This window comes from Maylandia zebra, linkage group LG3 (assembly GCF_041146795.1).
Source record: "Maylandia zebra isolate NMK-2024a linkage group LG3, Mzebra_GT3a, whole genome shotgun sequence".
NCBI lineage: Eukaryota > Metazoa > Chordata > Actinopteri > Cichliformes > Cichlidae > Maylandia > Maylandia zebra.
Window position 1 is genome coordinate 34,655,787 of NC_135169.1, and position 110,776 is coordinate 34,766,562.

General features: G+C 39.9%; 7 protein-coding genes and 5 long non-coding RNA genes across 18 annotated transcripts; 7 read left to right on the forward strand and 5 right to left on the reverse strand.

Moving 5' to 3' along the window:
- The first annotated feature begins 1,942 nt into the window (after positions 1-1,942).
- LOC112433896 (uncharacterized) lies at positions 1,943-4,031 on the forward strand. Its single transcript, XR_003023757.2, has 3 exons — positions 1,943-2,428; positions 2,545-2,648; positions 2,751-4,031. It is a non-coding gene; the product is annotated as an uncharacterized LOC112433896 (long non-coding RNA).
- A 19,055-nt stretch (positions 4,032-23,086) lies between these two features.
- LOC143416506 (uncharacterized) lies at positions 23,087-24,466 on the forward strand. Its single transcript, XR_013096889.1, has 2 exons — positions 23,087-23,397; positions 23,826-24,466. It is a non-coding gene; the product is annotated as an uncharacterized LOC143416506 (long non-coding RNA).
- A 9,122-nt stretch (positions 24,467-33,588) lies between these two features.
- LOC143416507 (uncharacterized) lies at positions 33,589-35,041 on the forward strand. The gene is made up of 2 exons (XR_013096890.1): positions 33,589-33,680; positions 33,785-35,041. It is a non-coding gene; the product is annotated as an uncharacterized LOC143416507 (long non-coding RNA).
- Positions 35,042-39,315: 4,274 nt separating this feature from the next.
- LOC143416508 (uncharacterized) lies at positions 39,316-40,500 on the forward strand. Its single transcript, XR_013096891.1, has 2 exons — positions 39,316-39,431; positions 39,860-40,500. It is a non-coding gene; the product is annotated as an uncharacterized LOC143416508 (long non-coding RNA).
- An 8,721-nt stretch (positions 40,501-49,221) lies between these two features.
- On the forward strand, positions 49,222-51,310 carry LOC143416509 (uncharacterized). Its single transcript, XR_013096892.1, has 3 exons — positions 49,222-49,707; positions 49,824-49,927; positions 50,030-51,310. It is a non-coding gene; the product is annotated as an uncharacterized LOC143416509 (long non-coding RNA).
- A 9,943-nt stretch (positions 51,311-61,253) lies between these two features.
- LOC101471120 (uncharacterized) lies at positions 61,254-64,808 on the reverse strand. The gene is made up of 5 exons (XM_004562654.2): positions 64,729-64,808; positions 64,293-64,387; positions 64,029-64,129; positions 61,830-61,985; positions 61,254-61,727 (listed from the first exon to the last, which is right to left on the reverse strand). Exons 1-5 carry the CDS (start codon positions 64,746-64,748, stop codon positions 61,272-61,274), a joined length of 828 nt encoding a protein of 275 aa, XP_004562711.2. The 5' UTR covers positions 64,749-64,808; the 3' UTR covers positions 61,254-61,271.
- A 4,237-nt stretch (positions 64,809-69,045) lies between these two features.
- Positions 69,046-76,250, reverse strand: LOC101472180 (ubiquitin carboxyl-terminal hydrolase 47). Of its 3 annotated transcripts, XM_076881765.1 has the most exons (12): positions 76,060-76,250; positions 75,844-75,928; positions 75,178-75,280; positions 73,613-73,725; positions 73,444-73,514; positions 73,248-73,373; positions 70,947-71,042; positions 70,733-70,861; positions 70,119-70,247; positions 69,972-70,009; positions 69,651-69,682; positions 69,046-69,566 (listed from the first exon to the last, which is right to left on the reverse strand). In XM_076881765.1, exons 2-12 carry the CDS (start codon positions 75,914-75,916, stop codon positions 69,319-69,321), a joined length of 1,158 nt encoding a protein of 385 aa, XP_076737880.1. In that variant the 5' UTR covers positions 75,917-75,928; positions 76,060-76,250; the 3' UTR covers positions 69,046-69,318. The 3 variants fall into 3 exon arrangements, with proteins under 3 accessions (XP_076737880.1, XP_004562714.2, XP_076737881.1); XM_004562657.2 differs by having other exon boundaries at positions 75,844-76,250; XM_076881766.1 differs by lacking the exon at positions 70,119-70,247 and having other exon boundaries at positions 75,844-76,250.
- Positions 76,251-76,995: 745 nt separating this feature from the next.
- Positions 76,996-80,648, forward strand: LOC101472480 (uncharacterized). Its single transcript, XM_004562658.4, has 6 exons — positions 76,996-77,096; positions 77,189-77,305; positions 77,915-78,098; positions 78,196-78,296; positions 78,804-78,956; positions 79,042-80,648. The coding sequence occupies exons 3-6, from the start codon at positions 77,942-77,944 to the stop codon at positions 79,501-79,503; spliced, it is 873 nt and encodes a 290-aa protein (XP_004562715.2). The 5' UTR covers positions 76,996-77,096; positions 77,189-77,305; positions 77,915-77,941; the 3' UTR covers positions 79,504-80,648.
- Positions 80,649-80,848: 200 nt separating this feature from the next.
- LOC143416510 (uncharacterized) lies at positions 80,849-83,603 on the reverse strand. 2 transcript variants are annotated; one of them, XR_013096893.1, is made up of 2 exons: positions 83,401-83,603; positions 80,849-81,031 (listed from the first exon to the last, which is right to left on the reverse strand). XR_013096893.1 is itself a non-coding variant. In XM_076881768.1 (2 exons), exons 1-2 carry the CDS (start codon positions 81,560-81,562, stop codon positions 80,898-80,900), a joined length of 267 nt encoding a protein of 88 aa, XP_076737883.1. In that variant the 5' UTR covers positions 81,563-81,829; the 3' UTR covers positions 80,849-80,897. The 2 variants fall into 2 exon arrangements, 1 of the variants encoding a protein (XP_076737883.1); XM_076881768.1 differs by lacking the exon at positions 83,401-83,603 and adding an exon at positions 81,430-81,829.
- A 2,289-nt stretch (positions 83,604-85,892) lies between these two features.
- Positions 85,893-91,928, forward strand: oxa1l (OXA1L mitochondrial inner membrane protein). Of its 2 annotated transcripts, none has more exons than XM_012922287.2 (11): positions 85,893-86,024; positions 87,081-87,215; positions 87,723-87,818; positions 87,910-88,186; positions 88,338-88,481; positions 88,581-88,666; positions 89,228-89,392; positions 89,494-89,598; positions 89,685-89,847; positions 89,977-90,057; positions 91,691-91,928. In XM_012922287.2, the coding sequence occupies exons 1-11, from the start codon at positions 85,914-85,916 to the stop codon at positions 91,813-91,815; spliced, it is 1,488 nt and encodes a 495-aa protein (XP_012777741.1). In that variant the 5' UTR covers positions 85,893-85,913; the 3' UTR covers positions 91,816-91,928. The 2 variants fall into 2 exon arrangements, with proteins under 2 accessions (XP_012777741.1, XP_076737882.1); XM_076881767.1 differs by having other exon boundaries at positions 87,112-87,215.
- A 43-nt stretch (positions 91,929-91,971) lies between these two features.
- slc7a7 (solute carrier family 7 member 7) lies at positions 91,972-100,816 on the reverse strand. Of its 3 annotated transcripts, XM_004562660.5 has the most exons (11): positions 100,500-100,816; positions 100,014-100,067; positions 98,515-99,139; positions 95,845-95,970; positions 95,434-95,578; positions 94,172-94,295; positions 93,985-94,088; positions 93,794-93,890; positions 93,545-93,694; positions 92,725-92,908; positions 91,972-92,619 (listed from the first exon to the last, which is right to left on the reverse strand). In XM_004562660.5, exons 3-11 carry the CDS (start codon positions 99,005-99,007, stop codon positions 92,546-92,548), a joined length of 1,497 nt encoding a protein of 498 aa, XP_004562717.1. In that variant the 5' UTR covers positions 99,008-99,139; positions 100,014-100,067; positions 100,500-100,816; the 3' UTR covers positions 91,972-92,545. The 3 variants fall into 3 exon arrangements, with proteins under 3 accessions (XP_004562717.1, XP_004562718.1, XP_012777740.1); XM_004562661.5 differs by lacking the exon at positions 100,014-100,067; XM_012922286.3 differs by lacking the exon at positions 100,500-100,816 and having other exon boundaries at positions 100,014-100,155.
- Positions 100,817-103,473: 2,657 nt separating this feature from the next.
- si:ch211-212k18.5 (uncharacterized) lies at positions 103,474-110,126 on the reverse strand. Its single transcript, XM_004562752.4, has 3 exons — positions 109,729-110,126; positions 104,766-108,067; positions 103,474-104,674 (listed from the first exon to the last, which is right to left on the reverse strand). The coding sequence occupies exons 1-3, from the start codon at positions 109,802-109,804 to the stop codon at positions 104,462-104,464; spliced, it is 3,591 nt and encodes a 1,196-aa protein (XP_004562809.1). The 5' UTR covers positions 109,805-110,126; the 3' UTR covers positions 103,474-104,461.
- Between the last annotated feature and the right edge of the window lie 650 nt (positions 110,127-110,776).

The window sequence follows — 110,776 nt, forward strand, 5'->3', positions numbered from 1 at the left end:
TAGAGTAGTTCACTCTGAAAACGACCAACACATCATCAAGCTTGGACTTAAAATGGATAATGAGACATCTGGAAAGAATAACCGCACACCAGCAGACGACATGGTGTACATTGAGAGAGCAGAGGAGAATCTGAAGCAGAAAGGAGTGGTACGAAGACAGTTCCCAGTGAAGCTGGCCTTTGCATGTACAATACATAAGGTACAGGGTATGACAACTACATCAGCTGTTGTCTCTCTTAAGAGCATTTTTGAGCCCGGCATGGCCTACGTAGCTGTCAGTAGAGTGACGTCTCTCAGTGGACTGTATCTTCTTGATATGGAAGAGAAAAAAATATTCACCAACCCAGAAATCACTGCAGCGCTTGAGAACATGAGACAAGCCAACCTTGATGACATGATGCCTCTTCTACACGTGAGGCAAACACTGAGCAGGTCAGAGGTTTTCACCATTGTTCATCATAATACAGAGGGACTGCCAGCTCACATTAATGACATCAAAAGTCACCATGAATTGTGTCTAGCAGATGTTTTGTGCCTAACAGAAACACACCTGCGGGGCTCTTTTGTCGCAGAGAGTCTCCACTTGGAAAATTACAATTTGTTCAAACGCAACAGACACCTGTCCTACACAAACTTTCCCCAGATGGCAAACAGAAGTGGTGGTGGAGTTGCTGTTTATGTGAAAAGTGACATTCAAGTGCATGAAAAACAGTACATCCATAATGTAACTGACCTTGAATTTCTGGCTTTAAAGGTTGAAGCACCAGTCAGTGCTCTGATTGCAGTTGTATACAGACCTCCAGACTACACTCTGAGGCCATTCCTGAAAAACCTGGTAAGCCTATTAGACTCATTGGAGATCATGGACTGTCATCCCATCATAGTTTGTGGTGATTTTAATGAGAATGTTTTATCCAGTGCAAACAAACCAATCCTGGAGCTGTTTGAGTCTAGGGGATACGCACAGGTCATCACTGCCCCTACCACAGAGAAGAACACACTGCTTGACCTAATTTTCATTTCTCAGTCAGATCGATGTCTCCATTCTGGAGTCATGAAGACATACCATAGTTACCATGACCCAGTATACTGTGTATTGTCCTGTGATGATTCATGATCTAGATCTTTGAATACAGTAAGTAATATCTATATTTTTGAATGACTTAAGAAAGTAGAGCGATATTTAAAAGTTGACGCCCTGCATTGCAGTATAATGTTTGATGACAATTTTATTTATTACAGAAAATCTAAAATTCACTAACAGTAACCTATAAATGTCAGAAAAATCAAATATAGCAGTTTAAAATGAATAGTGTAGGCATATCCTCTCTGCAGCCAGGCTTCAACATCCTGCCAGGCTGCCCCAGTCTCACTGTGGCTGGGAGGGAGGGAGGGTGGACCAGAGGATTGCCCACACAAAACATAAATGTTCAACAGCTTCTTCATTGTTTCTGAGAGAACAATAATGACTAAAGGTTGCTTTTTAAAAAAACAAACAAACAAACAAACAAACAAACAAACCTAATTACAGCAATAATGACAGTTAAGCCACTTTATGTGTGCCTCTATTTTGAAATACTATTTACAAAAATATTATTATTTTGGTTTGTTATAAACTTTAAACTTTTTCAAAAGTACACAATTATATTTTTGGACAAATTTTTCTATGAAACATAAATTTTTATGAGCTTTTATCATGTTTCTGGCCAGTGCAATCATCAGGGTGGGTCTGGGTTGATAACTGCACATTTCTGGCCAGAAATGTTTCAGCAGTGTTACATATGTAGTGCATATGTTACACTTGCTTTCTGTTACCAGCTGATACCCTACATTTGTATAGACATTTGATGGTGTGAGGTTGGGGAGTTGAGTGGGAGGGGGGGGGTTTCCTTTCCTGTTAGGTTTCCTTTTTTTTCTTTTTTTTTTTTTAAGCAAGACACAGTCCTCCTGTGTCTTCTCCAATCTTCACATGTAAAATCCAACAATGTGAAGCACATAGCAGCCAGAAACTGTAATGCCACAGATCAGAGAAACTTCATCATCACCATCTTCATCGCCATACGATCAGAGCGTGAGACTTCACATCTGGAGCACAGGAGAGATTCTGTGATAAGTCTTCCTTCTAGCTTGTCCCACAAGCAGTCGGTGAGATTTACTAACAACAAAAAGGGTTAATGACATTATTTCCATGAAAACATGTATTCATTCTTTGTGAAGTGTTTAAATTGTGTTTTCACTTGACCTTAGGAGTGTTAGAGTGTATTGTAATGTCTGTACTCAGGTGTTTCCCTCTGTGATCCATCCCCTTCAGAGCCGAGACACTCAGGACTGAACAGACTGCACAGTTTCTGTGACTGAGCCTCCAAAACACCTTCTTTGAAACCACTCATGATAGAAGGGCTTCATATTTGCAGCAGCACTACTACAGGTATTCAGTTTATTACAGGATGTGTTTGTTTCTTAGGACCAGCTCTGAGTGCACACTACCTAACATATACACCTTTCTGTTTATTACAAACCAACTACTCTGGATCATACGGCCAGTTGGCAGGAATGTTGCTGCAGGAAAACATCCCTGGAGATCACCATCATTGTCAGACTGACTGTGCCTCCTCTGTGCAGTGTCAAGATCCTCCCTAAATGAGTGTGTAAGTTAACATTTTCATTATTTTATTCCCTTTGACAAGACAAGTATCACTGATATTTACATTTACAACTACATATTCCTGTTTTCTGCTCTTCTTTTAAAGTCCTCAGCTATCCTGCTTCTGTGCTGCTTGCCACACATCAAACACTGGCCGGATGACAGGGAGGATCCACTCTGAAGTCACTGGACATGATGAGGATCATATGGGACTTCATAGTTTCACAGAAACGTTGTGCTCTGTGATTACAGGTTTTAAATGGACATAATGACTGCCTCTCTCTGATCAACAGGCTAAAGGATTGTTGTCATTGTTAGTGCTCTGTACAATGTATGCTTATTTAGTATTTCATCACAGAGCAAACCTTTATTTATTTAACATATTTTTATTTTGTTTTAATGTTGAATTAACTGTGGGGATTTTTTTAAGTGGGCACTCGGGATGTCATATGACCAGAAATGTGGTAACTGGAATTCAACGTTATGGAAGAAAAAATCTGCTAAGAACAAAACACACACAAAACCCCCCAAGAAAATTCAAATTCATTCCATGTAATCCAATCTAAAACATTTTAAACTGCTGAACAGCAACACAAACAGTGTTAAAAAACAGTGTTAACAGAATGATTATGATGATTTTGTACCAAAGTTTCAGGTCACATGGCACACCTAGTGTGTAGTGTGGGGTATCAGCTGGTAAGTATAGGTTTTTTTTTTTCATATTTGTGTACTTAGAGTTTAGATAGATAAAGCCTTGTGTATAATAATTAGTCATAACCACAACTCAAAGTCAGGGACTAACTAATTTTGGGACTTTGTGTCTGAGCCCAGGTTAAAACAATGTGTAAAAAAGCATTTAGTGGCATGGCTGAACAATGCTGTATTGATACTTATTTATCCATGTTCACAAAAAGGACTAATGTGTTTATTTGATTATTTGCACGTGTTAAACTGTGTCACCACCTTAGGCTTTCATTTGAGTTTACTCAAAAATCTCTATACAGTTCTCTTTTACCACTGTGTGGACTCTGTTTACATTAAAACATAAAGAAGAATGAGTAATAAAAAGATGTGTAGACAGATTAAGTAGGACGATAGAAACAGCTGTTCAGCCATGTTCTAAGAAACCAACACAATTTAAAGGTTCAGGATTGTGGTTTTAAAAGTTGAATTTTCATGTATTTCATATCTTGCTTATTATTTTTTATTTAGTTATTTAATTTAGTTATTTTTATTTATTCTACTAGTCCTTTTCAGAAAGAAGCTGTAAAATATGACTTAAGATTTTTTTTTTATTTTCTATGACATACAAAACAAATTGATGTATGTAATACTATTAAACATGATATACACATGTGTATATGTCTGAAAAACATTATGCTGTATATTAAAGTTTGCATTTTCTCCAGAATTTTTGTTCATCTTTTAAGTTCATTTCAGTTAGAAGAATTTGAACTTTTAATATTCATTCAGAGATTTTCTGACTCTAAATTTTCTTTTGTCATTACTCATTTTTTTATTATTTACATTTTAAACATGTTTAGCTTTTTTCCAACTTCTTCTGTGTGAACATCAGCTTTCAAAAGTTCTGCACTTTTGTTTTCACTTTAAAAATTCTGTATTTTCCAGCTCATTCAGAATTTTTAACTTAACATTCAGCAATTAATTCATTTCAGTGCATACATTCAGATTCAAGCATTCACACTGCAGTTTCTTCAGAAAATGCACTTTCTAGTTATTATTATATTTTATTTTTCCGTACGTTTTTTGAAAGCCTACTCCTTCAAAACCGTTCAACTTAGAAAAACCATTCAAACATCGTTAGATTCCTATTATTTTGGACATGACTGCTTCTAATTTTCTCATTTTTAACATTTATATTTTTAATTTTATTCAACTTTATTCAACAAAAATTTCCCATGTATTTCAATGGGGAGACCCTTCAAATTCTCATTCAACTTACTCATTTTTAAACTCTTACTACTTCCACATACATTGACATAGAGCCACCATTCAAACTTTAAAACGAAGACAAGACATTCAACTATTCAACTTGTATTTATCTTTTCAATATCTATTATACTTTTTCTTCAGTTCCAGTTTAAGTTTCATGATGTTTTTTCACCCGTTTCAGAGTTTATAATGGGTGTGTATGGGACGGAATGTTGGGGCTAGAGTGAGGCAGCTCAACTGCTAGAGTGAGAGGAGCAAAAAAATTAATCTTAAAATCTTTTTTAAAACTGCTGCTGTGTCCGCAGCGTTTGCTCTACAGGTATGATTTTACCCTCAAAACGTAGCCATGGCTGTCCTCTTTCATCCAATGTGTTTACTATTGTCCTAGGTGTTACGGTTCTTTCATAAATGTCACCAATGCACAGCCTCCTCCCTCCAACTCTTCCATAGACTCTAATGTTAAAATGGCTCAGAAGGTTCGTTTGAAAATCAGAAGAGCATGGTGTCTTTCCACTGTCACCACGTCCATATAATAAGCTCCACAGGCATGAAAACTGAGAATTAGGTAGACTAGACATGGCTGTCGCTCACGGTGAAAGAATTTTGTCAGTACGACATGTACTTTTCATTTGGGAACGATTTGTTTTGGCCTGACTTTTCTGTTCATTTTAAGCAGCAAAAGTGAGGTGCATGTCTGTGTCGTGTGTATGGAGCCATTGGGTGCGGTCACTATAGCAACCAGGCTCACACCTGCCTGCTTAACGAGCTCTGCCTGCCACTGTACCAAGATTCATCTTAAGCACTTCTCTTTCAACTGCTGCTGTGTCCACAGTGTTACAGCCATCATTTTACCCTCAAAACGTCGCCATCGTTGTTCTCTTTCCAACACAGTGTCTTTCAAAGCTCAGAAATGTCAACTTTTTAAACGGTGTGGATCAAAGTGGAGGGATCACATTTGAGTCATTCAGTGATTCAAAGAATATGACCTTTTAATATTCTTTCAGATGTTTTCTGACTCTAAATGTTCTTTTCTCATTTCTTAGGTTTTTCTAATTTACAATTAAAACATTTTCAGCTTTTTTCCAACTTCTTCTTCTGTGTAACCTTCAGCTTTTAGCAGTTCAGCACTTTTGTTTTCAGGTTAAATTCGGGTTTTTTTTTTTATCTCATTCAAAATTTTTAACTTAAATTCAGTAATTATTTCATTTCAATGCATACATTCAGATTCAAGCATTCACACTGCAGTTTCTTCAGAAAATGCACTTTCTAGTTAGTGTGAATGCTTGAAAAGCATTCACAGTATTGTTCTTCTAATCTTTATTATTAGTGTGAATGCTTGAAAAGCATTCACAGTATTGTTATTCTAATCTTTATTATTATTATTATATATTCCGTACGTTTTTTGGCATCTCACTCCTTCAAAACCGTTCAACTTAGAAAAACCATTCAAACACCGTTAGATTCCTATTCTTTTGGACATGACTGCTTCTATTTTTCTCATTTTTAACATTTATATTTTTAATTTTATTCAACTTTATTCAACAAAAATTTCCCATGTATTTCAATGGGGAGACCCTTCAAATCCTCATTCAACTTACTCATTTTTAAACTCTTACTACTTCCACATACGTTCACATAGAGTCACCATTCAAACTTTAAAACGAAGACAAGACATTCAACTATTCAACTTGTATTTATCTTTTCAATATCTATTATACTTTTTCTTCAGTTCCAGTTTAAGTTTCATGATGTTTTTTCACCCGTTTCAGAGTTTATAATGGGTGTGTATGGGACGGAATGTTGGGGCTAGAGTGAGGCAGCTCAACTGCTAGAGTGAGAGGAGCAAAAAAATTAATCTTAAAATCTTTTTTAAAACTGCTGCTGTGTCCGCAGCGTTTGCTCTACAGGTATGATTTTACCCTGAAAACGTAGCCATGGCTGTCCTCTTTCATCCAATGTGTTTACTATTGTCCTAGGTGTTACGGTTCTTTCATAAATGTCACCAATGCACAGCCTCCTCCTTCCAACTCTTCCATAGACTCTAATGTTAAAATGGCTCAGAAGGTTCGTTTGAAAATCAGAAGAGCATGGTGTCTTTACACTGTCACCACGTCCATATAATAAACTCCACAGGCATGAAAACTGAGAATTCAGTAGACTAGAAGCTGCTGTCGCTCACGGTGAAAGAATTTTGTCAATACGACTTGTACTTTTAATTTGGGAACGATTTGTTTCGGCCTGACTTTTCTGTTCATTTTAAGCAGCAAAAGTGAGGTGCATGTCTGTGTCCGTGTGTATGGAGCCCTTGGGTGCAGTCACTATAGCAACCAGGCTCACACCTGCCTGCTTAACGAGCTCTGTCTCTCACTCTGCCAAGATTAAATCAAAAATGTGTGTTACATCTAAGCAGTTGTAGTAAGATTAACTTTTTCAATAGGTACAATAAGACAGGTTTGACAGGCTTTTGCCACAGATTAACAGTATGTCAGTAGTTAATATAGGCTAACTGAATAGAGCCCTGAATTATTGCCCTGTTAAATTCAAGTTGATTGTGTATTGGTGGACTTGTCTTCTCCACACAGGTTTTTCATACCTCGGCAGTTTTAGTCAGTTGATGACTTTAAAATAATCTTTTCTGACTGGATAATTAAAGCTCACAGCATCTACCTGTCTGTAGTGTATTTTCCCACATTTTAAATAATCGAATCTCATTTAATGTCTCTGTTTTTAGTCTGTATAGTTTATCTCCCCACGAATACGCTCAAAGTAGTCTTAAAATAAAATCCATAAAACAGTTCAAGATGACATACTTTTTATTTGCTAATTTAATGCCAGTTGCCCTCTTTCCTGAGTATAAGCGAATGAGTGACATAAAGAGAAAAAGTACCAATTTGTATGCTGGTGAGTCTTGTGTATTTTTTTCTCTGTCTCTCTATGACAGAGAAATATATATGCTCATTATTGATGTTCAAACTGATGCTCAAATTTCCAAGCACCACCTGAACGCCTCATCAGTCTTTAACTAATCACTGCACCAACTGCCGTCATTCCGCTTTGCTCTCTGCTGTGGTAAGTACAATACACTCAGTACAGCATTGTTTTAATTTTATGATGGTAAAAATACATGTTTGACATTTAAACTCACATATCAAGTCTTTTTAAAGTTCAACAGAGTTCAAAGAATAAAGAAAGCAAAAAAAGAATAACCTTTGCTACCATTTATATAGGTTTATGACTTTTGCTGTTAGCAGCAGTGCTAACGCTAGCTTCAATGCTAATGCTAGCTATAGTGCTAACACTAGCCTTAGCAGTTGTTAACTGACAAAAAGAATATTCTTGTGATATTCCTGTGATATTTATTGGCGGTCAGTGAGACAAAAGTAACAAATGAGATTTATTATTGCCATTGTGCCTCAGTTTTAACAGTAAGAGTACTTTATGACTTTTGCTGTTAGTAGCAGTGCTAATGCTAGCTTCGATGCTAATGCTAGCATCAATGCTAACGCTAGCTATAGTGCCAACACTAGCCTTAGCAGTTTTTAACTGACAAAAAGAATATTCCTGTGATATTCCTGTGATATTTATTGGCGGTCAGTGAGACAAAAGTAACAAATGAGATTTATTATTGCCATTGTGCCTCAGTTTTAACAGTAAGAGTACTTTATGACTTTTGCTGTTAGTAGCAGTGCTAATGCTAGCTTCGATGCTAATGCTAGCATCAATGCTAACGCTAGCTATAGTGCCAACACTAGCCTTAGCAGTTTTTAACTGACAAAAAGAATATTCCTGTGATATTCCTGTGATATTTATTGGCGGTCAGTGAGACAAAAGTAACAAATGAGATTTATTATTGCCATTGTGCCTCAGTTTTAACAGTAAGAGTACTTTATGACTTTTGCTGTTAGTAGCAGTGCTAATGCTAGCTTCGATGCTAATGCTAGCATCAATGCTAACGCTAGCTATAGTGCCAACACTAGCCTTAGCAGTTTTTAACTGACAAAAAGAATATTCCTGTGATATTCCTGTGATATTTATTGGCGGTCAGTGAGACAAAAGTAACAAATGAGCTTTATTATTGCCATTGTGCCTCAGTTTTAACAGTAAGAGTGCTAGTTCTACCAGCAGTGCTAACACTAACTGAAGTGTTAACGCTAGCAGGAATGCTAGCGTTAGCAGCGATGCTAAGGCTAGTAACAGTCTAACAGTAGCCTTATATAAGTACTTAAATAAATACTTCAGTTAATTAGTTTGAATTATAAAATGGCTGCTGTATCAGCTGGTGTGCTATATTACTCTATAATTACCCTGCTGACTATAAGTTCAGTGTATCATGTCGTGTGGGCTTTGTTTTTTTGTTAGTCTGATAACACTGTACAGACAACTAACATGTTATTTCTTGTCTTACACTTTCAGGAACTTGACTCACATCTGTGCTTTGCCTGGTAGGTGTGCACATACTGTTAGAGAAGTACACCAAAATTTTAAAAAAAGAGTCTGACTAATATAAGCTTTAAAGTGATGGGTTCAAACTTTGTGCTAGACCTTTTAAACACATTTTTATAATAAATACACATAAGTTCAGCTTAACAATTGGGCTAAAATATTTTTTTCGTACATTTTTGCACATTACATGTGATTAGTTAACAATTCACTCAATCATATTTGTATTTAAAAATATTATTGCTGAATTTAATTAAATATTTATTCTTTTAAAAAGTGCCAAATTGTGCAACTTTTTGCACATGGCAGCCGACAACAGTTTAGCTTGAATATTTGTTTTGTCCTTTTTCAGTAGTCACAATTAGTTCATACAATTACCATGTGATATAATTTTATTAAAATTATTATTTTTTCTTGTTTTTTGTTCACAGTGTGCAGAAGAAGAACAAGGACCAGATCTCCAGTCTTCTATCTCACATCCCAACCCCCCAACCCCTCTATCTTCTGTCCTACTCCACCTGTTGTCTCTGCCTTCTTTCCATCTGTATTTCACCCTGTGGTTTGTGAGAAATTTTGCCAAACCAAGAATCTTATTGCGGTTTGATTTAAAGCCGCGTCTCTCCTGCTCTGTCTGTTCTCTCTGCTAAATTTTCTCTCTACCTGTTTTTCACTCTTTGGCTTGCTGCTGAAAAATGCACAAGCCAATAAAGCAATAAAGAGTGCATATTTTGCCTCAACCTGAGAACAAACTGAACAAACAAAGAAAACTCTGCGGTTTGATTTAAAGCCGTGTCTCTCCTGCTCTGTCTGTTCTCTCTGCTAAATTTTCTCTCTACCTGTTTTTCACTCTTGGCTTGCTGCTGAAAAATGCCAAGCCATTAAAGCAATAAAGAGTGCATATTGCCTCTACCTGAGAACAAACTGAACAAATAAAGAAAACTCTAATTCACGGTTTGATTGTGATTTCCCAGCCGTGTTTCTCCTGCTCTGTCTGTTCTCTCTTCTAAATTTTCTCTCTAGCTGTTTTTCACTTTGCGCTTGCTGCTAAGTTGTGCCAAGCCAATAAAGAGAGTGCATATTATTCTCTCGACTGACAAACTGTCAAACAAACAAAGACATCTGTTTCTGAGAAATAAAAACTGAAATATAAAGACAAAGAAAACATCTCCTGCTCTGTGCCACTCTTATTTTATAAACATATTTTCTAAAGACTAAGAGAAACACTTGTGTAAAAATGCCAAGGAAGCAGAAAAAGTCACAAGCTGCAAAACAACGCTGGAAGAAGTTCCATGAGTTTCATGAAGTACCAACATGTGAACAAGCTGAGTGTGATTTTCCTCAGAGCTCTGCAGAAGACTTTGTGTCTGCAAAGACCAATGCTGATGGTGTGAAACAGGCAGGTCAACATGTTCCTGCACATGTACAACAGGTATCCTATGCAGATGCTGTAAAGATTGGATTGCAGCATGAATTTAATGATCATCAGGTAAACCATAGAGACCAACCTGAGGTGTCAAGTGCCCCACAGGTGGGTTATGCTGATATTGTAAAAAGAGGCCGTCACAGTGATGTGGCAGGACCATCTCATGCAGAAAGAGTGAACTTTGAAAACCAGCCCTCTGTTACACATATCTGTGCATCTCACAGCCAGGCTCATCCCAAATATGGAGACTCCAGAAACAAGCAGTGCACATGTAACTCACTCACATTTCTTGCTTTCCTTCATGAGAATGATAACATGACTACAGCTGACCTTAATCTGGTCTTGGATAAAGGTGATGTGATGTACAAAGAGGCCAAGAAAAGATTTCCTAAAAATATTCATTTGGCTACCGATGAGCTGCCAGACAAAGTTGATGCTCGCAGGTCTATGTATCATGTCGACATGACACAGCCTTCCCGGTATGGGACATTTGAAGAACCTCCAGAGGAGGCAGTAGATACCTTTCTCAGCTTAGAAGCAGGACTGAGCTGCCTGTTGTCAGATGTGCAGTATGCCTTACTGATTATGAGTGGATTGTGTATCGCAGTGTTCAGATCCACATCGGGCAAATATGGTTTCTTTGATCCACACTCCAGAACAGCCAGTGGTCTTCCTCTAGCACTATGGTCACGTGATCGTGGTACGGCTGTGATGGTGAAATTCACACTCCTCAGTGACATGATTAAGAGACTCCAGGATTCTTATGAAATGATGGAGATATCACCTTCTTGTAACTATGAACTGAAGCCTGTGCAGTTCTACAGTATGAGCACAGTCAACCTGAGTGATACTATCACAGACACAGTCTGCAGACCAACAGCTGCCACTGCTGTGGCACCTACTCACTCTGATACAACTGTTGATGAAGCAAACTCCTCTTCTCCAAGGAGAAACACAACCACTGATCTTACTGAGATCTCTCCAATGTCTGTTTGTACACCACTGGAGAAACAACAAGAAGTCCGTATGACTCAGTTCACATCACACGAAGCTCCTCAAAATGAATTTACTTTTATAACTACCAAAGAACTATCGAGTGACTTTAATTTCCTTCCATCAAATGATGTTTTTTCCTGTCAGTCAAGGACTGCAATAAAAAATGGTGCTAACTGTGATCTTTCTGATACAGTTATACAAAAAATCTATAAACTGACAAAAGTTAATAAACAGCAAAGGCGCAAAATGAAAAGAAGATTAATGGCATCAGACAAACCAAGAAATCAGAGAAAAGAAAACCAAAAAAGGAAAGAACGACAAAAGTATGCTTCAAACAAAGAGTACAAAGAAAAGAAGAAATCTTCTACAAGCGAGGCATATAAAAACAATCCTGAAGTTAGACAGAAACATCAACAATATATTAAAAGACGTTACTGTGAAAATGCTGAATTCAGAAAGAAACAACAACAATATATTAAAAGACGCTACTGTGAGAACGATGAATTCAGAAAGAAACAACAACAATATATTAAAAGACGCTACTGTGACAATGCTGAATTTAGACAAAAACAAAAAAACTATATCACTAAAAGGTATCAAGAGAGCCCAGATTTCAGAGAGAGACAGAGATCTCGAGTGACTCAGCGTTATGCACGTGATAACGCATTCAGAGTAAGACACAGACAACTAATGAAACAACTAATGCGAGACAGGTATCAAAGTAATCTTGCCTTCAGGATTATGCACAATATGAGATGTGCAATGAAAATAAAAAGGAAATACAGATGGGTGAACAGACAAACCCAAGAGAGTGACAACAGTGTGATTAACGAGGCCATATCTGTGTTCAAATCACAAATCAAAGCTGGACCATCATACCCATGTACTGTATGTTTCAAGGCTTCATTTCCAAACCAAGTACGACCCTGCAGAAGGTCAAATTATGTCAAAAACCCACATGTAGTTACAACATGTTTGACAGGAAAGTTTGTTCATGTTTGTGATGAAAACTGCAGAAATGAGCAGTGCAATGTTCCCGATGAGAGAAAGAGAGAGTGGATTTGTCACACCTGCCACGATCATCTTAAAAATGGATCCATGCCAGCACTTGCTGTTGCCAATAAGTTGGATCTTGCTGATATTCCAGCTGAACTGTCTGATCTCAACATACTGGAGAGACATCTCATAGCCAAGTGCATACCATTTGCCAAGATCATTCCTCTTCCCAAAGGCAGACAAAGAGCAATTAGAGGAAATGTGGTCTGTGTCCCATCAGAGGTACAGGAAACTGTTGAAACACTACCTCGATTGAGAATTAATTCTCAGGTCATGAGAATAAAACTGAAGAGACGCTTGTCTTACAAAGGTCATCAGCTGTTTCAGACTGTAAGCTGGTCTAAACTTGTGCAAGCACTGCATAAACTCAAGCAGATTCATCCACAGTATAAGGATGTGAGCATCAGAGATGATGCTGAGCTGTGTGATCCAACTCTTCCTGATGAAGATGATGAGGATGATGATGATGAAAACATGAATGAGGACGATTATGATGAGGCTGATTTAATGGAAATTGACAGCTGTGAGAAAAATGCACTGAGTGAAGCACAAAATATAAATGAACAGGACATTGACATGTTACCCTGTGATGGTGAACAATCGCATGAACAGATGAGAGATGATTCAGAGCAAGCAGATGGACTGACTAATGGTGGTTTTGCACTCGAGTCCTGTTTGCAGCCCCCTGATGTGGCTGAGGAGATATTATGTTTCAGTGAAGGAATCTACTCTGTTGCTCCTGCAGAGAGAAACAATCCAATAAGTTTTTTCAAAACACCTAAACTGGAGGCCATGGCCTTCCCTGTGCAGTTTCCTACAGGTCAAAACACACTTGATGAAAGAAGGCTGATCAAAGTATCCCCCAGTGGGTATTTCAAATCAAGACTTTTCTGCATTGATGATCGTTTTGCCAAAGACACAAACTATTTGTTCTTTGCACAGTTTGTGACTGAAATACACTTGGCTACATCCAGCATGACAGTACAGTTAAGGAAGGCAAAGCCTCTGACCAGAGATGGTAGAAAAATAACCTCAGGCATGTTACAAGATAAACATGAGGTGGAGAAACTGGTGCGAAATAAAGATGCAGTGAGATTCATGCAGCCTCTGAGAGGAACCCCAGCCTATTGGGAGAAAACAACAAGAGATCTTTTTGCCATGATCAGACAGTTGGGAACTCCCACGTTCTTTTGCACATTTTCAGCTGCTGAAATGCGCTGGCCTGAAGTGATCGAGGCAATAACAAGGCAGCAAGGTGAACAAGTGAATTTTGAAGGACTCGACTGGTCAGCAAAGTGTGACATCCTGAGAAGCAATCCTGTCACAACAATGCGCATGTTTGACAAGAGAGTTGAAGCATTATTCAGAGATTTACTCTTATCTCCCGCAGAGCCACTTGGCAAAGTCATTGACTACTTTTACAGAGTTGAGTTTCAGCACAGAGGAAGCCCACACATACACTGTCTCCTGTGGGTAGAAGGTGCTCCTGTGTTTGAGGAGGATGATGAGCAAACTGTTGTTGATTTTATAAACAAATACATCACAGCTCAGCTGCCTGATCCACATAAACAACCCGAACTGTACAAAAAAGTAACAGAAGTGCAAAAACACAGTAAGAACCACACAAAGACGTGCTTTAGGAGTTTAAGCTCCGGGTGCCGTTTTGGTTTTCCCAAACCACCCTGCAATGAGACAATGATCACAAGACCCAGTGAGGATGATGCACTGGAAGTAGAAACGGCAAAGAACAAGCTCAGACCACTGAACCAGCTGCTGAATGAACCTGAAACTGCTTCCATGAGTTTAGAGCAGCTCTTGGAAAGATGCAAGTTGACACATGCAGAATATCAGAGATACCTGAATAAAATGAACATGAGGAGTACGATCATACTAAAGCGTGATCCAAAAGACTCTTGGATAAATGGCTATAATCCACATCTGCTTGAAGCCTGGAACAGTAATATCGACATAAGCTTTGTTTTAGATGCTTTCGGCGCTGCAAATTATTTAATGAAATATATATCAAAAAAAGAGGGCGGGCTATCTGAGTACCTGAAAACTGTCATTGAGAACTCCAATAAGGACAGTGTAAATGAGTGCGATGAAATGAGAGCCGTCATGCAGGCATATTCAAAGAAGCGAGAGATCAGTGCACAGGAGTGTGTTGCTCGTGCATGTGGTCTTCACATGAAGCAATGTTCACGTGCTGTAATATTCATACCAACTGATGATAATCCTGTGAAAATGAGTCGTCCCCTGTCAGTTCTGGACAACACAACACCTGAGTCTTCCAATGTTTGGATGACATCTTTGAATGACAAATACAAAGCCAGACCTGAAACACCAGAGTATGAGGAGATGTGCATGGCAGACTTTGCTGCTACTTGCAGGATTGTCTATGGCCAACAGAAAAAAGGTAAAGATGTTTTGCCCCTTCTCAATGAGATGGGGTTTGTGCAAAGGCGCAAAAACAATAAGCCTGCTATCATCAGATTTCACCGCTGCTCACAAGAAAAACATCCAGAGCAATATTACGGAAGACTGCTTAAACTGTACCTTCCTCATCGTTCAGACCACGAACTGAAAACACCATCGTTGCCAACCTATCAGGCTTTCTATGGTGCTGGCTGTGTACAGCTGCCAGGTACTGACCGTCTTGAGTACGTGCAACACATTGTCAAAAGAAACAGAGAAAAATATGAGAAAAACAGTGAGGAGATCGAGAGCGCTGTTGAGGAATATGAGCAGAACAGAGGTGTGACTGACGAATGGTGTAATCTGGCACCTGAATCAGATCTCGTAAGGTTGCCACTTGTTGAACAAGAAAGAGAGCGAGACAATGAAAATGAACAGGAAGATGTGCCCGACTACAGCCGTCAGGCTGATGCTTCAACAGAAGTCAGAGCCATCAGGGAACCCCCTACTATTGATCCCACATTGTTACGTCAGATGTTTCAGAATCTGAACAAGAAGCAAGCCTGCATATTTTATGCAGTTAGAGACTGGTGCATTAAAAGAGTCTGTGCTCTAAATCCAGAGCAGTTTTTCTTTTATATTAATGGTGGTGCTGGAACAGGAAAATCACATCTTATCAAATGCATCTACTCAGAAGCATCTAAGATACTGAGCAAAGTGCCCAGATATGCAGACGACGTTGACATATCAAAACCCACTGTCCTGTTAACTGCTTTCACTGGGACTGCAGCATTTAACATTTCTGGAACAACACTGCATTCTCTTCTCAAGCTGCCTAGAAGCTTAAAACCTCCCATTCAGGGACTTGGCAATCAGCTGGATGAAGTCAGATCAGAACTTTTGAATGCTGAAATAATCGTCATTGACGAAGTGTCTATGGTGTCAAGACATCTCTTTGCATATGTAGATGCAAGACTCAAACAGATCAAAGGGACTCGGAGACCCTTTGGAGGCATGTCAGTCATTGCTGTCGGAGACTTCTATCAGCTACCCCCAGTGCGACAGTCTAAACCTCTCTGTGTGCACGACCCGTCCGAGATCGACCTGTGGCGGGAGCATTTTCAGATGATCACTCTGACTGAGATTATGCGTCAGAAAGATGATGTTGTCTTTGCTGAGATGCTGAACAGAATTCGTGTAAAAGGAAAGTTGGATGAGCTTTGCGAAGCAGATAGAGATTTGTTGTTACAGGCCATAACTGAACCAGCCCATTGTCCGACTGATGCATTGCACATTTTTGCAACTAATAAAGAAGTGGATGCACACAACTCTTCAACACTGGCTCTGCTCCACACTCATATCATTGACATCCATGCAGATGATTATAGAAAAGATCCTAGAACTGGCAGAATGGCACTTCAAGACAGACCGTTGAAAGGAGGTAAAAACGAGTTACCAGACACACTGAAAGTTGCAGAAGGAGCTCGTGTCATGCTCACCAGAAACATTGACATACAAAATGGTTTGGTTAATGGAGCTTTTGGAAAACTACTTAGAGTAGTTCACTCTGAAAACGACCAACACATCATCAAGCTTGGACTTAAAATGGATAATGAGACATCTGGAAAGAATAACCGCACACCAGCAGACGACATGGTGTACATTGAGAGAGCAGAGGAGAATCTGAAGCAGAAAGGAGTGGTACGAAGACAGTTCCCAGTGAAGCTGGCCTTTGCATGTACAATACATAAGGTACAGGGTATGACAACTACATCAGCTGTTGTCTCTCTTAAGAGCATTTTTGAGCCCGGCATGGCCTACGTAGCTGTCAGTAGAGTGACGTCTCTCAGTGGACTGTATCTTCTTGATATGGAGGAGAAAAAAATATTCACCAACCCAGAAATCACTGCAGCACTTGAGAACATGAGACAAGCCAACCTTGATGACATGATGCCTCTTCTACACGTGAGACAAACCCTCAGCAGGTCAGAGGTTTTCACCATTGTTCATCATAATACAGAGGGACTGCCAGCTCACATTAATGACATCAAAAGTCACCATGAATTGTGTCTAGCAGATGTTTTGTGCCTAACAGAAACACACCTGCGGGGCTCTTTTGTCGCAGAGAGTCTCCACTTGGAAAATTACAATTTGTTCAAACGCAACAGACACCTGTCCTACACAAACTTTCCCCAGATGGCAAACAGAAGTGGTGGTGGAGTTGCTGTTTATGTGAAAAGTGACATTCAAGTGCATGAAAAACAGTACATCCATAATGTAACTGACCTTGAATTTCTGGCTTTAAAGGTTGAAGCACCAGTCAGTGCTCTGATTGCAGTTGTATACAGACCTCCAGACTACACTCTGAGGCCATTCCTGAAAAACCTGGTAAGCCTATTAGACTCATTGGAGATCATGGACTGTCATCCCATCATAGTTTGTGGTGATTTTAATGAGAATGTTTTATCCAGTGCAAACAAACCAATCATGGAGTTGTTTGAGTCTAGGGGATACGCACAGGTCATCACTGCCCCTACCACAGAGAAGAACACACTGCTTGACCTTATTTTCATTTCTCAGCCAGATCGATGTCTCCATTCTGGAGTCATGAAGACATACCATAGTTACCATGACCCAGTATACTGTGTATTGTCCTGTGATGATTCATGATCTAGATCTTTGAATACAGTAAGTAATTTCTATATTTTTGAATGACTTAAGAAAGTAGAGCGATATTTAAAAGTTGACGCTCTGCATTGCAGTATAATGGTTGAATTGTTTACATAAAATACAATTACATGAATTAAGTAATGATATCAGTAAAAGATGACAATTTTATTTATCACAGAAAATCTAAAATTCACTAACAGTAACCTATAAATGTTAGAAAAATCAAATATAGCAGTTTAAAATGAATAGTGTAGGCATATCCTCTCTGCAGCCAGGCTTCAACATCCTGCCAGGCTGCCCCAGTCTCACTGTGGCTGGGAGGGAGGGAGGGTGGACCAGAGGATTGCCTACACAACACATAAATGTTCAACAGCTTCTTCATTGTTTCTGAGAGAACAATAATGACTAAAGGTTGCTTTTTAAACAAACAAACAAACAAACAAACAAACAAACAAACAAACAAACAAACAAACAAACAAACAAACAAACAAACAAACAAACCTAATTACAGCAATAATGACAGTTAAGCCACTTTATGTGTGCCTCTATTTTGAAATACTATTTACAAAAATGTTATTATTTTGGTTTGTTATAAACTTTAAACTTTTTCAAAAGTATACGATTATATTTTTGGACAAATTTTTCTATGAAACATAAATTTTTATGAGCTTTTATCATGTTTCTGGCCAGTGCAATCATCAGGGTGGGTCTGGGTTGATAACTGCACATTTCTGGCCAGAAATGTTTCAGCAGTGTTACATATGTAGTACATATGTAGCACTTGCTTTCTGTTACCAGCTGATACCCTACATTTGTATAGACATTTGATGGTGTGAGGTTGGGGAGTTGAGTGGGAGGGGGGGGGAGGGTACGGTGGGAGTTGAGGGGGGGGGGGGTTTCCTTTCCTGTTAGGTTTCCTTTTTTTTTCTTTTTTTTTTTTAAGCAAGACACAGTCCTCCTGTGTCTTCTCCAAGCTTCACATGTAAAATCCAACAATGTGAAGCACATAGCAGCCAGAAACTGTAATGCCACAGATCAGAGAAACTTCATCATCACCATCTTCATCGCCGTACGATCAGAGCGTGAGACTTCACATCTGGAGCACAGGAGAGATTCTGTGATAAGTCCTCCTTCTAGCTTGTCCCACAAGCAGTCGGTGAGATTTACTCACAACAAAAAGGGTTAATGACATAATTTCCATGAAAACATGTATTCATTCTTTGTAAAGTGTTTAAATTGTGTTTTCACTTGACCTTAGGAGTGTTAGAGTGTATTGTAATGTCTGTACTCAGGTGTTTCCCTCTGTGATCCATCCCCTTCAGAGCTGCGACACTCAGGACTGAACAGACTGCACAGTTTCTGTGACTGAGCCTCCAAAACACCTTCTTTGAAACCACTCATGATAGAAGGGCTTTATATTTGCAGCAGCACTACTACAGGTATTCAGTTTATTACAGGATGTGTTTGTTTCTTAGGACCAGCTCTGAGTGCACACTACCTAACATATACACCTTTCTGTTCATTACAAACCAACTACTCTGGATCATACGGCCAGTTGGCAGGAATGTTGCTGCAGGAAAACATCCCTGGAGATCACCATCATTGTCAGACTGACTGTGCCTCCTCTGTGCAGTGTCAAGATCCTCCCTAAATGAGTGTGTAAGTTAACATTTTCATTATTTTATTCCCTTTGACAAGACAAGTATCACTGATATTTACATTTACAACTACATATTCCTGTTTTCTGCTCTTCTTTTAAAGTCCTCAGCTATCCTGCTTCTGTGCTGCTTGCCACACATCAAACACTGGCCGGATGACAGGGAGGATCCACTCTGAAGTCACTGGACATGATGAGGATCATATGGGACTTTATAGTTTCACAGAAACGTTGTGCTCTGTGATTACAGGTTTTAAATGGACATAATGACGGCCTCTCTCTGATCAACAGGCTAAAGGATTGTTTTCATTGTTAGTGCTCTGTACAATGTATGCTTATTTAGTATTTCATCACAGAGCAAACCTTTATTTATTTAACATATTTTTATTTTGTTTTAATGTTGAATTAACTGTGGGGATTTTTTTTAAGTGGGCACTCGGGATGTCATATGACCAGAAATGTGGTAACTGGAATTCAACGTTATGGAAGAAAAAATCTGCTAAGAACAAAACACACACAAAACCCCCCAAGAAAATTCTAATTCATTCCATGTAATCCAATCTAAAACATTTTAAACTGCTGAACAGCAACACAAACAGTGTTAAAAAACAGTGTTAACAGAATGATTATGATGAGTTTGTACCAAAGTTTCAGGTCACATGGCACACCTAGTGTGTAGTGTGGAGTATCAGCTGGTAAGTATAGGTTTTTCATATTTGTGTCCTTAGAGTTCAGATAGATAAAGCCTCGTGTATAATAATTAGTCATAACCACAACTCAAAGTCAGGGACTAACTAAATTTGGGACTTTGTGTCTGAGCCCAGGTTAAAACAATGTGTAAAAAAGCATTTAGTGGCATGGCTGAACAATGCTGTAAACTATTGATCCTTATTTATCCATGTTCACAAAAAGGACTAATGTGCTTATTTGATTATTTGCATGTGTTAAACTGTGTCACCACCTTACGCTTTCATTTGAGTTTACTCAAAATTCTCTATACAGTTCTCTTTTACCACTGTGTGGACTCTGTTTACATTAAAACATAAAGAAGAATGAGTAATAAAAAGATGTGTAGACAGATTAAGTAGACCGATAGAAACAGCTGTTCAGCCATGTTCTAAGAAACCAACACAATTTAAAGGTTCAGGATTGTGGTTTTAAAAGTTGAATTTTCATGTATTTCATTAGTTATTTAATTTAGTTATTTTTATTTATTCTACTAGCCCTTTTCAGAAAGAAGCTGTAAAATATGACTTAAGATTTTTATGTTATTTTCTATGACATACAAAACAAATTGATGTATGTAATACTATTAAACATGATATACACATGTGTACATGTCTGAAAAACATTATGCTGTATATTAAAGTTTGTATTTTCTCCAGAATTTTTGTTCATCTTTTAAGTTCATTTCAGTTAGAAGAATTTGAACGTTTAATATTCATTCAGAGGTTTTCTGACTCTAAATTTTCTTTTGTCATTACTCATCATTTTATTATTTACATTTTAAACATGTTTAGCTTTTTTCCAACTTCTTCTGTGTGAACATCAGCTTCCAAAAGTTCTGCACTTTTGTTTTCAGGTTAAAAATTCTGTATTTTCCAGCTCGTTCAGAATTTTTTTTTTAACTTAACATTCAGCAATTAATTCATTTCAGTGCATACATTCAGATTCAAGCATTCACACTGCAGTTTCTTCAGAAAATGCACTTTCTAGTTATTATTATATTTTATTCTGTATTCCGTACGTTTTTTGTAATCCTACTCCTTCAAAACCGTTCAACTTAGAAAAACCATTCAAACACCGTTAGATTCCTATTATTTTGGACAACACTGCTTCTATTTTTCATATTTTTAACATTTATATTTTTAATTTTATTCAACTTTATTCAACAAAAATTTATAATGTATTTCAATGGGGAGACCCTTCAAATCCTCATTCAACTTACTCATTTTTAAACTCTTACTACTTCCACATACATTGGCATAGAGCCACCATTCAAACTTTAAAACGAAGACAAGACATTCAACTATTCAACTTGTATTTATCTTTTCAATATCTATTATACTTTTTCTTCAGTTCCAGTTTAAGTTTCATGATGTTTTTTCACCCGTTTCAGAGTTTATAATGGGTGTGTATGGGACGGAATGTTGGGGCTAGAGTGAGACAGCTCAACTGCTAGAGTGAGAGGAGCAAAAAAATTAATCTTAAAATATTTTTTAAAACTGCTGCTGTGTCCGCAGCGTTTGCGCTACAGGTATGATTTTACCCTCAAAACGTAGCCATCGCTGTCCTCTTTCATCCAATGTGTTTACTATTGTACTAGGTGTTATGGTTCTTTCATAAATGTCACCAATGCGCAGCCTCCTCCCTCCAACTCTTCCATAGACTCTAATGTTAAAATGGCTCAGAAGGTTCGTTTGAAAATCAGAAGAGCATGGTGTCTTTACACTGTCACCACGTCCATATAATAAACTCCACAGGCATGAAAACTGAGAATTCAGTAGACTAGAAGCTGCTGTCGCTCACGGTGAAAGAATTTCGTCAATACGACTTGTACTTTTCATATGGGAACGATTTGTTTCGGCCTGACTTTTCTGTTCATTTTAAGCAGCAAAAGTGAGGTGCATGTCTGTGTCGTGTGTATGGAGCCATTGTCACTATAGCAATCAGGCTCACACCTGCCTGCTTAAGAGCTCTCTCTCACTCTGCCAAGGTTAAACCTAAAAATGTTAGATTGTAGTAAGATTAACTTTTTCAAAAGTACAATAAGACAGATTTGACAGGGTTTTGCCACAGATTAATAGTTTGTCACTAGTTAGTATATGCCAACTAAGTAGAGCATTGTGATTGGCACAAAGGTTTTTCAGATCTGGGCAGTTGGAGTCAGTTGATGACTTCAAAATCATCCTTTCTGACTGGATAATTAAAGCTCTCAGCATCTATCGGTCTGTAGTTAATTTCCCCACCTTTTAACTAACGTTTAACTAACCTAATCTCATTTAATGTCTCTGTTTATAGTCTGTATAGTTTATCTCCCCACGAATACACTCAAAGTAGTCTTAAAATAAAACCCACAAAACAGTTCAAGATTTAATACTTTTTATTTGCTCATTTAATGCCAGTTGCCCTGTTTTTCTGTATGTCACTCATTCGCTTATACTTGGGCAAAAAGGACCAATTTTTACACTAGTATAGTGTATTTTTTCCCTCTATCTCTCTATGTCTGTCACACACAGAGACCAACACACAGACATGTATATGCTCATTATTGCTGTTCAAACTGATGGTCAAATTTCCAAGCACCACCTGAACGCCTCATCTGTTTTTAACCTATCACTGGACCAACTGTCGTCATTCCGCTTTGCTCTCTGCTGTGGTAAGTACAGTACACTCAGTACTGCAGTGTTTTATTTTTATGATGGAAAAAATACATGTTTGACATTTAAACTCACATATCAAGTCCAACAGAGTTAAAAACAATTCAAAGAAGAAAGAAAGAAAAAAGAATAACCTTCGCTATCATTTATATACGTTTATTACGTTTTGCTGTTAGCAGCAGTGCTAACGCTAGCTTCAATGCTAATGCTAGCAACAATGCTAACGCTAGCTATAGTGCTAACACTAGCCTTAGCAGTTGTTAACTGACAAAAATAATATTCCTGTGATATTTCTTGCCGGTCAGTGAGACAAAAGTAAGAAATTAGCTTTATTATTGCCATTGTGGCTCAGTTTTAACAGTAAGAGTGCTAGCGCTAGCAGCAGTGCTAGCGCTAGCAGCATTGCTAACGCTAGCTGTAATGCTAATGCTAGCTGCAATGCTAACGCTAGCTGCAATGCTAACACTAACTGAAGTGCTAATGCTAGCCGGAATGCTAGCGCTAGCAGCAATGCTAAGGCTAGTAACAGTCTAACAGTAGCCTTACATAAGTGGCAATACTTCAGTTAACTAGTTTGAATTGTAAAATGACTGCTGTATCAGTTGGTGTGCTATATTACTCTATAATTACCCTGCTGACTAGAAGTTCAGTGTATCATGTCGTGTGGGCTTTGTATTTCTGTTAGTCTGATAACACTGTACAGACAACTAACGTATTATTTCTCGTTTCTTTCAGGAACCTGACTGACACTGTGCTTTGCCTGGTAGGTGTGCACATACTGTAAGAGAAGTAGACCAAAATAAAAAAATTATATGACTAATATAAGCTGTAAAGTGATGGGTTCAAACTTTGTGCTAGACCTTTTAAACACAATTTTATAATAAATACACATAAGTTCAGCTTAACAATTGGGCTAAAATATTTTTTTCGTACATTTTTGTAGTCACACTACATGTGATTAATTAATGATTCACTCAATCATATTTGTATTTAAAAATATTATTGCTGAATTTAATTAAATATTTATTCTTTTAAAAAGTGCCCAATTATGCAACTTTTTGCACATGGCAGCCGACAACAGTTTAGCTTGAATATTTGTTTTGTCCTTTTGCAGTAGTCACATTTAGTTCATACAATTACCATGTGATATAATTTTAATAAAATTATTATTTTTTCTTGTTTTTTGTTCAGAGTGTGTAGAAGAAGAAGAACAAGGACCAGATCTCCAGTCTTCTCTCTCACATCCCAACCCCCCAACCCCTCTATCCTCTGTCCTGCTCCACCTATTGTCTCTGCCTTCTTTCCATCTGTATTTCACTCTGTGGTTTGTGAGAAATTTTGCCAAACCAACAATCCTTTTGCGGTTTGATTTAAAGCCGTGTCTCTCCTGCTCTGTCTGTTCTCTCTGCTAAATTTTCTCTCTACCTGTTTTTCACTCTTGGCTTGCTGCTGAAAAACGCCAAGCCAACAAAGCAATAAAGAGTGCATATTTTGCCTCAACCTATGAACAAACTGAACAAACAAAGAAAAATCTGCGGTTTGATTTAAAGCCGTGTCTCTCCTGCTCTGTCTGTTCTCACTGCTAAATTTTCTCTCTACCTGTTTTTCACTCTTGGCTTGCTGCTGAAAAACGCCAAGCCATTAAAGCAATAAAGAGTGCATATATTGCCTCTACCTGAGAACAAACTGAACAAACAAAGAAAACTAATTCACGGTTTGATTGTGATTTCCCAGCCGTGTCTCTCCTGCTCTGCCTGTTCTCTCTTCTAAATTTTCTCTCTACCTGTTTTTCACTCTTGGCTTGCTGCTGAAAAATGCCAAGCCAATAAAGAGAGTGCATAATATTCTCTCAACTGAAGAACAAACTGTCAAACGAAAGACAACTGTTTAAGACAAATAAAAACTGAAATATAAAAACAAAGACAACATCTCCTGGTGTGTGCCACTCTTATCTTGTGAACATATTTTCTAAAGACTAAGAAACACTTGCAGGTGTGTGAAAATGCCAAGGAAGCAGAAAAAGTCACAAGCTGCAAAACAACGCTGGAAGAAGTTTCATGAGTTTCACAAAATACCAACATGTGAACAAGCTGAGTTTGATTTTCCTCAGAGCTCTGCAGAAAACAGTGTGTCTACAAAGACCAATTCTGACAGTGTCAAACAGGCAGGTCAACATGTTCCTGCACATGTACAACAGGTATCTTATGCTGATGCTGTAAAGAGTGGACTGCAGCATAAAGTTAATGAACAACATGAGGTGTCAAGTGCCCCACAGGTGGGTTATGCTGACTTTTTGAAAAGAGGCTGTCACAGTGATGTGGCAGGACCATCTCATGCAGAAAGAGTGAACCTTGAAAACCAGCCCTCTATTACACTTGTCTGTGCATCTCACAGCCAGGCACATCCTAAATATGGAGACTCCAGAAACAAGCAGTGCACATGCAACTCACTCACATTTCTTGCATTCCTTCATGAGAATGAAAACATGACTACAGCTGACCTTAATCTGGTCTTGGATAAAGGTGATGTGATGTACAAAGAGGCCAAGAAAAGATTTCCTAAAAATATTCATTTGGCAACCGATGAGCTGCCAGACAAAGTTGATGCTCGCTGGTCTATGTATGATGTCGACATGACACAGCCTTCCCGGTATGGGACATTTGAAGAACCTCCAGAGGAGGCAGTAGATACCTTTCTCAGCTTAGAAGCAGGACTGAGCTGCCTGTTGTCAGATGTGCAGTATGCCTTACTGATTATGAGTGGATTGTGTATCGCAGTGTTCAGATCCACATCAGGCAAATATGGTTTCTTTGATCCACACTCCAGAACACCCAGTGGTCTTCCTCTATTACTACAGTCACGTAATCGTGGTACAGCAGTGATGCTGAAATTCACACTCCTCAGTGACATGATTAAGAGGATCCAAGATTCTTATGAAATGATGGAGATATCACCCTCTTGTAACTATGAACTGAAGCCTGTGCAGTTCTACAGTATGAGCACAGTCAACCTGAGTGATACTATCACAGACACAGTCTGCAGACCAACAGCTGCCACTGCTGTGGCATCTACTCACTCTGATACAACTGTTGATGAAGCAAACTCCTCTACTCCAAGGAGAAACACAACGACTGATCTGACTGAGAACATCTTTTGTCAAATGTCCATTTGTACGCCACCGGTGAAACAAAAAGAAGTTCACGTGACTCAGTTCACATCATATGAAGATCAGAATGAACCTCCTAATATACCAACTGAAGAACTATGCAGTGAATTAAGTTTCCTTCCATCAAGGGATGCTTTTTTATGTCAATCAAATGCTGCAATAACAAATGTTGCTTCCTGTGATCTTTCTGATATAGTTTTACAAAAACTGAAAAAAGTTAATAAACAACAAAGGCACAAAATGAAAAGAAGATTAATGGCATCAGAGAAACCCAGAAATCAGAGAAAAGAAAACCAAAAAAGGAAAGAACGACAAAAGTATGCTTCAAACAAAGAGTACAAAGAAAAGAAAAAGTCTTGCACAAGCGAGGCATATAAAAACAATCCTGAAGTCAGACAGAAAAAACAACAGTATATGAAAAGACGTTATTGTGAGAATGATGAATTGAGACAGAAACAACAGAGATATATTAGAAGACGTTACTGTGAAAATGATGAATTCAGAAAGAAACAAAAACAATATGTTAAAAAACGTTTTTCTGAGAATGCTACAGTTAGAAAGAAACAACAACAATATATTAAAAGACGCTACTGTGAGAACGATGAATTCAGAAAGAAACAACAACAATATATTAAAAGACGCTACTGTGAGAACGATGAATTCAGAAAGAAACAACAACAATATATTAAAAGACGCTACTGTGACAATGCTGAATTTAGACAAAAACAAAAAAACTATATCACTAAAAGGTATCAAGAAAACCCTGAATTCAGAGAGAGACAGAGATCTCGAGTGACTCAGCGTTATGCACGTGATAACGCATTCAGAGTAAGACACAGACAACTAATGAAACAACTAATGCGAGACAGGTATCAAAGTAATCTTGCATTCAGGATTATGCACAACATGAGATGTGCAATGAAAATAAAAAGGAAATACAGATGGGTGAACAGACAAACCCAAGAGAGTGACAACAGTGTGATCAACGAGGCCATATCTGTGTTCAAATCACAAATCAAAGCTGGACCATCATACCCATGTACTGTATGCTTCAAGGCTTCATTTCCAAACCAAGTGCGACCCTGCACAAGGTCAAAGTATGTCAAAAACCCACATGTGGTTGCAACATGTTTGACTGGAAGATTTGTTCATGTTTGTGATGAAAACTGCAGAAATGAGCAGTGCAATGTTCCCGATGAGAGAAAGAGAGAGTGGATTTGTCACACCTGCCACGATCATCTTAAAAATGGATCCATGCCAGCGCTTGCTGTTGCCAATAAACTGGATCTTGCTGATACTCCACCTGAACTGTCTGATCTCAACATACTGGAGAGACATCTCATAGCCAAGTGCATACCATTTGCCAAGATCATTCCTCTTCCCAAAGGCAGACAAAGAGCAATTAGAGGAAATGTGGTCTGTGTCCCATCAGAGGTACAGGAAACTGTTGAAGCATTGCCTCGATTAAGAATTAATTCTCAGGTCATGAGAATAAAATTGAAGAGACGCTTGTCTTACAAAGGTCATCAGCTGTTTCAGACTGTAAGCTGGTCTAAACTTGTGCAAGCACTGCATAAACTCAAGCAGATTCATCCACAGTATAAGGATGTGAGCATCAGAGATGATGCTGAGCTGTGTGATCCAACACTTCCTGATGAAGATGATGATGATGATGAAAACATGAATGAGGACGATTATGATGAGGCTGATTTAATGGAAATTGACAGCTGTGAGAAAAATGCACTGAGTGAAGCACAAAATATAAATGAACAGGACATTGACATGTTACCCTGTGATGGTGAACAATCACATGAACAGATGAGAGATGATTCAGAGCAAGCAGATGGACTGACTAATGGTGGTTTTGCACTCGAGTCCTGTTTGCAGCCCCCTGATGTGGCTGAGGAGATATTATGTTTCAGTGAAGGAATCTACTCTGTTGCTCCTGCAGAGAGAAACAATCCAATAAGTTTTTTCAAAACACCTAAACTGGAGGCCATGGCCTTCCCTGTGCAGTTTCCTACAGGCCAAAACACACTTGATGAAAGAAGGCTGATCAAAGTATCCCCCAGTGGGTATTTCAAATCAAGACTTTTCTGCATTGATGATCGTTTTGCCAAAGACACAAACTATTTATTCTTTGCACAGTTTGTGACTGAAATACACTTGGCTACATCCAGCATGACAGTACAGTTAAGGAAGGCAAAGCCTCTGACCAGAGATGGTAGAAAAATAACCTCAGGCATGTTACAAGATAAACATGAGGTGGAGAAACTGGTGCGAAATAAAGATGCAGTGAGATTCATGCAGCCTCTGAGAGGAACCCCAGCCTATTGGGAGAAAACAACAAGAGATCTTTTTGCCATGATCAGACAGTTGGGAACTCCCACGTTCTTTTGCACATTTTCAGCTGCTGAAATGCGCTGGCCTGAAGTGATCGAGGCAATAACAAGGCAGCAAGGTGAACAAGTGAATTTTGAAGGACTCGACTGGTCAGCAAAGTGTGACATCCTGAGAAGCAATCCTGTCACAACAATGCGCATGTTTGACAAGAGAGTTGAAGCATTATTCAGAGATTTACTCTTATCTCCCGCAGAGCCACTTGGCAAAGTCATTGACTACTTTTACAGAGTTGAGTTTCAGCACAGAGGAAGCCCACACATACACTGCCTCCTGTGGGTAGAAGGTGCTCCTGTGTTTGAGGAGGATGATGAGCAAACTGTTCTTGATTTTATAAACAAATACATCACAGCTCAGCTGCCTGATCCACATAAACAACCTGAACTGTACAAAAAAGTAACAGAAGTGCAAAAACACAGTAAGAACCACACAAAGACGTGCTTTAGGAGTTTAAGCTCCGGGTGCCGTTTTGGTTTTCCCAAACCACCCTGCAATGAGACAATGATCACAAGACCCAGTGAGGATGATGCACTGGAAGTAGAAACGGCAAAGAACAAGCTCAGACCACTGAACCAGCTGCTGAATGAACCTGAAACTGCTTCCATGAGTTTAGAGCAGCTCTTGGAAAGATGCAAGTTGACACATGCAGAATATGAGAGATACCTGAATAAAATGAACATGAGGAGTACGATCATACTAAAGCGTGATCCAAAAGACTCTTGGATAAACGGCTATAATCCACATCTGCTTGAAGCCTGGAACAGTAATATCGACATAAGCTTTGTTTTAGATGCTTTTGGTGCTGCAAATTATTTAATGAAATATATATCAAAAAAAGAGGGCGGGCTATCTGAGTACCTGAAAACTGTCATTGAGAACTCCCATAAGGACAGTGTAAATGAGTGCGATGAAATGAGAGCCGTCATGCAGGCATATTCAAAGAAGCGAGAGATCAGTGCACAGGAGTGTGTTGCTCGTGCATGTGGTCTTCACATGAAGCAATGCTCACGTGCTGTAATATTCATTCCAACTGATGATAATCCTGTGAAAATGAGTCGTCCCCTGTCAGTTCTGGACAACACAACACCTGAGTCTTCCAATGTTTGGATGACATCTTTGAATGACAAATACAAAGCCAGACCTGAAACACCAGAGTATGAGGAGATGTGCATGGCAGACTTTGCTGCTACTTGCAGGATTGTCTATGGCCAACAGAAAAAAGGTAAAGATGTTTTGCCCCTTCTCAATGAGATGGGGTTTGTGCAAAGGCGCAAAAACAATAAGCCTGCTATCATCAGATTTCACCGCTGCTCACAAGAAAAACATCCAGAGCAATATTACGGAAGACTGCTTAAACTGTACCTTCCTCATCGTTCAGACCACGAACTGAAAACACCATCGTTGCCAACCTATCAGGCTTTCTATGGTGCTGGCTGTGTACAGCTACCAGGTACTGACCATCTTGAGTACGTGCAACACATTGTCAAAAGAAACAGAGAAAAATATGAGAAAAACAGTGAGGAGATCGAGAGCGCTGTTGAGGAATATGAGCAGAACAGAGGTGTGACTGACGAATGGTGTAATCTGGCACCTGAATCAGATCTCGTAAGGTTGCCACTTGTCGAACAAGAAAGAGAGCGAGACAATGAAAATGAACAGGAAGATGTGCCCGACTACAGCCGTCAGGCTGATGCTTCAACAGAAGTCAGAGCCATCAGGGAACCCCCTGCTATTGATCCCACATTGTTACGTCAGATGTTTCAGAATCTGAACAAGAAGCAAGCCTGCATATTTTATGCAGTTAGAGACTGGTGCATTAAAAGAGTCTGTGCTCTAAATCCAGAACAGTTTTTCTTTTATATTAATGGTGGTGCTGGAACAGGAAAATCACATCTTATCAAATGCATCTACTCAGAAGCATCTAAGATACTGAGCAAAGTGCCCAGATATGCAGACGACGTTGACATATCAAAACCCACTGTCCTGTTAACTGCTTTCACTGGGACTGCAGCTTTTAACATTTCTGGAACAACACTGCATTCTCTTCTCAAGCTGCCTAGAAGCTTAAAACCTCCCATTCAGGGACTTGGCAATCAGCTGGATGAAGTCAGATCAGAACTTTTGAATGCTGAAATAATCGTCATTGACGAAGTGTCTATGGTGTCAAGACATCTGTTTGCATATGTAGATGCAAGACTCAAACAGATCAAAGGGACTCGGAGACCCTTTGGAGGCATGTCAGTCATTGCTGTCGGAGACTTCTATCAGCTACCCCCAGTGCGACAGTCTAAACCTCTCTGTGTGCACGACCCGTCTGAGATCGACCTGTGGCGGGAGCATTTTCAGATGATCACTCTGACTGAGATTATGCGTCAGAAAGATGATGTTGTCTTTGCAGAGATGCTGAACAGAATTCGTGTGAAAGGAAAGTTGGATGAGCTTTGCGAAGCAGATAGAGATTTGTTGTTACAGGCCATAACTGAACCAGCCCATTGTCCAACTGATGCGTTGCACATTTTTGCAACTAATAAAGAAGTGGATGCACACAACTCTGCAACACTGGCTCTGCTCCACACTCATATCATTGACATCCATGCAGATGATTATAGAAAAGATCCTAGAACTGGCAGAATGGCACTTCAAGACAGACCATTGAAAGGAGGTAAAAACGAGTTACCAGACACACTGAAAGTTGCAGAAGGAGCTCGTGTCATGCTCACCAGAAACATTGACATACAAAATGGTTTGGTTAATGGAGCTTTTGGAATACTACTTAGAGTAGTTCACTCTGAAAACGACCAACACATCATCAAGCTTGGACTTAAAATGGATAATGAGACATCTGGAAAGAATAACCGCACACCAGCAGACGACATGGTGTACATTGAGAGAGCAGAGGAGAATCTGAAGCAGAAAGGAGTGGTACGAAGACAGTTCCCAGTGAAGCTGGCCTTTGCATGTACAATACATAAGGTACAGGGTATGACAACTACATCAGCTGTTGTCTCTCTTAAGAGCATTTTTGAGCCCGGCATGGCCTACGTAGCTGTCAGTAGAGTGACGTCTCTCAGTGGACTGTATCTTCTTGATATGGAGGAGAAAAAAATATTCACCAACCCAGAAATCACTGCAGCGCTTGAGAACATGAGACAAGCCAACCTTGATGACATGATGCCTCTTCTACACGTGAGGCAAACACTGAGCAGGTCAGAGGTTTTCACCATTGTTCATCATAATACAGAGGGACTGCCAGCTCACATTAATGACATCAAAAGTCACCATGAATTGTGTCTAGCAGATGTTTTGTGCCTAACAGAAACACACCTGCGGGGCTCTTTTGTCGCAGAGAGTCTCCACTTGGAAAATTACAATTTGTTCAAACGCAACAGACACCTGTCCTACACAAACTTTCCCCAGATGGCAAACAGAAGTGGTGGTGGAGTTGCTGTTTATGTGAAAAGTGACATTCAAGTGCATGAAAAGCAGTACATCCATAATGTAACTGACCTTGAATTTCTGGCTTTAAAGGTTGAAGCACCAGTCAGTGCTCTGATTGCAGTTGTATACAGACCTCCAGACTACACTCTGAGGCCATTCCTGAAAAACCTGGTAAGCCTATTAGACTCATTGGAGATCATGGACTGTCATCCCATCATAGTTTGTGGTGATTTTAATGAGAATGTTTTATCCAGTGCAAACAAACCAATCCTGGAGCTGTTTGAGTCTAGGGGATACGCACAGGTCATCACTGCCCCTACCACAGAGAAGAACACACTGCTTGACCTAATTTTCATTTCTCAGTCAGATCGATGTCTCCATTCTGGAGTCATGAAGACATACCATAGTTACCATGACCCAGTATACTGTGTATTGTCCTGTGATGATTCATGATCTAGATCTTTGAATACAGTAAGTAATATCTATATTTTTGAATGACTTAAGAAAGTAGAGCGATATTTAAAAGTTGACGCTCTGCATTGCAGTATAATGGTTGAATTGTTTACATAAAATACAATTACATGAATTAAGTAATGATATCAGTAAAAGATGACAATTTTATTTATCACAGAAAATCTAAAATTCACTAACAGTAACCTATAAATGTCATAAAAATCAAATATAGCAGTTTAAAATGAATAGTGTAGGCATATCCTCTCTGCAGCCAGGCTTCAACATCCTGCCAGGCTGCCCCAGTCTCACTGTGGCTGGGAGGGAGGGAGGGTGGACCAGAGGATTGCCTACACAACACATAAATGTTCAACAGCTTCTTCATTGTTTCTGAGAGAACAATAATGACTAAAGGTTGCTTTTTAAAAAAACAAACAAACAAACAAACAAACCTAATTACAGCAATAATGACAGTTAAGCCACTTTATGTGTGCCTCTATTTTGAAATACTATTTACAAAAATGTTATTATTTTGGTTTGTTATAAACTTTAAACTTTTTCAAAAGTATACGATTATATTTTTGGACAAATCTTTCGATGAAACATACATTTTTATGAGCTTTTATCATGTTTCTGGCCAGTGCAATCATCAGGGTGGGTCTGGGTTGATAACTGCACATTTCTGGCCAGAAATGTTTCAGCAGTGTTACATAAGTAGTACATATGTAACACTTGCTTTCTGTTACCAGCTGATACCCTACATTTGTATAGACATTGGATGGTGTGAGGTTGGGGAGTTGAGTGGGGGGGGGGGGGGTTAAGGTGGGAGCTGAGGGGGGGGGTGTTAGGTTTCCTTTTTTCTTTTTCTTTTTTAAGAGAGACACAGTCCTCCTGTGTCTTCTCCAAGCTTCACATGTAAGATCCAACAGTGTGAAGCACATAGCAGCTAGAAACTGTAATGCCACAGATCAGAGAGGCTTCATCATCACCATCTTCATCGCCATACGATCAGAGCGTGAGACTTCACATCTGGAGCACAGGAGAGATTCTGTGATAAGTCCTCCTTCTAGCTTGTCCCACAAGCAGTCGGTGAGATTTACTCACAACAAAAAGGGTTAATGACATAATTTCCATGAAAACATGTATTCATTCTTTGTAAAGTGTTTAAATTGTGTTTTCACTTGACCTTAGGAGTGTTAGAGTGTATTGTAATGTCTGTACTCAGGTGTTTCCCTTTGTGATCCATCCCCATCAGAGCTGAGACACTCAGGACTGAACAGACTGCACAGTTTCTGTGACCGAGCCTCCAAAACACCTTCTTTGAAACCACTCATGATAGAAGGGCTTCATATTTGCAGCAGCACTACTACAGGTATTCAGTTTATTACAGGATGTGTTTGTTTCTTAGGACCAGCTCTGAGTGCACACTACCTAACATATACACCTTTCTGTTTATTACAAACCAACTACTCTGGATCATACGGCCAGTTGGCTGGAATGTTGCTGCAGGAAAACATCCCTGGAGATCACCATCATTGTCAGACTGACTGTGCCTCCTCTGTGCAGTGTCAAGATCCTCTCTAAATGAGTGTGTAAGTTAACATTTTCATTATTTTATTCCCTTTGACAAGACAAGTATCACTGATATTTACATTTACAACTACATATGTTCCCGTTTTCTGCTCTTCTTTTAAAGTCCTCAGCTATCCTGCTTCTGTGCTGCTTGCCACACATCAAACACTGGCCGGATGACAGGGAGGATCCACTCTGAAGTCACTGGACGTGATGAGGATCATATGGGACTTCATAGTTTCACAGAAACATTGTGCTCTGTGATTACAGGTTTTAAATGGATACAATGACTGCCTCTCTCTGATCAACAGGCTAAAGGATTGTTTTCATTGTTAGTGCTCTGTACAATGTATGCTTATTTAATATTTCATCACAGAGCAAACCTTTATTTATTTAACATTTTTTTTTATTTTGTTTTAATGTTGAATTAACTGTGGGGATTTTTTTAAGTGGGCACTTGGGATGTCATATGACCAGAAATGTGGTAACTGGAATTCAACAGTATGGAAGAAAAAATCTGCTGAGAACGAAACACATACAAAAACCCCCAAGAAAATTCAAATTCATTCCATGTAATCCAATCTAAAACATTTTAAACTGCTGAACAGCAACACAAACAGTGTTAAAAAACAGTGTTAACAGAATGATTATGATGATTTTGTACCAAAGTTTCAGGTCACATGGCACACCTAGTGTGTAGTGTGGGGTATCAGCTGGTAAGTATAGTTTTTTTCATATTTGTGTCCTTAGAGTTTAGATAGATAAAGCCTTGTGTATAATAATTAGTCATAACCACAACTCAAAGTCAGGGACTAACTAAATTTGGGACTTTGTGTCTGAGCCCAGGTTAAAACAATGTGTAAAAAAGCATTTAGTGGCATGGCTGAACAATGCTGTATTGATACTTATTTATCCATGTTCACAAAAAGGACTAATGTGTTTATTTGATTATTTGCATGTGTTAAACTGTGTCACCACCTTAGGCTTTCATTTGAGTTTACTCACAAATCTCTATACAGTTCTCTTTTACCACTGTGTGGACTCTGTTTACATTAAAACATAAAAAAGAATGAGTAATAAAAAGATGTGTAGACAGATCAGAAGATTAAGTAGACCGATAGAAACAGCTGTTCAGCCATGTTCTAAGAAACCAACACAATTTAAAGGTTCAGGATTGTGGTTTTAAAAGTTGAATTTTCATGTATTTCATATGTTGCTCATTATTTTTTATTTAGTTATTTAATTTAGTTATTTTTCTTTATTCTACCAGTCCTTTTCAGAAAGAAGCTGTAAAATATGACTTAAGATTTTTATGTTATTTTCTATGACATACAAAACAAATTGATGTATGTAATACTATTAAACATGATATACACATGTGTATATGTCTGAAAAACATCATGCTGTATATTAAAGTTTGTATTTTCTGCAGAATGTTTGTTCATCTTTTAAGTTCATTTCAATTAGAAGAATATGAACTTTTAATATTCATTCAGAGGTTTTCTGACTCTAAATTTTCTTTTGTCATTACTCATCTTTTTATTATTTACATTTTAAACATGCTTAGCTTTTTCCAACTTCTTCTGTGTGAACATCAGCTTTCAAAAGTTCTGCACTTTTATTTTCAGGTTAAAAATTCTGTATTTTCCAGCTCATTCAGATTTTTAACTTAACATTCAGCAATTAATTCATTTCAGTGCATACATTCAGATTCAAGCATTCACACTGCAGTTTCTTCAGAAAATGCACTTTCTAGTTAGTGTGAATGCTTGAAAAGCATTCACAGTATTGTTCTTCTAATCTTTATTATTATTATTATTAGTGTGAATGCTTGAAAAGCATTCACAGTATTGTTATTCGAATCTTTATTATTATTATTATTATTATTATATTTTATTTTTCCGTACGTTTTTTCAAAGCCTACTCCTTCAAAACCGTTCAACTTAGAAAAACCATTCAAACACCGTTAGATTCCTATTCTTTTGGACAACACTGCTTCTATTTTTCATATTTTTAACATTTATATTTTTAATTTTATTCAACTTTATTCAACAAAAATTTATAATGTATTTCAATGGGGAGACCCTTCAAATCCTCATTCAACTTACTCATTTTTAAACTCTTACTACTTCCACATACATTGACATAGAGCCACCATTCAAACTTTAAAACGAAGACAAGACATTCAACTATTCAACTTGTATTTATCTTTTCAATATCTATTATACTTTTTCTTCAGTTCCAGTTTAAGTTTCATGATGTTTTTTCACCCGTTTCAGAGTTTATAATGGGTGTGTATGGGACGGAATGTTGGGGCTAGAGTGAGACAGCTCAACTGCTAGAGTGAGAGGAGCAAAAAAATTAATCTTAAAATCTTTTTTAAAACTGCTGCTGTGTCCACAGCGTTTGCTCTACAGGTATGATTTTACCCTCAAAACGTAGCCATGGCTGTCCTCTTTCATCCAATGTGTTTACTATTGTACTAGGTGTTATGGTTCTTTCATAAATGTCACCAATGCACAGCCTCCTCCCTCCAACTCTTCCATAGACTCTAATGTTAAAATGGCTCAGAAGGTTCGTTTGAAAATCAGAAGAGCATGGTGTCTTTCCACTGTCACCACGTCCATATAATAAGCTCCACAGGCATGAAAACTGAGAATTAGGTAGACTAGACATGGCTGTCGCTCACGGTGAAAGAATTTTGTCAATACGACATGTACTTTTCATTTGGGAACGATTTGTTTCGGCCTGACTTTTCTGTTCATTTTAAGCAGCAAAAGTGAGGTGCATGTCTGTGTCGTGTGTATGGAGCCATTGGGTGCGGTCACTATAGCAACCAGGCTCACACCTGCCTGCTTAACGAGCTCTCTCTGCCACTCTGCCAAGATTCATCTTAAACACTTCTCTTTCAACTGCTGCTGTGTCCACAGTGTTAAAGCCATCATTTTACCCTCAAAACGTCGCCATCGTTGTTCTCTTTCCAACATCTTGTCTTTCAAAGCTCAGACATTTAAACTTTTTAAACTGTGTGGATCAAAGTGGAGGGATCACATTTTCTTCATTCAGTGATTCAAAGAATATGAACTTTTAATATTCATTCAGATGTTTTCTGACTCTAAATGTTCTTTTCTCATTTCTTAGGGTTTTCTAATTTACATTTAAAACATTTTCAGCTTTTTTCCAACTTCTGCTTCTGTGTAACCTTCAGCTTTTAGCAGTTCAGCACCTTTGTTTTCAGGTTAAATCTGGTTTTTTTTTTTTGTTTTTTTTTAAAATTTCATTCAATATTTTTAACTCAAAATTCAGCAATTAATTCATTTCAGTGCATACATTCAGATTCAAGCATTCACACTGCAGTTTCTTCAGAAAATGCACTTTCTAGTTATTATTATTATTATATTTTATTCTGTATTCCGTACGTTTTTTGTAATCCTACTCCTTCAAAACCGTTCAACTTAGAAAAACCATTCAAACACCGTTAGATTCCTATTCTTTTGGACAACACTGATTCTATTTTTCATATTTTTAACATTTATATTTTTAATTTTATTCAACTTTATTCAACAAAAATTTATAATGTATTTCAATGGGGAGACCCTTCAAATCCTCATTCAACTTACTCATTTTTAAACTCTTACTACTTCAACATACGTTCACATAGAGCCACCATTCAAACTTTAAAACGAAGACAAGACATTCAACTATTCAACTTGTATTTATCTTTTCAATATCTATTATACTTTTTCTTCAGTTCCAGTTTAAGTTTCATGATGTTTTTTCACCCGTTTCAGAGTTTATAATGGGTGTGTATGGGACGGAATGTTGGGGCTAGAGTGAGACAGCTCAACTGCTAGAGTGAGAGGAGCAAAAAAAATAATCTTAAAATCTTTTTTAAAACTGCTGCTGTGTCCGCAGCGTTTGCTCTACAGGTATGATTTTACCCTCAAAACGTAGCCATGGCTGTCCTCTTTCATCCAATGTGTTTACTATTGTCCTAGGTGTTATGGTTCTTTCATAAATGTCACCAATGCGCAGCCTCCTCCCTCCAACTCTTCCATAGACTCTAATGTTAAAATGGCTCAGAAGGTTCGTTTGAAAATCAGAAGAGCATGGTGTCTTTACACTGTCACCACGTCCATATAATAAACTCCACAGGCATGAAAACTGAGAATTCAGTAGACTAGAAGCTGCTGTCGCTCACGGTGAAAGAATTTCGTCAATACGACTTGTACTTTTCATATGGGAACGATTTGTTTCGGCCTGACTTTTCTGTTCATTTTAAGCAGCAAAAGTGAGGTGCATGTCTGTGCAGGCTCACACCTGCCTGCTTAACGAGCTCTCTCTCACTCTGCCAAGGTTAAACCTAAAAATGTTAGATTGTAGTAAGATTAACTTTTTCAAAAGTACAATAAGACAGATTTGACAGGGTTTTGCCACAGATTAATTAGTATATGCCAACTAAGTAGAGCATTGTGATTGGCACAAAGGTTTTTCAGATCTGGGCAGTTGGAGTCAGTTGATGACTTCAAAATCATCCTTTCTGACTGGATAATTAAAGCTCTCAGCATCTATCGGTCTGTAGTTAATTTCCCCACCTTTTAACTAACGTTTAACTAACCTAATCTCATTTAATGTCTCTGTTTATAGTCTGTATAGTTTATCTCCCCACGAATACACTCAAAGTAGTCTTAAAATAAAACCCACAAAACAGTTCAAGATTTAATACTTTTTATTTGCTCATTTAATGCCAGTTGCCCTGTTTTTCTGTATGTCACTCATTCGCTTATACTTGGGCAAAAAGGACCAATTTGTACACTAGTATAGTGTATTTTTTCCCTCTATCTCTCTATGTCTGTCACACACACAGAGACCAACACACAGACATGTATATGCTCATTATTGCTGTTCAAACTGATGGTCAAATTTCCAAGCACCACCTGAACGCCTCATCTGTTTTTAACCTATCACTGGACCAACTGTCGTCATTCCGCTTTGCTCTCTGCTGTGGTAAGTACAGTACACTCAGTACTGCAGTGTTTTATTTTTATGATGGAAAAAATACATGTTTGACATTTAAACTCACATATCAAGTCCAACAGAGTTAAAAACAATTCAAAGAAGAAAGAAAGAAAAAAGAATAACCTTCGCTATCATTTATATACGTTTATTACGTTTTGCTGTTAGCAGCAGTGCTAACGCTAGCTTCAATGCTAATGCTAGCAACAATGCTAACGCTAGCTATAGTGCTAACACTAGCCTTAGCAGTTGTTAACTGACAAAAATAATATTCCTGTGATATTTCTTGCTGGTCAGTGAGACAAAAGTAAGAAATTAGCTTTATTATTGCCATTGTGGCTCAGTTTTAACAGTAAGAGTGCTAGCGCTAGCAGCATTGCTAGCGCTAGCAGCATTGCTAACGCTAGCTGCAATGCTAACGCTAGCTGCAATGCTAACGCTAGCTGCAATGCTAACACTAACTGAAGTGCTAATGCTAGCCGGAATGCTAGCGCTAGCAGCAATGCTAAGGCTAGTAACAGTCTAACAGTAGCCTTACATAAGTGGCAATACTTCAGTTAACTAGTTTGAATTGTAAAATGACTGCTGTATCAGTTGGTGTGCTATATTACTCTATAATTACCCTGATGACTAGAAGTTCAGTGTATCATGTCGTGTGGGCTTTGTATTTCTGTTAGTCTGATAACACTGTACAGACAACTAACGTATTATTTCTCGTTTCTTTCAGGAACCTGACTGACACTGTGCTTTGCCTGGTAGGTGTGCACATACTGTAAGAGAAGTAGACCAAAATAAAAAAATAATATGACTAATATAAGCTGTAAAGTGATGGGTTCAAACTTTGTGCTAGACCTTTTAAACACAATTTTATAATAAATACACATAAGTGCAGCTTAACAATTGGGCTAAAATATTTTTTTCGTACATTTTTGTAGTCACACTACATGTGATTAATTAATGATTCACTCAATCATATTTGTATTTAAAAATATTATTGCTGAATTTAATTAAATATTTATTCTTTTAAAAAGTGCCCAATTATGCAACTTTTTGCACATGGCAGCCGACAACAGTTTAGCTTGAATATTTGTTTTGTCCTTTTGCAGTAGTCACATTTAGTTCATACAATTACCATGTGATATAATTTTAATAAAATTATTTTTTTTTCTTGTTTTTTGTTCAGAGTGTGTAGAAGAAGAAGAACAAGGACCAGATCTCCAGTCTTCTCTCTCACATCCCAACCCCCCAACCCCTCTATCCTCTGTCCTGCTCCACCTATTGTCTCTGCCTTCTTTCCATCTGTATTTCACTCTGTGGTTTGTGAGAAATTTTGCCAAACCAACAATCCTTTTGCGGTTTGATTTAAAGCCGTATCTCTCCTGCTCTGTCTGTTCTCTCTGCTAAATTTTCTCTCTACCTGTTTTTCACTCTTGGCTTGCTGCTGAAAAACGCCAAGCCAACAAAGCAATAAAGAGTGCATATTTTGCCTCAACCTATGAACAAACTGAACAAACAAAGAAAAATCTGCGGTTTGATTTAAAGCCGTGTCTCTCCTGCTCTGTCTGTTCTCACTGCTAAATTTTCTCTCTACCTGTTTTTCACTCTTGGCTTGCTGCTGAAAAACGCCAAGCCATTAAAGCAATAAAGAGTGCATATATTGCCTCTACCTGAGAACAAACTGAACAAACAAAGAAAACTAATTCACGGTTTGATTGTGATTTCCCAGCCGTGTCTCTCCTGCTCTGCCTGTTCTCTCTTCTAAATTTTCTCTCTACCTGTTTTTCACTCTTGGCTTGCTGCTGAAAAATGCCAAGCCAATAAAGAGAGTGCATAATATTCTCTCAACTGAAGAACAAACTGTCAAACGAAAGACAACTGTTTAAGACAAATAAAAACTGAAATATAAAAACAAAGACAACATCTCCTGGTGTGTGCCACTCTTGTGAACATATTTTCTAAAGACTAAGAAACACTTGCAGGTGTGTGAAAATGCCAAGGAAGCAGAAAAAGTCACAAGCTGCAAAACAACGCTGGAAGAAGTTTCATGAGTTTCACAAAGTACCAACATGTGAACAAGCTGAGTTTGATTTTCCTCAGAGCTCTGCAGAAGACAGTGTGTCTACAAAGACCAATTCTGACAGTGTCAAACAGGCAGGTCAACATGTTCCTGCACATGTACAACAGGTATCTTATGCTGATGCTGTAAAGAGTGGACTGCAGCATAAAGTTAATGAACAACATGAGGTGTCAAGTGCCCCACAGGTGGGTTATGCTGACTTTTTGAAAAGAGGCTGTCACAGTGATGTGGCAGGACCATCTCATGCAGAAAGAGTGAACCTTGAAAACCAGCCCTCTATTACACTTGTCTGTGCATCTCACAGCCAGGCACATCCTAAATATGGAGACTCCAGAAACAAGCAGTGCACATGCAACTCACTCACATTTCTTGCATTCCTTCATGAGAATGAAAACATGACTACAGCTGACCTTAATCTGGTCTTGGATAAAGGTGATGTGATGTACAAAGAGGCCAAGAAAAGATTTCCTAAAAATATTCATTTGGCAACCGATGAGCTGCCAGACAAAGTTGATGCTCGCTGGTCTATGTATGATGTCGACATGACACAGCCTTCCCGGTATGGGACATTTGAAGAACCTCCAGAGGAGGCAGTAGATACCTTTCTCAGCTTAGAAGCAGGACTGAGCTGCCTGTTGTCAGATGTGCAGTATGCCTTATTGATTATGAGTGGATTGTGTATCGCAGTGTTCAGATCCACATCAGGCAAATATGGTTTCTTTGATCCACACTCCAGAACACCCAGTGGTCTTCCTCTATTACTACAGTCACGTAATCGTGGTACAGCAGTGATGCTGAAATTCACACTCCTCAGTGACATGATTAAGAGGATCCAAGATTCTTATGAAATGATGGAGATATCACCCTCTTGTAACTATGAACTGAAGCCTGTGCAGTTCTACAGTATGAGCACAGTCAACCTGAGTGATACTATCACAGACACAGTCTGCAGACCAACAGCTGCCACTGCTGTGGCACCTACTCACTCTGATACAACTGTTGATGAAGCAAACTCCTCTTCTCCAAGGAGAAACACAACGACTGATCTGACTGAGAACATCTTTTGTCAAATGTCCATTTGTACGCCACCGGTGAAACAAAAAGAAGTTCACGTGACTCAGTTCACATCATATGAAGATCAGAATGAACCTCCTAATATACCAACTGAAGAACTATGCAGTGAATTAAGTTTCCTTCCATCAAGGGATGCTTTTTTATGTCAATCAAATGCTGCAATAACAAATGTTGCTTCCTGTGATCTTTCTGATATAGTTTTACAAAAACTGAAAAAAGTTAATAAACAACAAAGGCACAAAATGAAAAGAAGATTAATGGCATCAGAGAAACCCAGAAATCAGAGAAAAGAAAACCAAAAAAGGAAAGAACGACAAAAGTATGCTTCAAACAAAGAGTACAAAGAAAAGAAAAAGTCTTGCACAAGCGAGGCATATAAAAACAATCCTGAAGTCAGACAGAAAAAACAACAGTATATGAAAAGACGTTATTGTGAGAATGATGAATTGAGACAGAAACAACAGAGATATATTAGAAGACGTTACTGTGAAAATGATGAATTCAGAAAGAAACAAAAACAATATGTTAAAAAACGTTTTTCTGAGAATGCTACAGTTAGAAAGAAACAACAACAATATATTAAAAGACGCTACTGTGAGAACGATGAATTCAGAAAGAAACAACAACAATATATTAAAAGACGCTACTGTGAGAACGATGAATTCAGAAAGAAACAACAACAATATATTAAAAGACGCTACTGTGAGAACGATGAATTCAGAAAGAAACAACAACAATATATTAAAAGACGCTACTGTGAGAACGATGAATTCAGAAAGAAACAACAACAATATATTAAAAGACGCTACTGTGAGAACGATGAATTCAGAAAGAAACAACAACAATATATTAAAAGACGCTACTGTGAGAACGATGAATTCAGAAAGAAACAACAACAATATATTAAAAGACGCTACTGTGAGAACGATGAATTCAGAAAGAAACAACAACAATATATTAAAAGACGCTACTGTGACAATGCTGAATTTAGACAAAAACAAAAAAACTATATAACTAAAAGGTATCAAGAAAACCCCGAATTCAGAGAGAGACAGAGATCTCGAGTGACTCAGCGTTATGCACGTGACAATGCATTCAGAGTAAGACACAGACAACTAATGAAACAACTAATGCGAGACAGGTATCAAAGTAATCTTGCATTCAGGATTATGCACAACATGAGATGTGCAATGAAAATAAAAAGGAAATACAGATGGGTGAACAGACAAACCCAAGAGAGTGACAACAGTGTGATTAACGAGGCCATATCTGTGTTCAAATCACAAATCAAAGCTGGACCATCATACCCATGTACTGTATGTTTCAAGGCTTCATTTCCAAACCAAGTACGACCCTGCAGAAGGTCAAATTATGTCAAAAACCCACATGTAGTTACAACATGTTTGACAGGAAAGTTTGTTCATGTTTGTGATGAAAACTGCAGAAATGAGCAGTGCAATGTTCCCGATGAGAGAAAGAGAGAGTGGATTTGTCACACCTGCCACGATCATCTTAAAAATGGATCCATGCCAGCACTTGCTGTTGCCAATAAGTTGGATCTTGCTGATATTCCAGCTGAACTGTCTGATCTCAACATACTGGAGAGACATCTCATAGCCAAGTGCATACCATTTGCCAAGATCATTCCTCTTCCCAAAGGCAGACAAAGAGCAATTAGAGGAAATGTGGTCTGTGTCCCATCAGAGGTACAGGAAACTGTTGAAACACTACCTCGATTGAGAATTAATTCTCAGGTGATCAGAGTGAAACTGAAGAGACGCTTGTCTTACAAAGGTCATCAGCTGTTTCAGACTGTAAGCTGGTCTAAACTTGTGCAAGCACTGCATAAACTCAAGCAGATTCATCCACAGTATAAGGATGTGAGCATCAGAGATGATGCTGAGCTGTGTGATCCAACTCTTCCTGATGAAGATGATGAGGATGATGATGATGAAAACATGAATGAGGAAGATTATGATGAGGCTGATTTAATGGAAATTGACAGCTGTGAGAAAAATGCACTGAGTGAAGCACAAAATATAAATGAACAGGACATTGACATGTTACCCTGTGATGGTGAACAATCGCATGAACAGATGAGAGATGATTCAGAGCAAGCAGATGGACTGACTAATGGTGGTTTTGCACTCGAGTCCTGTTTGCAGCCCCCTGATGTGGCTGAGGAGATATTATGTTTCAGTGAAGGAATCTACTCTGTTGCTCCTGCAGAGAGAAACAATCCAATAAGTTTTTTCAAAACACCTAAACTGGAGGCCATGGCCTTCCCTGTGCAGTTTCCTACAGGTCAAAACACACTTGATGAAAGAAGGCTGATCAAAGTATCCCCCAGTGGGTATTTCAAATCAAGACTTTTCTGCATTGATGATCGTTTTGCCAAAGACACAAACTATTTGTTCTTTGCACAGTTTGTGACTGAAATACACTTGGCTACATCCAGCATGACAGTACAGTTAAGGAAGGCAAAGCCTCTGACCAGAGATGGTAGAAAAATAACCTCAGGCATGTTACAAGATAAACATGAGGTGGAGAAACTGGTGCGAAATAAAGATGCAGTGAGATTCATGCAGCCTCTGAGAGGAACCCCAGCCTATTGGGAGAAAACAACAAGAGATCTTTTTGCCATGATCAGACAGTTGGGAACTCCCACGTTCTTTTGCACATTTTCAGCTGCTGAAATGCGCTGGCCTGAAGTGATTGAGGCAATAACAAGGCAGCAAGGTGAACAAGTGAATTTTGAAGGACTCGACTGGTCAGCAAAGTGTGACATCCTGAGAAGCAATCCTGTCACAACAATGCGCATGTTTGACAAGAGAGTTGAAGCATTATTCAGAGATTTACTCTTATCTCCCGCAGAGCCACTTGGCAAAGTCATTGACTACTTTTACAGAGTTGAGTTTCAGCACAGAGGAAGCCCACACATACACTGCCTCCTGTGGGTAGAAGGTGCTCCTGTGTTTGAGGAGGATGATGAGCAAACTGTTGTTGATTTTATAAACAAATACATCACAGCTCAGCTGCCTGATCCACATAAACAACCCGAACTGTACAAAAAAGTAACAGAAGTGCAAAAACACAGTAAGAACCACACAAAGACGTGCTTTAGGAGTTTAAGCTCCGGGTGCCGTTTTGGTTTTCCCAAACCACCCTGCAATGAGACAATGATCACAAGACCCAGTGAGGATGATGCACTGGAAGTAGAAACGGCAAAGAACAAGCTCAGACCACTGAACCAGCTGCTGAATGAACCTGAAACTGCTTCCATGAGTTTAGAGCAGCTCTTGGAAAGATGCAAGTTGACACATGCAGAATATGAGAGATACCTGAATAAAATGAACATGAGGAGTACGATCATACTAAAGCGTGATCCAAAAGACTCTTGGATAAATGGCTATAATCCACATCTGCTTGAAGCCTGGAACAGTAATATCGACATAAGCTTTGTTTTAGATGCTTTCGGCGCTGCAAATTATTTAATGAAATATATATCAAAAAAAGAGGGCGGGCTATCTGAGTACCTGAAAACTGTCATTGAAAACTCCAATAAGGACAGTGTAAATGAGTGCGATGAAATGAGAGCCGTCATGCAGGCATATTCAAAGAAGCGAGAGATCAGTGCACAGGAGTGTGTTGCTCGTGCATGTGGTCTTCACATGAAGCAATGTTCACGTGCTGTAATATTCATACCAACTGATGATAATCCTGTGAAAATGAGTCGTCCCCTGTCAGTTCTGGACAACACAACACCTGAGTCTTCCAATGTTTGGATGACATCTTTGAATGACAAATACAAAGCCAGACCTGAAACACCAGAGTATGAGGAGATGTGCATGGCAGACTTTGCTGCTACTTGCAGGATTGTCTATGGCCAACAGAAAAAAGGTAAAGATGTTTTGCCCCTTCTCAATGAGATGGGGTTTGTGCAAAGGCGCAAAAACAATAAGCCTGCTATCATCAGATTTCACCGCTGCTCACAAGAAAAACATCCAGAGCAATATTACGGAAGACTGCTTAAACTGTACCTTCCTCATCGTTCAGACCACGAACTGAAAACACCATCGTTGCCAACCTATCAGGCTTTCTATGGTGCTGGCTGTGTACAGCTGCCAGGTACTGACCGTCTTGAGTACGTGCAACACATTGTCAAAAGAAACAGAGAAAAATATGAGAAAAACAGTGAGGAGATCGAGAGCGCTGTTGAGGAATATGAGCAGAACAGAGGTGTGACTGACGAATGGTGTAATCTGGCACCTGAATCAGATCTCGTAAGGTTGCCACTTGTTGAACAAGAAAGAGAGCGAGACAATGAAAATGAACAGGAAGATGTGCCCGACTACAGCCGTCAGGCTGATGCTTCAACAGAAGTCAGAGCCATCAGGGAACCCCCTGCTATTGATCCCACATTGTTACGTCAGATGTTTCAGAATCTGAACAAGAAGCAAGCCTGCATATTTTATGCAGTTAGAGACTGGTGCATTAAAAGAGTCTGTGCTCTAAATCCAGAGCAGTTTTTCTTTTATATTAATGGTGGTGCTGGAACAGGAAAATCACATCTTATCAAATGCATCTACTCAGAAGCATCTAAGATACTGAGCAAAGTGCCCAGATATGCAGACGACGTTGACATATCAAAACCCACTGTCCTGTTAACTGCTTTCACTGGGACTGCAGCATTTAACATTTCTGGAACAACACTGCATTCTCTTCTCAAGCTGCCTAGAAGCTTAAAACCTCCCATTCAGGGACTTGGCAATCAGCTGGATGAAGTCAGATCAGAACTTTTGAATGCTGAAATAATCGTCATTGACGAAGTGTCTATGGTGTCAAGACATCTGTTTGCATATGTAGATGCAAGACTCAAACAGATCAAAGGGACTCGGAGACCCTTTGGAGGCATGTCAGTCATTGCTGTCGGAGACTTCTATCAGCTACCCCCAGTGCGACAGTCTAAACCTCTCTGTGTGCACGACCCGTCCGAGATCGACCTGTGGCGGGAGCATTTTCAGATGATCACTCTGACTGAGATTATGCGTCAGAAAGATGATGTTGTCTTTGCAGAGATGCTGAACAGAATTCGTGTGAAAGGAAAGTTGGATGAGCTTTGCGAAGCAGATAGAAATTTGTTGTCACAGGCCATAACTGAACCAGCCCTTTGTCCAACTGATGCGTTGCACATTTTTGCAACTAATAAAGAAGTGGATGCACACAACTCTGCAACACTGGCTCTGCTCCACACTCATATCATTGACATCCATGCAGATGATTATAGAAAAGATCCTAGAACTGGCAGAATGGCACTTCAAGACAGACCATTGAAAGGAGGTAAAAACGAGTTACCAGACACACTGAAAGTTGCAGAAGGAGCTCGTGTCATGCTCACCAGAAACATTGACATACAAAATGGTTTGGTTAATGGAGCTTTTGGAATACTACTTAGAGTAGTTCACTCTGAAAACGACCAACACATCATCAAGCTTGGACTTAAAATGGATAATGAGACATCTGGAAAGAATAACCGCACACCAGCAGACGACATGGTGTACATTGAGAGAGCAGAGGAGAATCTGAAGCAGAAAGGAGTGGTACGAAGACAGTTCCCAGTGAAGCTGGCCTTTGCATGTACAATACATAAGGTACAGGGTATGACAACTACATCAGCTGTTGTCTCTCTTAAGAGCATTTTTGAGCCCGGCATGGCCTACGTAGCTGTCAGTAGAGTGACGTCTCTCAGTGGACTGTATCTTCTTGATATGGAAGAGAAAAAAATATTCACCAACCCAGAAATCACTGCAGCGCTTGAGAACATGAGACAAGCCAACCTTGATGACATGATGCCTCTTCTACACGTGAGGCAAACACTGAGCAGGTCAGAGGTTTTCACCATTGTTCATCATAATACAGAGGGACTGCCAGCTCACATTAATGACATCAAAAGTCACCATGAATTGTGTCTAGCAGATGTTTTGTGCCTAACAGAAACACACCTGCGGGGCTCTTTTGTCGCAGAGAGTCTCCACTTGGAAAATTACAATTTGTTCAAACGCAACAGACACCTGTCCTACACAAACTTTCCCCAGATGGCAAACAGAAGTGGTGGTGGAGTTGCTGTTTATGTGAAAAGTGACATTCAAGTGCATGAAAAACAGTACATCCATAATGTAACTGACCTTGAATTTCTGGCTTTAAAGGTTGAAGCACCAGTCAGTGCTCTGATTGCAGTTGTATACAGACCTCCAGACTACACTCTGAGGCCATTCCTGAAAAACCTGGTAAGCCTATTAGACTCATTGGAGATCATGGACTGTCATCCCATCATAGTTTGTGGTGATTTTAATGAGAATGTTTTATCCAGTGCAAACAAACCAATCCTGGAGCTGTTTGAGTCTAGGGGATACGCACAGGTCATCACTGCCCCTACCACAGAGAAGAACACACTGCTTGACCTAATTTTCATTTCTCAGTCAGATCGATGTCTCCATTCTGGAGTCATGAAGACATACCATAGTTACCATGACCCAGTATACTGTGTATTGTCCTGTGATGATTCATGATCTAGATCTTTGAATACAGTAAGTAATATCTATATTTTTGAATGACTTAAGAAAGTAGAGCGATATTTAAAAGTTGACGCCCTGCATTGCAGTATAATGTTTGATGACAATTTTATTTATTACAGAAAATCTAAAATTCACTAACAGTAACCTATAAATGTCAGAAAAATCAAATATAGCAGTTTAAAATGAATAGTGTAGGCATATCCTCTCTGCAGCCAGGCTTCAACATCCTGCCAGGCTGCCCCAGTCTCACTGTGGCTGGGAGGGAGGGAGGGTGGACCAGAGGATTGCCCACACAAAACATAAATGTTCAACAGCTTCTTCATTGTTTCTGAGAGAACAATAATGACTAAAGGTTGCTTTTTAAAAAAACAAACAAACAAACAAACAAACAAACAAACCTAATTACAGCAATAATGACAGTTAAGCCACTTTATGTGTGCCTCTATTTTGAAATACTATTTACAAAAATATTATTATTTTGGTTTGTTATAAACTTTAAACTTTTTCAAAAGTACACAATTATATTTTTGGACAAATTTTTCTATGAAACATAAATTTTTATGAGCTTTTATCATGTTTCTGGCCAGTGCAATCATCAGGGTGGGTCTGGGTTGATAACTGCACATTTCTGGCCAGAAATGTTTCAGCAGTGTTACATATGTAGTGCATATGTTACACTTGCTTTCTGTTACCAGCTGATACCCTACATTTGTATAGACATTTGATGGTGTGAGGTTGGGGAGTTGAGTGGGAGGGGGGGGGTTTCCTTTCCTGTTAGGTTTCCTTTTTTTTCTTTTTTTTTTTTTAAGCAAGACACAGTCCTCCTGTGTCTTCTCCAATCTTCACATGTAAAATCCAACAATGTGAAGCACATAGCAGCCAGAAACTGTAATGCCACAGATCAGAGAAACTTCATCATCACCATCTTCATCGCCATACGATCAGAGCGTGAGACTTCACATCTGGAGCACAGGAGAGATTCTGTGATAAGTCTTCCTTCTAGCTTGTCCCACAAGCAGTCGGTGAGATTTACTAACAACAAAAAGGGTTAATGACATTATTTCCATGAAAACATGTATTCATTCTTTGTGAAGTGTTTAAATTGTGTTTTCACTTGACCTTAGGAGTGTTAGAGTGTATTGTAATGTCTGTACTCAGGTGTTTCCCTCTGTGATCCATCCCCTTCAGAGCCGAGACACTCAGGACTGAACAGACTGCACAGTTTCTGTGACTGAGCCTCCAAAACACCTTCTTTGAAACCACTCATGATAGAAGGGCTTCATATTTGCAGCAGCACTACTACAGGTATTCAGTTTATTACAGGATGTGTTTGTTTCTTAGGACCAGCTCTGAGTGCACACTACCTAACATATACACCTTTCTGTTTATTACAAACCAACTACTCTGGATCATACGGCCAGTTGGCAGGAATGTTGCTGCAGGAAAACATCCCTGGAGATCACCATCATTGTCAGACTGACTGTGCCTCCTCTGTGCAGTGTCAAGATCCTCCCTAAATGAGTGTGTAAGTTAACATTTTCATTATTTTATTCCCTTTGACAAGACAAGTATCACTGATATTTACATTTACAACTACATATTCCTGTTTTCTGCTCTTCTTTTAAAGTCCTCAGCTATCCTGCTTCTGTGCTGCTTGCCACACATCAAACACTGGCCGGATGACAGGGAGGATCCACTCTGAAGTCACTGGACATGATGAGGATCATATGGGACTTCATAGTTTCACAGAAACGTTGTGCTCTGTGATTACAGGTTTTAAATGGACATAATGACTGCCTCTCTCTGATCAACAGGCTAAAGGATTGTTGTCATTGTTAGTGCTCTGTACAATGTATGCTTATTTAGTATTTCATCACAGAGCAAACCTTTATTTATTTAACATATTTTTATTTTGTTTTAATGTTGAATTAACTGTGGGGATTTTTTTAAGTGGGCACTCGGGATGTCATATGACCAGAAATGTGGTAACTGGAATTCAACGTTATGGAAGAAAAAATCTGCTAAGAACAAAACACACACAAAACCCCCCAAGAAAATTCAAATTCATTCCATGTAATCCAATCTAAAACATTTTAAACTGCTGAACAGCAACACAAACAGTGTTAAAAAACAGTGTTAACAGAATGATTATGATGATTTTGTACCAAAGTTTCAGGTCACATGGCACACCTAGTGTGTAGTGTGGGGTATCAGCTGGTAAGTATAGGTTTTTTTTTTTCATATTTGTGTACTTAGAGTTTAGATAGATAAAGCCTTGTGTATAATAATTAGTCATAACCACAACTCAAAGTCAGGGACTAACTAATTTTGGGACTTTGTGTCTGAGCCCAGGTTAAAACAATGTGTAAAAAAGCATTTAGTGGCATGGCTGAACAATGCTGTATTGATACTTATTTATCCATGTTCACAAAAAGGACTAATGTGTTTATTTGATTATTTGCACGTGTTAAACTGTGTCACCACCTTAGGCTTTCATTTGAGTTTACTCAAAAATCTCTATACAGTTCTCTTTTACCACTGTGTGGACTCTGTTTACATTAAAACATAAAGAAGAATGAGTAATAAAAAGATGTGTAGACAGATTAAGTAGGACGATAGAAACAGCTGTTCAGCCATGTTCTAAGAAACCAACACAATTTAAAGGTTCAGGATTGTGGTTTTAAAAGTTGAATTTTCATGTATTTCATATCTTGCTTATTATTTTTTATTTAGTTATTTAATTTAGTTATTTTTATTTATTCTACTAGTCCTTTTCAGAAAGAAGCTGTAAAATATGACTTAAGATTTTTTTTTTATTTTCTATGACATACAAAACAAATTGATGTATGTAATACTATTAAACATGATATACACATGTGTATATGTCTGAAAAACATTATGCTGTATATTAAAGTTTGCATTTTCTCCAGAATTTTTGTTCATCTTTTAAGTTCATTTCAGTTAGAAGAATTTGAACTTTTAATATTCATTCAGAGATTTTCTGACTCTAAATTTTCTTTTGTCATTACTCATTTTTTTATTATTTACATTTTAAACATGTTTAGCTTTTTTCCAACTTCTTCTGTGTGAACATCAGCTTTCAAAAGTTCTGCACTTTTGTTTTCACTTTAAAAATTCTGTATTTTCCAGCTCATTCAGAATTTTTAACTTAACATTCAGCAATTAATTCATTTCAGTGCATACATTCAGATTCAAGCATTCACACTGCAGTTTCTTCAGAAAATGCACTTTCTAGTTAGTGTGAATGCTTGAAAAGCATTCACAGTATTGTTCTTCTAATCTTTATTCTTATATTTTATTATCTATTCCGTACGTTTTTTGAAAGCCTACTCCTTCAAAACCGTTCAACTTAGAAAAACCATTCAAACACCATTAGATTCCTATTCTTTTGGACATGATTGCTTGTATTTTTCTCATTTTTAACATTTATATTTTTAATTTTATTCAACTTTATTCAACAAAAATTTCCCATGTATTTCAATGGGGAGACCCTTCAAATTCTCATTCAACTTACTCATTTTTAAACTCTTACTACTTCAACATACGTTCACATAGAGCCACCATTCAAACTTTAAAACGAAGACAAGACATTCAACTATTCAACTTGTATTTATCTTTTCAATATCTATTATACTTTTTCTTCAGTTCCAGTTTAAGTTTCATGATGTTTTTTCACCCGTTTCAGAGTTTATAATGGGTGTGTATGGGACGGAATGTTGGGGCTAGAGTGAGACAGCTCAACTGCTAGAGTGAGAGGAGCAAAAAAAATAATCTTAAAATCTTTTTTAAAACTGCTGCTGTGTCCGCAGCGTTTGCTCTACAGGTATGATTTTACCCTCAAAACGTAGCCATGGCTGTCCTCTTTCATCCAGTGTGTTTACTATTGTACTAGGTGTTATGGTTCTTTCATAAATGTCACCAATGCACAGCCTCCTCCCTCCAACTCTTCCATAGACTCTAATGTTAAAATGGCTCAGAAGGTTCGTTTGAAAATCAGAAGAGCATGGTGTCTTTCCACTGTCACCACGTCCATATAATAAACTCCACAGGCATGAAAACTGAGAATTCAGTAGACTAGACATTGCTGTCACTCACGGTGAAAGAATTTTGTCAATACGACTTTTACTTTTCATTTGGGAACGATTTGTTTCGGCCTGACTTTTCTGTTCATTTTAAGCAGCAAAAGTGAGGTGCATGTCTGTGTACGTGTGTATGGAGCCATTGGGTGCGGTCACTATAGCAACCAGGCTCACACCTGCCTGCTTAACGAGCTCTGCCTGCCACTGTACCAAGATTCATCTTAAGCACTTCTCTTTCAACTGCTGCTGTGTCCACAGTGTTACAGCCATCATTTTACCCTCAAAACGTCGCCATCGTTGTTCTCTTTCCAACATCTTGTCTTTCAAAGCTCAGAGATGTAAACTTTTTAAACTGTGTGGATCAAAGTGGAGGGATCACATTTGAGTCATTCAGTGATTCAAAGAATATGAACTTTTAATATTCTTTCAGATGTTTTCTGACTCTAAATGTTCTTTTCTCATTTCTTAGGTTTTTCTAATTTACAATTAAAACATTTTCAGCTTTTTTCCAACTTCTTCTTCTGTGTAACCTTCAGCTTTTAGCAGTTCAGCACTTTTGTTTTCAGGTTAAATTCGGGTTTTTTTTTTAATCTCATTCAATATTTTTAACTCAAAATTCAGCAATTAATTCATTTCAGTGCATACATTCAGATTCAAGCATTCACACTGCAGTTTCTTCAGAAAATGCACTTTCTAGTTAGTGTGAATGCTTGAAAAGCATTCACAGTATTGTTCTTCTAATCTTTATTATTATATTTTATTATTTTTCCGTACGTTTTTTGAAAGCCTACTCCTTCAAAACCGTTCAACTTAGAAAAACCATTCAAACACCGTTAGATTCCTATTCTTTTGGACAACACTGCTTCTATTTTTCATATTTTTAACATTTATATTTTTAATTTTATTCAACTTTATTCAACAAAAATTTATAATGTATTTCAATGGGGAGACCCTTCAAATCCTCATTCAACTTACTCATTTTTAAACTCTTACTACTTCCACATACATTGACATAGAGCCACCATTCAAACTTTAAAACGAAGACAAGACATTCAACTATTCAACTTGTATTTATCTTTTCAATATCTATTATACTTTTTCTTCAGTTCCAGTTTAAGTTTCATGATGTTTTTTCACCCGTTTCAGAGTTTATAATGGGTGTGTATGGGACGGAATGTTGGGGCTAGAGTGAGAGAGCTCAACTGCTAGAGTGAGAGGAGCAAAAAAATTAATCTTAAAATATTTTTTAAAACTGCTGCTGTGTCCACAGCGTTTGCTCTACAGCCACCATTTTACCCTCAAAACGTAGCCATCGCTGTCCTCTTTCATCCAATGTGTTTACTATTGTCCTAGGTGTTATGGTTCTTTCATAAATGTCACCAATGCACAGCCTCCTCCCTCCAACTCTTCCATAGACTCTAATGTTAAAATGGCTCAGAAGGTTCGTTTGAAAATCAGAAGAGCATGGTGTCTTTCCACTGTCACCACGTCCATATAATAAACTCCACAGGCATGAAAACTGAGAATTTGGTAGACTAGACATTGCTGTCGCTCACGGTGAAAGAATTTTGTCAATACGACTTTTACTTTTCATTTGGGAGCGATTTGTTTCGGCCTGACTTTTCTGTTCATTTTAAGCAGCAAAAGTGAGGTGCATGTCTGTGTCCGTGTGTATGGAGCCCTTGGGTGCGGTCACTATAGCAACCAAGCTCACACCTGCCTGCTTAACGAGCTCTGCCTGCCACTCTGCCAAGATTCATCTTAAACACTTCTCTTTCAACTGCTGCTGTGTCCACAGTGTTACAGCCATCATTTTACCCTCAAAACGTCGCCATCGTTGTTCTCTTTCCAACATCTTGTCTTTCAAAGCTCAGACATTTAAACTTTTTAAACTGTGTGGATCCAAGTGGAGGGATCACATTTTAGTCATTCAGTGATTCAAAGAATATGACCTTTTAATATTCTTTCAGATGTTTTCTGACTCTAAATGTTCTTTTCTCATTTCTTAGGTTTTTCTAATTTACAATTAAAACATTTTCAGCTTTTTTCCAACTTCTTCTTCTGTGTAACCTTCAGCTTTTAGCAGTTCAGCACTTTTGTTTTCAGGTTAAATTTGGTTGTTTTTTTTTTTGTTGTTTTTTTTAATTTCATTCAATATTTTTAACTCAAAATTCAGCAATTAATTCATTTCAGTGCATACATTCAGATTCAAGCATTCACACTGCAGTTTCTTCAGAAAATGCACTTTCTAGTTATTATTATTATTATATTTTATTTTTCCGTACGTTTTTTGTAAGCCTACTCCTTCAAAACCGTTCAACTTAGAAAAACCATTCAAACACCGTTAGATTCCTATTCTTTTGGACAACACTGCTTCTATTTTTCATATTTTTAACATTTATATTTTTAATTTTATTCAACTTTATTCAACAAAAATTTATAATGTATTTCAATGGGGAGACCCTTCAAATCCTCATTCAACTTACTCATTTTTAAACTCTTACTACTTCCACATACATTGACATAGAGCCACCATTCAAACTTTAAAACGAAGACAAGACATTCAACTATTCAACTTGTATTTATCTTTTCAATATCTTTTATACTTTTTCTTCAGTTCCAGTTTAAGTTTCATGATGTTTTTTCACCCGTTTCAGAGTTTATAATGGGTGTGTATGGGACGGAATGTTGGGGCTAGAGTGAGGCAGCTTAACTGCTAGAGTGAGAGGAGCAAAAAAATTAATCTTAAAATCTTTTTTAAAACTGCTGCTGTGTCCGCAGCGTTTGCTCTACAGGTATGATTTTACCCTCAAAACGTAGCCATGGCTGTCCTCTTTCATCCAATGTGTTTACTATTGTACTAGGTGTTATGGTTCTTTCATAAATGTCACCAATGCACAGCCTCCTCCCTCCAACTCTTCCATAGACTCTAATGTTAAAATGGCTCAGAAGGTTCGTTTGAAAATCAGAAGAGCATGGTGTCTTTCCACTGTCACCACGTCCATATAATAAGCTCCACAGGCATGAAAACTGAGAATTAGGTAGACTAGACATTGCTGTCGCTCACGGTGAAAGAATTTTGTCAATACGACTTTTACTTTTCATTTGGGAGCGATTTGTTTCGGCCTGACTTTTCTGTTCATTTTAAGCAGCAAAAGTGAGGCGCATGTCTGTGTACGTGTGTATGGAGCCATTGGGTGCGGTCACTATAGCAACCAGGCTCACACCTGCCTGCTTAACGAGCTCTGCCTGCCACTGTACCAAGATCCATCTTAAGCACTTCTCTTTCAACTGCTGCTGTGTCCACAGTGTTACAGCCATCATTTTACCCTCAAATTGTCGCCATTATTGTTCTCTTTCCAACACCGTATCTTTCAAAGCTCAGGCATTTAAACTTTTTAAACTGTGTGGATCAAAGTGGAGGGATCACATTTGAGTCATTCAGTGATTCAAAGAATATGACCTTTTAATATTCATTCAGATGTTTTCTGACTCTAAATGTTCTTTTCTCATTTCTTAGGGTTTTCTAATTTACATTTAAAACATTTTCAGTTTTTTTCCAACTCCTTCTTCTGTGTAACCTTCAGCTTTTAGCAGTTCAGCACCTTTGTTTTCAGGTTAAATTTGGTTTTTTTTGTTTGTTTTTTTAAAATTTCATTTAATATTTTTAACTCAAAATTCAGCAATTAATTCATTTCAGTGCATACATTCAGATTCAAGCATTCACACTGCAGTTTCTTCAGAAAATGCACTTTCTAGTTATATTTTATTTTTCCGTACGTTTTTTGTAAGCCTACTCCTTCAAAACCGTTCAACTTAGAAAAACCATTCAAACACCATTAGATTCCTATTATTTTGGACAACACTGCTTCTATTTTTCATATTTTTAACATTTATATTTTTAATTTTATTCAACTTTATTCAACAAAAATTTATAATGTATTTCAATGGGGAGACCCTTCAAATCCTCATTCAACTTACTCATTTTTAAACTCTTACTACTTCCACATACATTGACATAGAGCCACCATTCAAACTTTAAAACGAAGACAAGACATTCAACTATTCAACTTGTATTTATCTTTTCAATATCTATTATACTTTTTCTTCAGTTCCAGTTTAAGTTTCATGATGTTTTTTCACCCGTTTCAGAGTTTATAATGGGTGTGTATGGGACGGAATGTTGGGGCTAGAGTGAGGCAGCTCAACTGCTAGAGTGAGAGGAGCAAAAAAATTAATCTTAAAATCTTTTTTAAAACTGCTGCTGTGTCCGCAGCGTTTGCTCTACAGGTATGATTTTACCCTCAAAACGTAGCCATCGCTGTCCTCTTTCATCCAATGTGTTTACTATTGTACTAGGTGTTATGGTTCTTTCATAAATGTCACCAATGCACAGCCTCCTCCCTCCAACTCTTCCATAGACTCTAATGTTAAAATGGCTCAGAAGGTTCGTTTGAAAATCAGAAGAGCATGGTGTCTTTCCACTGTCACCACGTCCATATAATAAGCTCCACAGGCATGAAAACTGAGAATTAGGTAGACTAGACATTGCTGTCGCTCACGGTGAAAGAATTTTGTCAATACGACTTTTACTTTTCATTTGGGAGCGATTTGTTTCGGCCTGACTTTTCTGTTCATTTTAAGCAGCAAAAGTGAGGCGCATGTCTGTGTACGTGTGTATGGAGCCATTGGGTGCGGTCACTATAGCAACCAGGCTCACACCTGCCTGCTTAACGAGCTCTGCCTGCCACTGTACCAAGATTCATCTTAAGCACTTCTCTTTCAACTGCTGCTGTGTCCACAGTGTTACAGCCATCATTTTACCCTCAAATTGTCGCCATTATTGTTCTCTTTCCAACACCGTATCTTTCAAAGCTCAGGCATTTAAACTTTTTAAACTGTGTGGATCAAAGTGGAGGGATCACATTTGAGTCATTCAGTGATTCAAAGAATATGACCTTTTAATATTCATTCAGATGTTTTCTGACTCTAAATGTTCTTTTCTCATTTCTTAGGGTTTTCTAATTTACATTTAAAACATTTTCAGTTTTTTTCCAACTTCTTCTTCTGTGTAACCTTCAGCTTTTAGCAGTTCAGCACCTTTGTTTTCAGGTTAAATTCGGTTTTTTTTTTTTGGTTTTTTTTTATCTCATTCAATATTTTTAACTCAAAATTCAGCAATTAATTCATTTCAGTGCATACATTCAGATTCAAGCATTCACACTGCAGTTTCTTCAGAAAATGCACTTTCTAGTTCTATTTTATTTATTAGTGTGAATGCTTGAAAAGCATTCACAGTATTGTTCTTCTAATCTTTATTCTATTTTATTATATTTTATTATTATGGATTCCGTACGTTTTTTGTAATCTATCTCCTTCAACACCGTTCAACTTAGAAAAACCATTCAAACACCATTAGATTCCTATTCTTTTGGACATGACTGCTTCTATTTTTCTCATTTTTAACATTTATATTTTTAATTTTATTCAACTTTATTCAACAAAAATTTATAATGTATTTCAATGGGGAGACCCTTCAAATTCTCATTCAACTTCCTCCTCTTTAAACTGTATCTACTTCCACATACATTGACATAGAGCCACCATTCAAACTTTAAAACGAAGACAAGACATTCAACTATTCAACTTGTATTTATCTTTTCAATATCTATTATACTTTTTCTTCAGTTCCAGTTTAAGTTTCATGATGTTTTTTCACCCGTTTCAGAGTTTATAATGGGTGTGTATGGGACGGAATGTTGGGGCTAGAGTGAGGCAGCTCAACTGCTAGAGTGAGAGGAGCAAAAAAATTAATCTTAAAATCTTTTTTAAAACTGCTGCTGTGTCTGCAGCGTTTGCTCTACAGGTATGATTTTACCCTCAAAACGTAGCCATGGCTGTCCTCTTTCATCCAATGTGTTTACTATTGTACTAGGTGTTATGGTTCTTTCATAAATGTCACCAATGCACAGCCTCCTCCCTCCAACTCTTCCATAGACTCTAATGTTAAAATGGCTCAGAAGGTTCGTTTGAAAATCAGAAGAGCATGGTGTCTTTACACTGTCACCACGTCCATATAATAAACTCCACAGGCATGAAAACTGAGAATTCAGTAGACTAGAAGCTGCTGTCGCTCACGGTGAAAGAATTTCGTCAATACGACTTGTACTTTTCATATGGGAACGATTTGTTTCGGCCTGACTTTTCTGTTCATTTTAAGGAGCAAAAGTGAGGCGCATGTCTGTGTACGTGTGTATGGAGCCATTGGGTGCGGTCACTATAGCAACCAGGCTCACACCTGCCTGCTTAATGAGCTCTGCCTGCCACTGTACCAAGATTCATCTTAAGCACTTCTCTTTCAACTGCTGCTGTGTCCACAGTGTTACAGCCATCATTTTACCCTCAAATTGTCGCCATTATTGTTCTCTTTCCAACACCGTGTCTTTCAAAGCTCAGGCATTTAAACTTTTTAAACTGTGTGGATCAAAGTGGAGGGATCACATTTGAGTCATTCAGTGATTCAAAGAATATGAACTTTTAATATTCATTCAGATGTTTTCTGACTCTAAATGTTCTTTTCTCATTTCTTAGGGTTTTCTAATTTACATTTAAAACATTTTCAGTTTTTTTCCAACTTCTTCTTCTGTGTAACGTCCAGCTTTTAGCAGTTCAGCACCTTTGTTTTCAGGTTAAATTCGTTTTGTTTTTTTTTTTGTTTTTTTTTTATCTCATTCAATATTTTTAACTCAAAATTCAGCAATTAATTCATTTCAGTGCATACATTCAGATTCAAGCATTCACACTGCAGTTTCTTCAGAAAATGCACTTTCTAGTTATTATTCTGTATTCCGTACGTTTTTTGTAATCTATCTCCTTCAAAACCGTTCAACTTAGAAAAACCATTCAAACACCGTTAGATTCCTATTCTTTTGGACAACACTGCTTCTATTTTTCTCATTTTTAACATTTATATTTTTTATTTTATTCAACTTTATTTAACAAAAATTTCCCATGTATTTCAATGGGGAGACCCTTCAAATTCTCATTCAAATTCCTCCTCTTTAAACTGTATCTACTTCCACATACATTGACATAGAGCCACCATTCAAACTTTAAAACGAAGACAAGACATTCAACTATTCAACTTGTATTTATCTTTTCAATATCTATTATACTTTTTCTTCAGTTCCAGTTTAAGTTTCATGATGTTTTTTCACCCGTTTCAGAGTTTATAATGGGTGTGTATGGGACGGAATGTTGGGGCTAGAGTGAGACAGCTCAACTGCTAGAGTGAGAGGAGCAAAAAAATTAATCTTAAAATCTTTTTTAAAACTGCTGCTGTGTCTGCAGCGTTTGCTCTACAGGTATGATTTTACCCTCAAAACGTAGCCATCGCTGTCCTCTTTCATCCAATGTGTTTACTATTGTACTAGGTGTTATGGTTCTTTCATAAATGTCACCAATGCACAGCCTCCTCCCTCCAACTCTTCCATAGACTCTAATGTTAAAATGGCTCAGAAGGTTCGTTTGAAAATCAGAAGAGCATGGTGTCTTTCCACTGTCACCACGTCCATATAATAAACTCCACAGGCATGAAAACTGAGAATTGAGTAGACTGGACATTGCTGCCGCTCACGGTGAAAGAATTTTGTCAATACGACCTATACTTTTCATTTGGGAGCGATTTGTTTAGGGCTGACGTTTCTGTTCATTTTAAGCAGCAAAAGTGAGGCGCATGTCTGTGTACGTGTGTATGGAGCCATTGGGTGCGGTCACTATAGCAACCAGGCTCACACCTGCCTGCTTAACGAGCTCTCTCTCTCACTCTGCCAAGATTCATCTTAAACACTTCTCTTTCAACTGCTGCTGTGTCCACAGTGTTACAGCCATCATTTTACCCTCAAAACGTCGCCATTGTTGTTCTCTTTCCAACACCGTGTCTTTCAAAGCTCAGACTTTTAAATTTTTTAAACTGTGTGGATCGAAGCAGAGGGATCACATTTTAGTCATTCAGTGATTCAAAGAATATGAACTTTTAATATTCATTCAGATGTTTTCTTTTTTGTTTTTAGTCTAAATTACTTTTCTCATTTCTTAGATTTTTCTCATTTACATTTAAAACATTTTCAGCTATTTTCCAACTTCTTCTGTGTAACCTTCAGCTTTTAGCAGTTCAGCACTTTTTGTTTCCGGGTACAAATTTCTGTATTTTTCATCTCATTCAACATTTTTAACTTAAAATTCAGCAATTAATTCATTTCAGTGCATACATTCAGATTCAAGCATTCACACTGCAGTTTCTTCAGAAAATGCACTTTCTAGTTCTAATCTGTATTTTAGCTTTACAACCTGTAATTAAATGTATAAAATTTAGAACAATTTAGAAGATCCTAATGCCAAAGATGCTGATGCTAAAGATGCAACAGACAATGACAGGATAATGTAAAATAACTAAATATTGAGGCAAAGAATGCGTTTATCACAGAATGTATGATTAACTTGTTTTCAAATTTATGAATGAACGACATTTTTCAGGTTTATTGTCGTTATGATTCAGACATAATACAGCTGTAAAGATCACATTTGGTAGCAAATTTCTCATCAATATAAGCCAACATTGATTATATCTGATAACTGTTCCAACACAATAGAGAATTATAACAAGTGACTAAAACCACAGGTCATGTAAAAAAAAACAAAAAACATCATGGTATATTATTTACAGAAAAGGCATTAAAAGTGAAACTTGGGAGCTTTGTGTCTTTTTAATTATTTCTTTTTCCATACAGGTATCGATGTCTGTCTGGGGGCTACACCACTGGAGCATGCTGCATAAGGGCCACTTGTTTTCATACATTTAGTGAAGATCTTCAGGCACACAAAACAGAACTTCACCTTACATCGAGGACAAACAAGAGATTTACAGCGCCTCTTGTTGTGCTCCAACAGTAACCCACAGGTGGGACAGGCACGTACAGAGGGACACCCGTTGACTCCCTCAACTGAATCAAAGCTGATATATGGGCAGGTTTTTAGTGTTTTTAGTGAGTGGTTACAGCAGCCATCATTTTCACAGCGGTCTTTCCGAGGCCGTGGACCCTTCCACTCCCTCAAACACTGCCAGCAGAATTCAAACGGTCGTCCTTTTACTGCTGTGCACACTTTACAGAGGACATTCAAATCTGATCCATTCTCTCTCATCAAAGTGGATCTGCATACAGGACACTACATGGAGACAAGAGAGTTACAATATTTAATAAGAACTAAATCTTACAAGAAATACATTTCTATTTTCATGACATTATACTATTCTAATGAGATACTTACCGATTTGGTAATAAGCGTCTGCAAGGCAGCATTGACAGCCAATTTGTTTCGAAAATGCTCAGTTTCTTGAGGGTCCAGAAGAGCCATTTTCCGAACCTCTGAAAAAGTCCACTCAGCACTGCAACCAGACCCGCCACACACAAATCTGCTTTCACCCTTTATTGAGATAATGAGAGATGGGAGAATTATCAGACTTGTTCCAAACAAGTTGATGAAATATTTTTTTCCTCTTTTTTTCCAGTTAAGCTTAAAATATTAAAATATTAAACTCTATATTGTGGAGAAAGGTTGTTCAACACCTAATGAAACAAATCATAATCAAAATATTTCCTCATCCGTCAGAAATGCATTGCTAAATATGCCATTGTTTGTTGAAACACTGTAGTGATTTTTGTTGCTTAATTCTGTCTTAAAGTCATCTGTGCAAAGGCTCTTCACACAGAAAACATTCAAAGGTCACAGCTATAAAAGCACAGGTGTAATTAAAGCTGCACTGGAGTCTCAAAAAAGCCAAATAAGGCAGTAAGAGCAGTAAGCCAGAATCTACAGTCCCAGTGTTTCCATACAGGCTTGTACATTCACTGGTTACTAATCTAACTTTAAATACTGTTTTATAAGTCCAAAACTCCTGAGGTGCAAAAGAAGGACATGACTTCTCAAAATACTTTAACTTTGCCGTGGACAATGTGGATATAAAGTTGTTTAGCAGAGCATTATTTAAAAAGTCAGTTAATCACCAGAGCAGCTACGGTAAAACCTGATCCCAGAGGTGGACAATTAATTTTCCCAAGGAGCCACATAAGAAACTGGGACTGTTGTGAAAGGCCACACCAATAAGATTAAAAAGAAAAGCCTTTGGTTTGTAATATACTAATGTTTTTTACACCACTGGAAGGACCTTTTTATAGCTGCAGATGACCAGTTTGTTACTACCATGAGGGTGAGTTTGATTGTCCTCATGTTTTGGATCTATAAACAACTTTTTTGTTTTATTTTATTCAGAAGCTGAAGGCTTAAAGTGGAGGTCAGTGGGTGGCTTTGCTGGTGGGATATACTTCCATGTTCCGTGGTTATTTATCAGAATCAGAAATACTTTAATAATCCCAAAGGAAATTATAGGCTGCAGCAGGTAGCACACTAATGGCGCATGCGCACTTACAAAGGAACCCTCTGACCAAACTTTACACAAACATCACATTGGGAAGACATGTCAGAGAGGTAGGCTGATAGGGGGAAAAAAAACAATGAAAATACACTACATGAGGTGAGAGGAGGAGAAAGAAACCTCCACTCAGACTGAGCTCCTAATGGGAGAACAGTTTGAGAACAGAAAAAACACCCCAGCAGAAAATGCACAAGGGTTCATATGTTAATATGTAACTTGACCTGTTAAGATGTTTTTGATTGAAATAGCTTTTGATGTCTGTGAAATTGATCTACTAATGCTGCAAATTCAACAAATGACCATTTTCAATTCTCTACAACCTATAAAATCTTTTGAAACTCTGTGTGCGTAATAATTTGGAACAGTGCATTTTAAGTTTTTTATTTTTGAAAAACGTACTGTTTTCATTGGGAGTTTTGTTCAGTGACATTTGAATTATACTCTATTGGTCGATGACTTGGAAAAATATGCCGACTGTCATTTGAATCAACTATTTAGGAAAAACAGAGAAAAATATCATTTGCATAATAATTTGGAACAAGGTGTGAACAAGACAAGCAACAGGGATGGGTAAGGGTAAGCAAGAGCCGGTGTAGACAGCCCTGGTTTGAGCTAAACTTTAATTTAAGTGTTAATTAGAGGTGAGATGCACCTGTGGATTGGTGATTCTCTGGTCTTCTTCTGGCAGTCCATTTGCTCACTGGTGAGCTGCAGCCCTGAAGTGATTAATGGTATATGTGCAGTTGGTTTGTTTTAAATACCTGTCAAACTATTTTATGGCCTTAGCCGTGTCTCTGTCTAAAGTATAGCAGACCTGAGCGCCTCCTTGATAATTACCATATGTTTGAACCAGATATATAGCTGTCATTCCCTGGGTTCCGTTGCTGGATTTTCCTTGTAATTGTAAAGCTTTTCACTCCCAATCACCACACCACCATCCTAGTAATCATCGTTTGTTTCTCTCTTTTTCCCCATCACTCGTTTTTGTTGCTACATACTGTTTATTTTAACAAAGACAACCTTTAGTGGCCTACCTGGTCCAACAACCTACGACACCAGTTGGTGAGAGAGGTCGGGGTCACAGCGTGACCACAGGACATCTGAGCTCTGCGAGATTTGAAGTCTTCACACAAAACTGAGAACAATCACACAGAAGCAAAAATCAGTGTTACACAGAAATATATGCTGATGTCTGTTCTTACATTGGTTTATGCATTTGATTGTTTTCTTTTTTACTGTTTCTCCATTAAATTCTATCTGTTTGACATCGCCGTGAAAAGTGCTCACGTGATACTTACAGTCCAAATCATCCTCCTTATCGACAAATTTAACTGTTGGGTCATGAGGGTCGTAACACTTTTCGTGTTTTGTCGGCACTCTTGGGAGTGTCACACTGCGAAACAACAACAAACAGATCTGAATGAACACTTCCGGTTTCACGTAAAAGCGCAAAATCCGGCTTGGAGTCAGAACAGCGTGCGCGCTGCAGTGTTGCGGGATCTTCGATCAACAGTTCCCGTTTCTTCTTCACATTCAAAGTTTTTAATCAGCGGCTTCATGTTTCAGTATCACTGTGATGTCAGACTGTGACACTGAATGATCGGGCACAGCGCGCGCTCTCCGGTGCGCAGTTTCCAAACATAACAAAAAGTCCGATCACATCTTTACCTGTGAAAACAGACGAGTAAATGTAGCACACACACACATCAGTGAGTGAACCACGCTGAGTGTTACCTGTGCAGCAGACCCGCCATCCTCGCTCTAGATGCAACCAAAAAACGTCTGACGCTGTTATGAGCGTAACAACTAATGACTCCGAGTGACGTGAACATGGAGCTTGACCTTTATCAGTGAGCAATGATAAGGAGGAAACCGTCCCTGAAGATTGAAGTATAACACATATAACGCATAATATTCTTTAAAAGAGGGGGAAAGTTGTTTTTGTTGTTGTTTTCTTTTATTTGTTTTTTGTTTATGTTTAGCAAAGTTATAGTTATAGACTTTTTCTAGGGACGACTCCAGGATCAAACCTTTGGGGGTATGTCATGCATACAGTGCATTGCACTAAATACTAAAGAAATATGATGCTTACAAAAATATTTAATCTTTTTTCACTTTTGCAAATCTCAGTTTAACCTAAACCTTCAAAAGCAATCTAATTAGTTGGTATGTTTGATGTCTGTATACAGCTCTCTCTCTCCTTCTCTTCCCCTCTAATTTACTTCACTTTATACAAATATTCTATTTGTAACAGAGGACAAGGGATGAGTAAACGGGGCAAAGAAATAAATTGATCATTTCTTTATTACATGAGTTAGACATACAAATTCCCAGTCATTTCCAGACAGGACTTACAACACATCGTGCTGATATCCCAGCTGCACATGAGACTTACCACACAAACTGTGCGAAAATAACAACACTGCAACCCGTCACACCCCGCTTAGCGACACACACTGCAAACAATTCGGGTCTCAGCGCAGCTGGGAATCAGTGCTATGCATTGCCTGCGATCTGGGAGATAAAGGGAAGTGGCACAAACAATTAAACAAAAAAACAAAAAGGGAGGTTAGTCCGCCCTTACACAACTTACTCTCAATCAATAATCGCCTTTACGGCTGGACGGACTAACCAAAACAAAATCACAAATCAATCAAAAGAACGAAAAAAGGACAGCAGAGACAGCACAGAATATTGATCAGTTTCCCTGCGCGCAGTCGATCTAGGGCTTGATCAATTCTTCTATTAAAATTCGTGGTCACACGACAGTATACCCACTCGCACCTGAGTGAATTAATTGCCTCTGGGTTTTTTCCACAGAAGAGCGCTCACTTCACCCCACACACCCACTACCTTTTCACAGCTCTTCAGCCAATCACCTGGCAGAGAGCAATAAACTGCCAGGTGACACTTGGGCTGCTGCTGACTTCTATCTTCACCTCTGGAGCTCTGCTGTACTGCAATCAAACAATGAAGCACATTTTGACCAGAATAGAAAACTGATAAAGTACATAAGATAAAGTGTTTGATGCCGTTTAAGTATTGATAAATATGGATACTAGTGTTAGTATCCACTGAGTGTGACAGTGTAAACAGTTTGTTGTGTTAAAATAAATCATGTGATCTCTGTGTGGAGATGATAGTGAAACTAAATTAGAACTCAGGAACTTCCCTAAAATTCTTGAAGTGTGTTTTCATGTTTGTCTGACAGAGCCGTCAGCTGAACAACTATTTAGAGACAGCCCATCTCAGTGACTAATACACTCACCTTATCTGACTTTAACAGAACCCAAAGGAGCTCCTCAGCCTCACACACGATCCAGACAAACATAATGTGCAAGTACAGCGTGTCTGTTCGCTCACCCGCAGGTGAGCTGGGGATTATCAAATTAAACCACTCCAAAAAGCAGCAGAAGACCGTGAAAGACTTGAAGATGAAAGCAGCGCAACTGTTTCCCAAGAAAGGTAAGCCCAACAACTCAAAACAGATCTGTGTTTAATCTGTGTCTCATGTGATTATGTAGAAATCTGATAAAAAGTAAGACAAGCAAATGAGGCAGACTCTGTTATAAGCCTACATTCAAATGTCCTGGTTTTTTTTATTCATCTTTTAAATGACCTTAATGTGCTTAATTTTTATTGTTAAAAAATCTTTTGATTTAGTTTTGTTTACATTATGTTCAGTATCAGTTTCAGTTTGTTTTATTGTCATGCGAGGTATTTGTGTGGTGCAAGAATCAAGAAGCACAATAATAAAACAGAACAACTTCAAACACACATTCAAGTGGACATCTCAGGTTGTGTTAATAGATGAGCACAGTCCCATGCACACATTTGTACGTGTTTACTGTTGTTGTATGTCAGTTAGTAGCACAAACTGTGAGAGCACACTCAGGTTTTGTTTTGTTTCCAGTTATTATTTTATTATAGTTGAATTAAATATTCTTCACACTTAGTTTAGTTTAAGTTGAGCAGTGGCCACAGTCATGTGCTCTCTGAGTGACTTTTAAAAATAACAATCTTCAGTGGTGTTCAGGGACATGATATAATTATTTGTGACATGTTTAAATATTTAGTGAGGTTCTCTCTCTCCTGTCTTGTGTGTGTAGGATATCTTGTGGCTGAATTCCGGCTGATTGTCTCAGGAAAGCCGCTGGACGATGACTCTGCATCTCTGTCGGAGTATGGGATCAAACCCTCGTCTGTGGTGCAGATGGTGGCGAAGGTCCACGGTGGCTGACAGATATCATCATCGATGCACAGCAGGACTGAAATATGATACACCAAAGGACAAAATGCATCATCTTTGCCAGCTGAGACTGAACTGTGTCATCTTTGGGTCTTCCTTTACATTTTAAGACTTTTATCAAACCTATTTAGAGTTCAGTACTAAGTATCAAAGATTGTAAATAATGATTAATTAGTGTGTAAATAAGTATTCCCAAGAAAGTTGTATTGAAGTCATTTGTTTATTTTTCCAGCTTTTTTTTAATCTTTTAGAGTAGCTGATTTATGTATGATGCAGGGTAATGTTTGCAATGAAAAAACTCAGGAACAGCCACAAATACAAAATGATATTCTCTTGATACCATTTCATCCAACGTTGTTAAACTGGAGAAAGGCATGTGATTTTCCAGTTTAGTCAAATGATCCAAATCTTTTGGGACTTTGTCCATGTATTATAAAATGAACATTACAATTAGTAAAGATATGTTTTTAGACATATATAGTAACTAACACAGGGTTAGAGAGCATATGTGAGATTTCTGGTAAACAGTGCATGTTTAGGCTTTCTGATTTTAATGATTGTTGCCTATATCATGTATCACGTTGCATCTCAGCTGCTTTTAAAAAGGGAGAGGGAAGGTGGGGGAGTAAAATCGTATTAAAAACATGAATAGTTTCAGTTATTCGGTGGGAAAATGAAAAAGTTATATGGGAAGCTATACTCAAATTTTTGTTTTGTTTGTTTCTTTTTACAACATTCACTAATCTACATGTTCACAGTGAATATGTAGATTAGTGTATGTTGTTAGTGTGGACTGAAAAGAAGCACTTGATGCAGCAGTGATTGTAGATCAGGAGGACTTAGTCCATCACAGTGAGGCTGAAAACATGGTGTGGTGTGTTTCTGATCAGAAAGTGATAAGGAATAACATTAAATGTGTACAACATAGACATTTTGTATATTAGTCAGCAACTGTATAAGTGCCTTACAAATTAAATCTGAGTAGTCCACATGCACAACAAATTCCACAATGTCTCTAACTAGCAGCACCTTTAATTGCTTTAATTTACACACCTGATATACAGAGTAAACTATTAGAAAGTAAATATGAAGAAGGCCCACCTGGTGGCTGAAGGTGGCTAAAGATGAAAATACAAGCTACCTTTCACAAGAGATTTTGATGATGAGAGAACATCTGACAGCAGCAGCTCAGTCTCTACTATGACGCTCAGCTACACTTTGCTTTTGGACTGTTGGACGCTTGGCTTGGATGGTGAGCTCTAAAAATTAAGGCAGGACACTGCAATTAATATTGTCTGCAGGATTCAGAAACTGGATGACAATGTGCAGAATATCAATTGAAAGGTTGTCAGTGTTTATAAGTAGCCTATAGGCTATGTCAACATACCGCTCTTACAGCTGATGGTCTTTGTGGTTTCAGGTAACAACAGTAGGTAATAAACTTACTTTTACAGTTTCTATTATGTAATATTAAAGCCAGAAATATATAAGTAAATATATAAGTTGCTAAATATTAATAATGAGAGATTACATATCCATAACCATTCTAGTTACATTATTGGATCACTGCCTCCTTCTGGGTGAACTGTAAATTGCACGTCAAACAAATATATGATATTGTTCTGTCACTATCACTCACTGTGGAGTGGGACCCTTTATTTATTTGGAAAATCATTTTTTATAATTTTGGGGAAAACTTTATGATTACAACAGTTATTATTTAATCGTTTATTGCTAATGAAATCTTGGTATTGCATGTCATGGCTGTGTTTGTGCGTCAGAATTTACAGTGACAATGTGAAAAATACAATTTTGATGCCTGAATTTTTTCTTTTGTGATTAAAATTCATCCACATCATCATCATCATCATCATCACCACAGCAACTTCTTTGAGCTGCACACTTCAAACAACTGATTTTACAATTATTTAAATGGCTTCTACAAAGTTGCGTTCATAACATCGACCATAGTTATCTGTGAAATTTAACATTTTCATTGCTCCCTTGACAAAACTGGTTCTGTTACAAGCTGAAATGTTCAAAACCATAAACTCTGGTGACTTTCTTCCTCTCCATCAGTTTCTGCTTAGAGCTGTGAGTATCATTGCAAGTATTACAATTAAGGCCAAAAAACCAGTGATCAAAAAAGTATTCCTCTTTATCTCTGAACTCTTGCCAGGTTGCAGGGCATCGTCGTGGATGTTCTTTTCTCCAGATTTCTTTATATATTCATGCACTCTTCTTTTCTTTGGTTCATCCTTTTCCCCCACTCTTCTCCTGGTCCTCTGTTGTTCTTTCAATTCCTCTGGCTCTCTCTCCGAGGCTTCACAAAAGACAGTAATTATTTGTCAGTGTTGAATGAACTTCTTAAACGATTTCTTGATGTTCAGTAGTTTTGTGATCTTACCTCTGTACATCACCAGATATGCAGACCTGGAACTGTCGAACCATCATTTTGAAGTTCACACAGAGCAAGAAGGAAATTCAACAATGTTCAGTAATCCATCAGTCATACATGCTTATTAAAGTGCCCCAACAAGTGGTAAAAATAACTGCCTGAGAAAATAACAATAATCAAAGAATAAAACGAAAACACACAAAACACTCGATCGCAAAACCACTGGGGGAAAAAAAATCATTTTGTGAAGGTTTAGTAAATAAAGCTCACAAACAGCTCTAGATGTAAACTGTCTGCTGTGTCAGACTTGTTAAACAAAATTAAACTTACTTGTATGTCTTGGTTTTTGCAAACAGCTGTTCTTCAGCCTGCACACATCAACAAAACCAAGATTAACATTAAAATGAGCCCTGCAGTTGTAACACTTTCTGTAGGTTTTAAATATGACCCATATTTCAGTTCTATTTAATCAGTCACCTTTGTCACATTACAGTCATCACAGTCATACCAGGTGTGGTCCTCCCTGAACAGCACAGTGGCTGTGTAATGTCCACCTCTCAGACTGCCCATGTGATTCACTATCCCATACACTTTGTACTTTTTGCCCTACAACAGAGCACGCAGTCAGACATAAGAACATATAAAATTACCGCAAAAAGTAAGGAAATCTGTGTTTGACTGATTATTTCTTTGCCCTAACAATGCTTCTTGGTAATAAATCTCAGCTTTGGTACCCCAGGTACCAGATTCTCAGCACCTGTGAGCATGGACCTTTCTTATTTCTTCAGCCTTCCTTCACCCAAACTAATAAACAACACCATGCAAGAGTCATTAGCAGAGTAAACTGTTTGACATTGACAGAGAAGATCTGGCAGGTTTTTCATGGGTGTAACTGCTGCTCACCCTACAAACGCATTTCCTTACAAATGTGGGAGCATTTAAAGGAGAAATAAACAGGCTTTCCAACAGATATAAGATTAGTTGCCAGTTACAACAAAGAAACAATTGACCAATCACAAATTTCCTTAGTTTTGTTCTAAGTTTATAGAAACAAAAACATAAGAGCAGGTTTCAGAGTGACTTCTCCTTACGTTTGTTGTCATTTCAGATGGCACAGCGACACAGCAGTTGGACTTGAAATCTGACATGGTGTAGTAGTCAAAGCCAAATCTCTTCAGGAGTAGAATCAAGATGTGAGGAAACTTCACCATCTCACATTTCTAAAAACCACAAGAGAGATGATTACACACAGCAGAGTTTGACTAACAAACGCTGCTTTAAAATAAAAAAAACTAAGAAACTCACACTCGTTGCTTCTGTTTTTTTCTCACATTCTCCACAGTACACCATGTTGTCTCCACTGTATGATTTGGTTTGGAAAATCTTTTCAAATCCTCCTTCCTGCACAAACACACATGTTGCAATTTTAAAAAAAAAAGAAGAAGGGGGGGCAGAAATCAAGCTCTTAAAGAAAGAGTTGGTTACAGAAACCAACTAGTAAAACACTTTTACATACACAACTGAAAAGCTTTCATGCACACTAAGCGTGCTCATTGTAACCCCCATACTCAGGCCTGACATGGTCCTGGGAGTCTGAGGAGTCTAAGCAAGTCACGCTGCTGGAGTTGATGGTCCCACAGGAGGACTGAGTGGAGGAAGCCCAGGAAAGAAAGTGGACAAAATACTTTGTAGCCAATTTTTGGAGGCAAGGGTTGAAAGCACCCACTGACCCCATGGAGGTGGCGTGTTGGGGGCTTTGCAAGTCAGTATATACACTGAGTAGTCCTAGTGCTCTTGGGGATCTGTAGACTGTGAAGGAGGAAAGCTGTCAAGTGAATGATTCCCAATAGCTCTGGTTGAAGAAAGGTGTTATGCAGTAGAGCCTGCTACCTGGACGCAAGTCAGGGCCTGATCCCCATGGCTGGGTCACCGAGGAGAAGGTGTCTGATATTAAGACCTGAAACACCATATGAGAGCATGAGGGTGGTAATGGATGTTTGTATCTGTGTGTGCCTGTATGTCTGTGTCTATATGTTAGGTTGGGTATCAGATGCCACCTCTCTGGAGACATCTCAGGCCCTCCAAGGTTTGGAGGTCTATCTCCACCCACCACCACTTCCCCTGCCAGTGGCGGACTCCCTCAGACATCGGTGCGTTGGTGGTTCTTTGTGTCCGAGGATGGGCGCCCAGGTACACACCGGCTCACTCCTTGGTGGCCGCTTATCGGGGCCTGGAGCCTGGGGCTCGCTCGGGCCAGTTCGGGGTGGGATGCCCTCGGCCTCTCGGCCTGGAGCTCGGTCACTCTGGCACAGCTGGCTGCCGGCGGAGCTCACGGGCACGTCTCTGCAACTCCCTCTGGCTTCTGCTCCGCGGCTGCTGAGTGACCCCTCATCTGGGGCTCTCCTCAGCTCTTTCTGGGACAGTGGCGCGGCTGCCCCTCTGTTGGTCTTCCTTGGTCTCTTGTGTTCTGGGGGCCTCTGGATGTCTGGAGTCTTGATCTCCTCCATACCTGCTTCATGCCCTGGAGGACGGGGCTGTGGCCCCCCCACACCCTCTAGCAGATCATTACATGAAGGAACCTTTTAAAAACAAGCGCGCTCATGCTCACAGGTGTACACACGGGGACTCACACACACAAACTACACCCTTTTTGGCTCCTACCTCAAAGCACACTGTGCGCTGTCGATCTTACGTGCTGCACAATAATGTTTAATATTTAGTATTTACTGTTATATTCCCATAGATCATCATGATGTTGTTTATTGTATTGCTCTCCTTTTCTTCTGCTTGTTTTCTTTTTTCTTTCTCAACAGGTGATCCAGGTGATTGATATATGTATTTTTTTTTTGTCTGCTTATTTAGTTGGTTTTTGGTTTTTTTGCCCTTTATCCCCGCCCCTCTTCTCCACTGTTTTTTTTCCCCTTTTCCTTTCTCCCTTTTCTTTTCCTCATTCAAGTCTGTCCCGTATATAACAAGTGAAAATAAAAAATAAATAAAATAAACAATAAAAGATGAATCAAATAGACCATTACGGCAAGGCTGGGATGGTCAATTTGGTAAAGTAGTTTGCATGTTCTCCCCGTGTTTGCGTGGGTTCTCTCCGGGTACTCCGGCTTCCTCCCACCGTCCAAAGACATGCAGCTTGTGGGGATAGGTTAATTGGATAATCCAAATTGCCACTAGGTGTGAGTGTGTGAATGAATGTGAGTGTGAATGGTTGTCTGTCCTTGTGTGTTGGCCCTGCGACAGACTGGCGACCTGTCCAGGGTGTACCCTGTCTCTCGCCCTATGACAGCTGGGATAGGCTCCAGCACCCCCCGCGACCCTGAAAAGGATAAGCGGAAGCGAATGGATGGATGGATGGATCTTTCTTCGCCTTTAGACAATAATTCTGATGGCAAAAGAGCCAAACGGGACAGGCAAAAAAAAAAGAAAAGAGACCTGAAGCACCTGATGAGCCCGGGAACATCACTGATGATGTATCCAGATTACACCACAGTGTATGTTAGAATAAACATCTTTTCTGTACCAATGACAGAATTATCTCTTTATTAACTCAAAACCAGCATGACCAGGGGTGCAGTCTGAGCCCTGGCTGCTGCTTACCATGCTGTATATTTCATCAGGGTTGTCTCTGAGTGACAGTGGAAGAGTCCAGAAAGGATTTGTCTCTTCATTGATGACGTGGCCTTTGGAGCATTTTGTTGTGTACGTCAGCTGACCCTCAAAAAGCTTTAACACAGAAATATCAGTTAGAAAACATTCTGGTTTCTCAATGTTATTTGGATGGTAAGATTCTCACCTCAGAGACACGGGGGCTGACCTTACATAAAATCAGATCCAGGCAGTCAGCAGCATCACGCTGCTGAGAAACTGAAAATTACATGTAAATGTTACTCAGCACAGCCACTATGTGACCTTTTCTTTGAGTTTACCTTTGATGTTTATGTTTTACCAACTGGTCATCTCACCATTATGGATCTCCAAAGTTTTTGTTATCTTTTCTGTTCCACACGTTCCTTTCTTCAGACGTTCAAAGATGTTTCTCAGCTCTTGGTCTATTTTCTGTGATTCTGGATCCAACCTTCAGGAAAACAGATATTTCTTAGTTAATATTGACTTTTTATGGTCCATTCACCATGTTGTTAATATTTTATCTAATTTCAAATACAGGCTTGTGACCAAGAACAATGTTATTCAGTCATTTGATTTCTTTCATTTCTGACAAAAAAATTCGAAATGAAACACTTTGACTGATTTGACACCCAATTAATAACTCAAGGGGCTTCCTAAATTTACATTTTTCTTTAAAGATATTAGGGGGTAAAATGCATATCCTAAAAAAAGAAAAAAAAACCTGCCTCTATTAAACCAAGAGTTGCATTCATGGGGACTGAAGTTGAAAACAAACAAAATCTAACTCTGTAAGACCTCTAGAGTCAACTCCTTATTTGTGACTGGGGTCAGAAGATCAGGTTTACATTTGCTGATAGCAGCACAACACACCAGACTGTCATAAAGAACTATCAGAACAAAAGTTGCACTCTAGGCTCAAAAGTTGATAAGCGAAGTAAACAAAAGCTTTTTGGATGTTTTTTGTTTGTTTTTTTTACATAAAGTTATTTTTTTTACTCCTTTTTATGAAAGAAAACCAAGTAATGACTGGGAGTCACTGTTTTGGGTTCAGAAAGTTTGCTGCTTTGCGAACTATTCGTAAAATAATGTAGATGAAGATGAAGCTTTCATACCAGTTATGTGATGAATGAACAGTCAACAACCCACAGCAGGGGACTGATCATACATTTGATTAACCATGCATTTGCCCCCATCATAATCACATTGTGACTACAATAACCTGATGAACCAATGGTTTTGCACAAGCTCCACTTCAATCACATGGCAGATAATAACTGCTTACTTTTCTCTAAGAATGGAGGAGGACCATAGTCTGCACTCCACCTCACTTCAAATAAAACGAGGTGGAGTGCAGGTGGGGAAAGATAGAAGAACCGATTCACCACTAGATGAAACTTTTTTTTCACGTCTCTTGTTTTCTTTCAGTATAGCAGCTGGTTGAGAGTAATATGATTCCTAAAAATAATTCTCAAACCAAAGAATATTTATTCTGTGTGACATTTTCTAAATATGAAGAAAGTTTAACATGACCAGAAATCTTGTAATAACATATCTGAGCTTATAAAACTCAGGGCCTGATGAATCAAAATAATTCTCAGTGGCATAAACGCTTCAATTTTGTTCACTTTCAGTTCAATTCGATTGTTGCTATGTGAGCAAGCACTTGGCGACAGTGGGAAATAAAATAATAAATAAAGGAGGATTGAGGATCACCTGATCCAGTCCTAACTACAAGCTATGACATAAAAGAAAGTTTTAAGCCTAATCTTAAAAGAAGAGATTGTGTCTGTCCCCTGAATCCAAACTGGAAGCTGGTTCCACAGAAGAGGGGTATATTTGTTTGTTTATTTGTTTCTAATTAGCATCAGATGTGAAATATAAGCAATCTAAAATCTCCCACCTGTCATGAATCTCAGGTGTCATGAAGAAAACTTGCATTATGCTGTTGAGATAACATGTGGCTCCTTGATTTTTCAGGCCATGAAATTTCTTCTGCTGGATTACTTTGGGGGTAAAAGAAAGAAAAAATAGCATTTTTTTTTATAAATGACTGTAGAAAAGATTACAAAAAATTTAAAGACCTCAGCCACAAAAATGATGCATATTTAAAGCATATATAAGGAATTAATTTGACAGTTTTTGACAGACCAATAGGTTTGTTGTATCTATTTATGAAAACTCATGTGACGTGAGATTGTGTGGGCAAATTCCAGTAGATCAGCAGTTTCTGAAATATTTCAAAGCATCAACGATTCAAAGTCACTTAAACTATTTTTCTTCCTGGACGTCAGCAGGTCATCTTGACCATGTCTACATGCAGTGGGTTGGTGCCATGTGACTGGCTATTAGATGCCTTATAGAATAGTTGAACAGGTGTGCCTAATAAAGTGGTCTCTGAATGTATAATGTAGCCTGGGCCTTATGGGGACATGGTTTAAAGATGTTTCTTTTCTGTGACAGTTACAGCTTTATAAATCGGCTTTATAAATCCTGTGTATGCGGTGCTTTAGTTTTATTTCTTTATTTTTTGTACAGCAAGTGTTCAGTATAAAAGACTTTAACTCACCTGCATCCTCTCTTAGTTTTTTCGTCTCTTCTGTGTTCACTTCTTCCAGGTTCCGTTTCCTGGAGCTGATCATCTTGAATTTCTCCTTGAGGATAAATTGTTTTGCTTTTTTTAAAATCTGAGTTTATTTGTTAAAAATATCCAGCTCTTTGTTGCACCATCTCATATTCCATATTTTCACCCAGGAATAGTTTCGACTTTGAACTATCGGCTCACCTTCTTTTCTTGTTGTCTTGGTTTAAAAATAGATCCGCCGATGTCGCTGTTTGCTGCAAGTTCAGATTGAACTTTCTATTTAAGAACAGGCTCCATACAATGATTATTTTATATTTTAAAGAGAAGAAAGTCGAGATTTTTTACTGCGCGCGCCATGGGATTGTTGCGCACGCAGGCACAGGGGAGCAGCCTACTCATTCGTGTCAGCTTGAAATCCGCCCAGAGGGCACATGATGCACTGGAGAGTCTCCATGCAAAAGTCCAAGTGGTCATAAAATATTGGCAGACACTGTTTGATACACCTTAGCGTAATTTTTAAAACATTGTGATTTTGAATGCAGCTCGTCAGTGTTTACATTTCCATCAAATGGACTGAGTTCCTCTTCCTTTTTATGTTTAGATGAGACGAAATTTTTCGAGTTTACAACTATTATTATTATTATTATTATTATTATTATTATTATTATTATTATTACAGAATGAGTATAGATTGTGTATCCCATTTTTGTATTTACATCATAACAACAACATGCGGAGCTCTTTACGAGCCTCGTTCTCGCGGTCTCATGAGGAAATTTAATTCACTTGGACCCGATCTGACACCCATGAAAGGTTGTTTTTTCCGACATGGGGAGGAGGGCAGAGTGGTGACCTTCGTGTGTCCACACACGCAAGTGAAAGAAGACATCCTTTGCATATAGGCAGACGCGAATGGATTAGTGTTATTTAGTGTGTTATTTAAAAAAAGAGAAAAAGAAAAGAGAAAAAAAACAGGCTGAGGTAAATCTATGTGATTGGAGTGGAGCCTCTTTGACTGTTCACGAAAATTTGGTGATAAAATGTAACGTCAAACAACAAACACCCATGGATTTGTTTTCTCTGTTAAATTAAAATGATCCCTATCTGTTGTGTTGTAGCGAGAGACTCTGACTGGATCACTACGCGTCATACCGCGACCACATGACCAAGAAAACAACGTCGCGGGTTCGACCTGCGGGCAGCTGCGGCTTCTGTTCTTCTTTGAAAAATAAGAAAAGGTCACCGTCCGGATCTCTGTTTGGCAAGTCTTCATGTTAAAACTTTAGTCATCAGGTACACTGTTTTTGTTTGATGTGCTTTGTTCTAACAGATGATGGAAAGACGACTATTGCGGTTGTGTCTTGTGGGACAAGAATTTCCTTGCGAGTATATTTGACAATTTTGGGAATCCTGACATCGTTGGATTTTGGCAGTTCCTCTCTTACTGGTAATTACCTCCGTTTTCATGTTTTGCATTAAATAATGGGAGTGTTGGGTACTATTGGCCATTTGGTTGTTTCGTCTGAAACAAAGTTCAGGGTTTTCGCTTTTAAGATCCGTCTGCGCATCGGGATAACTTTCATTTGGGAGCTATTTCCAAAGCAAGTCAAGACGTCGAAAGATGACGAAGATTATTCCGCGTCAAAGTGAGTAACATAGATTACTTTGATCTAATCGGAATTTGAGCAGCGATATATTGTCGAAACTCTTGAAATCCACGCGTCAGGCTTGACTTTTTCCACGCTCTCTTATGGCAGTATTATCAATAAACTCTAATGCTATAGACTGTAATGCGTGCGCACCAAGACACACATAGTTGTGCATGAGCTCCTTTTGTCTTTCCTGTGTCTACTTGTACACGTAGTGTTAGACAAAGCACCCAGCATAAAGGAAAAGTGTAGTGAGAGAATAAAACATGGAATAAATACATGTTAATCATATGTGAATGCATGTAGAATATCTGGTATAGTGACAGTCCCTGATGGAGTGAAGTCCAAAGTGGATGAAATAAGAGAGAAAAAACTTTTTAGCGAGATCTCTGTTTGTTTTGTTGTAGATGATCTGAAGGCGGCGCTGGGTCAGGATGGGTTTAAAACTATCTAAAAAGAAAAAGATTTCTCATCAGAGGAGCAGAACTCCCTCTCAAGACTCCAGAAGCAGTTTGACATATGAGGAGGAGAAGTGCTACGACCCATCCGACTCTACACTTACATTTGTGGATGAAGATGATGAGTTGGACTGTAAGTCTTCAGACTATGAATTCTACCTTTACTGGGCTACAGATAATGTTGAGTAGAGTGTACAACAGTAATGCGATTTTTCATGTGTCACTCATAGTCTTGTATGAGGACTTCAAGTCTCTGAGAGCGCTGATGTCTTGCGGCCATGCTGTCACTCCCATGTCTCTCACCAACTGGTGTCTTAGCTTATTGAATCAGGTAGGATATTACACGTTCATCTAATCACAAACCCCAAATAAATTAACAGTGATTTTTGAACTGAGTGTATATTACTATGCACTCAGTTGCATAACTACTGAGTTGCAGTCACAAAATAAGGCACCAATTCAACATTACAGGACTATAAGGCAGAACTGACAACTCTCATGATGTCAAGAACGTTTGTATGTTGTTTTACCAGATAGAGCAGAAACGCACTATATAAGTTTTATAGGAGTTTAAGTAATGGGTCATCAGCGCAGGAATTAATTAATGGGGGTTTTCTTAGTCTGGTAGTTCTCAAGCTTTCTTTCTGGATTGCTACTTCAGAATCCAAAAATAAATAAATAAAGCATTCACATTAGTATGGTAGGAATGGAATCTAATAGGCATGAGACTGGACTGTGGCTCAGTTAATGGATCTATATACTATTGTGAGCAGTTGCTATTTGTTCCACATGTTTTGCTTTCACTGATTGATATATATTTTTGTATATTGTGTTTCAGGGCGAGAGCAGGTTTGTGTGCGGCCAAACTGAATGTCATACTGAGTGGTCCTTTGAGGAGGTTTGTAAAATGGCTCTTCTAACCCCGGAAGAAATCGAGTACTTTGAAAAGAAAATGTTCAGCAACTCTAAGGATGTTTTTGATGTTAAATCAGTAAGTTTATTTACATAGTCTGCATTTCTGCGCCATATTTGTCCAAATGTTGAGCATTAAATAAATAATCGTTTTTTATTAACAGTGTCCTGGCTGCAAGTCTTCAGTGCTGAGAACTGACTTCAGTAATCTGTGTACTGAATGTACAGTGTGCACAGCTGATCTAAATCGGACCTTTACGTTCTGTTGGCAGTGTTTGAGGGAATGGAAAGGTCCGTCCCCACGTTCAAACCGATGTGAAAATCATGGCTGCAACAATAAGTCCTTAGAAACTCTGAGAAAATGTCCAGATATCACCTTCCAGAATGTGGAGGGCATCACTGGCTGTCCCTCTATCCGTGCCTGTCCCACATGTGGCTTCCTTGTGGAACATAACACAACTGGGTGTAAAAACATCTTCTGTACACGTTGTAAGGTGCAGTTCTGCTTTGTTTGCCTCAAAATGAAAGAGGAATGTTTGGAGACGAGTGAATATTACAAACCTTGTTCCAGTGGTGTAGCACCTAGACAGACTTCTATACCAGTGTGTCAGTGGGATGATTACTAGATTGTTACAGAAATGTTGTTATTGTGTGATTCACATAGAAAAACTAACAGCTCAGTAAGTTGGTAAAGCCTGATTTAAAATTTACCACTAAGCTACAGTTACCACAATCTAATGCAGCGGTCCCCAACCCCCGGGCCTCGGACCGGTACCGGTCCGTGAGTCGTTTGGTACCGGGCCGTGAGAGTTGAGGCTCAGGTGTGAAATGTATAGTTTTCAGGGTTTTTATCGGTTTTCAGCGTTATTTTGTTTTTATCGTTTACTCGGTTTTCCTGGGTCTTTTCACGTGTGTTATGAATAAATCTTCTTTTTTTCGGTACCGGTACTAGTTTTATTTTGTTGTATTTAAAGGCTGGTCCATGAAAATATTGTCGGGCATAAACCGGTCCGTGGCGCAAAAAAGGTTGGAGACCGCTGATCTAATGCATGGACTTTCTGTGTCTCAAATACAGCAATAAATCAGATTAAGACCAGTAATCATCAAATTAATATATTAGCATTCTAAAATTAAGTGTTTTACTTCTATTATTTGAAAGAATTTCTTCATTTTCTAATACAGAATTCACTTTCTAATATTTAATGAAAAAAATTCTACACCAGAAATCTGAAGAATGTGCACCAGACTTTTATAGACTTTTAAAATAACTTTTTGGATAATTTCTCACTTTTTAAATTTTCCTTGTACCCTAGGAATCCCCTTTTCTCCTCACGTGTCAAACAAGATTGTTAACTGCAGTAAACTTTAACAATAATAAATAAATCGTGCGTCTTTTTAAAAGAAAAAATTTGTCCTAAAACATGTGAATGAAAATTCATTTTATGCACATTACTTTTCAAGTAATTAATTACTTTTAGAATATTGTAACTCAGTTACTTTTTTGAAGAAGTAACTAGTAACTATAATTAATTACTTTTTCAAAGTAACTTGCCCAACACTGATTATAAGTATTGCCTCAGTAGAGCTGTCTTTCAGATCACATTCTTATCTTGGATCAGGCACTGGTTTCTGCCTTTTATGTTTTGAAGTCACCCAGTAACTGTCTGCTTTTAGCAGCGATCTGTTTCTGTAAATATTGTAACATCCAGATTCCTCTGTTGTAATCTGGAGTTTAAAGAAACAAGATAGCACAAACAAACATGGAAGAGTTTTATTGAAATGATCTCTCTAGCAAAAGTCCAGCTAAACATCTGATTTCTTAAAGTGTCTCAAAAATAAGATATGAAACGCATTATGCAGTGTGCTACAAACATGATGTATTTTATTATATGAAAAATAAAGACCAAAAAAGGGACAGCAGTAAGTACATAACAATAATATGATCATGTGAGTGCATATGAGATCACAATAAAGACTTCACAATAAATGATTTTGTCAGTGCAGAGTCTGTCGTGTTCCTTCATGCGGGTCGATCTCCTCCACCAGGCAGCATCAGCAGTGTGTGGATGACGGACATGTGCTTAATCCCATAAGACACCAGCAGGGCTTTGTCCTCCAGCGGCTTCGTCCTGAACACCACCCGCATTTCACCAACTGAGCAGAAGCAGAGAGAAGAGCTTTAAAGAGCTGGGCTTGCTTCAGGCCTTTTAGAGTAGATCAGCAAAGCTAATATTTGGATTGTTTAATGTATGTGATCTGATGAGTTAGTGATACTAGCAAAAGATGATTTGATTTGTATTTTTTCAAAGAAAGTTTCCACTTAGAAGACAATTTTCATTATTAAATCATTATATCTGCTGTAGACCACTAAAAGTCATGTTTGTGGTTATTGTGTGTGTTGTCTGATTGGCTGAAGACAACATAAATAGACACTGCACTTGCACTGCATTTAAATAGAGAGTTCTGTAAACAGAATCTGCTGTTCAATAAAAGTATGACATTTGCATTTCTATAAAAATGTAAAAGCAGACGATAAGAAAAGTCATGCTTACTTATCACCAGCGCTTTGGCGATTTTGCTTTTCAGCTCCATCACAGTGAGGGCCTTCATCTGGTCCATATTGTCACAAATATCGACTATCTTCTCCTCTCCCCTCGGTCCGTTTACTTTCAGCTGGACGGACATTTTAGCACTAAGAGCTGGATCTGTCTCCACTTCAATAAGACTTTTATCAAGGCTTTTAACTTCAACTATCTTGTCCGAGAGACAAAATCCCAGCAGTCGCCGCCCATTTGGGTATTCAGGTAAACAACTTCCTCCTGTGGAGTGCTTCGGCACACTGTAAGTGACGATTCAGTTCTAACTATGGGCAAGATGTGGGTCAGCAAGCAAGGTGTTCCCAACTCCCAAATAAATGTGAAAAAATATTTTATGTTTTTCGTCAGCCAGTAGAAAAAGCAACACAAGCACAGTTTCTAATGTGTGATTAGGATATGGATGCTGTATACTTCAATGGTTTATTGGTTTAATAATGAAGCCAGGTCATCAGCAGATTTCTGAGTCATATCTCTGGCATCAAGTCTGTTTTGGACCTGGTCATGCGCCAGTTTTTGGTTGAGATAAGTTTTGGGAATTATATGTAAACATTAACTTTTTTTTTTTTTTTACTTGCTGTTGCTTTCCACCAGTTGCAATAATGGAAGGCTGAATTGTTTTATTTAGGTTATCAGTGCTGCTCACAGATTTATTGCTTTATTTTGAAAATATGTGTTTTTATTGCACTACCTTTGGAACTTATGTTATGAGGTGTTTGTGCTGAGATGCTGTGTTACACTTTCTTGAAACATGGAGCTGTGTGTTACAGTCAAACATTTGCACTTTTGTCTCACCTGTTGAAAGGTTGTTGTTCCAGAAGACTTGTTCAGATACAACTTTACAAACATATGCCGTGCTGCCAGGTTCTTCTTAAAGAGACACGAGTTTCCCCTGAAAGCCCCTCTAAACATGAGGCCAGATTAGGCTCTCAGCGAAGGCGGTCGCACTTTCTCCTCTCCTGCCCTTTTCTTCCCTGCTTAGCTTCTTATGTCCTTGTCTTGTCTTGTGTTTTTACTTACTTTTCCCTGGAACACTCTCTCACAGTCTGTTCTCTAAAACCTAAAAGAGGAATTATGGATTTGATCAACTGGTCTCTGAATGCAATTGACACCCCTTCTCAACGAGAAGTCTGGGCTCGGGTGAGCCTGAGTGCTGATGATATCTACCTATTCGGAACCATGATAACAGGGTTCTTGCTGATCGGAGCAGGCTTGGCCCTGGCTTACCGAAGAATTAAGGAAGTGGAACCGGCTGTTCAAACCCCCACAAGGCTGCCCGCTGGGATTGAAATGATGGGACGAGGCGTGAGTTTCTCAAAATGGGCTCATTGAGTGCAGCACGGAGAAGATCTTGGAGAACGCACGGCTGCCGTGAATACTCAGAACAAGACCTCTGAGTGAAAAACTGGATTACATCTGGAGGGGCTAGCTCGAATAACACCTTTGAGCGCAAATTCGATCACATCTTGGGCAAGTGCACTGCGGTCGTGAGTTCTCAGAACCTGCTCTTTGAGCAAAAAGAACGACAACATCACGGAACGTAAGTTTGGATAACATCATAGAAAGCTCGCGGCTCTCCAACGGGAGATTGAGAGACCAGTGTTGGACTGTTAGAACAGCTTTGAAATTCATATGAGCTGTTCGCACTAAAGTAAAAACCATCATCACTTCATGCGGAGACCCCTTCAGCGCCAGCTGCGGCCTCAAGGCTGGAGCTGAACAAAACACCCTGATAACAACTGTGTTTAGACTGTTCCCCCCATTCCATGCAAGGCCACCTGGGTTGGCTGGAAGACTGTTTACTTAGCCTGGCGGGGCGAAGGACACTGTCTCAGCTAAACTATGGACACGCACAAACACACACATACACTGATATGCACACACTGATCCTCCCTCCCTTTCCAAACACCTTCGATGTTTGTGCCTTACCTGGGAAGATGGCAGTCGACTGGACCAGCGCAGACATGCTGCAGAACCGGATGCGCTGTCTACACCGGCTCTCTCTTACCCTTTACCCGCCCCTGTTGCTTGTCTTGTGTTTCTATGGTGTATTGATAGTCATGTGCTTTTGTGCTGAGGTGTTTTTTCTGTTATCAAACTGTTCTCCCACTAGGAGCTCAGTCTGAGTGGAGTTTTTTTTTCTCCTCCTCTTACCTCATGTTTTGTATTTTCATTGTTTTTTTTCCTATCAGCCTACCTTTCTGACATGTCTCCCCAATGTGATGTTTGTGTAAAGTTGGTCAGAAGGTTCCTTTGTAAGTGCGCATGCGCCATTAGCGTGCTGCCTGCTGTAACCCTAATTTCCTTCAGGATTGATAAAGTATTCTGATTCTGATTCTGATAAACAAGCCAAACTTCTTCATTCATTTTCTAATTTTACTGTCATCAAATTAACATTTTACATGCTAACTGAGGCCTTTAGAGACGTAGTTCTTGGAAGTTTATATGGACCTCAAATTTTTGGATATGCCGTTCCCAGACCGATGGGCAGAAACAATTGCTTTTTTAAGATCACAGCTCATGTCTTTCCTCCTACACCGTAAAAAAGAAAATCCTAAAAAAACGTAATATTCTGGCAGCTGGGGCACCAAAATACTACCAGAAAATACCAGAAAATAACTTTCTCATGAAAATACAGTTATTTTCAGTAATGACAATACAGTTTGTTGCCATAATTTTACATGGGATTCTGCCTTTTTCAAGTGCTTTTAAACATTGAATTAGGAACAATTTAACGTGATTAAATAATGAAAATGAAATTACCTATAAACAAGGTCAATGAATGCAGCAATATGAATAATAATATTTAAATGTACAGAAATATACAGTTAACAGTTGGTTTAAATAATAATGGATTGCATTCATATAGCGCTTTTTGAGACCCTTAAAGTGCTTTACAATTCCACTTTGGCCATCACCAGTAGGTCGTAGGTGAAATGTCTTGCCCAAGGACACAACGACCGAGAGTGTCCGAGCTGGGGCTCGAACCGGCAACCTTCAAGGCGAACTGCCAACTCTTGAGCCACAATCGCCCTAAATAACAATAATTATTATTATTATTTGATGTAAAAAGAAAAAGTTTATAAAAATCATTTTATATATATTTTTCCATAGCATTACATTTGAATTTAACAGTTCAATCTTTCAAATAACGGACAAATATTTGTGAAATTGTGATGCATTTGTGAATGTATTTTAACAATCTAAATATGCATATGTACAGACAGATACATTTAAAAAACAAGAAAATGATGTTTTATTACATTTACAGTGATTTTACGTTAATTTACATTTGAAATGTAAAATCACAGTCTATTTATGTGAATTTAATTATGTTCTAGAAGAACGGTACAAAACTGTAAAATAAACTGTAAAATACTTTTATAATACAATTTTTTTTACAGTGTAGGCATTGCGTTAACACATGCCTGAAAACTCCAGACCAGCAAACTGACAGAGCTTTTGCTTTTATAGAAGTGTTCACACTTACTGACATTAACATTAACATTAAATATCATTTTAAGAGACACAGAGACACAGTTTCCAAGGAATATTTTGAGGGATGTTTATTTTGTTTTGTTTTGGTTTTATTTAAAGTGTCTAAAGTGTTGATGATTAACTGTACATTAAAACGGAGTCAATTGTGCCACCTGGTATCAACTTAAAAATGAAAGTTATTTACATATAAAGTTTGAGGATTTTAATTGTTTGTTTTGGTTTTTGGTTATTGTCACTTGTTTCATTTGTTCATCATTGTTTCATTATATTTATTACCTTACATTTTATGTCATGCGATTTTTACGATGAAAGAGCAACTTTCTGCTTTATGGGAATAACACTAAGTGATTTTCATTCGTGTTTCAGTTTCCTTGATATGAAAATCCTTCATCTTCACGTTTCTTCATCTAGATTGTTCAGTATGGTTTAAACAAGAAATAGAGGTGTAAAAGACGAGACAGACAATTTCTTGCATGAAAGTCTCCATTACATTTTTAATGTAATATTTAAACTGGGTAAAGGAACCACAGAAAGCACACAGACCATTTCAAATGTTAAACAACCTTTAGTAATAACGTGACCATCAGTAACACAAAGTGAAAACATGTCTCACCCATTGCTGTAACACTCCAGACTGTGATTATATGTGACTTAGGCTTGTTTATTGATTGTTTTTTGTATCTTTGAGTCTCAGTTTTTAAAAGGTTAAAAGGTCATCTTTCCAAATAATCCTGGATCCTGGACTCCAAAGTGGACCAAACCAAAACCACTTGGTAAATTTGCTATGATTTTCAGGCAGTGACTTTTTTTTAAATGTAATTATGCAAATAAACAAACTTCCTTGGTAGAAATAACCAACATCGTGTTTTTATATATGTGCGCAACTTGTTGAAATTGAAATTGACTATTTGCGCTTTCCGTAGCAGGTTGTCTGTCATGTCAACATGGCTGCCGTCAGGAGCGGTTTGACTCCGGTCTGCTTAACAAGATGTTTTCTAAGACAGACAGGCAAACCAAGCCGAGGCGGCCATCCTCTCTCAGACATCTGGAGCCACGTAGGTCTTCTTCACAGTTTCATGTTCGGTACTTTGTCTGTGCTTCCGAAGCAAAGATACAAATAGCTTTTTCTCCACGGCTAACTAGCTCGCCGGCTAGCATCATGCCTCCTGTGTGACTTTGACAGTAACAGGCTCTCCAGCAAAGACAAGAAAGACAGGACTCTCTGCTGTTCAGGGTAACTGTAAAACCAGCTGGATTTAAACCAGAAAGCGCGGACAGGTCAGCTAAAAACACTGAAATACGGAATTAGTAGGAGTTTGTTTGATGTTATTGAAAATCCGTAATGCTACATCAGTGTGACTGCACAGTCTACCAGTTTATAAAGAACCATTACAGCTTTTCTCTCCGATGTATAATAATGAGAGTTTTTATGAAAATAGATTAACCTCATTTAAACTATGCCAAAGTTTAATAACCCATGTCCTGCAGGAGTCACCTGCAAACCTCTAGAGGTCAATATAGGTTTAACTTGAACTACATGTAATGTTTTCCCAAACGTCAATGTATCTATTAAGGATGTATTATAGTAATTGTTAAACAAATGCAAAGATTGACGATCATATTTAAAAAGGATCACATTGCATTAGTTTATGTGGCCAAAGAGTTATATAAGTCACATTGTTTAATTCAAGCAGCACTTTACTGCAGTAAAGTCTTGATGCATGCCCAATCATACAGGTAAGTAAATCCCAAAAGGTTGATTCTGTTTATCTGTACGTAGCGTTTTCAATGCAAGTCACCCTCACAGCCCATTGTTCATTCAGTGCGCTGGTTTTAGTTATTACACAATGTAGAAAAGACGCAGCTGTAAAACATTAACATCTTATATTGTTTTCTGTTACTGAACTGGTTCAGAAGCAGGAGACTTGTAGCTTAGTAAATTATTCTAAGGATTCAATTTGAAATATAATCATTAATTATACAAGCTTTATTTTTTTACTTTCCTGTTGCTTCTTGTCTTTATTTAAAAAAAAAAAAAAAGAAAAAAAAAAGGTTATTCTGCAGTTAGTGTATCAGACCGACAGGTCTTTGTCCTCCTTCTGTCCACACAGCGGTTAATCCAGAGGTCACATCTCCACACAGTGTTTGAGTGCCGCAGCCCTGCCACCAGGGCTCTGCTGGGCCGCAGACACCATGACAAGTTCCTCTGGGTGAATGCCGTGGCCATCAGACACAACAGCTCACAGGTGGGTCGCCACACAGGTTATGTAGTCACTACAGTTAGATCTATGCCATTCTTTAACCTTTTTCACACATTAAAGTTAATCTGACTTATACTGTTTTCTTGAGCCTCCTCACTTACTGGTGTAAACTGATAGTAGTCACGGTATTATTTAAATGTTGGTTTAAAAAAAAGTGTCTGTGAGTTTTTACTGGAGTGCAGTGGCCAGCCTGAAGACCTGGAAAGGTTTGTGTTTGTCGTGTGTCAAACTAAAGTGTGTCAAATGTTTTAGCCTCTTCATGTAACAGGATTGGGAGTGGCCTGTAGGATTTAAATCCTCTATCACAGCCACAGGTGGACTGTAGAGTGAAATGAGTCGCGTAGGATCCAGTAACACATTACAAGTTGATGTAATCTTAACAACTGGATCCAGTTTATAGAAACACTGAAATTAAACAAATTGAACTCCTGTGAGGTTACACTATTACATTTCTACTTAACTGATGTGTAGAGTTTATCTTGACATTCACAGATCCCGCCTGATGGTGGATCCATTGCAGTTCCAGTAACAGAAACTTTAAACAGTCCTCCAGTCCTGGAGTCTGTCACACAGCCTGTCACTGAGCAGGTGAGTCTGCATCCAAAGTAAATCTTCCACATCCCTCAGCTACGTGATCACTTCAATCATTTGGTGCTTTTGTCATTTTTAATCATTTTAGATCCTAGGTGGGACAGTTTCCAGTGTGTTACCAGCAGCAGAGAGCTCTGTTCTTCCTCTCGTGTCTGCTGACCCTGCTCCTGTTTTAACACAACCGGTCTCTGAGCAGGTCGCTGATGTGGCACCGACTGCAGTGGAGGTCCTGCAGGCCGTTGCTGGAGAGCCTCGTTTAGCAGAGCTTGGACTAGCTGGTCACACACCAGTGGGGCTGGTCCAGAATATGTTAGAGTTCATTCACATGGATCTGGGTTTGCCCTGGTGGGGAGCCATTGTTGTGGGTAAGCATGCTTTAACACTTCTTCTCTGTCAGTATCAGTGCGTCACTTTAGGCCACCCAAACACAGGCTGGGTTTATATTTTCCTCAAGTTTTCTTTAAGAAGCGCCTTGTTTTTGATTTCCTGCGTCTATTCTCATCCTCCTTCCTCCAGCGACCGTGTTGGCTCGCTTGGCTGTGTTTCCCGTCATAGTGAAGGGCCAGCGAGAGGCGGCGAAGCTGAACAACGTGCTGCCCGAGATGACCAAACTGACCAACAGGATGAATGAGGCCAAGCAGAGCGGAAACAAGTTTGAATGTAAATGTTCTCTCCTCTTTCTTCATGGCCTTATACTCACTCTTTAGACATTCAGCTGATCCTGAGCTGCTGCTGCTGCTGTCTCTGGTTCTGTCACAGTTTCCAAAGCGTACTCTGACCTGAACCTGTTCCAGAAGAAACATGATGTGAATCCTCTTCGTGGCTTCCTGATCCCTTTGGTGCAGGTCAGTTATTCTCAGCTTTCTGTGTTATTGGCATGAATGTTTCAGGCAGACTAATTAAACAAATTTTACACTTCAGCTTAGTACTTGCTTATGTGGAGCTCCCAGCTATTACAGTGTAAGCAAAGGTGGAATTTAGATTTTTAGGTGCATTTATGATTAACAAGAAGTTCTTTTTAGTTCATCTTGACTGTAACACAGAAACACTAAAAATGCAGTTTGTAAGTAAGATTTTGGTGTCTAGCTTTTTGCCATGGCGGGTTTTGTTGAAAGGGTTTTATTTAGACATCACAAACACAGCCATATGTCAAATATATGTCCCTTCCTTCAAAATAAAGGCGTGTGTTTGGTGCAGGGGAGCAGCTTCATGGATTCATCATCATAAAACAGAGAAACTATTCATGGCTGTTAAATTAGTGATGAATGTATGTGTACCTTTGCAGATATGCTAGTTATTATCATTGACTTTGCTTTGTTGCTTCAACGTGTTTGAGATTGTTTTTGCTGGAGCTTTGTTTTTCCCATTTTTCTCTCTGGCCTCACTCATCTGCCCACAACCCTCAGACACCCGTCTTCATCTCCTTCTTCATCGCCCTGAGAAAGATGGCCTATCTGCCCGTGCCCAGCATGCAGACAGGAGGCATGCTGTGGTTTGCAGACCTGACGGCATCAGATCCTTTTTATATTCTGCCTTTGGCCGTCACTGGAACGATGTTTTTCATCCTGGAGGTGAACTCAGATCTCTTATTTCCCAAAAGAAACACGGCAACAAAAAGAGAGTGATGGTAAAAAATTACTGACCCACTTCATCACCATCTTTTTTTCCTCAGCTGGGTGCAGAGTCTGGGATTGACAACCCCAACCTGCGAGCCATGAAGACGGTGTTCAGGATCATGCCTTTAGTCATCTTCCCTCTCACCATCAACTTCCCCACGGTTAGTGACTCTTTCGCTCACATCTGTTATTGTTCTCATAAAAAACATCGCTGAAACATCTTTATTTTTCTTCGTACAAACTTCAGGCAGTCTTTACCTACTGGCTGACCTCAAACTGCTTCTCTCTGTGCCAAGTGGCTCTGCTCAGACACCCCTTAATCAGAAAAAAGTTGAAGATCCCTGAAAGGATCAAGCACCCGGCCTCCGCTCTGCCACAGAGCGACGGATTGATCGAAAGCATGAAAAAGGGTTGGTGTTGTGAGCATAAATCTGTCGATAAACAGAGTAGGACTATAAATCTAGTTGTAGTTTGTAGCACTTTGTTTCCACTCTGATTGTTTTTGTGTTTGTCTGTGTTGGAACTGGTTTGGTCTGCAGGTTGGAAGAACGCTCAGCTGGCCCACCAGCTGGAAGAGCGTGAGCGAAGAATAAAAAATCATCTGGACCTCGCTGCCAAAGGTCAGTCCCAGTCTTCAGCTCATCCACAGAGACCTTTTGGTCTCTGTCAGGGGTTTTTTCCTCCTTGCAGAAAAATGACTCACTTTATTTAGAGGGAGGGAGAAAAAAACTTTATTTGAAATGGTTGCTCATTTATATAAACTCTGACCCAAGTACATTTGTCATCTTGCCCTCCACCTTACAGACTGACACCAGACACAGTCAATTTATCGGAGTAGAATTCACTCGCTTTTATTTTGAAGGTTTATTCACTGCTGACCCGCTTCCTGATCCTTCCTGTCAGTCAGCTACCCTGTCAGGCGGTCGGCCTGTCTGCTGTAGTCCCTGTTCTGTTATGGAGCAGGTGGAGAACGGATTCATGTGCTGAAAAGCTGCAGGGTTAGAGCTGATTGTTGTGTGTATTTGTTCCTAAGTAGCCCCATTGTAGTTGTGGAAGAACATGTGTTATTATTTAAAAACTGTTTAAAAAAAAAAATTTTAAAAATGGCTTTGACCTTTGATGCACACACAGACAGCCAAGAGCATGTGCCCTTAACCTACCGAACAGTGCGACATATACAATTTATTTCTGTGGGATTTATCCGGGCAGTTATTCAGTGGCTACTTCAGTACTACCTGCTTTATAAGGAATTTACTGCATTTTAAAAGCTTAAAAGAAAAATTTAAGATCCTTAAAAACGACAGGTTTTAATAAAGGATTGGGAAGTATAAAAATTAACTTTTTTTTTTTAAACTCTTGTAATCAGTAGTGTTAAATAAATTAGCGTTTAAAGAGATAAATACAGATTCTTGAGTGTGAAACCTGATCAGACTTACTGCTGGATGGTTGTAAATTTAGCAGGAAAGTGATATTTCAAGTAATGTTAATATATATATATATATATATATATATTAATAAATACTAATATGGACATTTTATATTCTAAAGATCAAAGTTTAGCTTGTTGTGAAAAAAAGGCTTTTTAGCAACCGTTTTCTGATTTCTAGATGTTTGGAGCTTATATTTCACAGCAGACATTTCACATGTTTGCACCTCGTCTCATTTCTCTGTGCATCCTCAGTTCCTTTCCTCATCTCCTCTCCTTACATCTTACTTCCTTTCATCAGAGATATGACTGGAGGAGGCGATGAAGAGACATGAAGAAGGCAACAATGTAGTGCTTTATTTAATGTGGGGGGAGTGTCCAGGTGAACTTAAGTGTTCATGACAACTTAAATGTCAGGAGTCACAATGACAGCAGTGCACGGGAACTATTTTTATTCACCACGCACAGGTGAGAAGGACAGAGGTTGATCAGGCAGTTGATCATCATTGTAGCATCCTGTCTCTTGCACACACCAAGATTAAAAACACTCTAAGGACAGGATACACCTGTGTGTCCGTGTTTATGGCTGTTCCTGCAAACCACCTCTATCTTCCAGATATATTTTAGGAATTGAAACATTCCTCATGATGGCTACTGAGATTAATTTCTAGGTCACAGGTAGGGGGAGACTCCACACGTGTTTGTCTTTACACCTCCTAAACACTCGGTGGAGCTGTTTGATTTGTTGCTGTTCTGCTGCCGGACTTTTATCACTTGATGCCACCGTGGTTTATCTAAGAGTTGTCTCATTTCATTTCTCCCTGCAGGTCCACTGAGACAGACTTTTACCCACAATCCTCTAGAGCAGAAACCTCCCATTGCAGCAGCAGCATCAGCTAAAGACAAGTCTGCTGGAAGCAAGACGAGACCATGGAAGGACACTATTGGATAAATCCAACCAGCTGTCAGCGTGGCAGTAATGATGAATTGTGTACATATTTATGGATAGAAGAGTTAGGGGTATGAATATGTGTTCTAATAAAAATGTAAACTGCCTCAACACAACCTTATTGTATGTCTGCTTATTTCAACAAAACAAACGGCTGTCTTCATGTTGTCAACGAGTAATTTTATTATAAATACATGTTTGCAGCTCAACTTTTTCAAGCTGTTTCACACTTGTTTAAAAATAGCCCTTCAGTAGTCTCTGACATTATAAAACTTCATGAATGTTCATCCACCTGAGTGAGCGTGGAGTCAGTCTCATCTGTTCTGTTTCTGTGAGCAAATGATGATAAAAACACGATCAGCAGCGCTCTCGGTTCCAAAGATGCAGCCTGCTGGACCGATTTCAACAACAACCGGCCACCTTCAAGTGAAATCAAAAAAGGTTTTGCATTTAGATCATTTCAAACAAACTACTTGTGTTGACATAATTAAATACAGTCCGAAGTCACGCTTGGCTTCAGGGAAGTGCCGCCTATGAGCAGCATCATTAACACATTCTTTAACATCATCACAGGGTGGTGGCTGACGGGTCTGAGAACTGGATCCCGCTTTAAGCCCAAATGTTTGGTCCACTGCGGTCTCGCAACAGCGGCGGCTGGCAAAGATCCAGGCTGAGCTGAGAGTCTGTTGTTTGTGCGTCACCGGCCGCCAGCAGGGCGTTAAAACGAGCGTCTCTACTCGAGTTTGTCGATGTCCATCTCGGTCAGGACAGAGAAGCACACTTTCTGAATCCCCATGCCACATTTGGCTAAAAGAGACATGAAGGAGGTTAGAACGCAGGATTTAGGTCAAGCATTTACACTTTGATGATCAGAATAATGCAGAAAAACATCTGGATTCTTCCCAATCTTACCGATGAACCTTCGCAGCCACAGCGGTCTTTTGTGAGCCGGGGTGTAGCAGCAGAGGAAGTAGACGGGCACTCCCGACAGGGCGATGCCGATGCCGATCAGGGAGTTGATGGTGTCACTGTACAGAGGCACCACCACCAGGAAGATGGTGAGGATGCAGAAAACAATGGGGTAGAACAAACTGAGCTGTGGAAGGAAAAGAGAGAGAGAGCCGGGTGAGACGGTGGGATGAATTACTGCCTCAAAAATTCTTTTCGCCAACGTGATTAAGTGAAACATGCTGGATCTTAAAGCCTTTTCCAGTTTATCGACTGCTGTACTCAATACAGGGTCATCAATTACGAAATGCACATGTTGTTTTTAATAGGACTTAAACCAAGCGATAAAGGTCGTAGACCCATCACGAAAGAGTTTACGTAGGTCATAAATTGAGAGAGAGGAATCATTATAATCAGCCCAACCAATGGAGTCACCCCCTGCTGGCCAGTAGAAAGAATGCAGGTTGAAGAATTAGAACTTTATTAGAATTAGATGCTTTTCTAACCTGAAGGCTGCCTCCTTTTTGTTATACAGCCTGTGAGTACACAGTGACCAGTCTGAGCATGTGTGCAGTTCAAAAATTAAATGTGTTCAGGAGTTATTTTCCTGATTGTTTCACTCCGGCGGTTATTTCCTGAGCTGCAGTAAAGATTTTGCAATAAAAAGTGGAGATTTTATATTTTCACACTGGCTTCACTTTTCTATCTCAGCAGCAGCATCAGTCTACTATTGTCTGTTTACAGGTAACACTGCACATACATCTGAAACATTTCATTTAAATACCTTTAAAGGCCTCTTTCTGTCCGGCTGCTTCCATCGCAGATATAGTTGGCCCAGGATGGACAAACCAACGAAGAACCAGTAGCTGAAGCTGTAGTAGTTGATCAGCCTGAAGACATCTTCTACACACAGGTATATGAGAGCCATGACGCCCTGCAGGAAAGTACGGGAATCATGGTGAGTAAGGGTGAGGGCCAAAAAAGCATGGCACTAAATTGAAACAATTAGACAACAAAGAAAAAAACAACTGACGTTGAAGAGCAGGGCGGGGACGGGAGTGTAGCGGTTGACGTGGATCATGCACAAGAAGTCGGGCAGGTGGCCTTCTCTGGAGCCCACGAAGAACAGCCTTTCGAGACACAAAATAAAGCGATGATGAGGATTGGTTTATTTTGACTGGTTTTAATGACCTCGCAAAGTAGCCTAAAGAACGATAGAGATACCTGGAGGCAGCAAGGATGGAGGCATTGAGTCCTCCAAAGCAGGACAGAGCCACAGCCAGAGGAATGGTCCAGTTCATCACACCAAACACCTGATCTGCAAATGTCTGCAGAGGGAAAACTCTTCAACAAAAGCTACACCTCGTACATGTCAAGCCTACATCATTCAGTGTGGATCGGAGGAACTTACCACAGCCACAGCATCACTGTCTAAGATTGCAGGAATTGGGAGGATAGTGTAGTAGGCCACGTTGGTGAGAATATAGATCACAGTCACGATGGGCATGGAAATAGCGATGGCCAGAGGCAGGTTTCTGTAGTTTAGAGAGAGAAACAGCAGAGGGCAGCAAAAGAGATCAGAGAGATTCTTATAGAGAGAAAAGATCCAGAGTTTTGTCTGAAGTCTCTGAGTCAAGAGGATATTAAGTGATAAGGAGCGGGTGTTTGTCACTTATTCTGTCTGTGAACTCTGAGAAAGGCTTTTGATCTAATCACATGTGTGGCCTTGCTGGTCAGCGTTTGGCTGTGTGAATCAAAGAATAAACCTGAAACACACACGAGAATACTTCAGAGCCTCTCCTCCCATTTTCCCTCCCTTTGCTTTTCACCTCTGTGTTTTGTTTGGTACTCAGACAAGAGGAGGCCGTAGAAGTCCATCTACCTCTACTTTTTGTCATGCACTGATCATTTCAGTTTTATAGCCTTAACTCTGAACTTTATCCAGATGCTTCAGGAAAAGTAGACTGCTCATAGACTGCTTGTTGTATGTTTAAAGATGTAATTGTGAATATAATAGCTGCAAATGTAAAATTAAGTGTAAGCTAGTCTGCTATTCTGGCCATTGGCTCTAAAGGGGGAACACGGTTTATAAAATAAAGATGTTAATTTTTTGGGATAAGACTTAAACTAGCCATTAAAAGCATTAACTCATGAGTTAAATATTTATAATAAGGTAACAGAGCAGCGAAGCCAAAAGTGTAGTTTTCTCTTCTTTGCAAAAACACATGAGTCGCCCCCTGCTGGTCATTAGAGGCTATATCTTTGGGACAAAGTGACACAAACCACTTTGGGGTTCTGTCAAAAAGGCCATTGGGTGTAAAGAGAAAAACCTGTCACATTTGAACCTGTTTGTTAATGTCTCAAGTCTAAAAAGCCCATTACCATCACTGAAAATGTTTTCTATCATCCGTGAGTCAAAAATTCATGTTATATAAAATTTTCAGCTTATTCAGAAATTTGAGTCCAAAGTCCAACTTTTGAGATAATAACTTGAAATTTTGACTTATGCATGACAAAAAAAAAATTTTCATTGGCAGAAATGAGCTTCCATACTCCGGTGTCTAGGAATGGAATTATACATTTGAAACCAAAGTAATTTAATTCCCATATGATGGGATGATTTAATGCTCATAGTGGCAAATGGTTCATGTGACATCATGCGTATTAACTCACCTCTCTGGGTTCTTGATCTCCTCTGTGACAAAGTTGAGGGTGTCCCATCCAGAGTAGGAGAACAGAGCCGAATACAGAGCCAGAGCGATGGCTCCTGGATCTCGAGATGAGCCATCAAATAGCCCCTCGAAGTTCTGGGTGTGACCTAGAAGGAAGTGACAGCATGGCACTGTGTGAGCGTCATGTAGTTAACCTAATTAAACTCCTACCCTCCACATAACAATCTTATCTGATTGTTCTTTAACAGTTTTATATTAGTTATAACAGCAGATAATTTTTTTATGGATTTAGTGAAGGAGGACATGCAGAGTGTTGATGTGACAGAGACAGGGTAAAAGACGAAAGAAGAAGAAGAAAAAGAAAAACGAGAAAAAGAAAAAATGTGTGTGAGTTGCTGATGTGTTTGAGCACCTTGTCCGATCTTCACCAGGCCGGTGATGATGACGGCGATGAGAGCAATAACTTTGGCGTAGGTGAAGAAGTCCTGGACTCGGGTTCCCCACTTGACATAAGCGCAGTTGACAAAGGTCAGCAAACCTGAAGGCGAGGGAGCGAAACACATGAACACACACGTATCATTCAAACACAGACTCGCACAGCAACAGACATTTGCTCTTTAAACTGTGTGTGTTTGTGTGTTTGTGTCTGTGCCAGCGTGTTTCCATGTGAGAGAGCGGCTGATTTAAGGAAGCACTGCTGCTGACTCAAGCAGACCGGATAGTTGTTTGTCAGACAAGGAAACAGCTGAGTGCAGCACATAACACACACATACTGAAATACACACATGTACGGTCATGGAAGTGAGACCAAGTTTAAAAGCTTGAAAGAAGAAATAATTAAACAAGCACCGATCTGTTCTGATGAGCTTGTATGTTTCGGCCTGAGGTTGGAGATTTGTCACGATTGGCACTTATTGACCTACAGCCTCTGGTCCTGATAAGTAAAGTGGTCCCTGCTGCATTCTTCCTTATTGCCCTCCTTCACCTTGATCAGCATTAATGGTGTTGGAAAACATGTTTTTCTGCTCCTCTCTGTCACTTATCTCTCTCACGCACGCTCTCTGACTCTGGCACCTTATCAGTAAGGGACCGCCTAGTTCACGGGACATCGTAAAAATTACTATCTCCATTGATAGCGTGTAATACTCAGTTTTGCGAAAGCGAATCTTTTTATTAATGAATGTAAATTAATTGCTGTAGTTCAGACCAAAACAGGAATGCATCATCTTCCACCACACTGACAGCTAGAGGGTAATAACAGGATGCCTGTTCAAACACAGCAGAGCACAATGCCTCAGATGGAGGCGATCAAGGATGAGTGATGGAGGAGGAGGCTGTGCCACCCAGAGGTGGAGGTTTGAGATCAGGTGTGAGAGACAGGCAGGCCAGTGATACAGAGATGCTGAAGACTGCGTAGCTGTTAGCAGACGATGACCTTGAGTACGGGTTGGGCGGACTTTACACCTGAGTTCACGTGCTTCTGATAACCGCCCCTCACAAACAAAACGTTTGAACAGTACGTGGATGTGGACTGAGCTGAATGTATCTGAAATGACCATATTAAAGATGTCTCCTCTCACTTTGACATCACAGAGACAAGAATAGATAAAAACTGCACACACAATGACCTAATTACTCAAAATTTGGACGTTTTATAGAAGCATGGCCCGCGCATATTAATAAAGTTATACAGTTACACGACATCTGAGATAATCAGTCAAAATTCTTCCACTGCAAAACACTTTGACCCAACCAGACTTTTAAATACTCAGTCCAACTCAAATCATTCGATAGTAAATTATTACACAGGATGTAAACTTTCACTTATTATAATCTGAATGTTTTTATCTGTCATGTTAAGGTACTGAAATCACAACTGTCTATCTTATTCTGCTAATCAGTTCAAGGTCACGATGGCTCCTACCTCGGCTGCCGTGGAGTACGCCCTGAAACGGGGAACCGCTCACACTCACATCTGTACATGTGGTCTGTTAGTTTAATTAAACTAATCTTTGGGTTACGGGAGGAAGCATGCTGTACCCCACACAGGTACATGCAAACTCCACACAGAAAGGCCCCGGGTGGCCGGTGGATTCAAACCCAGGACCTCATTCACCCCCATCCCAGTTCTCTGTCTACACATGACCTCATTGCACTACAAGCTGTTTGTTCTTGTGTTTTATCATAATTTTTATAAAACAGAACTTACATGTTGTCTTGTCAGAGCAGTTTCGGCACTGCCATGTCTAAAACCTTTCTTTTCTAGTCTTGAGTGAAATAGGGTGAAGGTGAATATGAAACAGAGGGACTTCATTACAGCAGCTGCACTTACATTTACTGCACTGCCTTCACTTAAAAGGAAGTGGTGCTGTTTAAGCGCTTCACTCATGTGCTGGCTGAGCTATCAGAGGAGAGGCTTGTCAGGTCAGAGTGCCCCTGCAGGGAGGACTTTACCTCATAGCTACCAGCCTCTCTGTCGTCCTCTGCTTACTGGTGCGTGGCACAAAAGTGTGTGTGTGTGTGTGTGTGCACGCATTCAAGCGTGTGTGTGTGTGTGTGTTGCGCGCCCACCTTTTAGGTGGGTCAATGGATTTAAAGGAGGACATATATTTGTTATCAGGGCTTATCTGGAAGATATTAACAAGTTCTCTCTGCACCTTTGACTCAGTGTGCAGTTGCGTAGTCTTTATCTCGTGGTAGATTTGATCTTTCTACATTTACAGGAAGAAAAAGGAAAAGCTGTGATTCATGTCCTTGTGTGATGAGCCCATACCAGGTTTTCCAAAGCCACTGCTCTGAGATTGAGTAAAAAGTGGCTTTTCCTCCCACTTAATCTACCAAATGGATGATTTTAGGGTGGATCGGTTCCTCTTTAATCAGATGTTAGTGAGTGTTTCTGCTGTAGACCTGCTGACTCTAACCGACTGCCACCATTTTTCACTTCTCTAGTCTCTGCAGCTCACGTGATCTGTCATAGATGTGAAACCACGGCTGTAACACAGATTATTAGGCATTATTGACACTGGATATCACTCACGCACTCACGCACTGACTCATCTTCAGTCTCCAGATGTGTACTTACATATGCAAGCAGCAGCCAGCAGCCTGTTGGCCAGGTACGGGGCTATGCAGGTGGGGAAGATGGGCTGCACCATGTAGTTGGAGAACGTGATGGCAATAACGGCCTGGCTGGTGGGCTCGATGATCAGCAGCGAAGTCCACAAGCGGATGAAGGCCATGAAACCCCCGAAGGCCTCCAGGATGTAGGCGTAGGAGGCCCCGGACTTGGTGATGGTGGTCCCCAGTTCGGCGTAGCACAGGGCGCCGAACACGGAGAAGATCCCGCCGATGGTCCACACCACCAGGGAAAGACCATAAGAAGCGCTGTGGATGAGGACGCCCTTGGGCGAGACGAAGATCCCCGAGCCGATCATGTTCCCCACGATCAAGCATACTCCGTTCACGAGGGAGATCTCCTTCTTGAGCTTCATGGACTCCTGCGAGTCATCTGACTTCTCTGACGGGGGGCCGCCGTTGGACGGCTCTTCTGTCGGGATGAGGCTGTGAGAAGCCATTGTTTGAGTTTGGTGGTTTTAATTTATTTTAAAAAGGAAAACAGTCACAAAATAAGAGGGTTTGTTTGGCCTTGCTGTGTGATGAAGATTGGAAAATTCCTCCTCGAGCTATCTTCGTTTATCTCCCGCCATCTGTGAAGGCAACACGCAGGGGTCATATCAGCGATGTTGTCACAACTCAGACACACAGCAAATACTCGCGTTGTCCCGATCCGATCACACAAAAACACACTCGCATGCCAGAGGCACTAATGTCAGAACAAACATGCAGAAAAGACAACGCACAACGAGTGTGGACACGGTTGGATTCGAGAGCGGGATTTTGGGATTGGAGGGCCATTAGGCCGCACACCAAATGGCCTTTTAAGGTTGAGTGTATTTACAGAGAGACGGGGAGGGAGCAAACACGTTGCGTGCCTCAGACACCGGCTTCTCGCTGGTAACCACAAGCAGAGAAAGAATCACTGACTAAGACTCACACTTAGACTCCCAGATCCACCTACGCCGGCATATGCAGAGTTTCAGTGTCAGCACAGCGGCCACAGGTCACATGTTTTCCAAAGTTCATTATCGTCAGCATGTGTGCAATTTGATGATGATGCAGACACGTTAGGCAGCAGGTTCAATAATCTGGCTTTACACAATCTCTTTACATATCATGAACTGCTAGTGTTGTTTTGAATGACAGTGTTTTCACTACATTAATGCCAATTTAAAGTGTAGTTATTTACAGTATTTACACTTTGATCATTCAGGCTTCTGGCTCTTTCATAAAGTCAGCGCATATAAATAAGTATACGTCAGGTGTAGAGGTACACGGAGAAGCATAAATGCAAGATATCGATCCAAAGATCGTAAACTGGATACAGCTCGTAAGTAATAAGGAACTCAGATACAGGAGAGACTCAAGCATGGAAAGCCTGATATGAACACACACAGACACAGACTCACAGAAGCATGAAGCTTTTGTGAGGAGAATGTAAGAGAGGCTGTGAAGTTCAGATACCTCGTGGCAACAGCAGCAGTAGGAGCAGCAGCAAGTGTCTTGATGAAGGAGTCACTGCAAAGAAGGAGGACAGCAGATTGGACGTGAAGCATGCCGGAGAAGCTCAGAGGCGAAGCTCTTGCAGACAGAAAGTGCAAAGTTCAAAAGCTGCTGATAAGTAGGCTTCTTTTTGAGCTACTTAAGGTCACATCCTGGATACAGGAAGTCCTGTTGTTTACACAACGGGACACAAGTAACAGTTCAGATTAATGAAGCAGCGATAATAAAAAGTATCATTATGTTTTCAAGGCAGCTGTGGAAACATCTGAAACACATCAGAGGGTTTCTAATTAGTTATTTCTTCATGTAAAAGATCTCAGATTACTCACTCGTAAAAGCAGCCAGGCATGATAAAACAACTCTCCTGAATTAACACTTCTACTTAAATCATTATGAAACACAAGCAGCAGTTTGGGGGGGGGGGGGGGGGGGGGGGGACACACTCACCCTCTCCAGAGGCTCCTCAGCTCCTCTCTGCTCCTCTTGGGGTCCTCTAAATCACTGCAGCACAGTCTGATCGCAAATACTGTATTATTTCAAAATCCACTCTCTGTTCTGTTATTTCATTGTCCTGCCTCCCTGTCACAGTCGTAAATAAACCACTTCATGCGCCTTCCTCTTCTCTCTCTGCTGTGCTGCTGCTCGGTTTCCTCTTGTTCTGCTTTGCTCCGACCTTCCTCGGCTGATGCGTTTGAGGTGTTGTGCACTTCTGGTTCCCAACGACGCTTTTAATCGACCAAGGAAACGAGTTCAAGGCGAGAGTGGGAGGGCTTTAGTTCACCTCAGCATTGTTTTCCTACGGGTGTGTGATTCAATTATCTCGCCCATCACACAGGTGTTATCTGCAGCTTACCTGCTCTTCTCTGATCAGTGTGACAGTGGAAATAAAAGGAGGACTGAGGGTTTTTCCACGATTACTATTATGCAAATGCATCTGGAGACAATTTGATGATATAATGCTGTTAGAAATGTTCACTTTAAGGCTCATCCGAACAATGGTCGTAATTATCCACTCATGTAAGACTAGCCTGCGTTTTCTCCTTCACTTTAAGTACATCCCATTACAGTGTTGTTTATAACACAGGCAATATTGTAATAAAACAGTTATACTGGTTTATAAAACTGAGGGAAATAGCGTAACTTAGCTGATGCGTGTCTGTGTGAGGCTTAAATGCACATTTAATTAAGAGTCGCGTCAGTGTTGCTGATAGCAACAAGTAATTCATACGTTTCTGTGTTTCTGCTGTTTGATGGATGACCAAACACAAGCTATTGCGCCCTCTTGTGGATATGAAATAAACTGAATGGTGATAAATTATCAGTTTCTAGTGATCTCGGTTTGATTCTGACTGAAATGAAGATGATTTAAAAGAGAAAGATCCGAGAGAAAAAACATCAAGCGCACGTGAACCTTCAATAATGCAGATATTATGGAAAAGTAGAAAAACCAGTAGGTCATTTTTATCTTTCTTTCTTTGTTGTTTGCTTTGTTTGCTTACTCTTGATTCTCCCCAAAGTGTGCGTTGGGTCCGCCTGGTGGGCTGTGAAGGTACTACAGGTAGGCTGCTACAGGTCAGTTACAAGAAATAAAGTCTCTAAAGTAAAAGGGTTTGCAGTGAACATAAAAACAAATGTATAAAGTAAAAACAACATAAATTTTGTGTTTTTATTTTCATGATGCATTTTTGTTTTTTCCATTTTGTCTTTTGTCTGACCCGTTTTCTGATCTCTGTTATGTCTAATTAACAGGCAAACACTTAACCTGGAGATGTAAGAGCCAGGTCCCTGCAGACAAACCGTTAATTAAGAATCAGCCTCAACAATCAAATCACCAGATGCTCAAAATGAACTCACAGAAGATCCAAATACTTCATCTTTGTTCCTGTGTGTCGGTCACAGTTATGATGTAAAACTGTGCGGCTCTGTTTGTGAGGAAATGTCTGATGTGGCCATCGGCGAATACTTACAGAGCGTAACGAGAACATTTTGAGCGAAAAAGAGACAAAACAAACAAAACTCCTGCCCCACTAATACAACCTGGGGAACAAAAAAATGATTTAAAAAGTTAAAAATACGTGACTCATGTTGCACATTTTTACAGCTATTATTGTCCCGATTCAAAAATCAAATCACTAATTAATCATAAGCCTTTTTTTTAAGGATTTATTCGAGGATGTTTCGCTTGAATGGCAGCTTTAATTAATCAGATCAAATTAATTACTGGCGACTGTGAAGTAATCAGTTTCTTTGTCTTTTAAAACGATGCTAATTCCTCATTGCTCCAAGGCTAAACAGGTTTAAACGCTGACCTTTGACCCCTTGAGAAACTTTTGTCCTTTTTCCCTGGAGATGATTGATGCCCACAGAGGGTTGATTAAAGCTCACTGATGAGTGTGATGAGGCGTGATTAAAGCCTGTAAACACATCCAGCATCACACCTGTTGGATTTTATATTCACTTCTATCTAAATGGCTTCTTTTCTGTCTCTCGCTCCCGCTCTCTCTCTTTTTGTCTTTTTTTTTTTTTTTGATTGAGACACATCCGTTGTCACTCATGAACGCATGTGGACAAACTTCTCACACATGGCTCCTTTCTCCCCCTTTGTCCCGCTCCCTGCCCTGGGCATTCTTTTCATTGGTTACCAGTTGTCATGGTTTCAGGGAGCCCCTGCAGGCTAAAAAAAAAAAAAAACTAGAGGGATTAAAGGCGGCCATTTTGGGGACAGCTGGACCAGGTTGGTCCCTGTTGCCCCCTGTCCCGCTCCCAGTCACTGTGCGAGGGGGGACGAGGGCCGGCATTGTGTGAGGATTAGAGCTTCCTGTGTGTCAGCTCATTACACGGGGGAGTGTAGGGGTGACGGGTGGAGCAAAAAGAGTGAGGGAGCGAAATGAAAGAGAAAATTTAAAAGAAAAAAGGAGTGAGTATGAAAGAGAGTATGACACAGAGAAGGGGAGCGAAAGGCAGGAGAGGGGGGGTATAGGGAGGGAGGTGGCAGCCTCTACAGCTGCACCCTCAATCACACTCATACAGGCTCCGATTATCCTTTTCACACACACTCACACACACATGAACAGCGCAGGGGAACTGAAACATATTAAAAGACACCGAGAGCAAAAAAAGAAAAAGAAAAGAAAAAGCAGAATCTGGAGACAGCTAGCCCAGAGTCTCAGACAAAGGACCCCACCTTCCTCCTCCTCCTCCTCCAATCCAGACACACAGAGAAACTGGAACAAACAAGAGAAAACTGACCAACAGTGTGCACACAGAATAAGAGTCATGCAAGCAGAATACTTAAACAGATAGATGACTTCACAGAGACACGGGATTAAACCCAACCCAGACAAAAAAAATGCCCCCCCCCCCCCCCAACACACACACACACACACAAAACGAAACCCACCAGACGAGCAACAAACAGGTCTCCTCTTCACATTGCCTTTTGTTTTATTTATCTTTTATACATCTCATGGGAACATATTTTTGTCTTTGCTACAAAAAAAAAAGAAAAAAGGGTTTACAAAGGGGGGAGCAAAGCATACAAAAAGCTAAACTGAGCTAAAGCAGGAATGCAGTGAGTGCAGACAGTTGGTGCAGGAGCAGGACACCCTCAAGTGCTCTGAGAGAGAAGGGAGGATGAAGGAGGAGGCGGGAGGGCGGTTATAACGGACGGGGCTCATACTTGTTGCGGGTTTCACAATGCAGATAACAGCAACCATCAATACAACAACGCAAACAGGGCCCTGTGAGGGCCGGGGTAGCTTACAGTTTTAAGTACGGGACTCACACAGTCACCGGCAGCATTACGACCAAACAGCATCACGGATTCAATCATTTCAGCAGGTTTTTCGGCAGCACAAGGCAAAGTGCAGCTCACAGTGTAGCTCGGCACATGCATTCAGCAGCATCACATTAAAAAAAAAAAGGAACAAAGTAGGAAACAATAAGAAGTCTTAAAATGTAACCGCAGCTGTATTTACAAACTCTGGCCATTCCTAATCTGGCCTGTTTTGGTATTGACTTCATTTTGTAAAATTCTGGACACTCTTCTTTTTAAAAAAAACAAACAAAAAAACCACAAAAATCAGCTATCATAGAGTCTGTGCTGAACAAGCACCACGATAACAAAAAAAGAACAAGTAATTCAGCTCATGGTAATGCTGTGAAGTGTGTAAATAAGGCCTCACCGTGGTCTCCAAAATAGAAAAATACATAGCTAAAACACTACATTCACAAAATCACTGGAATCATACTACAGTATAAACTACAGCAGACCTATCTGCCTAACAAAAAGGTAAATATGAATTTGAATTATTATTACGCTAGGAAACAAATCTCGTTCTATTAAGTAAAAGAAAAATACATTCCCTTGTCAGGACCCTTAAAAACTGACATTCAACAGCACTAACTTTCTACGCGGTGGTGTCCATAGCCTCGTCTGCCGCGTCACAGCCGACGCTGTTCGGCAGAGGATCTGTGCTGTCGCCTTTCTCGGGGGATTTAAGCAATCCCTGCTTTTCATCCTGCTGTGCGGCGTTTTTACGATCCTCCGCAAAGTCATTGTCATTGGTTTGAGCCTTGGAGGGGGTACTGGTCAGCACGCCGGGGTGGGTCTTCATATGACCCTGTTGACAGGACACAATGATATTTATTTACAGATACAAAATCTCAAATTAAAAACTTTTACATCACACTATCTATTATCTCTTCTCTCACCTTAAGTCCGCTCCGGCTAGCGTAAGCCTTTCCACAGTGGGAGCAGCTGTAGGGTTTCTCTGGGCGATGAGGCTGTGTGTGTGGTGTTGGTGCTGGTGTTGGTGCTGATGCTGCTGGGACCGAGGGCTCAGCATCCGCAGAAGGCTTTTCTGGAGTGTCCTTCTCCAGCTCTGTGTCCAACCCAGACAAAGACTCTCTGAGTGTTTCACTTTTCCCTTTACTGTGGGCAGCATCTCGTTCCTGTGACTCATGTGGTGCACTGCCACAGGCCTCATCTGCTTCTGGGATAGCTGTGGGGCTGACAGGAGGGGGGAGTGAAGGTACGGGATTTGCAGTGGGGTTACTATCAGGAGTTATTGTGGGTTTATCTGTCGAGGACTCTTCATCATGATTAACGCCTCTGTGTGGCAGATCATTTTCTGCACCAGGCTTTGAAATGCAGAGAGAAAGGGGGACGTCGTCACCCTCTGAATCTCCATTTGCCAAAGCTGGGGGTGCTTTGAAAGGGCTGCCCAGGTCAGTGTGGGTCTCCTCCTCAGAGGACATGGAGCCATTCACCAGGCTACTGTCAGCTGGGATGCTGTCCTCTGGCCCTGCTGAAGTGAGGTTATGGGTCAGAGGTGGGCTAACACTGGACGTGGAGCGCTCTGATTCCTCTGTCTTCACAGATGTGGTGTCATTAGCTGCAGATTGCTTAAAAGTGGACCCTGAGCTTAGAGCATCAATTTGAGACTTGGTGCCTGTTGTTAAGGCCAAAGGAAGGAGCTGTGTTTTAGATTGGGAGCTAATGGAGTCATTCTCACCATCATCAAAGACGCCACTGTCCATTTCTGCAGCATCTTCGGGGGGAACATCTTCATCGGGCGGAATCTGTCCTCCGAGGTGCAAGCGGATGTGGTGCTGAAGAACCAGGGCATTGGTGAACTTGCGTGGGCACAGCGGGCAGGAGTTCAGGGCACGGCTATTGGGCGGCCTCGCACGGTGAGTGGCCAGGTGGGCCCTAAGGCTGCCCTTTGTTGAGAAGGAACGACCACAAAGCTTACAAGGGAACGGGCGCTCTCCCAAATGTGTGGCCTGGTGCAAGCGAAGAGCTCTGGGGCAGCTAAGAACACGCAAACACACACCACACTGATTAGCAGCCTGGACGGCGGGGAGAGATGGGGTAGTTCTAGTAGCGCCCGAACCCTGGCTTGTCTCTGATCCTGCAGCATTAGCACTAGGACTCAGTCCAAGAGCCGCCAACATTTCCCTGCGGTAGGCACTGGAGGTGGTGGTCAGGTCGTGGCCATGGGTGTCTCCGTTGGCTTCAGTAGTGGTGTGTGAGGAGGTGGAGGGCGAAGAGGCAGAAGAAGAGGAGGAGACACCTGGGTGAGGCTGCTTTTCAAGCTTCTGTACCAGCCGCTGCAACTTGGATGTATCAGAGGTAGAGGTAGTGGGAGAGGATGAGGAGGGGGAGGAGGCAGATGGTTTGGGGAAAGGTGGGAAAGGGAAAGGTAGCTGATGAGGCGAAGTGAGGTGGGAGGTGGATGGGTGTCCCGGTGGTCGGAGAAGCGCGAGGTGGTGAGGGGAGGTACCTCCAGGGAAGAGAATCTTAGGCAGGTGAGCCAGCTGGGAGTACGGCGAGGCTGAATGGAGGCTCGAGTGAGGAGGAGTGTTTTCGTCAAAGCGCTGCTGCTTTGCTCCTTTAAACTGGCTGCCCACAGAGGACGAAGATGACGAAGAGGAAGACGGGAGCACACTGCTGGATGCGCTTGCAGCGGCTGCCGCTGAAGCTCTGTTCAGCTGTAGCAGCGAATGAGCTGTGGACAGCAGAGCCATGTCCACAGAGGGGGGCAGAGGTAGGGAGGAAGGCGAGGCCCGAGCCGAGCCACTGGACAGGAATCCTAAAGCCATGCTCTCTGTGATGCCGGGAACACTTCCTTTCACCGCGTTAAATGTTTCATCATCATCAGCTCGCCGTTTGCGCCTCCTCTGGATGCTCCCTGTGGCCGATCCGCCCTGCGTTTGCTCTGACAGCGCTGGAGGCAGCAGGGAGAGCGACAGCTCTGGGTTCTGCTCTCTGTGTCGCAGGAAATGAGCTTTAAGGTTCCCCCTGGTTGTAAAACGGCTCAGGCAGACTGGACACTGGTAGGGCCTTTCCCCTGTGTGGGACCTCAGGTGGATCTGCAGGGACGAGTCGCTGCTCAGCACCTTCCCACAAAAGCGGCAGATGTGCTGAGGGCGTCCTGATGAGGAGGCAGAGGTAAGAGAGGAGCTGGACTGGAGGTCCTGGGGATGGCTGGTGGGAGGAAGTGAAGGAGTTGGGAAGCTGACGCCATTACTGTGAGCGAATGAAGAGGTGTTAGACGATTTTTCATGGAGGTAGCGCGGTGGCAGGCCCAGCGACAGGGACAAGGGGTGTAGGGAGGCAACAGAGGAGCTAATAGTGGATGAAAGAGATGAGGAAGAAGAAGATAATAATGAGGACGAGGTAGAGGAAGATGCAGCTCTGCTGCTGTTGTTGTGTGAAGCGCCTGACTTGGAGACAGCCGGTTGAGGGAAGAGAGCTGATGGAAGGCCAGTCAAAAGTGACGAGGCTGTGGTGACTGGAGTGGCAGTGGAAGGATGCGTTGGGGATGAAGATGCTGCTCCGTTAGGTTTCAGGTTGCTTTCCGTTCCGCTGGCTTGTGCATTGTTGTCCTGGCCAAAGACAGCTCCTCCAAGCCTCAGAACGTGCCTGCAGATCTCTTCTGTTATCTGCATCTGGTGGATTTGGCGCTGTTGTAAAACCCTCAGCTCCTCTAAGAGCACCGCCAGTGTGGGAGGGACCTGGCTCTGTCCCTGCTCCCCTGGTGAGCTGGTGGCCTGCTGTTGACCTGGACTTGAGCTTTCACGGTGAGGTGGAACACATTGAGAAGAGGAGGAGGAAGAGGAGGTGGAGGTAGTGGTGGTGGCTGAACTTCCAGTCTGCGGGGAGGTCATGGTGGAGTGAGAGTTCCCTTGGCTGTGGGAACCAGAGGTCTGACCCAGGGGGGGAGGCGAGTGAGTTTGGGAAGACAGCGACGGGTGAGGGAAGTCCGGGGAGAGGGAGGAGTGGGTGTTGGGAAGAGATGTTGTGAAGGGGGCGATGTGGCTGGGCCAGTGGGGAGGAGGTGAGCTCTCGCTGGGTAAGGAGGGCGCGTGGAGCCCTCCAGGGGATGGGCGAGGGGCCAGAGGCGGCTGGCAGTCTTGAAGAGATGTGGGGGATGAGGAGGAGGAGGATCCTGATGAGGTCACTTCTGAGCCGAGAGATGTGGATGGTGACTTTAAGCCCAGATGGTCATCTGAGGATTTAGAAGAAAAAGAAGAATGATGAGGGGGGTTTTGTTTTTTTTTAAACCTGCATGTTTATTTGACAAAGCTCCGATATCAACCCAAATATACAGCTTTGTGAATTTATCTGAACTCTGTTTTTTCCTTTGCCTCCATTATTGTTTATGAATTTAGTTTTAAAAAATTCTGTGTGCATACCAAAAGATACAGTTACAACATCAAAAGAAATTCCTGCTGGAAAGTGGCCTTGAACATGCAAATAAACAAGAAACTCAACCGTCCACGAGTCTTTGTGATATCTTGTCTCAATCTGTGCTCTCCAGAGTAAAACTCCTCAAACATCTTGTGCACACACATACAAAAAAAAAAGCTCACAGACCACCTTGCTGCTATAGCAACACATTTTAGAGGACAATGGGCATCACCAAGACAACCCATAGCCCCTCTTAACCCACTCCCTACAGCGGTTACGTCTTTCATCTCCCTATTCACCCTCCCCCGCCTTACGTCACAGTGGAGGTCAGGGGTCAGGCCAAGCTAAGGGTTCTGGGCACTGTCCACACACTCTGATTGGTCAACTAATCTGACCTCTGGCACTCAGGGGTCAAATTCTTTCAGAAATCTTGAGCACGGAGTGAGAAAGAGTAAAAAAGAAAAAGAAATGAGGGGGAGGGTAACAACAATGGAGAGACAAACTAACTACTCCCTCCTGGAGAGACAGTGATGGAATGAAAGACTGTACCTCAAGCGAAACTCCTTCCCTGCAAACCTGCAAGCAGATAAGCCTCAAACTAAAACTTCCACTATTAATTGTGAGAGTTTGCCCCAGGGGAGCTGGTGCATGCATCAGAAGCTATATCCCACTAATAATGTGACAAAAACCTCCATATTCTCTGAAATGTTTTCAATCCCCCCGCCTGTGTTAGGAGTATACAGTCAATAGGGCTAAAGGGTGAGAAAGAAGGAGCAAAGAAAGGGGAGGGGGGCTGTATTAAGAAAGGTGGAAAAATGAGGGGGAGAGGGGCACATAAGGAAGAAAAGCATGGATGAAGAGCAAAAGAAGATCAGAACAGAAAGGGTGGAAGATTAATCTTTACCCCCCAAAAAAACCACTGCCCCCCGCCCCCACCCTATTGCACCTTATTGTGAAGAAGTAAGAGAGTGCTCCATACTAATCAAAGCCCTCCAGCAGTCAGCGCTGAGCAGCCTGTTGGTCTCCAAGAGGATGAACAGCACACGAAAATGGCCACAGATGTATGTTAGTTAATCCTACCCACAAGAGCAAGTTTATTGGCCCCGTCCAAAGTGCCCCAGGTCTCATTTATAAGTGGGATCTATTGCACTAAACTAGTAAGCAGAATTGTGAGGTGAGACTTTTTTTCAGTCAGTTAAATCAGGTGCATTTGTCGGAATGCAAATGCAAATATGAACTTGCAAAAGTTCGAGAAAAGAAATCAAAGAAAACCCGCTCATGACTTAAATGCTAACTTTTGCGTTGGTAAATGAATTTAAAGATTTAAGTTCTTATAGTGAATTTCACAAGCAGCCAGTAGCCTGTGAGCAATGTTGTTTATAACAATCTTATGCCGCTTTGATTTAACAAAAAGAAAGAAAGAAACACAAAAATCCAAAAATAAAAAGCGCACGAACACTCGTAAACATGTTTTCTCACCGTGCGACTGCAGCCTCGGGCCCCCTGGATCCGCGTTAACGAGATGCTGGGGTCTCTTCTGTTTCCGGCGTGACATGATTCACGGCGAGTCAGACGGAGAGGGGGGCATCCGTCGGTTCAATGGCAGTTTTTTTTTCTTGCGCACTTGGACGAGCTTCCGAGAGCATCCAAATTTAAGAAGCTGCAAGTCCTTGGCTTTAAAAAAGAAAAAAGAAGAAGAAGAAGAAGAAGAAGAAGAAGAAGAAGAAGAAGAAGAAGAAGAAGAAGAAGAAGAAAGGGGGAGTTTTGAAAGAGCGGGTCTTTCATGGAACAAAGTTCCAAAAAGAAAAAGTGATGTTTGGAAATCCGCCGGGCTGCACCGTGTCACATGAAGCTTGCCGTGTGTGTGGCTGTTTTCTAAAGTCTCTTCTACCCCCCCAAAAAACTTGTCCAATTTGCGCCCCTCCTCTCCCACTGCTGCCCCACTGCATGCACATACAGGGAGCGCACACACAGTCACACATACACACTATATACACACACGCACACAGAACCACTCCTTGTTCTATGATATTTGCATTTGAATGGCGTGCAACACACAGCCTCCCCGGTTCTCCTTTTCTCTCTATCTCGCCCCCCCCAGCTTTATTTTTCTTAACACTCTCACGCTGCAGCCATAAACTTTCAATAAAAAACCGACAATGGCGTCAAAGCCCGTTGGATGTCTAAAAAACAAATTAAAACGGGCGTAAGATGTGGCCTTTTTGTTCGAGATAAATGTTTCAATCATTATAGCAAGAGAGTGAGTGCGAGAGAGAGAGAGAGAGAGAGACGATGATGGCTCTGATTAAGATGCAGTAACACGCGTAAAACTAATCCAACAGGTAACTTAGCAATCAGGTGCCATGCCTCGATCATCCTGTGCGCTCTGCACCTATACTTTGATCCTATAGTCATAATAATGAAGTCAAGCTGGCAGGTGGTTTCCGTCAGCGTGAGTCAAAAATCTGCCTTCCCAGCATTGAGCTGAGAAGGCGAGATGTAGCCTTTGATTTCCTCGGGGCCAATT

What these genes read in the sequence shown, in the direction of transcription:
- LOC143416510 (XM_076881768.1), bottom strand. Translation starts at nt 81,562, where the DNA reads ATGTCCGTCCAGCTGAAAGTAAACGGACCGAGGGGAGAGGAGAAGATA. An exon ending in CGCCAAAGCGCTGGTGATAA is followed by an intron (nt 81,032 to 81,429) that starts GTAAGCATGACT and finishes GCTTCTGCTCAG; the next exon opens with TTGGTGAAATGCGGGTGGTG.
- LOC101472180 (XM_076881765.1), bottom strand. Translation starts at nt 75,916, where the DNA reads ATGATCAGCTCCAGGAAACGGAACCTGGAAGAAGTGAACACAGAAGAG. An exon ending in CTGATGAAATATACAGCATG is followed by an intron (nt 71,043 to 73,247) that starts GTAAGCAGCAGC and finishes GTGTTTGTGCAG; the next exon opens with GAAGGAGGATTTGAAAAGAT. An exon ending in CATCTGAAATGACAACAAAC is followed by an intron (nt 70,248 to 70,732) that starts GTAAGGAGAAGT and finishes GCTCTGTTGTAG; the next exon opens with GGCAAAAAGTACAAAGTGTA.
- si:ch211-212k18.5 (XM_004562752.4), bottom strand. Translation starts at nt 109,804, where the DNA reads ATGTCACGCCGGAAACAGAAGAGACCCCAGCATCTCGTTAACGCGGAT. An exon ending in CCCGAGGCTGCAGTCGCACG is followed by an intron (nt 108,068 to 109,728) that starts GTGAGAAAACAT and finishes CTAAATCCTCAG; the next exon opens with ATGACCATCTGGGCTTAAAG. An exon ending in CTAGCCGGAGCGGACTTAAG is followed by an intron (nt 104,675 to 104,765) that starts GTGAGAGAAGAG and finishes TCCTGTCAACAG; the next exon opens with GGTCATATGAAGACCCACCC.
- LOC101471120 (XM_004562654.2), bottom strand. Translation starts at nt 64,748, where the DNA reads ATGGCGGGTCTGCTGCACAG. An exon ending in GTCGTAGGTTGTTGGACCAG is followed by an intron (nt 61,986 to 64,028) that starts GTAGGCCACTAA and finishes ATCTCAATAAAG; the next exon opens with GGTGAAAGCAGATTTGTGTG. An exon ending in AGACGCTTATTACCAAATCG is followed by an intron (nt 61,728 to 61,829) that starts GTAAGTATCTCA and finishes GTCTCCATGTAG; the next exon opens with TGTCCTGTATGCAGATCCAC.
- LOC101472480 (XM_004562658.4), top strand. Translation starts at nt 77,942, where the DNA reads ATGGGTTTAAAACTATCTAAAAAGAAAAAGATTTCTCATCAGAGGAGC. An exon ending in TGAAGATGATGAGTTGGACT is followed by an intron (nt 78,099 to 78,195) that starts GTAAGTCTTCAG and finishes TGTCACTCATAG; the next exon opens with TCTTGTATGAGGACTTCAAG. An exon ending in ATGTTTTTGATGTTAAATCA is followed by an intron (nt 78,957 to 79,041) that starts GTAAGTTTATTT and finishes TTTTATTAACAG; the next exon opens with TGTCCTGGCTGCAAGTCTTC.
- slc7a7 (XM_004562661.5), bottom strand. Translation starts at nt 99,007, where the DNA reads ATGGCTTCTCACAGCCTCATCCCGACAGAAGAGCCGTCCAACGGCGGC. An exon ending in ACAGTGATGCTGTGGCTGTG is followed by an intron (nt 94,089 to 94,171) that starts GTAAGTTCCTCC and finishes TTCCCTCTGCAG; the next exon opens with ACATTTGCAGATCAGGTGTT. An exon ending in TCCATCCTTGCTGCCTCCAG is followed by an intron (nt 93,891 to 93,984) that starts GTATCTCTATCG and finishes GTGTCTCGAAAG; the next exon opens with GCTGTTCTTCGTGGGCTCCA.
- oxa1l (XM_012922287.2), top strand. Translation starts at nt 85,914, where the DNA reads ATGGCTGCCGTCAGGAGCGGTTTGACTCCGGTCTGCTTAACAAGATGT. An exon ending in CACAGCCTGTCACTGAGCAG is followed by an intron (nt 87,819 to 87,909) that starts GTGAGTCTGCAT and finishes TAATCATTTTAG; the next exon opens with ATCCTAGGTGGGACAGTTTC. An exon ending in TCTGGACCTCGCTGCCAAAG is followed by an intron (nt 90,058 to 91,690) that starts GTCAGTCCCAGT and finishes TTCTCCCTGCAG; the next exon opens with GTCCACTGAGACAGACTTTT.